General features: G+C 37.9%; 8 protein-coding genes and 3 pseudogenes across 8 annotated transcripts; 8 read left to right on the plus strand and 3 right to left on the minus strand.

The window, feature by feature from the left end:
* Positions 1 to 7,161: 7,161 nt before the first annotated feature.
* On the minus strand, positions 7,162 to 13,267 carry LOC127121684 (eukaryotic translation initiation factor 5A-2-like; annotated as a pseudogene).
* A 27,430-nt stretch (positions 13,268 to 40,697) lies between these two features.
* On the minus strand, positions 40,698 to 42,239 carry LOC127121685 (uncharacterized). The gene is made up of 2 exons (XM_051052135.1): positions 42,033 to 42,239; positions 40,698 to 41,963 (listed from the first exon to the last, which is right to left on the minus strand). The coding sequence occupies exons 1-2, from the start codon at positions 42,237 to 42,239 to the stop codon at positions 40,698 to 40,700; spliced, it is 1,473 nt and encodes a 490-aa protein (XP_050908092.1).
* Positions 42,240 to 46,408: 4,169 nt separating this feature from the next.
* On the plus strand, positions 46,409 to 47,720 carry LOC127121687 (xyloglucan endotransglucosylase protein 1). The gene is made up of 3 exons (XM_051052136.1): positions 46,409 to 46,687; positions 46,986 to 47,179; positions 47,309 to 47,720. Exons 1-3 carry the CDS (start codon positions 46,409 to 46,411, stop codon positions 47,718 to 47,720), a joined length of 885 nt encoding a protein of 294 aa, XP_050908093.1.
* A 5,886-nt stretch (positions 47,721 to 53,606) lies between these two features.
* Positions 53,607 to 54,050, plus strand: LOC127121688 (uncharacterized). The gene has a single exon (XM_051052137.1). The coding sequence runs from the start codon at positions 53,607 to 53,609 to the stop codon at positions 54,048 to 54,050; it is 444 nt and encodes a 147-aa protein (XP_050908094.1).
* A 15,882-nt stretch (positions 54,051 to 69,932) lies between these two features.
* Positions 69,933 to 71,250, plus strand: LOC127121689 (xyloglucan endotransglucosylase protein 1-like; annotated as a pseudogene).
* Positions 71,251 to 81,084: 9,834 nt separating this feature from the next.
* LOC127121690 (uncharacterized) lies at positions 81,085 to 81,762 on the plus strand. The gene has a single exon (XM_051052139.1). It carries the CDS (start codon positions 81,085 to 81,087, stop codon positions 81,760 to 81,762), a length of 678 nt encoding a protein of 225 aa, XP_050908096.1.
* Positions 81,763 to 81,902: 140 nt separating this feature from the next.
* LOC127117741 (1-acyl-sn-glycerol-3-phosphate acyltransferase 2-like) lies at positions 81,903 to 83,174 on the plus strand (annotated as a pseudogene).
* A 13,464-nt stretch (positions 83,175 to 96,638) lies between these two features.
* LOC127121691 (xyloglucan endotransglucosylase protein 1) lies at positions 96,639 to 97,957 on the plus strand. The gene is made up of 3 exons (XM_051052140.1): positions 96,639 to 96,917; positions 97,227 to 97,420; positions 97,546 to 97,957. The coding sequence occupies exons 1-3, from the start codon at positions 96,639 to 96,641 to the stop codon at positions 97,955 to 97,957; spliced, it is 885 nt and encodes a 294-aa protein (XP_050908097.1).
* Positions 97,958 to 111,632: 13,675 nt separating this feature from the next.
* Positions 111,633 to 113,957, plus strand: LOC127117742 (uncharacterized). The gene is made up of 4 exons (XM_051047847.1): positions 111,633 to 111,890; positions 112,094 to 112,890; positions 113,154 to 113,246; positions 113,669 to 113,957. The coding sequence occupies exons 1-3, from the start codon at positions 111,785 to 111,787 to the stop codon at positions 113,238 to 113,240; spliced, it is 990 nt and encodes a 329-aa protein (XP_050903804.1). The 5' UTR covers positions 111,633 to 111,784; the 3' UTR covers positions 113,241 to 113,246; positions 113,669 to 113,957.
* A 7,105-nt stretch (positions 113,958 to 121,062) lies between these two features.
* LOC127121692 (uncharacterized) lies at positions 121,063 to 121,659 on the plus strand. The gene has a single exon (XM_051052141.1). It carries the CDS (start codon positions 121,063 to 121,065, stop codon positions 121,657 to 121,659), a length of 597 nt encoding a protein of 198 aa, XP_050908098.1.
* A 2,985-nt stretch (positions 121,660 to 124,644) lies between these two features.
* On the minus strand, positions 124,645 to 126,511 carry LOC127117743 (peroxisomal and mitochondrial division factor 2). The gene is made up of 2 exons (XM_051047848.1): positions 126,351 to 126,511; positions 124,645 to 125,946 (listed from the first exon to the last, which is right to left on the minus strand). Exon 2 carries the CDS (start codon positions 125,936 to 125,938, stop codon positions 125,006 to 125,008), a length of 933 nt encoding a protein of 310 aa, XP_050903805.1. The 5' UTR covers positions 125,939 to 125,946; positions 126,351 to 126,511; the 3' UTR covers positions 124,645 to 125,005.
* Positions 126,512 to 144,179: the final 17,668 nt, after the last annotated feature.

Here is a 144,179-nt window from a genome sequence, read left to right on the forward strand (position 1 = left end):
CTCGATTCTTTCTCCAGCAATTACTATCTCTGCAAAGCTGATTGACGGGCAAGCAGCCAATCTCTCAATATAATTGCCTTGAAGAGTGTTCATGAACATGTCCGTCATCTCCCTTTCAGACATAGGGGGTTGGACGGACGCAGCAATCTGTCTCCAACGCTGAGCATATTCTCTAAAGGTCTCCTTGGCAGTCTGGGACATACCTTGCAACAAGGTCCGATTTGGAGCCATGTCCAAGTTGTATTGATATTGCTTGACAAAAGCCTCTGCCAAGTCTTTCCAGCTCTTGATGGTAGTACGAGACAAATGAGAATACCATTCACGAGAAGCTCCAGTTAGACTGTCTTCAAAATAGTACATCCACAACTTTTCATCTTCCGTGTGAGCTCCCAACCTTCCCAGATAAGATTGGAGATGAGTGCGTGGGCAAGAAGCCCCGTTGTATTTCTCAAAAGTAGGGGGTTTGAACTTGTGAGGAATCCTTACTCCCTGAACCAGACCAAGATTTGTGACATCAAAGCCTAAGGAATTTTGAGACTCCAAAGATTTGAGCTTCTCAGCAAGCTCATCCATACGGCGAGTGGTCTCGAGGGCCTCGTTGTGCAAAGAAAATTGATCATACTGATAATCTTCAGTAACGGGGGGCCCGTTAATCCGAATTCCTTGATTCACATTGTACCTTCCGCCAATACCATTTCCAACATTCCCTGTGTTGCCAACATTACCCGGGTTTCCATCAGCATTTGCGTTACCCGCGTTACCAGTGTTCACAGGGTTATCAGTGTTCCCAGGGTTACCAGGGTTTCCCTCAGCATTTAGTATCTCCACCTCAGGCCTCAGTTGCCCAACCAATTCCCTCAGCTTTTCTTGACCTGCTGCCATACCAGTCATCAATGTCATGAACTGATCCATCCTTTCACGCATATCAGCCAGCTCTTTCTGTACTTGGTCCATCGCTAGTCGTGGACGGTTTTCCTTTGTCGGGTATCTGTGAACTCGCTTGGGACTAATAACTGCCTGATACAGGGAACAAACATTAGACACTGCGGTGACACCTGAAAAACAAACAAGGGTTAATATGCATGGTATGCGATGCACTGCTTGTTCAGTTTTAAGGCACCCCCGTTTTGAAAGGGAATACCCTGCAAATGAATAAGCATGAGATGTTGGATGCAAATATGCAGATGATGTTATGCAATGCAAAGGCATGTCAATCAGAATTGATGGATCCGCTTGAACATCTGTCAGGTTGCACTTCCTGGAGAGAAATTCACTGAGGAATATAATATAAGACCAAAACTCTGCTCCAGAAAACCGGGTTGGTTGGAGGTTAAGGTTTCCTGAATTTAGCCCACCCCTCACTGGTAGGTTCTAAGAACAGAAGTTCGTCAGCTTCAGCCCTTCAGTCGCGAATAATACGTTTACCACTGAAGGTTTGGCATTATTACGGGATAAAAGACCTCCACTGACTCCCCTCAACAGGACATCCTAAAGCAAGTTCCCAGTCTCGGGGTCCTCGGATTGATCAGCGAGAATGCGCCCACCAGAGCTACATAATCACGTCTCGGAGGAGAGGCCTCGACTGAGTTCTCGGGAAATGGTCACCAGAGTCGACGATTTCTAAAGGAACACCATGTCATTACGGAACATCCGTAGGACATAATATATCCAAAAGAAACCTCGTCTGGGTGTGGTTCTTCACGAACGACTTAACGTAGCAACATGCCACGCAAGCCTCATGATCATCCACTCTAAAACCTGTGTGTACACTCAAGCCTGGGTAATGGGCTTATCTCTCATAGAGCATCCCATCCCAACAAACAAACAAACAGATCCAATAGATACAACAGATGCATGCAAGCAGGTAAGCAAATAAATGTACAAAAGCATGAACACCCAATAAACAAGAAATCACACAAGCTAGGAGGGACTCGCTTAGGGAAGATGGACCAACAAGAGGTCAACTTCTTAGTCCCCAGCAGAGTCGCCAGCTGTCGCAACCTGAAAAATACAGTGCGCAAAAAAAAAAACCAGCGAAAGAAAAAGACAGAAGAGTCGCCACCGCGCGTTATTCATCCCAAAGGAGGGAAAGGAAACGCTCGAAGTAAACCTGAAAAAGGAAAAGACAAGACGGGGTCTCGCAACCAAATCTTGGGTTCGGGAGTCGGTTATGCGAAGGGAAGGTATTAGCACCCCTACGCATCCGTAGTACTCTACGGGATCCACTTTTGTAGTTTTCGTCTAAAGGGTGTGAGTTTATCTTGTGTTGTTTACCAAAAAAAAGGGTTAAATGAAAATGACTCGCGCGGATGTCGCATCCACTGCATACGTATCTCATCTGAATATGAGAATCAGAGTCTTCGTAGCTCGGCTGACTTATGGGTTGGGGGGATGTGTGCTCGCTAAGACATCGCGTCTTATGCCTACGTATCTCATCTGGCCTGAGAATCAGAGCAAAACGTAGTTCGGCTAACTATGGGGTTATGGATTGGGTTTTGGACGAACGACGTCACTACGCAATCTACCGGATGCTCGACCTTTGGAGACTTACTCGCTTGTAGTAGAAGGAGTAAACGTGTGTTATGGAGAAGAAAAATCAATGAAGGGTTTGTTTGCATTGTAGGAACGCGCATGCAAAAGGGTAATGAGGATAAGACCCCATAGCTCTTAACCCTGGACAAAGGAACCTGCATAAAGTAAACACAAAAACATTTCCTCCTATCGAGGTCTTCTAGCTAGGAAAGCAGTAAAATGCGGGAAAAATGTAAAAGTACCACGCAGATAAAGATCCGAAGTAACAGCAATTAGAGGAATGGGAAACCCTGAGATCCTTCCAAGCTAACATCATCAAAGAAAGTGGGTCAGTACAGGTAATCGGAATGAACCTCCAGGGGTTATCCCACAAATAAAGTGGGAAACCACGCAAGTTATCCCTGATGGGAGAGACCGGTTGAAATGTTAGGGTTTGCGTGAGATGGGGGTTGCTCTGAGTTCTCTGTCAGGTTCCTCTCCAGGTTTTGTCCAGGGTTTTGTTTCAAGGAAACCTCAGAGTATTTTGCTTCTCTTCCTTTTTCTCAAGTGAAGCCTTGGTATTTATAGACTGAATTTCATGGTTTTGTGGGCTCAAATGAGAGAGACCCAAGTCCAAAATTTTTTATTATATTTTATTTATTTTTATTTATTTATTATTTTTTTTTGTAAAAAAAATATTTATTTATTTATTTATTATTATTTTATTTTATTTTCTTTTTTTTTTCTTTTTTTTTTTCCTTTTTTTTTTCGGATCTAATTCTGATTGACATGATGAAATGCAATATGAAATGCTAAATGAATGCATGAATGAGGAGGGCAAATTTTGGGGTGTTACACTAGAACAATTGTCTCCAGTTCCGTGTACCTCCGCTTTTTAGTAAGTATGTCTTTCATGAATTTCGCATACTTAGGCATTTGCTCCAATGCTTCGGCAAACGGAATGTTCACTTGAAGTTGTTTGAATATATCTATGAACCGGGCGTAATGCCGTTCATTCTCCCTCTTAGATGGAGCATGTGGATACGAAAGGTTTTGGATTGGAGTAGCGCCCACTACCTCCTTTCCTTTAGAAACTCTAGAATTCCTCTCTCTTTTCTTTTTTACTCCCTCCACCATCACTTCATCACTCTTATTTTTCTCGACTTCCACACTTTCTTTATTTTCTACTTCACCATTTTTTTCATTCTTTTCAACTTCTTCCTCACTCCACTCCCCAACTTCACCATCAATGTTATCCTTTATTTTTTTCTCCTCATCTTTTTTCTCATCCTCTCTTTTTTCACTCTCATCTCTTTTTTTACTCTCACTAATCAACTCCCTTCCACTTCTCGTCGTTATCGCTTTACAATGCTCTTTTGGATTCGTTTGCATGTTCGCCAAAAAAGATGGTCCGGGTTGTTGTTCCGCTAGTTGTTTAGCAAGTTGGCCGACTTGAGTTTCGAGATTTTTGATTGCCGTATCGTTACTCTTTTGATTAGTCATCGACAATTACATAAATTGTGTCAATGTCTCTTCTAACTTTGAAGTCACGACCGATGGTTGTTGAGGTTGGTAAGGATTTTGACGGCTAGAAGTACCACCCCCATAACCTTGGTTATGGTGATAGTTAGCCCTTGGTTGGAACCCTTGATTCCCTTGAAAGTGTTGTTGTTGATTTTGAGGATGTTGTTGATACGGTTGTTGTTGTTGTTGCCTCGGTTGGTAGTCTCATTGGTTCGCCATGTAATTCACCTCTTCGAACCCGGGAGGTGGACAAAACCCGGTGTCATGATCACCCTTGCAAAGCTCACAACAAGCTATTTTTTTAGCTTTTGAAGGCTCTCTCAACTCTTTTATTTGTTGAGTTAAGAGTTCAACTTGTTGTGAAATGAGTTTATTTTGGGCAAGAATAGCATCGTTTGTCCCAAGTTCAAGCACTCCCGGTTTCTCCAAAGTGTTGCCTCTATTTTGACTTTGGAGGTCATTTAGAGCCATACGGTTAATGATATCAGTAGCTTCGCCGGCGCTTTTAGACAACAGAGAACCACCCGAGGTAGCATCCAATAAAGTCTTGCAATTAGGTTGAAGGCCATTCTTGAAAATGTGGATTTGCGTCAATTTGTCAAAACCATGCCCTTTGCACTTTCGAAGCATGGATTTAAATCTTTCCCATGCCTCATTCAATGATTCGTTGGCTCCTTGCGAAAACACGGAGATAGCCGTTTTGGATTCCATGAACCGGTTGTGGGAGAAAAATCTTTCAATGAACTTCTCTTCCAACACGTTCCAATCCGTCATGACTGCAGGTGTTTGATCCAAGTACCAATCTTTGGCTTTGCCGAGCAAAGCATGAGGAAATAGTCTTTTGAACAATGGTAGCTCCTGAGCTTGATCAACTCCGGCCGCCAATGCTATCTCGTAAAATTTGGTGAGAAAAGCAAAGGGGTATTCATGGTCCATTCCGGTGAATGGACTTCCGTATAGTAAGTTAAGAGTTCCCTTCTTCATCTCGGCTTGCCTTCCCTGGTGGTTGGCAAACAGAGTTGTATTCCTCGGACTGTTGACACATGGTGTGGAAACGGGCGGTGGTGGTGGTGGATCCGTCATAGGTGTGAAAGGTGGTGGGTATGTTGTAGAAGAACCTTTTCCTTATTCTTGTCGTTGTCTAGCTTGTTGCCTCCTTCGTCTTGTTCTGCTATTTAGTCTCCTTGCGGTTCTTTCGATCTCAGGATCAAAAAGAAGATGGTCCTCAGGAACCTGCCCTCGCATAAAACGAAAGCTGCACACTAAACCAAACAAATTAACAAACACAAGTCAAAAATTCAGAAGTTAAAAATTTAGCAACTATTGCGATGCTCGCAATATCAATACACAATCCCCGGCAACGGCCCATTTTGTTAGGTAGATGGTTAGAGTATCGGGATTTGTTATCGTCTCCACAGGGATTATGTGATATTGCCGCCGTTCAATAGTTGTTAAGTTCTTAACTTATAGTAACAAGGGGGTTTTAGTTTTTGGTTACGGTAGCTTGCATAAAAAGTAAGAAATTGCGGTAAAAGTTTTGGTTTTACGATTTGAGAAAGATTGTCAAAGTTAGGGTTCAACGATCACTTAGCATGCATATGTTCGATCAAACAAAACTCATAAACTCCATTAGATGATAAACACATTCACAAAGTCCTCTCAATGTGTTTATCTCTAACACACATTGTGAGTTTTTCCCATTTTGATCCATTGTTGATCTCTCACACAATCTATCAAAATGACAACTTTTTTTAGGTTCAACTTTTTAGTGAACAAACTCATTCAATACTATCTCTAGCTAAAGAACAAGGATGGATGAAAACCTAGGTCAAGAGTTGGTAAACACCTTTCAATAATAAACCAACACAAAGAGTTATCAATAAAACAAGGTTTTCACCATACATTCATCATCAAAGAGTTTACAAATGAAGATCAACCCATATACATACAAAGCTTATGATCATCTACATCTAACCTTGACAAAATGAAGGACTTAGCTACTCATTTTCATGGTAGCTTGGTCAACAAGTTTCGGTCGAAGGTTGATCAACATCTGAGTCGAAGAATCGAGATTGGATGGGAATCCACCTTCTTTTTGTAAAATATTGCTAAGAGAAGAAGAGAAAATGAGAAATGTGGTTTCTAGGGCACAAAAACAAGTAAAAAGATGATCCCAAGAAAAATGAAGATGAAAGATAAAAGATGTTATTCCAAAAAGTAGCCCATGCTACTTATAGTATTGGTTACTGAGCTGTCATGCTCGCTAGGCGAGCAGAATGGTTCGCCTAGCGAGCCCCAAAATAAGCCACCATAATAGACTGCGTCCAGAGGAGTCTTCCCAGAAAAGTTTGCATATGTTCGCTAGGCGAACAATCCTTTGCTAGGCGAAGCCTTCGCTTCTCTCATTCACTCCAGCGAGCCTTGATGTTTTTGCTACTGGAATTGCTCGCTACCTGCTCGTTGGATGCTCGTCTAGCGAGTACTTAGCTGCTTCCCTCGCCACAGCGAGTATTGATGGTTTTGCTACTGGAATTGTTCGATGCTTGCTCGCTGGATGCTCGCCTAGCGAGTACTTGATCATTTTGGTTCAGTCCAAGTCTGGGAGTGATCGTTGGCATCTTACTGAGTGCTCGCCTAGCGAGCACTTCGCTATCTCACTCGCCTAGCGAGCTTGCTGATGTTTGCTTTCTTTCTTGGTTCCTTTGCCTTCTTTCTTGTGCCTTCGTTTTCTACTCTTTCATGCCTAAGTCCTGCACAATAACACACAAATTAAAGGTACCAAGATCATTTCACATAGTATTGCAAGTCAACAAAAGCAAGGGCGGTTTCGAACACTTTTTTGACAAGGAGTGAAAGATGCCCATATTTGATAGCTCAAATAAGCAAACTTGGGTATCTAACAGCGAGTTGGTGGATTTTTGAATTGCTAGAAGAAAGCAGGTTTTGGACTTTGTCTTCCTGTCTTGAAAAATCAGATGCAGGTTTATTGGAATTGTCTTCCTGTCATGTAAAATCAGATGCAGGAAGATCTAGCAATCTGGTGTGATGTACTTCCCTGGATAGCGACATAAGAATAGAATACTTGTTATCACCCATAGCCCCATAGCCAGTTCAAAGAATATGATCTTAATTCTTAGGACCAGTGTCCTTCAAAGAACATATCTGCTCTTCTCCCTTTTGAGACATGACAGAAACCACAAGATTTGTTCCTTCAGCAAATCCATCTTTATTCTGAGTAAGGAGTGCATCCAGTGGGAAGTTTCAAACCAACCTTGGTACTTCCGTCATCAACCAGAAAGACTCACAAAATCAACTTCAGATATATCGATCAACTGATAGTTGGTACGATTCACATGGGGAACATCACAATTGTGAGATGAAGGAACCAATCTTCCAGCTTTTTTCATTGAAGATATCAATGGCAACCAAGTGACACTTCGCATGTCCATGCTGTCATGTCTTTTTTTGAAGTAGAAACCTCAACAGCCTTGCATAGCCTGCCTTTGATGACGATGTGACCGTTCCTGCAAATGGTACCAGCCTGCTGAGGACAGATTTTAAACGCTCTGGCGTCGGCAGCAGCTACATACGGTTGCGCTTGAGGAGTTGAAAGAAAAGGAAATAGTTGGGATTGGGATTCTTGGGGTTTGGGTGAATTGAGATTGGTCTAAACTCCAAGTTTGTAAATTTGTAAGCTTATGACTTATAATGATTATAACGTTTATGTGAATGAAAATAGATAACGTCGTGGTATAACCAAACTCGTCCTCTTGTACCTTAAACCTTCCAATATTCACGTGATGAAGTTCTTTATTCAATTGCCATGTAAACGGATGATTATGATTGAATGAATGAATGGATACGTGGAATTTCTTGAATATGAATGGAAAATTTTCCAATGTGAATGAAGAGATATGAATAAAAATTCGAATATAAAATGTGGAAATATGAATATGAAATGGAGGATATGAATGTGAATGAAGAAATATAGGTGAAATTTCTTTGAATCATGAATGAATGGAAAAATGAATATACATGATGACCCGAAATAAAATATTTTGCACTTGACACATGATTTACTCGAAAGGGGGGTGAAAACTGGTAATAAGACAAATGACAGATGAATAATCACCTCGATGAAATTGGAACGAAAGATGAAACATGGGGTTCACTTGATTCTAACAAATGAAAGAGTTTTCAAATCTCGCTTGGCTAATGAGATTAATCATCTTATACCAAAAATCAAGAAACAGAGCCCAAAAGACAACCATGGACTGGTCGTGGTAGCGAGTCCAACAACAAACGTTTTTTGGGTAGCATCACGGCCAGATGGAATGGTCATGAAGAAAGAATGCAAACGAGTGATTGATGGGGAAAAATTTTCAGAGCCAAAATCGGGGTATGACAGATACTTGTGATTGATCCTGGATCCTGATTTATGTTATGTTTAATTTTGTATGTCGTTCCATTTTAGGTGGAAACACCAGGCATGAAATGATGCATGGATATGCATGCGAGGATACAACTATCGGAGATTTTTAGGTGCATGTAGGAATGCAAATAATTTTGTTCATTTTTATGAAGCTTCCAGTTTGGTGGGAATGATATGCATGCAATGATGCATATTTAATGAAAACTTATAGTCTCAATGAGAGAGTCTTTTATGAAACTTCCTATTTCGACAGGAAAATTATGGATGTATATGAAATGCATGTAGGAATGCAAATAGGTGATTATTTTGGGTTGGTCTTCCTTTTTGAAGGTAAGATCCTTTTTAGGTACTAATGTCAATTGAATTTCAGTTTATCAGGATGCCAGCAGGGTGGACTTTAGTTTTTTGGTAGTTGTCAATATGAATTAGACTTTTGGTTGGTGAAAGGATTTGACTTCCCGACACTCGGTCTTTGATGATGCGATGATTGCAGGATAGATGTGGATGCTCTTGGTGCCCTAAGTTTTGATCTGTTACCTATAAGCTGCATGTTTATTCCTGGGAGAACCTTAACTTCTATGCCTGACATGCCATGACGGTTTGTAAATGATTTTCTTGAGCGTAGTGACATGATCAGTGCATGACGATTGTGCTTTTTGGATGCCCTAAGGCTTCTTGTCAATATATGATGATGTACTAGTATCATCTCTGGATACTTGCTTTAAACTTAACAGTTACTAGTGATTGGCATCGCCTGCTTTATCATTTTGAAAGTATGGGGAGAACCTGTCCCTTTACAACTTGCTTGCCCCAATCTATAGGGTCTTTGAAGGAATTTTTCTAGAATGGGAACTTGGGAACATCTATGCCATACCATGGCTAACCAATTTTCCCTAGTATTTGAATCTTGCAGTGTTCAGCCTCTAACTAACCGATTCTCAAAACGGTTCATGTCGAATCAGCTAATCTTTGGAGGTTTGGCTTTATTGTACTCTTGAGATGACTTTCCCCTAACTGAGCCTTTAAAGGTATTGCCCCTGATTAATTGATGCTCGGAGATTTATTTTAGACTAACCAATTTTTAGGTCAACATAGTCATTGGATGCCATTCCCTTGATCCATAGGGTTATGAGGTGATCTCGATTCGAGTCAGCACCAACAAATGTTCAAGTTCCTTTCTAAATGCTTATTTGCTGGAATTTCATTGATGTTAAGTATTGACTTGCAGTTAAAAATGTTCATTCAAAAATGGTTATTTTAATGCAATGTTCATGCAAGTTTGGAAAAAAATCATTTATTGGAATGATGTGGTGGTGTGCGACGAGTGGACCATTGGTCCAAATGTAGTGCTGATTTAGCTAGTGTGTGAATGATACAACGAGAATATGACATCAAAATAGAAGATTATCAAATCTGTAGGAGACAGTTTACGTAACCTTGTTGTAGCATGCTTTCAGATCAAACCATGCTTCAATTAGGTCTTTTGAGGGTTGTAATATGGTTTCGTTCACGGTTATTGAAATAAAGGATATAAGGCTCAAAGTTTATTTTAACCCATCCCTTCTTCGTGATGATCTCCAGTCCTACGTTCAGTTAATTCAACACACACATTCTTCTTCGAAGAGAGTTCGACGATGTAATATTGAAGATGATGATTCAATATTTTATTAGAATGACAATTACCTTGTTTCGTTTTTGTCATGGATGTCGGTGACCCTTTGATTCTTGACATGGTTGTCACTGATTCTTGTTTTTTCCTTTCTGAGGATTTAACGACCTCTTTTGATTCTTTTTTTTGCATCCCTAATTTTTACATGGACTGCTTTTTTAAAGCTTTTAGTCCACTGGGATTGCCTTAATTTTTTCCTAAGTCGCCTCTTTGGGTGTTTGACTTAGCGTTCTTTTCTTTTTTTTGGTTTGGAAAGGCTTGTGACTGCCATGTTATCGGTCATTGAAGAACAACTGACATACCTTTTGGATTTTTCATGACTCTTTTTACACTTCAGCACGTGTGCGAAGAATATCATGTGATTGATCCCCAGATGGAATGTATTTTGTTGCAATTCGAATGCAGAGTCAAATTAATTGAACATTATCCTACCCTGGGTTAAGCGTAAGGGTTTGTAGATCCGAAAGAAACACCTACTTCTAGGCTCTAAGTGGTTAACTAGGGATTAACTCCCTATCTCTCTAGTGTTTGGGGTTTTGAAACAATGCTTGTACATCATCAACATGATTTTATCCGAAAGTATACTGTTAGCAATTATGGGTATTTTGTTCTCGTCATCCTCTCTCCAATCTTTGCTAAAACAACAGTTTGATAAGGAAAATGAAGCGAAGAAGTATAAATATTTTTGTTTTGTTTTTTATATATAATAAAAATGAGTGAATACGAAAGGATTCGTTCAAAACATGCATGCTCATTTCATTAATCAATACCATTAATAAACAAACAATTTATAACAACAAGTAGCATTTAACATAAAAGAAGTTGCAAATGAAAATGATAAACAGTTTAATGATCAATGGCTTTGAGGACGCTTCTTCCTGCATGATCCACTGGCTTTGGAGTACTTGATTTACTGCTCGGTTGACCTCTTTGGGACCCAAAAGTTGATGTATTCATCTTAATCAATACTAGTGGAATGGTCTTCAAAGTCTTATCTTTTGGCCTCTTCACAAGATGCAGCCTTCTTGGACTTATCTCCTAATTCTTCTTGCTCTTCATTTGTATGGGTGATGGCCTCCCAGAACGCTGTTTTAGAATCCTCGTCAAGAAATAATGCAATTTTATCTACCATAGGCCTGACTTTCTCTTTGTGGTACATGATCTTGAATGGTCCAAGAGGTTTTTGGTTTTTCTATTTGCCAGGCCTTTGGTTTAAACCAACAAGGCTTGGGTATTTCATCTTGACTAGCTTTTGCAACTTTCTCTGAAATATCTTTCATTCATCTATAGCATGCCCCATGGTTCTGGTGTGGTACCCACACTCAACATCCAAGTTGTCTTCTTCAAAGACTAGTCATTTGTTATTGATTAATTCTTGAACTTTACCCTTGAATGACCAACAATATTCAACAGAGTGCCCTATTGAGCACTTATGGTATTCACATTGCGCATTAGGATCATACCCAAGTGGATAAGGGGTATGATTCGGGCCGAGGAATTTAGGTACCACTAGCGAACGCTTGATCAAGTAGGGTAGAAGCTGCACACATGGTATATGAATGGGGTCAAGAATAATGCACGACTTAGACTGCATATGACCTCTCCGATTTAGATTCCCATGCCCTTGGGGAGGAATGGGTGATGACCACAGGTTTAGAGGTGTTGAAAGAACCGGCTGGGGAAAAAATATTCAGGATGAACACCATATTGTAGCACCTCAAATTTGCACCTATCATTGTACATACCATCTCATATTAGGTCATAGCATATCATGATACATTGCATAGCATTGCATTGTCCCCAGTTGCCTCAAGAGCAAGCAAGCCAAGAATTAGGTCAAACTGATCAGGAGGTCAGTCAACCACTCAAGCAAAGGTATTTCTCAAGGAGCAAAGGCCCTAGGGTTTGTCCAACAAGTTCACATGACTTGGAGGTCCATTTGAAGTGTTTAAGTCAAGGGTTGGATGTTCAGAAGTCATCAGTTCAGATGCTTCAGTCAAGCAAAACCCTAGAAAGTCAAAGTTGGTCAACTGTGGTTGATTTTATGGTTTTGATGGATGGAAATGTTTTGAGAGAGCTTATTCATGTCCTAATAGGCCTCATGTGTCATGGCAAACCTCATCATGGAAGAATTTGAAGCCAAGCAGAAATTTCCCAAAATAGAAAGTGGACCTGTAATTTCAACTGCCAAAAATGGAAACTTCTTGATCCTCAACTTACATCATGATACAAGCTCCAAATGAATTTTTGCCCAACATGAAAGTTGAAGATCTTGTTCTCCCATTTTCAAAAAGTCCAAGAACTCTCAAATCCCATGTGTGGTTGTCAAGATATGATCAATTCAATTTCAAAAATTTGTGAACTTCAAAGAGCCATAACTCATGAACCATAAGGCCAAATTTGGTGGGGTTTTTTTCCTACAAACCACATTTTTCCTCCTCTTTCCAAAAATATAAATTTCATTCACCAAAACCTTGCCAATCAAAATGGCATTTTTTGACCTATTTCATTTAAAAATCAAGTTTGACCCAAAGTTGACTTTTTGATTCATTGATCTTTTACACATTTGGCCAATTGGGAAATGTTTAGAATGACATTTGAAACTTGTTCCAAGCCCTAACTCATGCACATACCATTACCATACCTCATTTTGGCCAAAGATACAAATTTGGTATTTTTTGCAAATGGAAGCATTTGAGCAAAACAAGGACAGCAATTCATGAGCAACATAAAAACAGCAAAAACTTGGTCTGTTTACAGCCTGTATTAAGCCCATTCGTGGCAGTCCATCACACCTCCACATCCACTTTGTCCAAAATTAGCAAAAATGCAAATACTTCATTTTGAGCTAAGCAAGGTTAGTACATGATTAAGGGATGCTAAACAGAGGTATAAGAGTTTCATTTCTGCTCATTCCAACCCTAGAGACTAAGAACAGCCTACCAACCAGAAAACCTCTCACTCTCACATTTTGCATTTTTGCTCGAAAGTGGATTTCTGCACAAATCATCAAAAACCCTCGAATATCCTTGGTTCCCTCATCATCCAACCAACATTTGGAGCTCCTTTGAACCACCATCCATCACCTGTGCAGCCCTTTCCTCGCTCTGTTTCCTCCAAGCTACAGCCATGGCAGGTTTTGCTTCAAGTGGAATTTGAGTTGCTCGAGCTGATTTGCTTCAAGTATACACCAACACCAACCAAGGTCTTCATCTGTTTGCACTTGTATCACCAAAAGAAGCCCTGTTTCACCATTTTCTTCAGATTCAAGTAAGACTTCGAGTTCCACTTTTCTCAAATTAATGCCATGTGTCTTGTAGTTCTTCCCATGCTTGTTCCATTGCAACTTGTATCATTCAAAATGGTTGTGATATGATGGAGAAATCTGGATTTCATTTCTTGTGTCCAAATGCATTTTGCTCGATTTGCCTTGCTTGCATTGATTTACTGAAAGTTGATGTTATATTCCTGTTGCTTAATGTTTAATGATGCTATTGGTATACTTGATTTTGATTTCTGGGCATATGAAATTTTCGAATGCATGATGATGATGAATGTATGCTGTTGTGTTTAAACCTAAGACTCTGCCCAGGAAATTCTCATGATTGTTTTGGTTTTGTTGTTTATGATGTGTTTGCACGAAGAACATTGTTACTGCCATGTTGTGTGAGTTGTTTCTATTTGAAATGTGTTGTTTGAAGATGAACAAATGCCCTGCTGTATGTAAACCCTAAGGGTTTCTAAAACCAGAAAATTTGAAGCTCATTGGCCACGGTACTGTTTCATTGGCTAGTGGCCAATCAAAACATTTCATTTCCCCTGCCCAAAACGCAGAGTTTTGATAAGTGGTACACTTATTTACCAAAATGCCATGCGCTGACTATCTTTGACTTATTTGCCATGTTATGTTGCTCATGTTGTTACAATTATTCACTCGTCTTCAAAAATCCATTTCTCACTCAAATTAAATCCAAAAATCCTGAAAATTTTTGCATAATGTTCACAAGAATGTCTAGTATTTTATTATGATTTTTAATTAATTTTTGGTTGGCTGGATTTTAAATGGTATGAGTTTTCTTAACATGTATGCCCAATTGATACCTTGTGCCAAAACTTTTGTGAAATAATGATGTTGTATCCAATGCCCCTGAAATTTTTTGTGGTGAAACTAGACTCATTCATCTTCATCTTGATGTAGAGTTTGTGCATTTATCATTTGTGGTTTGCTGGATATGAATTTTTGAACTAGGGTGTGACAATTTCTGTCACACCAATGATGTGCATTTTCTTGATTTTTGTTCACATGCTTCCTGACCTCCAAATGATCCAAAAGTTTGCATGATCCCTCCCTTACATGTCTAGTTCATGTGTGATTTTTCCTGGATTTAATTGTGCAATTTTCCATTTTGATTGTGAATTTTCTTCCATGCCTAGTCAATTGTTGACTTTTTATGCTACACATTGCCATTTCATTTGGGAAATTCTCGTACCACATTGTATGATCATGAAATTTCATATGTGATAACTAGACATCTCAAGCTTTGCATTGGTGTTAATCTCATTCATTTCTCATCTGTTTTCAATTTGATATGATTTTCTGAAGTTGACCCATGTTTGTTGACCTTCATTGTGCATGCTTAAATTTGGTTTGACTTCTTGATTTTAATTGACTGCCTTCCTCTCATCCAAATGCCATGAAATTTGACATGCTTACCATGCTAGATGTTAGGATTGAGTGTGATTTATTTGATGATTTTTGAAAATGTTTGGGTTGACTTTTGATGCAAGTCATTCTGTTGACTTCTTTGAGCTTTCATTTGCCATGCCTTGCCTTCTTTTGCTTATGAGTTGATGATGATGCATGATATGATTGTGAATCCAATTGAGATAGCTTCTTAAATGTTTGACCTTGACTTTGGTTGACTTTTCTTTACTGTTTTGACTTTTTCTTTCATCCTTGACCCTAGGCTAGTCCTAGTGGTCTTTTGAGCTTACAATTGAGTTCTTGTTTCAGGTTAAGCACCAATGCCTCAAAGATCATTCAAACTTGTTTGAACTTGATTGTTTACCATATGCTAACCTTTGTTTTGTAGGTTTGACTCATGTGTTTGAGTCTTGTGCCTTGCACAGTTGATCATCTGTTTTGTTTGTGAATCCCATTCCTTTGCTTTTAACTGTTTAATTGCATACTGATCTGTTTGACTTTTTCAGGTACTCTTAGTTGCTTAAGTTCTTTGAACTTGCTTTGCTTTGCTTTTTAGCAATTTGCTTGAGGTATAATTACTTCTTCTTCATGTAGTCTGGAGACCCGGCCCGTTATTTGGCCGGGCAAACTGTCTGAAGTCCTCCTTAAGAGGCAATGTTTGTGTATGTTTAAATCTTGTCCCTGTACATATTGAAAGTCCTTCAAAAAAGGCAATTGGTGGAAGGTAGGGATATGCAATCTATCCCCCACTACTCTTGTTGTGTCATCCCTCTGCTCACACTGCTGTGTGTTGATGCATTGGGATACAAACCCAAGATCTTGTACAAAGTGTACAGTGTCAGAGTCTTCGAGTATAGAAGGGTTCCCACTTTCTGGACCCATGCTCATTTGTCTATTAGCTCTCCCTGGCCAGGGATAAGAGCTGTGAGGTCTCATCCTCACTTCATCCTTTCATCTGCTTCACCTTAGCCTCTCAATGGCAAGGTTAAGAGCACACTTACCCTATTCCAGTTGGCCCTAGTGCCTAACCCTTGTGTGAGCCTCTTGTGTGTATATAGTGTGTGCTTGCATGTTTGTTTGACTTGCTTCCTGTGCAAGTTAGGTTTAGTTTAGACTAATCCTTGTTTGCTTTCGCCCTCGTTGCGATCCTTTCTCTCGCCCTCGTTGCGATCGAGCCTTTTCCTTTCTCTCGCCCTCGTTGCGATCGAGCCTTTTCTCTTCTCTCGCCCTCGTTGCGATTGAGATCTTCCCTTTCTCTTGCCCTAGTTGCAATCGAGATCCTTTGTCCCTCCGTAGCCGAACTATGGCAACTCTGATTCTCATGTTCAGATGAGATACGTAGGCACGAGACGCGATGTCTTGTCGAGTTTGACTAACAACTAACACTAATCCTTGTTTGCTTTCGCCCTCGTTGCGATCCTTTCTCTCGCCCTCGTTGCGATTGAGACCTCCCCTTTCTCTTGCCCTAGTTGCAATCGAGACCCCCCTTGCTTCCTGTGCAAGTTAGGTTAGGTGTGGCTTGCTTCCTGTGCAAGTCATGTCTAGGATAGGTTGGCCCTCGCGCCATTTAGCTAGAAACCTTAACTTAGGGACGACTTTGCATGACAACATCTAGGCTCGAGTCGTAGTCTCCCTAGAGTTGTGTCTCCCTCTGTTATCTGGTTAGGCTAGATCCTTTTGTCCCTGCGTAGGGGAACTACATCGCCCTGATCTTCATACCAGATGAAGTATGTAGGCAGGAGATTGAGCTGATCTCTCCGGGCGCCTTTCCTTTTTCTTTTTGTGTGCTTGACAGTTATAGGCTCGAGTCCCCGACTCCCTATTAACTTGTTGTGTTGTTGTGTGCTTGAAAGCCGATGTAAGTCCATCGAGTGGCATTTGGGTTCCAGTGTGCGTGTGTCTTGGTTCGGATGCCGATATAAGTCCAGTGATTGGCAGTCGGGCTCCACGTTTGCCTTTGTCTGTGTGTTTGTGTGTGTGTCAGCCGAGCTACGAATGCTCTGATTCTTCTCTCGTCCGAGAAGATACGTATGCATAGGATGCGATATCCTAGCGAGCATGTGTCGTTTCCCCAGTCCGAACTACTTCGACTCTGATGTCTATGCCTGATAGACTAAGTAGGCCCAGGATACGATATCCTGCCGAGTCAGTTTCAGTCAGTCTCTTTGGTCTCTTTCAGCCAGTGTGTGTGTGTTTGAGCAGTGTTTTAGCAACCAATCTTCCTTCCTTTTGTGCGTGGATCCCGTAGAGTACTACGGATGCGTAGGGGTGCTAATACCTTCCCTTCGCATAACCGACTCCCGAACCCATCCTCTTTGGTCGTGAGACCATGTTCTTTCCTAGGTTTACTCTGAGCGTTTCCTTTCCCTCTTTTGGGATAAATAACGCACGGTGGCGGCTCTGTTGTTTCTTTCTTTTCCCGCCGGTTTTTCGCGTGATGTGACAGCTGGCGACTCTGCTGGGGATGCATAGAGAAGTTGACCTGTGCTGGTCCATCTTCCCTAAGCGAGTCTCTCCTAGCGCTCTCTAGGATTAGGGTTTTGGTTGCTTTGTGCTGTGTTTATTTATTGCATTCATTATTTGTTCATTTCATTTATTGATTGCATTGATTGTGTGCATTGATGTTTGCATTCATATTCATTACTCATTCTGCCTGGCTGGTTGTTTGTTTTTCTTTGTGGGGTGGGAGTCAGTTGAGATGAGTTCTATACCCGAACTCGAGTGTACTCTAGGATAGGAGAATGGCATAGTCTTGTTGACTAGTGTGGAGTATTCCTTAGCCAGTTGACTTGCGAGACCATTCACTTGGTGGAGGTCATGTTGAACTAATAATGTCACACAAGTTATTTGTGGTTAGGCATTATTCTTTCAATCATGTGCCGCAGAAGCCAAGGACCTTAGTTTACCAAACCCATCTTGGCCTATTTTTTAGGACCGTAGTGCGGAGGTCGTTCAGATGTCAGTTCTGATACGATTGTTACGCGACACTACACTCATAAGAGTTTCTCTTGAGAATATTCTTGGAATACGAGTATTCGTTCCTCCGATAATATTCGAGAGATGGAACGATGATTATGGGAACCTCTGATAGAACATGTCTGGCAGGTTTAAACCCTAGTACACTCCCTTTGGGTGGTTCTTAACCGAGACTCCATGCTCGTGACTCTCAACAAACCCACGATTCGTGGTTGAGTCGTTCAAACATTGTTAATATCAATGGATCCCGGATCAGGGGTAAAACCTAAAATCCACCAAAGCGGCTGGTTGATATTAAGGATGTTTGAGCTGGTTCATGTACCGTTAATATCAATGGAACTTGGGTGTCGATAAGGTGAAAACCTAAATCCACCAAGATGGATGATTGATATTAGGGATACAATGAGCTTTCCCACGACCTTTGTTTGGTGTGCTTTGCTTGATCCTTGAGTGTTTTTGTTGCATTCATGCATTCATGCATTCATCTGCATCCATATCATCAAAAAAAAAAAAAAAAAATTTCAAGGAATTCAAAGGAGTTTATTTGCAAAAATTTTCAAAACATGAAAAAACCGGGAAAAATTTTTCACCTGATATATCTGATGAGATGTTCTCATATATGATCAAAATGCTAAATATTTCAAAGTTTGCAAATAAAACCCTCGAGTTCCTTTGAAATAAAAACAAGCATATGCATAAACACTTCATGCATCATTTGCATCAGCGGGTGTTTTGTTCCGGTCTCCCATCCTGTGGTCTGACCCTGCGATCTTCATTTATTTTGAAGACGCACTTTGCCGGTATTATACCAGAGCCGACTCTGCCAGATTGATGGATTATCCCGAGCAAGAGAATTGTGAACTCAGAGAGATATTTTCCAGACTTTGTACTGTTGATGGATTTATTCCTGGTTAGCCGATCCTGGGCCGGCATTGACTTTTCTTCTGAGGTCTTCAATAAAGAGGGTTGTTCAGAAAACAGAAGCTGCTGATGCAAAAGATACTGACAGTTGTCATCCCCGATGGGATCTATCACAATTGGGTCACTGTGGGCGTTCCTACAGTTGTTCATAAGTCAGAGTAACAATCACTTTGTTTAAAAACCCTTCTCCCATGCCAAAAGGAGAAGTGATGGCATTGTTGGCAACATTTTGTGCAATGATATTTTCATTCAAATAAATTCATGTTAAAACATTTGTTTTTCCATTTGTTTTCCCTTTTCACTTTTTGCATGAAATTGGTGATCACAAAAAACCTTAAAAACAAGAATAAAAGCAATCTTTTCATCTGCATAACGATTGTCTTGTTTGTTTTTCAAAAAGCTTTTCATCTCTAAATCATTATGCAGGTTGTTTCTCAAACCCTTTGAACATAATGATCGGACGTCATCTCCCAATTTTGAATTCCCTGTATTCGAAGCGGACGAAGATGATGTTGAAGGGATTCCTGACGAGACTTCCCGACTTCTTGAGCAAGAAAAGAAGATCACACTCAGCTGCATCTCGAGAATCAGCAGAACAGCCAACTGGGGCATTATCAAAGAAAAAAAAAAAAGAAACAACAAAGAAAGAGAGGGTGCAAAATCGAAAAAATCAAAATCAAAATCAAAAGAAAGAAAAAGAAAGAAAGAAACAAAAAAAGATAGCACCCTCAAAGTCCCAAGTTGACTGATGCTGAATTCAAGCAAAAACAAAAGATCAACTGCCATGTTTTATGGTCAGAAAGCATTTGAGAAGAAGATCAAGCCTCGTGTGTTCCGAGGGACCTTGTGCTCAAGAAAGTCCTGTCTTTCGTGCCCAATTCCAGGGGCAAGTGGACTCCAAGCTATGAATGTCCATATGTGGTCAAGAAAGCCTTTTCAGGCAGTGCTCTGACACTTACAACAATGGATGGAAAAGTTCACTCGTCCTGTGAATTCCGATGCAGTCAAGAAATACTTCGCCTAAACAAAAAAACAAGAAAAGCAAAACAGCTCGCTAAGTCGAACACCCCAAAGGGCGACTTAGGCAAAAAGGAGCGTCTCGGTGGATTGAAAACCCGAAAGGGCGATCCAGGCAAAAGTTAGAGACATTGAAAAAAAAAGAATTTGCATCCCGCTAGATTGATCACCTCACACTGGGGCAATCTAGGCAAAAGTTAGGGATTTGGCAAGTAACTGCATCTTGACAAGACTGTGCTCTATATCTGTCATCCGTCAGGGATTCTCGATTCGTCGTCGACTGAAGCTCCGAATACATCGAAAGTTCGGAATGGTAGAGGAAAGGTCATTATGTTCAATGTAGCCCTCTCCAATATATATCACCGATTTCAAACTTGTACAGATCTATGGAGTCTCGCCCTTCGCAGACTACCATTCCATCACATCGATTTGAGCTTTTATCCAATTATTTGCACTCTTATTTGTTTCAACTCAACAAACGTTTTGCATGTTTTAATTGATAAAGTATCATTGTTTTCAAAATAAACAAATTTTTCAAAAAAATTGTTCTTGAACAAAGCGAACGTTCACAATGATGGAAGGATACTTAGGAGACCCACAGTGCTCTCCCGGGGGTGGTATGATTACCAACAGGTAAGACAATTGTTCGTATCTCGAGCATGATTGTATCTTTGTCCTACAGAACCTCGTATGGTCTCTCCTCAGTGAAGTTGCCCGATGCAGTGTCGTTTGAAGTTGTTCATCTTCATGTTCCCGGCAGTACGGATTCTTCCTCCAAATCCCTGTTAGCTCTATTGTGGGGCATCCCCAGAAGAGTGCTGTTTGAGCCCTATCGTGGGGCATCCCCAGCAAGTTTGCTGTTTCAGACATTATTGTGGGGCAGCTCCCCTAGCAGAGCGTTTACTGAAGACTTCAACTTTCGCCTCTCCAGCAGGCCAGTCTTCCTCTCCACCAGCATGGGTGTTTTTTTTCTTTGAAGATTCAGTATCCGGAGGGTCGACATCCCCGTAATCCGGCATTCCCTCAGATAGATCCCTCAGCGGAGTTGTTGGCATGATGAGCCTTATCAATGCTTTTGTATTTCTCATCAGAGATCTGGTTGCTTCTCGGTATCTCAGATTTTCATCACGAGTTGTAGTGGCGTGTCCGCCTGTATGTTGAGCTCTTTTCTCCGGTTATGACTGACGATCCCTCCGGAAGCCTCTTGTGGCTCTTCCTCTCCTGCAGGATGAGGACTTTGGTTTTCCCTCCGGACGGTTGATTCACGGACCTGTGTGTTGAGCATGTTTGTTTGTCAGCATTCATCATACATTCATCATGCATAATGCATACATGCATAATCATAGCATTTGGATACTCATGTTGCAGCCGTTGCCGTGTATCTGTTGACGGTTGCCTTCCGCTATTTGTTGATACAGAATCTCTCTAGTAGATTTTCCTAGCAGAGTTGGGTGTGTCTGATCTCTCCATGTAGAGTCTACCCCTTAAGCAGAAAGTGTCTATCCTTTCCTGCCATTTCCCCACTGAGATACATCCTCGTGGATGACGGTTGCTTCCGTTCCCTCCCTACACGGGATGGGTTTTCCCTATTGAGCTCTTTCCTCATTAGGATGAGTCCTGTTTCAGTCTGCCTTTTTGGATCGATCCTAAATTGGCTTCCTGTTGGCTGTCTCTTGTGCTTCCCTGGGGCATAAATGAATAGTCGCTCACTAACCGGCACTCATTCATCTTATCCTCAGCGAAATTTGTCGGTCTTCTACCCACTACCCGGTAGTGGTAAATCCTTTTTCTCACTCTGTCTCTCAGCAGACTGTTTGATGGGCCTCTACCTACGAACCGGTAGCTGTAAGTCCTATCTTTGTGGTTTTCTACCCACTAGCTGGTAGTTGTAAAATCCCACTTTCATCCCCTTGTTGGAGTTAACCCTTTGTGCTCATCCCGATGATGACTGGTTACTTTCCCGTGGTTTTCTGCCTACTAACCGGTAGATGTAATCCCCTCTTTACAGTTATCAGTATCCGGTTCGTGATATTGACATTCTTTCCCCTCTGGATACTTGCCTTGATCAAGCAGTATTGTCCCCATTGGGTTTTCACCTTCTTTTTGGATACTTGCTCCGAGTAAGCAACTTTATCCTCTTTGGATTGGTCATCTTTGCATACCTAGTCCTGGTACCGATGCCTTTCTTTTCGGTCGATTATTCATTTAACAACCTACAACCCGGTTATGGATAATCTTCCATGCGAGGTTATTATCTACGTTCTGACGGCTATAGATAATATATCTCATGCGCTCTTTGGTCAATCTTTTGATTGTTATCACCAGCAGAGTAAGATTCGTATTCCCTGTGGAATCGGATGTTCATCCTTTAACAAGTTTGCCTTTGCTCTCTTCAGGATGTTTTCGGCCGATTATTCATTTAACAACCTACAACCCGGTTATGGATAATCTTCCATGCGAGGTTATTATCCACGTTTTGACGGCTATAGATAATATATCTCATGCACTCTTTGGTCAATCTTTCGATTGTTATCACCAGCAGAGTAAGATTCGTATTTCTTGTGGAATCGAATGTCCATCCTTTAACAAGACTGCTTTTCTAGCCCTCTTCAGGATGTTGAGTGTTTTGGAACACAAACCAATTCACGCTTTGGTCGGTCACCCGTTTCATACCTACAACCCGGTATCCCTGGTGTTCCTTCCTGTTTGCTCGCTGTCGTGACCTTGATCCCCGAGTGGAGCGGGTTTCATGAAATATTTCTCCAGCAGAGTTCATCCCACCAGTGGATTGGACAGGTTTCAGTAGGAGGTCGATACCTGCATCCCCAGCTGAGTTGATTCTACTTGTGAACATTGTGGGTCATCCCCGGCGGAGTAGCGGTTATTCCCCAAAGCAGGGCCTATTTTATCTGAGGTTTGTATGAGCCTTATCCCCAGAGAGTTGCTTGGTTTAGTTTCCCCCAGCGGAGCTTTCATTTCCCCAAGCGGAATTTTTGTGGATTGATTGGGCTATTTCCCAGTTTACCGTTGCTTTCCCCTAGCAGAGTTGCTTTTACTCCCCAGCGAATTGCTTTGTCCTCCTCTAGTGGATTTGTGCTGTTGGTTCCCCAGCAGTTGTCTTGTTGTTCCCCCAGTGGATTTATCTTGAAGATTCCTCAGTACAGTCGTCCTGTGTATCTTCCCCGCAGAGTTCTTATCATATTGCATTGCATATAGTAATCATTGCATCCTCAAAATTGCGTAGCATTTCCATCCCATATGGAGCATTACGCCATAGAAAAATTCAAACATATGCATTCATGTGCTCGAAACCACATCAGACCGTATCCCCGGCAGAGGCGGATCATTTTTGTTCAACATCAACAGCAAGTCTGCTACAGTTGCTTCGACAGTATTCAGAATTATTATCCCCACAGAGGTTTATTTCCTCACCCGATGGTGACAGAAGTTTGTTTCTCCCCAGTAAGCCCCCCAGCAAGTGATCAGCCTTGCCTTGACATATCTAAGATTTTGTTCATATGATACCAGTAAGTGTCATGTCAGCACCCGCGTGTGTCTCATTTTTTTTGGTGTCGGTAAACGCCATTGCTTCGGTGTCGGTAAACATCGAGTTCCACCCAGTCATCGGTAAATGTCTGGTCATTTTTTGGTGTCGGTAAACGCCATTGTTTCGGTGTCGGTAAACATCGAGTTCCACCCAGTCATCGGTAAATGTCTGGTCATTTTTTGGTGTCGGTAAACGCCATTGTTTCGGTGTCGGTAAACATCGAGTTCCACCCAGTCATCGGTAAATGTCTGGTCATTCTTTTTGATGTCGGTAAACATCATCCTTCGATGTCGGTAAACATCGAGTCTCACCCAGTCATCGGTAAATGTCTGGTCATTTTTTTTGGTGTCGGTAAACGCCATTGCTTCGGTGTTGGTAAGCATCGAGTCTTTCCTTCAGTCATCGGTAAATGTCTGATAGATCCCCAGCTAGAAATCCCCAGTAGAGTCATCTGTAAATGTCCTATCTGGTTTTCAGTTGCAAATATTTGTTTGTCTCTCACCAATAAATTTCCCATCCCAGTCATCGGTAAATGTCTGGTCATTCTTTTTGATGTCGGTAAACATCATCTTTCGATGTCGGTAAACATCATCTTTCGATGTCGGTAAACATCGTGTCTCACCCCAGTCATCGGTAAATGTCTGGTCATTCTTTTTGATGTCGGTAAACATCATCTTTCGATGTCGATAAACATCGTGTCTCACCCAGTCATCGGTAAATGTCTGGTCATTCTTTGTTCTCTTGTTAATAAAATCAAAATCCCCAGAAGTCGTCGGTAAACGTCTTGTCTGGTATCACCACAAAGATTTTGTTCCTCCCCAAGCGGAGATGCCATCGGTAAATGGCCCAGTTTCTTTGATATCGGTAAATATCGAATTCCCAGTTGCAGCAACCATCGGTAAATGGTCTTGCTAAGTTGACATCGGTAAATGTCCAGTTTCTTTGAAGCCACCATCGGTAAATGGTCTTGCTTCTTGCCTACATCAGAAATTTGTTTTCCCAGCAGCCATCGGTAAATGGTCTGGCTGAAGTTGATATCGGTAAATATCAAGTTTTAACCATCGGTAAATGGTTCTGTTTTTCTCAATTTGTTTTCCCAGCAGCCATCGGTAAATGGTCTGGCTGAAGTTGATATCGGTAAATATCAAGTTTTAACCATCGGTAAATGGTTCTGTTTTTCTCAATTTGTTTTCCCAGCAGCCATCGGTAAATGGTCTGGCTGAAGTTGATATCGGTAAATATCAAGTTTTAACCATCGGTAAATGGTTCTGTTTTTCTCAATTTGTTTTCCCAGCAGCCATCGGTAAATGGTCTGGCTGAAGTTGATATCGGTAAATATCAAGTTTTAACCATCGGTAAATGGTTCTGTTTTTCTCAAGTTGTTTTCCCAGCCGCCATCGGTAAATGGTCTGGCTGAAGTTGATATCGGTAAATATCAAGGTCCCAGTTTTAACCATCGGTAAATGGTTTTGTTTTTCAGAAGTTTGTTTTCCCCAGCCGCCATCGGTAAATGGTCTTGCTGAAGTAGATATCGGTAAATATCAAGTTTCCAGTTCCCAACCATCGGTAAATGGTTTTGCCGTTCTGAAGTTGTCATGCAGTTGTCATCGGTAAATGACGTGTTTCTTCTGGTATTGTATCTAGCCGGTGCAAATTTCTACGGTTCTTTTGTATTCAATCCCTGTTTACCCTGAAAGTCTGACAGCCGCTGCTATCATCCGTTCGGGTTCCCAGTTGATTGAATAGGGGCAGCTGTAGCACCTCAAATTTGCACCTATCATTGTACATACCATCTCATATTAGGTCATAGCATATCATGATACATTGCATAGCATTGCATTGTCCCCAGTTGCCTCAAGAGCAAGCAAGCCAAGAATTAGGTCAAACTGATCAGGAGGTCAGTCAACCACTCAAGCAAAGGTATTTCTCAAGGAGCAAAGGCCCTAGGGTTTGTCCAACAAGTTCACATGACTTGGAGGTCCATTTGAAGTGTTTAAGTCAAGGGTTGGATGTTCAGAAGTCATCAGTTCAGATGCTTCAGTCAAGCAAAACCCTAGAAAGTCAAAGTTGGTCAACTGTGGTTGATTTTATGGTTTTGATGGATGGAAATGTTTTGAGAGAGCTTATTCATGTCCTAATAGGCCTCATGTGTCATGGCAAACCTCATCATGGAAGAATTTGAAGCCAAGCAGAAATTTCCCAAAATAGAAAGTGGACCTGTAATTTCAACTGCCAAAAATGGAAACTTCTTGATCCTCAACTTACATCATGATACAAGCTCCAAATGAATTTTTGCCCAACATGAAAGTTGAAGATCTTGTTCTCCCATTTTCAAAAAGTCCAAGAACTCTCAAATCCCATGTGTGGTTGTCAAGATATGATCAATTCAATTTCAAAAATTTGTGAACTTCAAAGAGCCATAACTCATGAACCATAAGGCCAAATTTGGTGGGGTTTTTTTCCTACAAACCACATTTTTCCTCCTCTTTCCAAAAATATAAATTTCATTCACCAAAACCTTGCCAATCAAAATGGCATTTTTTGACCTATTTCATTTAAAAATCAAGTTTGACCCAAAGTTGACTTTTTGATTCATTGATCTTTTACACATTTGGCCAATTGGGAAATGTTTAGAATGACATTTGAAACTTGTTCCAAGCCCTAACTCATGCACATACCATTACCATACCTCATTTTGGCCAAAGATACAAATTTGGTATTTTTTGCAAATGGAAGCATTTGAGCAAAACAAGGACAGCAATTCATGAGCAACATAAAAACAGCAAAAACTTGGTCTGTTTACAGCCTGTATTAAGCCCATTCGTGGCAGTCCATCACACCTCCACATCCACTTTGTCCAAAATTAGCAAAAATGCAAATACTTCATTTTGAGCTAAGCAAGGTTAGTACATGATTAAGGGATGCTAAACAGAGGTATAAGAGTTTCATTTCTGCTCATTCCAACCCTAGAGACTAAGAACAGCCTACCAACCAGAAAACCTCTCACTCTCACATTTTGCATTTTTGCTCGAAAGTGGATTTCTGCACAAATCATCAAAAACCCTCGAATATCCTTGGTTCCCTCATCATCCAACCAACATTTGGAGCTCCTTTGAACCACCATCCATCACCTGTGCAGCCCTTTCCTCGCTCTGTTTCCTCCAAGCTACAGCCATGGCAGGTTTTGCTTCAAGTGGAATTTGAGTTGCTCGAGCTGATTTGCTTCAAGTATACACCAACACCAACCAAGGTCTTCATCTGTTTGCACTTGTATCACCAAAAGAAGCCCTGTTTCACCATTTTCTTCAGATTCAAGTAAGACTTCGAGTTCCACTTTTCTCAAATTAATGCCATGTGTCTTGTAGTTCTTCCCATGCTTGTTCCATTGCAACTTGTATCATTCAAAATGGTTGTGATATGATGGAGAAATCTGGATTTCATTTCTTGTGTCCAAATGCATTTTGCTCGATTTGCCTTGCTTGCATTGATTTACTGAAAGTTGATGTTATATTCCTGTTGCTTAATGTTTAATGATGCTATTGGTATACTTGATTTTGATTTCTGGGCATATGAAATTTTCGAATGCATGATGATGATGAATGTATGCTGTTGTGTTTAAACCTAAGACTCTGCCCAGGAAATTCTCATGATTGTTTTGGTTTTGTTGTTTATGATGTGTTTGCACGAAGAACATTGTTACTGCCATGTTGTGTGAGTTGTTTCTATTTGAAATGTGTTGTTTGAAGATGAACAAATGCCCTGCTGTATGTAAACCCTAAGGGTTTCTAAAACCAGAAAATTTGAAGCTCATTGGCCACGGTACTGTTTCATTGGCTAGTGGCCAATCAAAACATTTCATTTCCCCTGCCCAAAACGCAGAGTTTTGATAAGTGGTACACTTATTTACCAAAATGCCATGCGCTGACTATCTTTGACTTATTTGCCATGTTATGTTGCTCATGTTGTTACAATTATTCACTCGTCTTCAAAAATCCATTTCTCACTCAAATTAAATCCAAAAATCCTGAAAATTTTTGCATAATGTTCACAAGAATGTCTAGTATTTTATTATGATTTTTAATTAATTTTTGGTTGGCTGGATTTTAAATGGTATGAGTTTTCTTAACATGTATGCCCAATTGATACCTTGTGCCAAAACTTTTGTGAAATAATGATGTTGTATCCAATGCCCCTGAAATTTTTTGTGGTGAAACTAGACTCATTCATCTTCATCTTGATGTAGAGTTTGTGCATTTATCATTTGTGGTTTGCTGGATATGAATTTTTGAACTAGGGTGTGACAATTTCTGTCACACCAATGATGTGCATTTTCTTGATTTTTGTTCACATGCTTCCTGACCTCCAAATGATCCAAAAGTTTGCATGATCCCTCCCTTACATGTCTAGTTCATGTGTGATTTTTCCTGGATTTAATTGTGCAATTTTCCATTTTGATTGTGAATTTTCTTCCATGCCTAGTCAATTGTTGACTTTTTATGCTACACATTGCCATTTCATTTGGGAAATTCTCGTACCACATTGTATGATCATGAAATTTCATATGTGATAACTAGACATCTCAAGCTTTGCATTGGTGTTAATCTCATTCATTTCTCATCTGTTTTCAATTTGATATGATTTTCTGAAGTTGACCCATGTTTGTTGACCTTCATTGTGCATGCTTAAATTTGGTTTGACTTCTTGATTTTAATTGACTGCCTTCCTCTCATCCAAATGCCATGAAATTTGACATGCTTACCATGCTAGATGTTAGGATTGAGTGTGATTTATTTGATGATTTTTGAAAATGTTTGGGTTGACTTTTGATGCAAGTCATTCTGTTGACTTCTTTGAGCTTTCATTTGCCATGCCTTGCCTTCTTTTGCTTATGAGTTGATGATGATGCATGATATGATTGTGAATCCAATTGAGATAGCTTCTTAAATGTTTGACCTTGACTTTGGTTGACTTTTCTTTACTGTTTTGACTTTTTCTTTCATCCTTGACCCTAGGCTAGTCCTAGTGGTCTTTTGAGCTTACAATTGAGTTCTTGTTTCAGGTTAAGCACCAATGCCTCAAAGATCATTCAAACTTGTTTGAACTTGATTGTTTACCATATGCTAACCTTTGTTTTGTAGGTTTGACTCATGTGTTTGAGTCTTGTGCCTTGCACAGTTGATCATCTGTTTTGTTTGTGAATCCCATTCCTTTGCTTTTAACTGTTTAATTGCATACTGATCTGTTTGACTTTTTCAGGTACTCTTAGTTGCTTAAGTTCTTTGAACTTGCTTTGCTTTGCTTTTTAGCAATTTGCTTGAGGTATAATTACTTCTTCTTCATGTAGTCTGGAGACCCGGCCCGTTATTTGGCCGGGCAAACTGTCTGAAGTCCTCCTTAAGAGGCAATGTTTGTGTATGTTTAAATCTTGTCCCTGTACATATTGAAAGTCCTTCAAAAAAGGCAATTGGTGGAAGGTAGGGATATGCAATCTATCCCCCACTACTCTTGTTGTGTCATCCCTCTGCTCACACTGCTGTGTGTTGATGCATTGGGATACAAACCCAAGATCTTGTACAAAGTGTACAGTGTCAGAGTCTTCGAGTATAGAAGGGTTCCCACTTTCTGGACCCATGCTCATTTGTCTATTAGCTCTCCCTGGCCAGGGATAAGAGCTGTGAGGTCTCATCCTCACTTCATCCTTTCATCTGCTTCACCTTAGCCTCTCAATGGCAAGGTTAAGAGCACACTTACCCTATTCCAGTTGGCCCTAGTGCCTAACCCTTGTGTGAGCCTCTTGTGTGTATATAGTGTGTGCTTGCATGTTTGTTTGACTTGCTTCCTGTGCAAGTTAGGTTTAGTTTAGACTAATCCTTGTTTGCTTTCGCCCTCGTTGCGATCCTTTCTCTCGCCCTCGTTGCGATCGAGCCTTTTCCTTTCTCTCGCCCTCGTTGCGATCGAGCCTTTTCTCTTCTCTCGCCCTCGTTGCGATTGAGATCTTCCCTTTCTCTTGCCCTAGTTGCAATCGAGATCCTTTGTCCCTCCGTAGCCGAACTATGGCAACTCTGATTCTCATGTTCAGATGAGATACGTAGGCACGAGACGCGATGTCTTGTCGAGTTTGACTAACAACTAACACTAATCCTTGTTTGCTTTCGCCCTCGTTGCGATCCTTTCTCTCGCCCTCGTTGCGATTGAGAACTCCCCTTTCTCTTGCCCTAGTTGCAATCGAGACCCCCCTTGCTTCCTGTGCAAGTTAGGTTAGGTGTGGCTTGCTTCCTGTGCAAGTCATGTCTAAGATAGGTTGGCCCTCGCGCCATTTAGCTAGAAACCTTAACTTAGGGACGACTTTGCATGACAACATCTAGGCTCGAGTCGTAGTCTCCCTAGAGTTGTGTCTCCCTCTGTTATCTGGTTAGGCTAGATCCTTTTGTCCCTGCGTAGGGGAACTACATCGCCCTGATCTTCATACCAGATGAAGTATGTAGGCAGGAGATTGAGCTGATCTCTCCGGGCGCCTTTCCTTTTTCTTTTTGTGTGCTTGACAGTTATAGGCTCGAGTCCCCGACTCCCTATTAACTTGTTGTGTTGTTGTGTGCTTGGAAGCCGATGTAAGTCCATCGAGTGGCATTTGGGTTCCAGTGTGCGTGTGTCTTGGTTCGGATGCCGATATAAGTCCAGTGATTGGCAGTCGGGCTCCACGTTTGCCTTTGTCTGTGTGTTTGTGTGTGTGTCAGCCGAGCTGCGAATGCTCTGATTCTTCTCTCGTCCGAGAAGATACGTATGCATAGGATGCGATATCCTAGCGAGCATGTGTCGTTTCCCCAGTCCGAACTACTTCGACTCTGATGTCTATGCCTGATAGACTAAGTAGGCCCAGGATACGATATCCTGCCGAGTCAGTTTCAGTCAGTCTCTTTGGTCTCTTTCAGCCAGTGTGTGTGTGTTTGAGCAGTGTTTTAGCAACCAATCTTCCTTCCTTTTGTGCGTGGATCCGGTAGAGTACTACGGATGCGTAGGGGTGCTAATACCTTCCCTTCGCATAACCGACTCCCGAACCCATCCTCTTTGGTCGTGAGACCATGTTCTTTCCTAGGTTTACTCTGAGCGTTTCCTTTCCCTCTTTTGGGATAAATAACGCACGGTGGCGGCTCTGTTGTTTCTTCTTTTCCCACCGGTTTTTCGCGTGATGCGACACATATAACGGGTTAATCAATGTAGGATGTGGAATGGAAGGAACAGCGAGAATAACATTACTGATTGTGGCGCCTTTTCGAAGCTCTTCCTCTCTTTCCATAATTTTTACAACTTTCGGCATCTGATCCATCTTGCCTTTCATGTCGTTCACATCCTTTCTCATCTCAACTTGATTTTGTTCCAAGCGCTCCATTGTCCTTTAGTAGTTCTCTAAGGTTCGATATGAGTACCGGGAAGTCAGCCTGTTATTTGTGGACAAAGGCGGGATGAGTTTTTTTGTTTTGGAAAATGTTATGCAATGCAATGCATGAATTTTTTATTTTTTTTGGTATGCAAAGAAAATGCAATGCAAGTATAGTTAGGATCTGGGATAACATGAGTATTGCCAAAATAACCTAACAAGTAGGTTTCTCTATAATGGATAGTTCTAGGCTTTCTACCCATAAACCACTCACAGGGTTGGCTATGAGATTTTGGATAAGGTTTCCAGAGTCATGGAATCTAATTGTATCGATGTCCTACAGCAGGCTAGCCGTTTTATGACGAGAATGACGAAAGGTCTATTCTTGAAGGGGTTTCATATTAGGCACACAAGGAGTGCTCCTTGGAGACTAACATTACGCAACCACCAAAATAGAAATTGGTTTTGAGAGTGGTTCCCATAGTCACAAATCCTTCATGAATTAACATCATGCGACAGGCTAGCTATCTTACAACGAGATCTACAAAAATGTCTACTCTAGGAGAAGTCTTCTTGCTAGGCACACAAGAGTGATCCTTGGAGACTAACACTACACAACTTTCAATTCTAAACTATGTGTTCTCTCTTCTTTTTCCAAAGCATGGTTGTAGAGCTTTACTCATGATATCATCCCAGGATCCACAAACAAGTATGATAATGAGCATATATATAAAAAGAGAAAACATAAAAGAAAGCAAGTAAACAAACATGTAATGGAAAAAAGCAAACAAAAAGAAAACAAATAAGACAAATCAAAATTCATCGCAAAGTTAACTAAGTTAGGCTGATCTCTTACAATATTCCGAGATTGATTTTGCTAACGTTACAGTGCCTTGGTGGAAAGTTTAAAATCCATGTCATATTTTGGAGACAATTTAGTTGACATGTCATATCAAAGTTTGTCAATATAAGTGTTATCACATCAGCACATAAAACGTAAATGAGATATGAGACAAAACACATGAAAAATTAAAATTAAACATTTAAAAAGCTTATTTTAAAATGGAGGAATCAAAACATCATTTTTATGAAAATAGAGGTCCAAAATATTTAAATCTATTAGAATTTTTGTGTAATTTTTTAATAACTATAAACTACATTTAATAAATTATCTTGAAAATTTTTTGAAATAAAATTGAAGCGTTTAAATTTAAAAAGTAAATTATAAAGAAAATAAGATAATGATTTTAAATAAAAGAAGTTAATAAAGTAAAAATGGTATTGTTAGCTGGGGATTTCGACAAATAGCTGAAGGTTTTTGGAAATAATAAAGTTTTGAGAATAAGCAAAAGATGAATGTGTCGAAGCTGTTTAAATTTTCTTTGTGGGTGAGCAATTCTTTGTTGTCGAAGCCTGGAACTTAGAAGATTTTTTGGGTTTTCATAAAGCTCTCTTCGATATAAGTGTTCACATAGTCGAAGCTCCAAGCGGAAGTATTTGAAATTTAAACAAAGTCGTTTCGTCAGATCAACACGTGGAAACCTCTAAGATATGCAACGCTTGGGAACGGCGAACGTGGCAGTCATATATGTAAAGGCCGTTAGGATCAAATTACTATAAATAGGGGTCTTAGTTTTAGATTCAAGGGGTGTTCAAACAAATATACAGAAATTCACAAAATACACTCGAAGTACCGGAGCGAGAGAAAAGAGTTTTACGCTGAAAATGTATGTATGAAGAACACCATAAGTTTCGTTTATGTTATATTTTTCATACCAATTGTTTAAATTAAAGTATTTTACTGCCTTTTTTATCTGTCGAATTGCCCTTACTTTTTAGTAGTTTATCATCACTTTTATTTCTGCATTTACATTTCGCCAGAATCTTCATTTCCAGTACTTTCTTAAAACATAAAGCATTTACTTCGAGTCATTTATCTTTACCTTTCCTAAGTCTTTTCGTTATCTTCCAGAAACCTTTTAATACCAATTTATCGTCATTTATTTTGTTCATAAAGTCATAAGTTTCGCTTAGAATTGTTGTCTAAACACTTTTCGTCATTCACAAATTAGAAACAAACTTAACCATGAGTCAAATCACCGTAATAATAATTCTTAAAACACATGTCCTAGGATCAATCTAGTCGATCCTGTGAGTTACCAAAAATATATAAATTTGGAAGACTAGCGGTTGTTTATCAGAAATCACTGGTAAACAAATTGGCACACCCGGTGGGACAGTGTCAAAAGAATTGTTGATTACAATAGTTGTTTTACAATACGCAAAATTGCAGTTATTCTTTTGGTTCAAAAATTAGTGTTGTATGATCCTTAGAAGTGGCAGGATAACCAACAATTCACAACCTATAACCAACAGAAAAAATGCAAAAAAGATGGTTAATACAACCAGTCAAGGGGAACAATTCTCCCCCAGGGAACGAGCACAATCGGAGCGAATTCGATTAATGTATCCACTGAAATCCCTAATGTACAGGCCATACCAATGTCTGGATCCATGGCCTTGCATAATTCGACAATAATGCCTATCATATCAGGCGTGGCAGATACTCCTGCAGTTTCAACCCCTAGGCCACCAGGATTCGAAAACTTTAGGCCTGTGAGAGATTACCCTTATGGAATGCCATCAACTGCCATGGCAGGGCTTCAAAACAATTCTTCCATATATACTCAACCACATAATACGGTTATTTCTCCAATTCAAAATTCTGGATCTGGCATGAACCATGTAGGTCGAAATAACCAATCACAAGGAATCCCCACCCTACTACCTACCCTTACAATGAATAATCAGGCAGCCTTTAGACAACAAATGGATGCCAGTAACCATGATATGGTAGGAATTATGGCAAGAGAAATGAATACCATTTTCTCTCCTTTAATACAAAATGTGAATAGGACTAATACTGACAATGCCCAAACATACCAACAATTGTCAGCACAGATGGGACGCATAGCAGATTTTCTAGGCGCCCCACAACCTGCTGTTCGATGCAGGCCAAACCAGGTTATAATCCAGGGCGAAGAACCAATGATAGATCAGGTTCGACCACAAAGGAAAGCCCCTGACGAAATAGTCACGGGGGCAAGATTGGAACAACAGCCAATTCGATGGGAAGTCCCTGAAGAACAACCTAGGAAAGTGATAATGGTTAATAGAGACCAGAACGCAGACGAAGTAATTCATAGGGTCAGGCGGGAAAACATGATGGAAAATGACCTAACCAGTATGATAGAGAGAATCATGGCCCAGAATGGTCTAAACACAAGACTTCGACGGCCAAATTATTCTTCTCCTCTATCGGAATATGTCCTGCAAACAGAATTACCAAGGGGTTGTAAAATCCCTAAGTTCACCAAATTCTCAGGAGATACTAGTGAATCCACTATAGAGCATATAGCCAGATACATGACTGAGGCAGGGGATTTGGCGAACAATGAGAACTTGAGGATGAAATATTTCCCTAGTTCTTTAACAAAGAACGCCTTCACGTGGTTTACGACTTTGCCACCAAATTCCATAGATGCTTGGCCCCAGTTAGAAAGATTGTTTCATGAACAATTCTACATGGGCCAAACTAAGATAAGCCTTAAGGAATTAGCCAACATCAAGAGAAAATTCACCGAACCTATAAATGATTATCTGAATAGGTTCCATTTGTTAAAGTCTAGATGCTTTACAATAGTGCCTGAACACGAGTTGGTCGAAATGGCCGCGGGAGGTCTGGACTATTCCATCAGGAGAAAGTTAGATACCCAGCATCTAAGAGACATGGCCCAATTAGCAGATAGGGTTCGACAGGTCGAACGCTTAAAATCTAAAAAGGCCAGAGCGAATAAGAATCATAAGAAAGAGAGAGTTGCTTATGTCGAATTCGAAGACGAAGAGTCTGAAATTGCTGAAGGCCCCTATGGTCTTGAGGAATTCGAAGTAGATTTGGCAGAATTAAAAGAAACACCACCCTACGCCTGCAAATTACTTACACCGTCGAACGGCAGAAATCCTGTCGAAACTGAAAAGGATGAGAGATTTCCCAAAAAGACTTATACATTTGATGTTACCAAATGTGACGAGATCTTCGATCTATTAGTAAAAGATGGCCAAATGATAGTGCCTCCTAATACCAAGATTCCTTCGTTAGAACAACGAAAGAAACGAGGTTTCTATAAATATCACAGTTTCTTGGGCCATAAAACTTCACAATGCTTTCTTTTCAGGGATCTTATTCAGAATGCAATCAGAGATGGCCGCCTCAAGTTCGCCGACAAAGGAAAAAACCAGATGAAAGTTTATACTGATCCCCTTAACATTGCTGAGACCAACTATGTTGAACCTGTCGAAATCAACATGGTTGACGTAAGGGAAATGGAGGCTGTAAAAGCAACAGGAACTGGAGGCTACACATTGGATGGAAAGCAGGCTACTGATGGTCTAAGTAACGACGTTTCCTTTGGAACTTCTGTCAAAGGCAAACAGGTTGCTAACGTCGAACCAAGGACCACTGAAGGTCTTAAAGGGAAAACAATCGAGGCTACTGAGGGCCTAAGAAAGAAGTTCGAAGCAATTTCAATCACTGATGGCGCTAGTTTGGGTGTCAACATGGTAGACCTAAAGCAAATCCCCCCAGAAATGGAGGAAGTGGAGGAATGTTTGAAGATGGAGCAAGAAGGGATGAATCTTGGCTATCCCAAAGCCAACGAAATCCTACGTGAGTATCTCTGGAGATGTCACAAAAAGAATGCTGACATGTTTCTGTGCCCAAGATGCAGCATCAGGACCTCTCGAAGGGTGGCTGAGGATTACGAGAGGTGGCAACGAACAAAGACCGAGAGAAACTGGAGGAAAGAAAGCCAATTACAAAAGGTGTATCCCACATCAGGAGAAAGCCTTCTGGGTTTCATTGTGCGCTGCTACAAATATGAAACAGAATGTTTGATGTGTCCCAGGTGTGGGGCAGTGTATAATAGAGAATTGGCCGAAGCATTTGAAAGAATCCCATATGACCAAGGTTGGGACGGACATGGAGGAAATCCAAACATGTATAGCTTCGACAAGAGGGGAGCACCTAGGAGGCCAGATAGCCCTCACCCAGGGGCAAAGAGAGTCATGTTTAAATTGCCAGCAGAAGTCCCTAAGGACAAGTGGACTCAGGCGGGACCAAAGAAAGGAAAGTGGAGGAGTTTCAAAGATGGAGGAAGAACCTCGTGGGCGTACAGAAAACAATTTCAGGCGTCCAAAAGAGAGGCTATCAGGCTAGAAAATTTCAAAGGAAAGAACCCGATGTCGAGATCCCAATGGAGAAGGCATCAAAGGACGAGGAAAGCAGAAAGAGAAATGAATCAAAAAGAAACTGGAGAATCCAGCAGCGTAAAGAATCCCCCAAATATCATGGATTCGACCAAACCACCCGTAGGAAGAAAGTTATTTTCATATGAAAACATAACTCAGAAGGTTCGGAAGGAACAAGCGAAAGAAGAGGAAATGCTCACAGATGATTTCGAGTCCGACGGAGTGTCTTCTGTGAATATGAATTGTAACGTGGTCTCAGTCTTGCCGTACGAGTACAACCAGGAAATAGAGGTCGAAGATAATGAGGAAGTGAACGCTGCGGAGATGGCGAAGCATCAACCAGTGTGTTATTATGTTCTGAACAGTGGTGCTATCGAAGAACAGAACGCTATGTTCGAAAGGCCGCACCAGGGGATGCAGAGTCACCTCAAGCCCCTATACATTAGGGCCAAAGTTGGACAGGTGGGAGTGAATAAAGTCTTGGTGGACGGGGGAGCAACAGTAAATTTGATGCCCCAATTCATGTTGAAAAAGATAGGGATGTTCGATACTGACGTTAAACCTCACAACATGGTACTGTCAAATTATGAAGGTAAGATAGGACAGACGTTGGGCGTCATACAAGTGGACTTAACTGTTGGGTCAATCACAAGGCCAACGATGTTTATGGTAATACCTGCAAAATCAAATTATAACTTACTACGGGGGAGAGAATGGATACATGGAATAGGAGCGGTCCCTTCGACCATGCATCAAAGAATATCTATCCGGAGAGAAGATGGCGTGGTAGAGAATGTCGAAGCCGACCAAAGTTACTTCAGGGCAGAAGTAAACCTTGTGGACAAGAGAAACTTCGACAGGAATTTGGCGCACATAGGACCATGTTACCCAGCGGAAGAAGACTACGCCCCAAATAAAAATGCCTTGTACTTCTTGACTCTCCACCCAAATGGCTTTCACTGGGATAGAGAGATTATGGGAGACCCAGAAATAGGAGAATCATCTGAAATACGGCCAACAGGCTGGGATGAAGACCTGTACTATGACTGAGTCTTCTTTCTTCGATAAGATTTCGGTCTACATGGCTGAGAACAAAAGACAAGCGGCTCTCGAAGCCGAGATAACAAACATGGCTAACAAAGCCACATATAGTGAAATCTGTGATACAGGACCAGGGGAGTTCTTTAAACCAAAACCCCCTGACGAACAAGTATCTGTGGAACCAGCAGAACAGAGGTTGGACGCCATCTACGACGAAGAGCCTCTGGGATTTGAAAAAGATCCAGTAACGTCAAGTGCAAATATGTTAGTGCAAGACCCTCTCGAAGAGATTGATCTCGGAGATGGAAGTGCAAAAAGAATTACCTACATCAGCGCTAAACTGGACCCCAAGTTGAAAGTGAGAGTTATTGAATTACTAAGGAAGAACAAAGATTGCTTCGCTTGGGATTACGACGAGATGCCTGGTTTGAAGAGGGACCTGGTCGAATTAAAGCTGCCTATAAAGGATGGCAAGAAGCCCATCAAGCAGACCCCAAGAAGATTCGCACCAGAAATCCTCACAAAGATAAAAAAAGAGGTCGAAAGACTTCTTCGTTGCAACTTCATCAGGACCACAAGGTATGTCGATTGGATTGCTAATATTGTCCCTGTTATCAAGAAAAATGGCTCTTTGCGAGTATGTATAGATTTTCGTGATCTAAATGCAGCAACCCCTAAGGATGAGTATCCAATGCATGTGGAAGAGATGTTGGTTGACTCAGCCGTAGGCTATGAGTATCTCAGCATGCTTGATGGATATTCTGGCTATAACCATATTTTCATCGCAGAAGAAGATGTTTCTAAAACAACTTTTCGATGTCCAGGGGCAATAGGCCGTTATGAGTGGATAGTCATGCCTTTTGGCCTAAAAAACGCGGGGGCAACATACCAGCGAGCAATGAATTCTATATTTCACGATTATATAGAGACATTCATGCACGTATACATATATGACATTGTAATAAAATCTACGTCAGATGAAGATCATCTATCCCATCTCAGCCAATCATTCGAAAGAATGAGAAAACATGGCTTAAAAATGAATCCTCTTAAATGTGCATTCTTTGTGCAGGCTGGAGATTTTCTAGGTTTTGTGGTCCACAAAAAGGGGATAGAGATCAATCAGAACAAGACGAAGGCTGTTATGGAGACCAAAGCACCATCAAGCAAAAAAGAATTGCAATCATTATTAGGAAAGATAAACTTCCTAAGAAGATTCATCTCGAATTTAAGTGGTCGAACTCAAGCCTTCTCTCCCTTTTTGCGCCTGAAACAAGGGAAGTTCGAATGGAATGACGAACACCAAAAGGCATTCGACAAGATCAAACATTATCTGACGAATCCTCCTATCTTGGCACCACCATGTGGAAAGAAGCCTATGAGAATGTATATATCAGCTTCCGACACTACCATAGGTAGTATGTTGGCGCAAGAGAATGAAGATGGCGTCGGAAGAGCCATTTATTACCTTAGTAGGGTTTTAAATGATGCAGAGACTAGATACACTTCAATAGAAAAGTTGTGTCTTTGTTTGCATTTCTCTTGTACTAAACTCAAGTATTATATAAAACCTATTGATTTATACGTCTCTTCGCATTTTGATGTCATCAAGTATATGTTATCTAAGCCAATAATGCACAGTCGAATTGGCAAATGGGCTTTAGCGCTCACTGAATACTCTCTAACCTTTATGCCTTTAAAGGCAATGAAGGGACAAATAGTATCAGATTTTATTGTAGACCATGCACTAGTCGAAAATCCTCAATTTTAAGTTGAGTTGAAACCTTGGAAATTATTCTTCGACGGTTCCACTCATAAGAATGGAAGTGGGATTGGGATAATCTTAATTTCTCCTGACAGAATTCCAACAAAACTCAAATATAGAATTGAAGGTCCCCTTTGTTCCAACAACGAAGCAGAGTATGAAGCTCTTATTGCAGGACTTGAGGCTTTGATGGAATTGGGGGCAACTAGGGTCGAAATTAAAGGAGATTCAGAATTAGTAATCAAGCAACTGACGAAGGAGTACAAATGTATAAAAGAAAATTTGATTATGTACTTCATCATTGCAAATAGGTTACTCAAAAAATTCGAATACGTCGACATAAAACATGTCCCTAGAATAAAAAACTAAGAGGCTAATGACTTAGCACAAATAGCCTCAGCGTATAGAATTTCAGAAGAAAAGCTAGAAGAACTTGTCGAAGTAAGAGGAAAGGCAATGGCTGCCAGATTATCTCCGACAGATTTGGAAAGCACCCAGTTAGGATATGCTAACAAAGAAGAGTTTGAAGTTTTGGCCATTGATACCTTGATAGATACAGATTGGAGGAATCCAATTATTAATCATCTCAAGGACCCTTCGACAGACACAGAAAGAAAAACCAAGTACAAGGCTTTATCTTATGTATTGATAGGGAATGAATTATTCAAGAAAACCCCTGAAGGGATCCTGTTGAAATGCTTAGGAGAAAGTGAAGCTTACTTGGCATTATCTAGTATACATAGTGGAGCTTGTGGAGCACATCAGGCAGGCCACAAGATGAAATGGTTGCTTTTCAGATATGGAATGTATTGGCCCACCATGTTAAAAGATTGTATAGAGTTTGCTAAGGGTTGCCAAGAATGTCAAATACATGCAGGAATTCAACATGCTCCTGCAAGTGAACTTCATACAATTATTAAGCCTTGGCCCTTCAGAGGTTGGGCATTAGATCTAATTGGGGAAATTAGACCCAATTCATCCAAAGGTCAAAGATACATACTTGTAGGAATTGACTATTTCACTAAATGGGTCGAAGCAGAACCTTTAGTAAATGTGGATCAAGAAACTGTTATCGAATTCATTCAAAGGTAAATTTTATACAGATTTGGAATCCCATAAAGTATAACAACAGATCAAGGATCATTTTTTACTGGTCGAAAGATGCAAGAATTTGCAAAGGAAATGGGGTTCAAATTGTTAACATCCACACCCTATTATGCTCAAGCCAATGGGCAAGTTGAAGCAGCCAACAAAGTAATAATTGGGCTAATCAAAAAGCATGTAGGAAAAAAGCCAAAAAATTGGCACAAAACTTTAGACCAAGCACTCTGGGCTTGTGGAACCTCCTCTAAAGAAGCCACTAACACTACACCTTTCCAGCTTACATTTGGACACGATGCAGTACTACCTGTCGAAGTCTACTTGCAATCAGTAAGAATCCAAAGACAAGGAGAAATTCCATCTGACTTATATTGGGAAATGATGATAAATGAGCTGGTGGATTTGGACGAAGAAAGGTTACATGCGTTAGAAGTATTAAGAAGACAGAAGGAGAGGGTAGCAAGGGCATACAATAAGAGGGTCAAAGGTAAAACCTTTACTATGAATGATTTAGTATGGAAAGTCATATTGCCTATGGATCGAAAGAATAAGGCATTAGGAAAATGGTCTCCACATTGGGAAGGACCTTTCCGAATTCTAAAAGCCTTTTCAAACAATGCATACGAAATAGAAGAATTAGTAGAGGATCGAAGAATCCTAAAAGTAAATGGAAAATACTTAAAGAAGTATAAACCATTCATGCACGAAGTTAGAATCATAACAGCATAATAAGTAAAGAACTATCATGGCCAAAATGGTGAAGATATTTAAACTCAAAATAAGTGCCAAAATGGTTTTCGTCTTAATCAAGTTACAAATAAACAAGAGTCGAATAAAGAAAATACAGGAGTAAATAAAAAAGGAATAGTGGCCCTCATCCGATCATATTTCTTCTTCGCCAAGCCAATCTTATACTGAACAGCCGTTTGAACTCCTCTGAGGCGTGCAATATCTTCGTTCATAGCCGTAGCTTTTTCGACGTGGTCCACGCTTTGCTTCGCCAGATCATCAGCTTCAGTACTATCCAAGCCTCGGATAGCAGCCTGCTTCGCCTTAGCATCAGAAATCTTTTGCTGCAATTCTGCAATATGAGATTCCCAGAGGCGTATCGAAGTAGTGTAAGTATCGAACTCTGCTTGGGCTGATTTTCTGGAAGCGGCTAACTCTTCAGAAGCTTGTGAAGTTCGAAGGGCATTGTCAAACTCAATGGCTTGAGCTTTTTCAGTCGACATCAGTTTAGCTTTGGCATCCACTTCCCTATGATATTCAGCACAAACTTGGTCAATGAGGTTTTGAATATCAATAAGGGCTTCACCTACATCAGTGGGGCAAGCAGTGATTTTAATCTTGCTTATCAGCTTCTTTATGCTAAAGCTCGCCCCCACATTATTCCTTAGCTCATCAAAGAGATTTACGTCAAAAACTGCCTTCTTCACCTGCTGAAGGAGTTCTTCATGTGATGCTTCGTTTGCACTAGCACCAGATTGGGTCGAAGCTCCAGAAACACTTTGCTCTAAAGAAGACTCTCTTTGAGCCATCATTAACCTCACATACTTAAGGGGGTCATTTTGTTTTAAGGATCTTTTCTCCTCCTCAGTAAGTGGTGTGGGCGAAGTTTGGGTGATGGATGGTCGAACTTTAGTGGGATTTGAGACCGTATCGATGCTGGCATTACTAGTTCCAGTTTGATTTCCCTCAGTATCAGCTTCTCCCATATTTATGTCTTCATCTTCTCGAAAATACCCCTCAATTTCATCTGAATCCTGATCGTCCTCATCAGCATCATTTGAAGGGAACGCAACTCTGGTGGGAGAATCACTAGGAGTATTCTCAGAGTTTTCTTTCCCTGTTGAGTCCTTTTCGTCAACGTGCTTCGAATCTCTTTTACCATCTTCACCAGGAGAAGAGGTTTCTTCTTCATTCTGAGCGTTGTCTTCTTCAAGATTGTGAGCTCCAGTCGAAGATCCTTTGTTTTGGATAGCACCGCTGACTGTCGAAGGAGGAGATGGATTCATGCCGCTCGAAGGATCGCTTTGATTGGCAGTAGAAATGAGGGGAGTGGTGGCTTTGTCCTGAAAATAAAATGTTAGATTGAAAATATGAATTTGTCGAACGATAAAACACTTAAGGTCGAAGTATACCTGTTGAACCTCTGGATCAGAGACATTGCTCCCAATATGCTCCAGCGCTGCAGCACCAGAAGGCTGGGATGGAGCTTTCTTTGGAAGAGGGGGGAGAGTGTTGGTTTCGACACCTTGTTGTTGATTTGGTTGGAAAGGGGCAACTGTTGCCTTATTTTTCTTCTGTTTTTTTCTTAAGTGGAGTAGGAGGAGTATCCTCTTCATCATCTTCGACAAGAAGGATATTGGCAGGAGAGGTTTTTCTTTTCTTGGGTGTCAAGGGAGGCTTGCCACTACCCTGAAGAAAGAAAATTATAAATAATTAGAAAGAAATTCGAAAGAGACAGAAGTTATTTGAACTCTTCTTCGTTTTTTCTGGAGCGGCGCCAGAAGGCACTCCTTGGCTGAAAGAGGTAGTTGGCCTGGAAGCAGTAGTCGAACTAGCCTTCGCCACAGGTTTTTCTTTCTTCACCACCTTCCTTTCGACAGCTAAAGAAGGATGTGAGTTAGTCAAAACATGCAAATGTTTAAAAGACTGGTAAAAAACGAAAAGGAGTTGTAAAACCAAGAAATCCAAACATTCCACACCTTCACATGTCAGAGAAGTAATTCTCACTGCAGATAAATTGAAGTGAAGGAAGCCTTTGAAACTGTCAAAGGTATGTTTGGTAGCAACTACTCTTTTTGCAGGCTTTTGTTGGTCATTTTTTAGTATGTTAAAAATGTTCCCACATGTGAACCAATAAGGGTAAGGGGGAAAAATGACAAAGCAAAATCTGCACTGGGTAACTTTGGAAATTTGGGTGGTTCGCACTCAAAGGCCAAGTCATATTTCAATTCGGGTTTTATAGTTTTGAGAGATTTTCTTTTGGCAATCTGCTTTTCAAATTTTTCTTTTAAAATTGGGGCTGCATAACAAACAGTGTCAACGATGTTCGTTGGGTTATAGACAGTTTCAAAGTACTTTTGGAATGCTTGGATTTCTGCAGAATGAGTAAGCTTACCCTTGGGGACATTTTCCTGCAAAGATGAAAAAGCCTTCGTTAGACGTTCTTTGATTTCAGCAGTCGAAAACATATTCTTGGAATAGAAATCTGTCCACCAAGTGGCGAAACCATTGGTGGAATAGAACGACGGTTGGAAGGCTATTAATTGGAATTAGGCAAAATTGGCATGGAATTCTTTGTGGACGACAATGTCTCGAGCGCTCCATTCAGTCCCTGCACAGCAGATCTCGCGCTTTCGTTTGAATAAAGAGAAAGGGATAAGTTGACACAACCCAAATTGTCGAGAGACAAAATTAGGCTAATAAGCCAACAGACACACATGACTCTTTACTGGCAGAATCCTAGAAATAAGTAGCCTTGGAAGGAGAAAGGCACGCCATATGTCTTCGATCTCTGTGTTGGCATTTTTCACAGCGTCTTCGAGCGAGGCAGTGAACCAGGAAGGACCATGGGTTCGACTGGCGAAAGGAGCCATCGAAGGAAGGAAATGATGACGCTTCGAGAACATCAAGGTGTATTTGGTGAGGGAAGTTTGTAAGTTATCGACATCATCAGCTGGAGTCAGTCGAAGGAGTCTGGTGCCCTCAATGCTTCGATTCATTATCTCCGGGGCATCTTCTTCGATGTTTCCTCGTGTTGGCAAAAAAGATTCGAAAGTGGCATTAAGCCACAATTGAAGAAGCCAATAAGGCCCAGATAGTAATAGATTGGTGCCAGCTTCGTATTCCTTTAGCTTAGCACTAGCTGATCCTAGACTTTCGTACAAACTAGCCAATAAGAGTTCACTCAAACACACTCTTCGACCAGCATGCAATTGGTTAGCGAGCATTAAAAATCTCTTAGCAACTTGTAGAGATTTGCAGCAAAAGAAGAATTTAGACAACCATAGACCTAAGAATGCTATATGTTCTATATTAGAAACTTCTTCCTCATCAGCGTGATATAGATTAATGTAAGTACTAAATGAAGCATTCTTAACATTGAAGTAAATCAAGTTTTCACAGTCTTGGTAGGAGTCGAAGGTCTCTCCTGTCGGAGGAAGTCCAGCAATGGCAGCTACGTCGAAAAGTGTGGGAGTCATCATTCCACAAGGAAGATGAAAGGTTTTATAGGTACTATCCCAGAAATATAGGCTGAATAGTAATAAAGGCCGACAGTAACTAAATCCCAGCTTCGACATCTGGATTAGGTCAAAAATACCCAATTCTTTCCAAAGTGAGGCTTTCTTCTTCTCATCTTTTGTTAACCAAGCGAGATAGGATTTGTCTAGAGTTGGACAAGACCGAAAAGGTCTGAAACTATCAGTGATAAAGTCCAGTTGAAAAGCTTCTCTCTGGTTTAGATCCTCATTGTCTTTAGAAGAAATGGTTTTGTTGGCTATGGGTTTAGTAGTATGGTGACAAGGAAAAAATTGAGCGCACTTCTCTAAATGTTCGTCAGATACTAATGGGCCTAGAAACCCTAAAGCATTTCCAGAAAGAAGGGAATGAACCATTACCTGAGAAGCAAAAATTGCTTTCTGTTCTTTCAAAAGTTTTGGAGTAGTGATGTATTCTCGATCCCCAACAGTGATGGTTGTGCTAGTTGGAATGTTCTGGGAAGTAGAACTCTTTGAAGGTCCAGCACCTTTGATGTTCTTTGATTGCTTTTATTGTTTATCAGAAGACATTGTAATGGACTTTGGAGATTTTGAAGGATTAGGGTTTAGGGAAGAAGAAGCGTTTTTCAGAAAGGTTGAAGAAGATGAACTTAGAGGAAAAAATGGAGATTTTCGTGAAAAGAGAGAGAAAAAAATGACAAATGTGCTTTTATAATGTTGAACCTGTGAGGCTGACTGGTTACGCTTTACTAGGATAGTGGGCCACGTGGAAGCTTTTCTGAGAAAAGAGGACAGGGAATACTATTCATTTTCTTGGAAGTTGAAACTCATGATGGCATATAATTGCGCACACGTTCGGATGAGACGTTTTGAAAAAGTTAATCATGATTAACTGACAAACATGGACTTTTTAGGACTATGAAAGGTCTATGGTCGAAATCTGGTAAATACAAAAAATGTCTATTTCTACAGTAATTCGAAATAGACATTTCTTGGGGGCAATTTGTTAGCTGGGGATTTCGACAAATAGCTGAAGGTTTTTGGAAATATTAAAGAGTTTTGAGAATAAGCAAAAGATGACTGTGGCGAAGCTGTTTAAATTCTCTTTGTGGGTGAGCAATTCTTTGCTGTCGAAGCCTGGAACTTAGAAGATTTTTTGGGTTTTCATAAAGCTCTCTTCGACATAGGTGTTCACAGAGTCGAAGCTCCAAGCGGAAGTATTTGAAATTTAAACAAAGCGGTTTCGTCAGATCAACACGTGGAAACCTCTAAGATATGCAACGCTTGGGAACAACGAACGTGGCAGTCATATATGTAAAGGCCGTTAGGGTCAAATTACTATAAATAGGGGTCTTAGTTTTAGATTCAAGGGGTGTTCAAACAGATATATAGAAATTCACAAAATACACTCGAAGTACCGGAGCGAGAGAAAAGAGTTTTACGCTGAAAATGTATGTATGAAGAACACCATAAGTTTCGTTCATGTTATATTTTTCATACCAATTGTTTAAATTAAAGTATTTTACTGTCTTTTTTATCTGTCGAATTGACCTTACTTTTCAGTAGTTTATCATCACTTTTATTTATGCATTTACATTTCGCCAGAATCTTCATTTCCAGTACTTTCTTAAAACATAAAGCATTTACTTCGAGTCATTTATCTTTACCTTTCCTAAGTCTTTTCGTTATCTTCCAGAAACCTTTTAATACCAAGTTATCGTCATTTATTTTGTTCATAAAGTCATAAGTTTCGCTTAGAATTGTTGTCTAAACACTTTTCGTCATTCACAAATTAGAAACAAACTTAACCATGAGTCAAATCACCGTAATAATAATTCTTAAGACACATGTCATAGGATCAATCTAGTCGATCCTGTGAGTTACCAAAAATATATAAATTTGGAAGACTAGCGGTTGTTTATCAGAAATCACTGGTAAACAGGTATATATATATATATATATATATATATATATATATATATATATATATATATATATATATATTAGGTTTGTAAGGTGTGTCCAACTTTAAATGACACAATTATACAAAGCCAAAAAAAAAGAATTTTGCCATTAAAAATTTTAGTTCTCCAATAAGACTGAGTTGTTTCATAAAACAAAAAGGTTGAGCTGTAATTTTCAATTATAATTGTAACATGTTATAACCATATTAAACAACTAAATTGATCTGAATTCCCTGTATTTTACCCTAATTATAACAATATCAGTTAATGCAAACTTCAATATAAATATCCTATTTCAAAATTTATTATTCCAAACATTAATTAATTATGGCTTTTTCATATGTTAATATTCCTTTTTTTCTCTTTCTTTGCGTATGCTTAAACTTTAGCACAATTGCATTTGGGGGTAATTTTAACACTGATTTTAACATTATTTTTGGAGATAAAAGGGCTATCATACAAAATGGTGGCAATAGTATGACACTTGAAATGGATAAATATTCTGGCTCTGGCATTGGATCAAAGAATGACTATTTGTTTGGAAGGTTTGACATGCAAATTAAACTTGTGCCAGGAAACTCTGCAGGCACTGTCACTGCATATTATGTATGCATTTTATTTACAATATTCTCATATATGCAATGGTTTATTCACGTTCATAATAGTTTTAGTATGCGTTTGAAATTTAGAATAGTATATCTTAATCATATGATCACCAATATGTTGACCGTGTGAATGTGTGTTTTTGTAAATACAGATAACCTAAATCTTTATATTGCGATCACAACTGTGATTGAAGACCGCAATCTAAGACTATATTATTCTTGCGTCCACTAGCACATTTTAATATAAGGAGATTTTATTTATTGTGTAACTATTTAATTTCATATTTATATATGTGCAGCTAAGTTCTCAAGGACCACACCATGATGAGATTGATATAGAATTTTTGGGAAATTTATCGGGTGATCCATATATTCTCTCAACCAATTTATATGCTCATGGCAATGGAGGTCATGAGATGCAATACTATCTTTGGTTTGATCCCACACAAGACTTTCACACTTATTCTATTGATTGGAATCCTCAACGCATAATGTAAGTTTTCACCGACACCTCTTTAATCAAGGATGTGTTTTGTGTTTGACACATCCTAATATCTGATACTGACAGACACATGTGATTACGTTCAATTTATTTATTTTTGTGTTTGGCACGTGTTTACAGAATATTGGTGGATAACATTCCAATAAGAGTGATGCATAATAAACAAAACATTGGTGTCGCGTTTCCAACGAGGCAACCAATGAAATTATACACAACATTATGGAATGGAGATTCATGGGCAACAAGATGGGGACAAGTTAAGATTGATTGGTCAAAGGCTCCATTCGTAGCAAGTTTTAGAAACTACAATGCAAATGCATGCATTCCAAGTTCATCTAATAATTGCTATGGTTTCAATAGTGGAAAAAATAAAGGTCTAAATGGTGAAATAAAGATTAAGCTTAAAGAGATTCATGCAAAATGGAATGTTTATGATTATTGTCGTGATTTTAGACGCTATGCTCATGGTCTTCCTTATGAATGTCGTAAGACAAATATTCGTAAAGGTCTTCAAGATGAAGATTTTGAATAGAGATGATTGCATGTAATCTTGGTGATTCTTGTAGCTAAATATATATTAAATAAATTTTTTTATTGTTTTATTAGATAGTAAAAATATATATTTATTCATTGGTGAATTATTAAGTACCATAAGAAAATGGTACCAATCAAATTAATTCAAAATTTATGTATTTATTAAAAAATTAAATAGAATAAAAGTTGTATGGCATGATTGGGTGTTGAATATTATAAAAATAAATTTGTGCCTACTACAATTTTCTCTTTAAATATATGTTACTGTCTTAGGTGTTAACAAAATACAAAAAGTACATTTTTTTTTAAAAAAAAATAATTGTATTTAAGTTATTAGTAAAAAAAACTTTTTTAACTTTACCTTTACTTTTTATTTTATAAATTTTAAGAATGTGAAAAATTAATTATCAACTAATATAAGAATAAATTTATTAAAAAAAAGTGGCATTAATTTTAAAATGTGATCAAACTCATATTAACCTACTATTATTTAGATTTTTTTTAATTCTACTAATTGTTTTAGTACATTAGCTTGAAATGCAAGAAAGGAAAAAAAAAAACTCCCATCAACATTCATAATAAGTGTTTCCTCCCTATTCATTATTAATAGGAATGCTAGCAACAAATTGTATATCATCATGAAGGTTTTTAATATAGATGATTATTTGATTCAAAGTGATAACTTTCTTAGCCATTAGCACAAGGTTTGTAGTACTCCAACTTCACCATAATCATGCTAGAAATAAATTTGGTTATATTTAAGTTCATTGATTTATTTTATTGTATACAAGACCAAAGAGTATTGTTAGGATTTTTTTTTACACGTACATATATAATAAGAGTTTTATTATTTATTTAAACAATTAAATTAACTAAAGTTATTTATTTAAAAAATATAATTTAATTTTGATATATTGTTAGTAAATAATTGCATATTTAACTAATTGCAATTTTTCACATGTGAATTTAAAAATGATTATGACAAAATTAAACATTTTTAAAATATGAATTGGCATAAGGTGTAAAAAAATATTATTGCCAATGTTTATATATTAAATTCATATAATAATATATTGTCACTTCAAAATTATTACAGTGTTGGATGGATAAAATTTTAAGGAAGTATTACTTTTTTGAAGTTTTTTTTTAAAAAAACTTTATTATTTCGATGAAAAATTGAAAATGATAGAATTTGTAAAATATTTTGTTTAAATTATTTATTTTTTTAAATATTTAACATCTAAAAATAAAGAATTTAAAATTTCTCCTAACTCTATACACTATAATTACACTTGGATGTCAAATTAATTATTATAATCTTTTAAACAATGCTAAAAAAATATTTTTCACAATGGTTGGAATAGAGATGTAATCACCGGTGATGATCTTTGATAATGAATGGTGTGATAGTAAGTGATTTATTTATCACCATAGGCATTGAGTGTGGTAATAAATTGTACATCGCGCTACATTTTATTACGATTGGAATATCAAACTGTAGTGAAAACTGGTAAGGTCATCAGTTCCATTTCTAGCAACGATATTTTTTATATTTTTAATCTACATAGCGAACTAATCGTGGTGAAATATTTTGTTTTTTTTAAATATATAATTTTTTTTTATTTTACAAAAATTTCATTATTATAACATGTATTTTTTGTGAATCATAACTGATTAGAAACAAGATAACAATACATTTGTGAATCAAAACCAAATTGGTAATTATTATAAATCAAAAATATGTATTTTTTTAGCTCCTAATTTTGACGTCCATTTTAGAGATACAAAATGGAAATTCCATGTGAAGATGTTTTCGACTGAAATTAGATATTAGAGAGCTCTAGTCGAAAGTCCCTGGATGAGAAGGGTCAGTGTGCAGTTAGAACTTATAAATATCTTTTAGTGTTTGAAGACGGTTTGGATTAGAGATTCAAAATTCAAATAAAGGAAGAAACTTTGTTCTTATCTGAAACTGCTGCTGAAGGTACACGTGGAGCATAGTGGATAGTTGCATCCATGCAAATCGCCATTTGTCTCGACGTGATTAAGAGGCTGTTGGAAACGGTTATTTCGATTAGTATAAATAGAAGGTCTTAGTGTTAGGATCAGTGTATGTCAAAGTGTGTACAAAGTCTGTAAAATTTACCAAGTACCCGTGTGAAGAGGAAACGTAAATTAAGAAATGTATGTTCGTTTTATACCATTGTCAGTTACTTTAAAGTAATACAATTTATCTTTATTTTTTCCAGAAATACTTCTTTGTTTCAAATATTCATCTTTGTTGCTAGTTATCTACATTTCTTTTACAATCTCTCTCTTTAATTTGTGTTAGTCTTTTATTGTCTATGGAGTTTCACTAATCACCATCATTACAATATTGTCGAAGTATTCATATTTACTAGAATTCACTTTAAACAATTAACACATGTTCTAGGATCAATCTGATTAATCCTGTAAGTGACCAAATTTAGTAATTTGGAGATCAGCGGTTGTTTACCAATTTTCACGATAAACAAATTGGCACGCCCAGTGGGACAATGCTAACTTTTTTAGAAAATTGAAATTGTTTTTCCTTATTCTGGTTATTCATTCATTTTCTCCTTTTCGAAAGAATTCGTTGTATGTTATTAAGGAGTGGTAAAGTAGCCACAACCAACGAACATAGACCAAGGGGAAAATCCACTACGAGAAAGGTGAATTTAAATGCGCCAAATAACGAAAATTCTCAAAATCCATCAACTAGTAATATACCACCCCCTTCTTCTTCGATAGGGGTGAATACGGCCACAATGCACGTGTGTGAAACGGTTCCATCTATAGAAAGTTCGATGCCTACGCATTCGATTCCCCATACTGAATCGATTTTAACTTACATTGGGCCTAGGGAGCCTCCTCATACCCCCACCGATTGGAAATGTTCTAAACCGACCTTCGATACCCCCTGGTTTCTCTATACCATTTGGTGGTCGAGAACAGTCGTATGGAATGCCAACTTCAATGCTGGCAAGTTTACATAACATTGCTTCGACCTTTTCAGAACTAGTAGTTAACATAAACTCCCCAGTACAAGGGTCAGGGTCTGAGGTTAACATGGATCAAAACAACCAATCTTCAGGTTTGAGACACCAGACACAAATACCTAGCCTTACCAATAATTCCGCAGTAGTGTGGAGACAACAGATGGACAAAAGCAACCATGAGATGGTCTAAATGCTTACCCAAATATTGACCACCGTATTGAATCCTTTGATTCAAAATCTGACTTAGTCAAATCAACAGATGATAGCGCAGATGGTGCAAATGTCTGAGTTCCTGGGTGTACCCCAACCTCATCGACACCCTTTGAGGGATTAGGTAAGGGAAAACTAGGGGGAAACCTTCAAAGAAGACCCTACTATCAACCAAATCCCACAAAACCAACCGCAACCAGAGATGGTGAATCAGGGAGTAAGAGTCGAACCCCCTAGGATCGAACCACAAATCCCCAGGGAAAGGGAGCCAAGGATAGTAATGGTAAATAGAAACCAAAACGCTGATAATGTCATACAGCAGATTCGATATGATGATATGGCAACAAATAATAATCTAGCAACCATGGTCGAAAGGATTATGGTTTGAAATGGGATAAAATTTGGCCTTCGAAGGCCAAATTATACATCACCTTTGTCGGAATATATCCTATAGGCAGAAACACCGCCTAGAACAAAAATCCCCAAATTCACTAAGTTTTCTGGGGATACTACTGAATCCATTGTCAAACATGTGGCTAGATATTTAATAGAGGCAGGAGACATTTCGAACAACGAAAGCCTTAGGATAAAAAAAATCCCAAGTTCTCTCACAAAGAATGCCTTCATGTGGTTCACCACCTTGCCACAAAGTTCGATTCATACTTGGAATCAGTTAGAGAGAATGTTCCATGAATAGTTTTACATGGGACAAACAAAGTTAAGTCTGAAGGAATTGGCTAGTATTAAACAAAAGTTCACCGAGCCAATTGATGACTATCTGAATAGGTTTCAATTACTCAATGCTAGGTGTTTTACGCAAGTACCAGAGCATGAACTGGTCGAAATGGCCGCTGGGGGCCTGTGTTATTCTATTAGGAAGAAATTAGATACCCAGTATTTGAGGGATATGGCCCAACTGACTGATATGGTTCGACAGTTAGAACGCTTGAAGGAAGAAAATGCTAGAGTAAATAAGAATAAAAGAGTAGCCTATGTCGATTTAAGCAATAATGACGAAGGATCCTACAATGGGCCTTCAGACTTCGACTAAAATAAAATCAACCTTGCTGAGTTGAAGAAAGGGCCACCTTACGCGTGCAAGGTCTTGGCCCCGTCGAATGGAAAGAACCCTGTTGAACTAGAAAAGAATGATAAATTTCCTAAGAAAACTTACACTTTCGACGTTACAAATGTGACGAAATCTTCGATTTGTTAGTTAAGGATGGTCAAATGATAGTACCTCCGAGTACTAAAATACCTCCCTTAGAACAAAGAAAGAAAAGAGGGTTTTGCAAGTACCATAGTTTTCTGGGTCATAAAACATCTCAATGTTTTCTTTTCAGGGATCTTGTTAAGAATGTCATCCAAAAAGGAAGACTCAAGTTTAGAGACAAACCTAGGAGCCAGATGAAGATCGACTTCAATCCTCTGCAAGTGGCTGATGCCCACTATACAGAGCCAGAGGAAGTAAACATGGTTGAAGTCACTGACGATTTTGACATGAACGAAGTCACTGAGGACTTCATCAACGAACCTGTCATGGTTAGGGTTTTTGAACGTCTTAATCAAGAATTCTTTAATGACTTCATTCAGGAAGCTGTCGGAGATACCACCAACAAAAGCGTTGATGTTTTCGACACTGGATTCACTGAAGATTCCAACCTGATGATAGTTATTAAGGAAACTGCTGATGGTTTCGTGCAGATAGATAAGGCCACTGAGGGCCTTCAATTGCAATTCCAGAAGTTGGACATCACTAAAGATGTCAACATAGAGGTTAATATGGTCGAAATATCACAGGAGACCTCCATGGAAGTTGACAATGAATGTCAACATGAAAAATATAATAAAATAGCCTTCCCCAAAGAAGACTAAGCGCTATCTGATTTCCTCCGGAGGTGCCAGAAGAAGCAATTAGAGGTTATGATGTGCCCCCGATGCAACACCGTGTTCGACAAGAAAGCGGCCCAAAACCTCGAGGGAGTAAGGAGGGTAAAACACCAAGGGGATCAGAGAGTCGTTCAAGATCAACCGGTTGTTCATCCCATAAGGGCTTTCGACCCAAGGAGGTACTATGATCCAAGAAGGCCTATGGTGAACCTGGGTGAAACCAAACGAAAAGGTCCTGCTGCCATACCCATCTCTTTCAAACCCAACACAGAGGCGTCAAATGGAAAGTGGGTGAAGCCAGTCGATGGCGGGAGACGCGACCAAGGAAAACGACAGAACTTCGAGGTCGATAGAGGTTCGTCGTTGGTATATCGCAGGGAGTTTCAGGCTGACAAAAAAACCTCTCATATCTCTGAAAACTACAAAGGAAAAACCCCATGACAAGGTCTCAATAGAGAAGGGAACAGAGAAGGAGGAAAGCACAAAGGGAGGTTGGCGAAAAGGAAAAAGCTGAATCCAACACCAATGTGCCTGCAAGGAAAAAGGAGGACTTAAGCTTTGACAAAAGAAAGTTTACTGCTCCAGTAGAGGCGGATAGAGAAAAATATGATCGAATGGCTGTAGAGGACGAAATATTGACAGATGATTTTGACTCTGGATCAGAGGCTTCTTTGGATATCTTAGTCAACGTGGTATCTGTGATGCCCAGGGAGTTCGACTAAATCACAGAGGTCGAAGACACCAATAGCACTACAGAAAGAGAAATGGTTTCTCATAAGTCAGTATGCTACTATGTGATGAACAATGGTTGCGTGGAGGAGCAAAATGCCTTCTTCGAGCGGCCCGACGAGGCTATGAAGAGTCATCTTAAGCCTCTCTCTATTACTAAGAAGGTCGAAGATATCCCAATTAATAAAATTCTAATGGACTGCGGAGCAACGGTGAATCTGATACTGCACCATATGCTGAGAAAAATTGGCAAGTACGACACAGATGCCAAACCCCACGATATGGTGCTTTCCAATTATAAAGGAAAGGTGGGTTCCACCCTAGGTGTAATCCAGGTCGAGTTAACTGTAGGAACGGTGAGCAAATCCATAATTTTTATGATTGTGGAGACAAAGGTCAACTACAATTTGTTACTTGGAAGAGAATGGATACATGGGGTCGGGGTTGTACCATCATCGGATCATCATATGGCATCTTGATGGTATTGTGGAGAATATAGAAGCAGACCAAGGTTACTTCAAGACCCCTATCAACCATACCGACAGACGCCAGTTCGACAAACATTTGGCCAATATTGCTTCATATGATTCAACCGATTTTGCATTCACTCCAAACGACAATGCATATTGTTCCCTATCGTTGCACCCTTACAATGGCTTTTGCTGAGACAGAGAAATGGTGGGAGAATACGAATTTGGATACCTAGGAGCATCAGGAGTTAAACCCATAGGTTGGGGAAGAGAATTCAGTGTTGATGACTGAGTTCGAAGTGCTAAAAAGTATTTCGGCTTACATAGCTGAAAACAAGCAGCAATCAGCCTTGGAGGCTAAAGTAAAAAGCATGGTTGTCGAAGCCAGTAAAGATCTCATCAAATAGATCCTGGAAAAGACTTTGATCCAATGCCATCTGATAAGGTTCAAAATGAAGATCAAGGCCAGAGGCTCGAAGTTATCTATGATGATGAGCCTTTGGGTGTTGAGAAGGATCCGCTAGCAACAAATGTTAAAATGTTGGCTCAAGATCCACTTGAGGAAATAGACTTAGGAGGAGGATTGATAAAAAGGCCAACTTACATTAGCGTCAATATCAGCCCTCAACTTAGAGTCGAAGTAGTCCAGTTGTTGAAGGAGTTCAAAGACTATTTCACGTGGGACTATGACGAGATGCCTGGTTTGAGTAGAGATCTGGTCGAATTAAAGTTGCCAATCAAGCCTGGAAAGAAGCCTATCAAGCAGAACCCAAGGAGATTTGCACCTGCAATACTCTCGAAGATCAAAGAGGAGGTTGAAAGGCTTCTTCGTTGTAACTTCATTCGTACAACCAGGTATGTCGAATGGCTAGCTAATATTGTGCCTGTTATTAACATCTGACAAGACTTTAGGGAGAATATTGGCTCAAGAGGATGATAATGGCGTCGAAAGAGCCATCTACTACCTCAGTAGGGTCTTAAATGATGCAGAAACTAGGTATAACATAGTTGAAAAATTATGTTTATGCTTGTATTTCTCTTGTACAAAGTTGAAGCATTATATAAAACCTGTTGAAGAAAATCCATAAAAGACCCCCTTAGGAGAAGGTTTACTGGAAAAGTTCTACAAGGGAAAATTTTCTAAGAGACATATTTTGCTTGGGGAGGAAAGATAGCATGGGGAATATCATTATCAACACGAAGTTGAAGAATGACTTACTGGGAAATAATTCAATGAGCACACCCGAGGCAATAACTCTTCTCAGAGAAACACTATCAACTTGAGTGAGGACTGTCCTAGATACTTGTGATTGACCCTAGATCCTGATTTATGTTATGTTTAATTTTGTATGTCGTTCCACTTTAGGTGGAAACACCATGCATGAAATGATGCATGGAGATGCGTGCAAGGATGCAACTATTGGGTATTTTTAGGTGCATGTAGGAATACAAATAATTTTGTTCATTTCTATGAAGTTTCCCGTTTTAGTGGGAATGTTATGCATACAATGATGCATATTTGATGAAAACTTCTTGTCTCGGCAAGAGAGTCTTTTATGAAACTTCCTGTTTCCGCATGAAAATTATGGATGTATATGAAATGCATGTAGGAATGCAAACATGTGATTATTTTGGATTGGTCTTCCTCTTTGAAGGTGAGATCATTTTTGGGTACCAATGTCAATTGAATTTGAGTTTATGTGGATGCCAGCAACGTGGACTTTGGTTTTTTTGGTAGTTTCCAATATGGATTGGAATTTTGGTTGGTAAAAGGATTTTACTTTCCGACACTCGGTCTTTGATGATGCGATGATCGGAGGATAGTGTGGATACACTTGGTTCTCAGAGTTTTGATTTGTTGCTAATAAGCTATGTGTTTGTTCCTGAGAGAACCTCAACTTATATGGCTTACATGCCATGACGACTTTTAAATGATTTTCCTGAGCGTAACGACATGATCCATGCATGACGATTGTGCATTTGTTAGGCCTTAAGGCTTTTTGTCAAGATATGATGTTGTGCTACTGTGATCTCTGGATACTTACTTTGAGCTTAATAGTTGCTAGTGTCTGGTACCGCCTGCTTGATCATTTTGAAAGTATGGGGAGAACCTTCCCCTTTGCAACTTATCTGCCCCAATCTGTAGGGTCTTTGAAGGAATTTTCCTTGAATGGGAACTTGGGAACATATATGCCATACTATGGCTTGAACTAATTTTCCCCAGTATCTGAATCTTGTAGTGTTCTGCCCCTGACTAACCGGTTCTTAAAATGGTTCATGTCCAATTAACTAATCTTTGGAGGTTTGGATGACTCTTGAGATGACTTGCCCCTGACTGAGCCTTTGAGGGGCTTTCCCCTAATCAATTGATGCTCAGAGATTTTTTTCAGACTGGTCAATTCTTAGGTCAACATAGTCATTGGATTCCATTCCCATGATCTATAGGGTTATGAGGTGGTCTCAATTCGAGTCAGCACCAATAAATGTTCAAGTTCCTCTTTGAATGCTTCTTTACTAGAATTTCCTTGATGTCAAGTCCTGGGTTGCAGTTAAAATTGTTCATTCAGAAACTATAATTATAATGCAATGCTTATGTAGGTTTAAAAAAATATTTATTGGAATGATGTGGTAGTGTGTGACGAGTGGACCATTGGTCCAAACGTAATGCTGATTTAGCTAGTGTGTGAAAGTTATAACGAGAATATGACATCAAAATAGAAGATTAGAAAATATCTAGGAGTTATCTTATGCAACCTTGTTGTAGCATGATTTCAAAATAAACCCTGCTTCAATTAGGTCTTTCGAGAGTTTTAACGTGGCTTGGTTCACGGCTATTGAAACAAAGGATATAAGGCTCAAAGTTCATTTTAACCCACCCATTATTCATGATGATCTCTAGTTCTACATTCAGTTAATTCAACACACGCATTCTTCTTCCAAGAGAGTTCGAGGGGGTAAGATTGAAGATGACGATTCAAGATTTTCTTGAAATGGTAGTCACCTTGTTTTGTTTTTGTCATGGTTGTCGATGACCCTTCGATTCTTGATATGGTTATCAACGATTATTGTTTTTTTCCTTGCTGAGGATTTAACGACCTCTTTTGATTCTTTTTTTGGTATCCCTAATTTTTTCCTAGACTGCTTTTTCGAAGCTGTTAGTCCTCCGGGATTTCCCTAATTTTTGCCTAAGTTGCCTATTTGGATGTTTGACTTAGCGGGCTTTCTCTTTTTTGGTTTGGAAAGGCTTATGACTGCTATGTTATCAGTCATTAAAGAACAATTGACATAAATTTTGAATTTTTCATAAGTCTTTCGACACTTCAGCACATGTGCGAATAATATCATGTGATTGATCTCAGACGACATGTATTCTCTTGCAATTCGAATTCGGAGTCAGATTAACTGAACACTACCCTGTCATGGGTTAAGCGTAAGGGTTTTTCGATCTGTAACAAACACCTACTTCTAGGCTCGAAGTGGTTAACTAGGGACTAACTCCGTATCTCTCTAGTGTTGGGGTTTTGAAATAATGCTTGTACATCATCAGTAGGATTTTATCTGAAAGCATATATTGTTAGCAATTATGGGTATTTTGTTCTCGTCATCCTCCCTCCAATCTTTCCTAAAACAGTAGTTTGATAAGGAAAGTGAAGCGGAGAAGTATGAATATATATTATTTTTTTCATATAGAAGAAAAATTAGTTAATACGAAAGGATTCGTTCAAAATATGCATGCTCATTTCATTAATCAATACTATTAATAAACAAACAATGTCTAACAATAAGTAACATTTAACTAGGAAAAATTGCAAATGCAAATGATAAACAATTTAATGATCGACGGCTTTGGGGACGCTCCTTCCTGCATTACCCACTAGCTTTGGGATACTTGATTCACTGTTCAGTTGACCTCATTGGGACCCAAAAGTTGATGTTTTCATCTTAATCAATATTAGTGGAATGGTCTCTAAAGGCTTTTCTTTTGGCCTCCTCACAAGATGCAACCTTATTGGACTTATCTCTTAGCTCTTATTTATCTTCATTTGTATGGGTGATGGCCTTCCAGACTGTTGTTTCAACATCCTCGTCAAGAAATAATTTCATTTCATCTACCATAGACCCGAAGGGAACACGGCTGGCAAAGATGGCGCAAAATGGGTTATTGCAGCAGGAACATTCGAGGTAGCAACCTCAGAAATGACAGTCCTCTAGGGAGGAGTTGCAGGAGTGGGCGAAGCTTGGCTCTGGGCAGCTAGCACTGACTCCATCATGGCAGTCAGCCTAGCAATCTCTTCCTTCAGTTCCCGGTTCTCTTGTTCTAGATGCTCCATTATCCTTGGATGATTAGCTCTTGTGTTATACTGGTGCGTCAGCTTGTCTTCAAAATAAATGAAGAGCAAAGAGTTAGACCACTGATCAAGAAGCTCATAACAAAACCTGCTTATGCATATGATGCATGCAATGTTTGTGCATATGGTTTGTTTTTATTTGAGGAACTTAATAAAGATCTATTTGCAAATATTTGAAAATATTAATCTTTTAAGACATATAAATAGTAATAATATTTGGAAAATTTTTACACCAATGAAGTAGTACAGTCTTGGTAACCAAATACAATACAAGAGGAAAGGAGAATAAACATCCTATGGAGCCCTAGAAACAATCGTCCAAAGCTCTCGAGATCGGAAGATAAGCTGCACGAAGCCTCTTCAGCTCTCTCTCATAAGCTGCTTCCATGTCGGCCTTCTCCTTGGCGAGCCGATCATACTTCCTCTTCCAAAACCTGGATGACTGAGGAAGAAGAGAAGTAACCACATCATCAGGCTCATCGATAACTTGATGCTCCATAAATTCTATCATTGCATCCTTATCTCTAAGCTGCTGAAGAAGCTCCCTCCAATCTTTTCTAAAACAACAGTTTGATAAGGAAAGTGAAACGGAGAAGTATGAATATATTTTTTTTTGATATAGAAGAAAAATTAGTGAATACGAAAGGATTCATTCAAAATATGCATGCTCATTTCATTCATCAATACTATTAATAAACAAACAATCTCTAACAACAAGTAACATTTAATTGGGAAAAATTGCAAATGCAAATGATAAACAGTTTAATGATTGACGGCTTTGGGGACGCTCCTTCCTGCATTACCCACTAGCTTTGGGATACTTGATTCACTGTTCAGTTGACCTCCTTGGGACCCAAAAGTTGATGTTTTCATCTTAATCAATATTAGTGGAATGGTCTCCAAAGTCTTTTCTTTTGGCCTCCTCGCAAGATGCAACCTTCTTGAACTTATCTCTCAGCTCTTATTTGTCTTCATTTGTATGGGTGATGGCCTTCCAGACTGCTGTTTCAACATCCTCGTCAAGAAATAATTTCATTTCATCTACCATAGGCCTGACCTTCTCTTTGTGGTACAGGATCTTGAATGATCCAAGAGGTTTTTTGGCTTTTCTCTTTGCGAGGCCTTTGGTTTAAACCATCAAGGCTTGGGTCTTTCATCTTGACTAGCTTATGCAACTTGATCTGAATGCTCTTTCACTCTTCTATAGCATACCCCATTGTTTCGATGTGATACCCACACTCAACATTTGGGTTGTCTTCTTCAAAGACTAGGCGTTTGTTGTTGATTAATTCTTGAACTTTACCCTTGAATGACCAACAGACTTCAATAGGGTGCCCTATTAACCACATATGGTATTCACATTGCTCGTTGGGATTATACCCAGGTGGATAAGGGGTATGATCTGACACTAGGAATTTAGATACCACTAGCGAATGTTGGATCAAATAGGGTAGAAGCTGCAAACATGGTATAGGAATAGGGTCAAGAATAGCGCATGACTTAGATGACTTACGGCCTCTCCGATTTAGATTCTCGTGCCTTTGGGGAGGAATGGGTGATGACCACTAATTTAGGGGTGCTGGAAGAACCGGTTGGGAACAAAATTCGGGAGGAACACCATACAACGGGTTAATAAATGTAGGATGTAGAGTGGAAGGAACGACAGAAATAACATTCCTGATTACGGCGCCTTGTCCAAGATCTTCCTCTCTTGCCATAGATTTATAACTTTCGACATTTGATCCATCTTGCCTTTCATGACGTTCATATCCTTTCTCGGCTCAACTTGATTTTGTTCCAAGCACTTCATTGTCCTTTAGTAGCTCTCAAGGGTTCGATATGAGCACCAGGAAGTCAACCTGTTGTTTATGGACAAAAGGTGGGATGAGTTTTTTTATTTTGGAAAATGCTATGAAATGCATGCTAATGAAATGTGAATGCATGAATGTTTTATTGTATTTTGCTATGCAAATAAAATGCAATGCATATATAGTTAGGATCCGGGATAACATGAGTATTGTCAGAACAATCTAACAGGTAGGTTTCTCTATAATGGATAGTTATAGGCTTTCTACCCATAAACCACTCATAGGATTGACAATGAGGTTTTGGATAAGGTTCCTAGAGTCATGGACTATAATCGTATCAACATCCTGAAACAGGCTAGTCGTTTTATGACGAGAGTGACGAAAGGTCTATTTTGGGCGGGGTCTTCATGTTAGACACACAAGGAGTGGTCTTTGGAGACTAACACTACACAACCACCAAAACAGAAACTGGTTCTAAGAATGGTTTCGAGAGTCATGGACCCTTCATAAATCAACGTCATGCGACAAGCTAGATGTCTTACAATAAGATCTATGAAAAGATCTTCTCTAGGGGAAGTCTTCATGCTAGGCACACAAAGAGTGGTCCTTAGAGAATAACACTACATAAATTCCAATTCTAAATTATGTGTTCCCTCTTCTTTTTCCAAATCTTGGATGTAGAGCCTTACTCATGATTGTTGGTGTAAGCCCTAGAGGCCAATACTTTTGGTACTTGTATCGAATTATTTATTAATAATAAAAGGCATTTTTCTTTATTATGTTTGTTTAATAAAGTCCCTGGAATAGATAGTCCATTTAATGTATCAAGTATGACTTAATCATGAGATCACATTAAACATAAGGACACTATTCTTAAAGTGTCCGTAGTCAAGCTTTATTATGAAATGGGATAACATTAAAGCATGGAGACTATTATGTTTGTAGACTGATGATCACGTCTCATGGATCATGGATAAAGAGTTATCAAGTCTTAAACATAGGTATGAATATTAAGAGTAATATTCATACTGGATTGACCCGCTATGAGAATACTATATAGAAAGTTATGCAAAGTGTCATAAGTTATTCTCATGGTGATAATAGTGTATACCACTCTTCGACCTGAAACCACTATGGATCCTAGATGTAGAGTCGAATGCTTTATTGCTGATCCAACGTTGTCCGTAACTGGATAACCATAAAGACAGTTGATGGATACTCCACGAAGCATGCTGAGGGACATGAGTGTCCTAGATGGAATTTGCCAATCCTGCTTAACAGGATAAATGTCTATGGGCCCAATATTGAACTGGACAAGGGTGACATGGTCTATACCTTGTGTTCAATATAGACATAAGGGCAAAGGGGTAATTATACACATAATTATTATCACAGGAGGTTTTGTCATATCACATGACATTTTCGTGACTTGGGTAGCAATGATGTGTTGCTAGATACCGCTCACTGTTTATTATGTTAAATGCGTGATTTAATATAATTGCCAACGTCGCGAAAACCTATAGGGTCACACACAAAGGACGGATTGATAAGAGATAGAATAATTAAGGAACACCGTAAGGTACGGTGCACTTAAGTGGGAGACGAAATATGGTAAGGTACCAAATACTTAAGTGATTTTGGCATATTATGAGATATGGGCCAAAATGCACTTAAGTGGGCTTTTTGGCTTGAAGCCCACACAAGTGGTTCTATAAATAGAACCCCTTGGGTAGAAGCATTGTCACTCCATTCCACTCAGACAGAAATTCAAGTAGAGACTTGGAATTTTGTTTCCCTCTTTCTCTCACTCAAAGCCTTCATTCATAACAGCTAGCACTGCGATTGAAGGAATCCGTTCGTGTGGACTGAGTAGAGACGTTGTCATCATTCAACGTTCGTGATCGCCCCGTGGATTTGCTTCAAAGGATCCGATCATTATCAGAGATCTGCACCAAAGGTTTGAATCGCCACAAGAGGTAACGATTCTATCACTGATCATGCTCATTCGTAAGGATCACTAATGGAGAAAATTTTAAATTCCGCTGCGCCTTGGATGGCTATTCTCCTTCAATGATACCATCTCAGGATCCAAAGGCAAGTATGATAATGAGCATATATTTAAAAAGAGAAAACATAAAAGAAAACAAGTAAGCAAACAAAAAATAAACAAATAAGACAAATCAACATTCATCGCAAAGTTAACTAAGTTAGGTTGATCTCTTACAACATTTTGGGATCGATTTTGCTGACGTGCCTCGATGGAAAGTTTAAAATCCATTTCATATTTTAGAGACAATTTAGTTGACATGCCATATTTTAGAGACAATTTAGCTGACCGGGCAGCGGACCCCCGGCTAACTCTGCGTAGTGTGATCGGTCGTCGAAATTTAATTTGATTTTAATTAATTAAAGGAATTAATTATAATAATAATAAAGTGTTTATTATTGCCTTGTGGTGATCGGTTATGGCCTTAGTTTTCCTTTGTTTGATTTTGGGTTTTAAAATACGACCTGCGTGTCGTGCCTCTCTCTTAATATCCAAAATGTAACTTCTTTTCTCATCTCACTCCCTCGTATGTAAAACGAGTTTCTTTCATGTAATGTAATGATATGAAGAAAGCAAAGAAGTCAGTGCCAAAGGAGGACAACCTTGAAGATCTTGCTTGAAGAAGCTTAGATCGTTGTAGGTTAGCTTAGGTTCTCTCATTGGCTTGGGAGAACAATTGCGCTAGGGGCCATAACTGTTTCATTTTGTTTGTATGTATGTTGATGCATGTGAATGTATGTTGATGCATGTGAGAGACGGTTTATATGATAAACAAGCCGGTGAGATCAGAAAAAATTGCAATTCCCTCAAATTAAATATTAAGTTTATGCTTTCCAAGTTTTAACACTCATCAAGACTAGTAATGGATAATGTAGGTTTCGCCTACGCGAGGTGCATGATCTATATATTAGTAAGGTGCAATGGGATAATTGTAATATCCAACTGTTAAAACAATGGGTCAAACTTAACTAAACAAATTATAATAAGATTATATATATGTTTAGAAGCAAGAGTTGGGAATAATCCATATGATGGATTGGAATAAGAGGTTATTCACCCAATTGAAATTTTCGAGAGTTGTATGAGATACAATTGGAAGGAGTTCCTACCTAAATAACCTAGTTTTGTGTAATCCGCCTACGCGGACTTAGAACGAAGTGAAATATGGATCTCAACCCACTAGAAAATCTTCCAACGGGATTTTCCGAATCAGATGATGAGGGTCATTTGTTTTGAGTAAAATAGTGGGAGCATGTTTAATTAAAGGCCTAATTAAATATGCCAATGATACTTATATTTTCATTATTTCTTATGTAGATTACCATGACAACAAACACCTCTAACAACATTTTGCGATCGATCCTTGACAAGGAAAAATTGTCTGGGACAAATTTTCTGGATTGGCACCGAAACCTGAGGATTGTCCTCAAACATGATAAAAAGCTGTATGTCTTGGAGACACCTGTTCCTGAAGAGGAACCTCCTAGTTCTGCACCTAAGGCAGAAAGAGATGCTTATAAGAAGCATGTCGATGATGCCAATGAAACTGCTTGTCTCATGCTAGCTACCATGAACTCAGAATTGCAAAAGCAACATGAGAACATGTCAGCATTCGATATGATCGAACACCTGAAGCTGCTCTATCAAGAGCAAGCAAGGCATGAGAGGTTTGAAGTTTCAAAAGCCCTTTTTCAAGGCAAGTTAGCTGAGGGAGCCTCTGTAGGTCCCCATGTACTCAAGATGATTGGGTATGTGGAAAACCTTGACAGACTGGGTTTTCCCCTCGGAAAGGAACTTGCGACTGATTTGATCTTGCAATCGTTGCCAGATAAATTCAGTCAGTTTGTCCTAAATTTCAATATGAATGATATGGACAAATCGCTTCCTGAGCTGCTAGCCATGTTAAGAACGGCTGAGCAGAATCTGAAGTCAAAAGGGAAGTCCATTCTGATGATCGGAAATGGAAAGAGACAGAACAAAAGGCCCATCAAGCAGGGTGATAAAGGGAAAGGCAAGGAAGTTGTCAAACCCAAACCCACCGTTGCTGCTTTGAAGCCTAGTGGAGGCATAGCAAAAGCAGGCACCTGCTTCCATTGCGGTAAAACCGGACACTGGAAGAGAAACTGCCCAAAGTACCTGGAAGATAAGAAGAATGGAGTAGAGACTTCAACTTCAGGTATTTTTGTTATTGAAATTAATTTATCTACTTCTGTGACATGGGTATTAGATACTGGATGTGGTTCTCACATTTGTACAAATGTGCAGGGACTAAAAAGGAGTAGAAAATTGGCAAAAGGTGAAGTCGACCTACGAGTTGGCAATGGAGCAAAGGTTGCTGCTTTAGCCGTAGGAACTTATGGATTGACTTTACCTAGTGGTTTAATAATTCAGTTAGAGAACTGTTATTATGTACCTGCAATTAGCAGGAATATTATTTCCGTTTCTTGTTTGGACAAGTTTGGTTTTTCATTTATAATAAAGAACAATTGTTGCTCAATTTATTTGAATGATATATTCTATGCTACTGCACAGATGAACAATGGACTATATGTCCTTGATCTTGAAATGCCTATTTATAACATTAATACTAAAAGGATGAAACCAAATGAGTTAAATCCAACTTACCTTTGGCATTATCGGTTAGGCCACATAAATGAGAAACGCATTTCCAAACTCCATAAAGATGGACTCTTGGACTCTTTTGATTATGAATCATATGAGACATGCAGATCTTGTTTAATTGGAAAGATGACAAAGTCCCCATTCACAGGAAAAGGTGAAAGAGCTAATGATCTTTTGGCCCTCATACATACTGATGTATGCGGACCACTGAACATACCAGCCAGAGGAGGTTTTCAATACTTCATCACATTTACTGATGATTTCAGTAGATATGGTTATGTGTATTTAATGAAACACAAATCAGAGTCCTTTGAAAAGTTCAAGGAATTCAAGAATGAAGTACAAAACCAACTAGGTAAGAATATTAAAACTCTTCGATCAGATCGAGGTGGTGAGTATTTAAGCCTAGAGTTTGATGACCATCTAAAAGAGTGTGGGATACTATCCCAACTTACTCCTCCTGGAACACCCCAATGGAATGGTGTATCTGAGAGAAGAAATCGAACCCTGTTGGACATGGTCCGATCCATGATGAGTCACGCCGATCTTCCAAACTCCTTTTGGGGACATGCGCTATTGACAGCAGCTTACACACTTAACCGTGTTCCATCCAAAAAGGTTGATAAAACACCATATGAGATATGGAGTGGTAAGAGACCACATATGTCTTACATGAAGATTTGGGGTTGCGAAGTTTATGTGAAACGACAAATTTCAACTAAGCTTGAGCCCAAATCTGACAAATGCTTATTTGTGGGGTATCCTAAAGAAACAAGAGGATATTACTTCTACAATCCTTCTGAGGGCAAAGTGTTTGTCGCTCGAACTGGAGTTTTCCTAGAAAAGGATTTTATTTCCAAAGGAACCAATGGGAGGAAAGTAGAGCTTGAAGAAATTCAAGAATCGCAAAGCATTGATACACCTATGGAGGAATTAGAGCAGGAAACACAAGTAGTTGTGGAAGAACAACCTGCTCAAGTAGAACAAGACCAGCGTAGGTCAAGCAGGATACGTCACCTACCTGAAAGATATGGATATCTCATAACAGATCAAGGTGATGTATTACTCATGGATCAAGATGAGCCTGTGACCTACCAAGAGGCCATAACTGGTCCCGAGTCTGAGAAGTGGCTAGAGGCCATGAAATCCGAAATAGATTCCATGTACACGAACCAAGTTTGGAACTTGGTAGAGCCTCCTGTAGGAGTTAATCCTATAGGATGCAAGTGGGTCTTCAAAAAGAAGACTGACATGGATGGTAAGGTACATACCTATAAGGCAAGACTGGTTGCAAAAGGATATAAACAAATTCATGGTGTTGACTATGATGAAACCTTTTCACCAGTTGCAATGCTTAAATCTATTCGAATTTTACTTGCTATCACTGCATATCATGATTATGAAATATGGCAAATGGATGTCAAAACTGCTTTCCTTAATGGGAATCTTCTTGAGGATGTGTACATGACACAGCCTGAAGGATTTGACATACCAGAAGAAGCCCATAAGATATGTAAGCTACAAAGATCAATCTATGGATTGAAGCAAGCCTCCAGAAGCTGGAATCTTCGTTTTGATGAAACGGTAAAACAATATGGATTCATTAAGAACGAAGATGAGCCTTGTGTCTACAAGAAGGTTAGTGGGAGCATGATCGTGTTCCTGGTATTATATGTAGATGACATATTACTCATTGGAAACGATGTCCCTACCCTGCAACAAGTAAAGACTTGGTTGGGGAAATGCTTTTCTATGAAGGACCTAGGTGAAGCAGCCTATATATTAGGAATCAGAATCTATAGAGATAGATCACAAAAACTGCTTGGCCTAAGTCAGAGTACATACATAGACAAAGTGCTGAGACGCTTTAATATGCATGATTCCAAGAAAGGATTCATACCTATGCAACATGGAATGTGTCTATCAAAAACACAATCCCCTTCAACTAAGGAAGAAAGGGAACGCATGAATAAGATTCCATATGCATCTGCAATAGGATCTATCATGTATGCCATGTTATGTACTCGACCAGATGTCTCATATGCTTTAAGTGCAACGAGTAAATACCAATCTGATCCTGGTGATGCCCATTGGGTAGCTGTTAAGAATATCCTTAAGTACTTAAGAAGGACTAAGGACTCATTCTTGATATATGGAGGTCAGGAAGAATTGGCTGTAATTGGTTACACCGATGCTAGCTTCCAGACAGACAAGGATGACTTTAGATCGCAATCTGGTTATGTGTTTTGCTTAAACGGTGGCGCTGTGAGCTGGAAAAGTTCAAAGCAAGATACAGTTGTTGATTCTACAACCGAGGCCGAGTATATTGCTGCCTCAAGTGCAGCAAAGGAAGCTGTTTGGATCAAAAAGTTCGTTAGTGAACTTGACATAGTTCCTAGCATTGTGGATCCCATTGGTCTCTATTGTGATAACAATGGTGCTATCGCACAAGCTAAGGAGCCTAGATCTCACCAACGATCCAAACACATACTTAGGCGTTATCACCTCATTCGAGAGATAATAGATAGAGGAGATGTGAAAATATGTAGAGTACCTACACTCGACAATATTGCTGACCCACTGACAAAGCCTCTTGCGCAGCAGAAGCATGATGGCCATACTAGATCTATGGGCATTAGGGATATGTCTAATTGGCTCTAGTGCTAGTGGGAGATTGTTGGTGTAAGCCCTAGAGGCCAATACTTTTGATACTTGTATCGAATTATTTATTAATAATAAAAGGCATTTTTCTTTATTATGTTTGTTTAATAAAGTCCCTGGAATAGATAGTCCATTTAATGTATCAAGTATGACTTAATCATGAGATCACATTAAACATAAGGACACTATTCTTAAAGTGTCCGTAGTCAAGCTTTATTATGAAATGGGATAACATTAAAGCATGGAGACTATTATGTTTGTAGACTGATGATCACGTCTCATGGATCATGGATAAAGAGTTATCAAGTCTTAAACATAGGTATGAATATTAAGAGTAATATTCATACTGGATTGACCCGCTATGAGAATACTATATAGAAAGTTATGCAAAGTGTCACAAGTTATTCTCATGGTGATAATAGTGTATACCACTCTTCGACCTGAAACCACTATGGATCCTAGATGTAGAGTCGAATGCTTTATTGCTGATCCAACGTTGTCCGTAACTGGATAACCATAAAGACAGTTGATGGGTACTCCACGAAGCATGCTGAGGGACATGAGTGTCCTAGATGGAATTTGCCAATCCTGCTTAACAGGATAAATGTCTATGGGCCCAATATTGAACTGGACAAGGGTGACATGGTCTATACCTTGTGTTCAATATAGACATAAGGGCAAAGGGGTAATTATACACATAATTATTATCACAGGAGGTTTTGTCAGATCACATGACATTTTCGTGACTTGGGTAGCAATGATGTGTTGCTAGATACCGCTCACTGTTTATTATGTTAAATGCGTGATTTAATATAATTGCCAACGTCGCGAAAACCTATAGGGTCACACACAAAGGACGGATTGATAAGAGATAGAATAATTAAGGAACACCGTAAGGTACGGTGCACTTAAGTGGGAGACGAAATATGGTAAGGTACCAAATACTTAAGTGATTTTGGCATATTATGAGATATGGGCCAAAATGCACTTAAGTGGGCTTTTTGGCTTGAAGCCCACACAAGTGGTTCTATAAATAGAACCCCTTGGGTAGAAGCATTGTCACTCCATTCCACTCAGACAGAAATTCAAGTAGAGACTTGGAATTTTGTTTCCCTCTTTCTCTCACTCAAAGCCTTCATTCATAACAGCTAGCACTGCGATTGAAGGAATCCGTTCGTGTGGACTGAGTAGAGACGTTGTCATCATTCAACGTTCGTGATCGCCCCGTGGATTTGCTTCAAAGGATCCGATCATTATCAGAGATCTGCACCAAAGGTTTGAATCGCCACAAGAGGTAACGATTCTATCACTGATCATGTTCATTCGTAAGGATCACTAATGGAGAAAATTTTAAATTCCGCTGCGTCTTGGATGGCTATTCTCCTTCAATGATACCATCTCAGGATCCAAAGGCAAGTATGATAATGAGCATATATTTAAAAAGAGAAAACATAAAAGAAAACAAGTAAGCAAACATGTAATGGAAAGAGCAAACAAAAAATAAACAAATAAGACAAATCAACATTCATCGCAAAGTTAACTAAGTTAGGTTGATCTCTTACAACATTTTGGGATCGATTTTGCTGACGTGCCTCGATGGAAAGTTTAAAATCCATTTCATATTTTAGAGACAATTTAGTTGACATGCCATATTATAGTTTTTCCATCTAAGTGTTGCCACGTTAACACAATAAAACCTAAATAAGATATGAGACCAAAACATATGAAAAATTAAAATTATACACTCAAAAAAATTATTTTAAAATGGAGGAATTAAAACCATTTTTATGAAAATAAAGGAACCAAAATACATTTAAGTCTACTATAATTTTTGTGTAATGGTTTAATAACTATAAACTATATTTAATAAATTATCTTGAAAGAATTTTAAAATAAAATTGAAGCGTTTAAATTTAAAAAGTAAATTATAAAAAAATAAGGTAATGATTTTAAATAAAAGAAGTTAATAAAGTAAAAATGATAAACATAGAGTCTTTCAATGATACTGCTATTTCATAAGTATAGTCAATTGACCTATTTTAGGTTTGTAAGTTGTGTCCAACTTTAAATGACAATCATACAAAGCCAAAGAAAAAATTTTGCCATTAAAAAATTATTAACTCTTTGCTTTTAAAAAATAATTTTAAAATTTTTCCATTAAAAATTTACTAACTCTTTGCTTTTAAAAAATAGTTTTAGTTCTTCAATAAGACTGAGTTGTTTCATAAAACAAAAAGGTTGAGCTGTAATTTTCAATTATAATTGTAACATGTTACAACCACATTAAACAACTAATTCGATCTGAATTCCCTGTATTTTACACTAATTATAACAATATCAGTTAATGCAAACTTCAATATAAATATCCTATTTCAAATTTTATTATTCCAAACATTAATTAATTATGGCTTTTTCATATGCTAATAACTCTTTTTTCTCTTGCTTTGTGTATGTTTAAACTTTAGCGCAATTGTATTTGGTGGTAATTTTAACACTGATTTTAACATTATTTTTGGAGATAAAAGGGCTATGATACAAAATGGTGGCAATAGTATGACACTTGAAATGGATAAATACTCTGGCTCTGGCATTGGATCAAAGAATGACTATTTGTTTGGAAGATTTGACATGCAAATTAAACTTGTGTCAGAAAACTCTGCAGGCACTGTCACCGCATATTATGTATGCGTTTTATTCACAATATTCTCATATTCTCATAAATGCAATAGTTTATTCATGTTTATAATAGTTTTAGTATGCGCTTAAAATTTAGAATATTGTATCTTGATCATACGATCATCAATATGTTGATTGCGTGAATGTGTGTGATTCGTGAGTACATATGATCTAAATCTTTATATTGTAATCACAATTGTGATTGAAAACTGCAATCTAAGACTATATTATTCTTGCGCACACTAGCACATTTTAAAATATGAGGATATTTTATTTATTGTGTGACTATTTAATTTCATATTTATATATGTGCAGTTAAGTTCTCAAGGACCTCACCATGATGAAATTGATATAGAATTTTTGGGAAATTTATCTGGTGATCCATATATTCTCTCAACCAATTTATATGCCCATGGAAATGGAGGTCATGAGATGCAATACTATCTCTGGTTTGATCCCACACAAGACTTTCACACTTATTCTATTGATTGGAATCCTCAACGCATAATGTAAGTTTTCACTGACACCTCTTTGATCAAAGATGTGTTTTGTGTTTGACACATCATAATATATGATATTGAAACATGTGATTACGTTCAGATTATTTATTTTTATGTTTGACGCGTGTTTACAGAATATTGGTGAATAATATTCCAATAAGAGTGATGCATAATAGGCAAAATATTGGTGTCGCATTTCCAACTAGGCAACCAATGAAGTTATACACAACCTTATGGAATGGAGATTCATGGGCAACAAGATGGGGACAAGTTAAGATTGATTGGTCAAAGGCTCCATTCATAGCAAGTTTTAGAAACTTCAATGCAAATGCATGCATTCCAAGTTCATCTAATAATTGCTACGGTTTTAATAGTGGAAAAAATAAAGGTCTAAATGGTGAAACAAAGATGAAGCTTAAAGAGATTCATGCAAAATGGAATGTTTATGATTATTGTCGTGATTTTAGACGCTATGCTCATGGTCTTCCTTATGAATGTCGTAAGACAAATAATCGTAAAGGTCTTCAAGATGAAGATTTTGAATAGAGATGATTGCATTGCATGTAATCTTGGTGCTTCTTGTGGTTAAATATATATATTATGAAATGAATTTTTTTATTGTTTTATTAGATAGTAAAAACATATATTTATTCATTGGTGAATTATTAAGTATCATAAGAAAATGGTACCAATCAAATTAATTCAAATTTTATGTATTTATTAAAAAATTAAATATAATAAAAAAAATTTAGCGTACTGCAATTTTCTCTTTAAATATATGTTACTTTCTTAGGTGTTAACTGTATCGGGGTATTCCTTACCTTATGGTTTATTGACCAAACCAAAAATAAACATACAATTCGAGTCGCCACCGCACTTTTATTTGTCCAGAGGAAAGGCTAAATAGCGAACAAAAGCCAAGTAAGAAGTTTTATCAAATCAAAAACTAATAAAAATGTCAGAGATCTAGGTAAGGGGGTTGGTTATGAGATGGGAAGGTTTTACGCACCCAAAACATCCTTAGTACTCTAAGGGAACCTCTTTTTGCAAAATGTGTGTTGTAGGTTGGTATTTGTGAAAATATGTGCAAAGGATTGGAGGGATGAGAAGAGAATATATTATATTTACAATTTTGTTGTTTGAATGGATGAACATATTGCCTACGTACCATCACAAAGGTAGGATCAAAACCTCGTAGTTCGGGGTAAAAATCTCAAAAAAATTGGTGAATTGATTTGTCAAAAGCCTTAAGGTCTTTTGTTATCAAAGGGAGAAAACTCAACCTAAACCAACAATCCACCATGTGAGGAGAGCTTCAACATACTAGTGAGGGGTTAACCCTATAATAAGTATGGAAGATTTATAGTCCAATCACTAAGGACAAGATGAGATTTACACCAACCACTATGATAACTCAAACCTATGACTAATGTTTATGAAAAGGTTTAGCAAAGGTGGCCATTAGAACCACAAAATCAACTTGAAGTGAGTTGTATTTATAAGTTAGATTTATTTACAAAATGAGGTCAAAGTTGGATTAAGATTTGTTCACAGTGAGTATTAATGAAAAGATTTTTGAAAAGTCAAAGGCATAAGGCCTAGGTTTCTAATTTGAAACAAAGTCAAAGTTTGCACATAAAGAGTTTGTCTTGGGTTAGAGTGAGGAGAAGAATAGAAGGGCTAATCCTAAAGCATACAAAGATAAGAGAAGAGATAAAACCCTTGGAGTTCCTTTTCTTGAAATCATAGAGATGATTCAAGATGCTCCTTTCCTTTGGACTTAGAAAACAACAAGCAATCAATCAAATATTTAGATTCAAGCTCCTAGGATCTCCCTTTGGCTTGTCTCTCTTAACTTGGCTACTCATGACAATGGTCCTTCTTACTATCTCAAGATGGAATCCCTATCACACAAGAGCAAACATCAAAAAGTTCACAACACAATAAGAGAAATGGACAAAGAATGAGTTTTGGAAAGGAAGTCCTTTGAAGTCAACTTTGAGATTTAGCATTCTAAAGGCATGAGGCCTAGTTTCTCTTCAACAAATTTAGCATTCTAAAGGCATGAGGCCTAGTTGCTCTTGAACTCCTTTAAGCATGGGTAAGATCCTAATTCTAAGTCATTTCTCCTTTTTGCATTGGGTTCACACAAACAAAGACAAAACAAACACAAGGCAACAATATATTTATATACAATAATGAGCTCAAATGAGCAAAGGGAAAATGACATAAACATAAAATATGTGCTCAAGTGAGCAAAATGAAAAGTAATATGAATAAATGAGCAAGAAAGTAAATTGCAATAAAGTAAATTGCAAGAAATTAAATGCTTGAATTAAAGTTAGTAGTTAGTATGGTTATGTTAGTGTGTCATAAGACAATTTGGCGCTATGTTAAGCAATCGTAAGTGGACTAATGTAGTAGTCACACCTATCTGAGGCCGGTCAATAAAACTATAGGCAACTAAATACAAGTTAGAGATCATGACTAGTAAGTCAAGCTCCTACAACTTGCCATGCCAAAAGAAAAGAGGAAAGGTCTTGTATGGACTTTAGGTTTTTTGCTTGACCAAGAAGCAACCTATCTTAGACACAAAGCAACTCACTTGATCTTGGATCAAGTTGAGTTTGATTTGGATCAAAGAAGGTTAAACCCATCATATGTCAAGACCAACCATAAGACATTAACTCTTTGGCCAAAATAAAAAAAGAAATGAGATGAAGATGAAATGGATATAAAGAGAAATAAAGTGTCAAACACAATTGGTCAAAAGTGAATCAAATCATCATCAACCAATGCTAAACAGAAGAGAAATGAATATTAGAGGTCAACAAGTCAAACATATTTTTTTGGTATTTTTGGAATTAAAATAAATGCAAAATTAAAATGGACAAAATATGGTCAAACCTCAAATTCAATTCAAATCAACTTAAGCAAGTCCAATTAAATTCTCATTGGTCTAACATGGTCAAACAAGGTTTGAAAAAAAAATTCAACAATTTTTGAAATCAGAAACTATTTTAAAACAATTAAAAACAATGAAAAATAACACAAATGAATTAAAATCTCAAATAAATCTCAAATCAATTAAGAAATTGATGAGACCATTTTTCATTGACTTATCATGATCCATATGTGTTAAGAAAATATTTTTGGATTTTTCAGATATCAAAAAGTATTTAAAATGAATTAAAAACTATTAAAAAACAAGTAATTCACAAAAAATATTAAATGAAGTCACAAAAATAATTAAAAATCAAAATATGAAACTAGATTTTTCAAGAAAATGTTTGGCATTGGTCTCATATTTTTGTGACTTCAAATAAAATATTTATGAATTTTTGAAAATAAAAGGAATTAAATAAAATTAATTAGAAAATAGAAAAATAGCAAAAATCAGCGCCCATTGGATCCGTCTCATTAATTGACGTGGCATCATCACACGGCTTAGAGGCGCGGTCATACCATATATCTTGGTCAAGCGCGTAACATTTGTAATTAAAATAAGTCAGCCAAATGAATGGACACGATTATAACATTTGAACATCATCCAATGGCTCTGGTGATCCCACGTGGGGATGATGGTGGAAACCACCATCTTCTCCGGCCAACCAACTGGTTCCGGCCACCACGCGCAGGTTTTTAAAACTTAACAAAAATAAACAAACAAGGTATCAAAATGAAGCTGGGGTGATGTACATCACCCCTGTAACCTTGGATCCTCCTCAAAGTTTCTATTTAATGAGAAATCAGACCTTGAAAATCATGGTACACAAACTGAAATGGCATGATTCATGAAATTAAGACCACCAATGGCCTGCCTCTTGCTCGAGGACTTCAGAAAACAGTTCAAACTCAAGCAATTCACATTGTATAGCAAGATCCAGATCCAAATAGTTTAGTGATATACCTCTGAAATGCAGCTTTGAACAGTGCGATCTCTCCAAGCTTTTGATCCAAAATTGACCTGGAGATGGAATGGTGATGCAAGGCTAAGGAATTAAGACTTGAAGATCAACTAAGGATGTTGAAATTCAAGCTTGAAATTGATAAATGAAAACTGAAATTCCTTTGAGTGAGGGTGAGGTTTCAATCCAGCAGAGTTTCAGATCTCCTTCAGGTTGTCATTTGAATGAGGAAGAGCTTCTATTTATAGCTGAGCTTGATGCCATGAGGTGCTTTGCTCGTGTGCATGGAACTTGGACTCTTCATGCATGGGCCTGTACAGGCGCGTGCAAAGCCCAAAAATGGATGAAAATGCAAGCTGAACTCAAATGCAAATGGTTTGGACGTGTAATTGGAGTTGTATTGGCTTGTGCATGAAGTTATGATGCGAATTGCATAATTGAAACTAAACATTAAGCTCTTCGAAACTCATTCATAAAAAATCCAAAAATGGTCATATGAGTAATGGTTGGAAATCTCTTGACATAAGGAACAAAATTCATGTTGGGAAAAAACTCATTTGGAGTTCAGAAATTTATGAAAACTGGATGTGAAGATTTGGGTACAAAACATGTCTTTGAAAAATTTGCCAAAAACAAGCAACTTCAATCCCTTCTGTTTCAATGATGCAATCCTCAAATGGAAACACCTTCAACATAAAAGTTGTATATCGTTTCAAGATGATCAATTTGGACTTAACTTTTGCATCATTTGGATTTTTAATGAGAAAGTTATGGGCACTTGAATTTGGACATTTTTCAAATTCAATGGTTTTGGTCCAAAGTGACCTATAATGTTTTGTATTATCACATGTGTTTATTTTAGGATTATGAAATTTTGTCCAACATAAAATTTGAAGTAGACACATTATTATTTCCAATGCACTTGGTCTTACCTAAAAATCATAAAAAATAAGGAAGTTAGGTCCTTGGGAAGTTGACCCAAAATTAGGGTTTCAGTCAAAATGACCTATAATGTTTTGAAATGAATGATGACCTTCAAAGTTTCAAATGGATTGTTTATGAACATCAAAGTTGTTCATATGGTTCATAAGAACATTTTTTCTCTTGGGGTCATCTTCATTTGATAAACACATCACAGGTTCTATCTCAGTGATCCTCAATTTAGTCAGATGACTTGACTGGTCAACTTCTCAAAGCCAAACTTCAAATCTTGATGAATGAATGATTGAGTATACTCAAATAAGCTCATATATGCATAAAATAATGAATGAAATAACTTCCCTTGATTGAATTTGATCATAGGTTGAGGTTGCTTCATGAGCAACGCACAGTCAATGCACAGTTGAATTAGGGTTTCCTTGGGAAACAATCCTCAAGCCCTTTGGGTTATCTTGATCAAATTGTAAAACTGAGATACTTGGGAGACATATATGATGATTAGGAACCCTGTGGACCATTTTCATGTTTGTTCTCATCTTCATCTAGCCCCTTCATTGAGCTTAGGAGTCTCCTAGGAGCAAGGGCACACATGATCACTTGAGCTTCAAAACAAAAGGAGTTAGTGACATATTTTTGTGCTTTTGGTTAGTAAACAAAATAAGAAAAAGCAATAATATACAATTCAAGCATGCTTGATGGTCTCAAACCACTCTCACAAGTCCCACCCAAGGGTAAAGGAACCATTCATGCTATGATCCTTGAGGCAATGCAATGAGCAAATGATATGATGCCATGAGGGATCTTAGGATCAAAATTAGGGTCTTACAGATGCCCCTATTTAAGGCCATTCTAGTCGTAGATATGAAGGTTAAAATCTTCGTCTCGACGAGGTAGAATGGGCTTAAATAATAACAAAGAGACGAACTTTGGTCCCTAAGAGACCTCATGATGCAAATGTATGCATGAAAAAATAAGATCTTCATGTTGAATGATTGCCACGAAGGAAAAGAAATCAGGAGAAACTGAAAAATCCATAGGAGTAGCATACTCACTAGGGAGACAGAGACTCTGAGGGGGAAAAAGGTAGAATGCGTGAGCAGGTCACGACTTGAAAACTTGTTGGGAGACACGAAGGGATTCCATGAAAATAAATCGATGGAAAGACTCGAGCTGACGCAAAGATGCATGTATTGGGGAATATGCCAATACAGCGAAATTATCTACAAAGGATACCTCGGATGAAAATCCGGACTCAGACGGGGATGTCCACAAAGGACTCGGCTGAGGAAGAAACAACGAGATATTACCGGTTACTGGGTAATAAAATCAAAAAGAGACATGTTATCAAATCACCGGTTACTGGGTGAGAGAACAACATGCTCAGGGAGAAAGAATATCTAAGACCGGTATAAGGGTGAGAGATATCAATCATCCAAAACATCCGAGGAGGACCCAAAAGGCACATCTCAACTCAGAAAAGTCTAACTCCACAGGGGACAAAGGGTCATAATAGGGAGCAGAAGAAAGGAACACCAGGGATACCGGTTACTGGGTATATAATAGGTGACCAACCAGGCGTGAATTGGGAACATGTCCAAGGCACTCATCATCCGAAAGGAGGGCTGAAAAAGAAAACTCGACTTACAGGATAGACATTCGATTCCACAAGGAAATACGAATCTTACTCAACTGGGGAAGAAAAAAAAACTTCGACTGAAGAGCGCATGAGACATATTATCTATTACCGTCAGAACGTAGATAACATACTCGCATGGAAGATTATCCACAACCGGTTACTGGATTAATAAAGGATAAATCAACCAAAAAGAAAGGACATCGGGATACCGATTACTGGGTATATAATGATGACCAATCAAAAGGAGAAACAATCATTACCAAACGAGGGTAAATGAAAGATGACTCGGGGGGATAAATTGCTTGACAAAAGCAATCATCCAAGAGATATATCACCGGTTACTGGGTGGTATACTCAAAGGTGAAGGAATATCAATACGAAATATTGGATAAAGATAACCAACAAAGAGGGGATTACATCTACCGGTTACTGGGTAGAAAACCATAGAAATAGGACTTACAACTACCGGTTACTGGGTAGAAGGCCACAAAGTCCACTGGGGAAAAGATGGACCATCGCTGGTTACTGAGCAATTGAACAACTAAACCACAGGGAATGCAGGGGAAATAACAAGAAGGGAGTCAATCTAGAAACAAACTAGAAAGACACAAATAACAAGACTCAACCCGATGAGGATATAACTCGGGGGAGTAATTCCATCCCGATACATAATTAGGGAGGAAACTAAAATAATAATCATCCACGAGGACATAACTCAGTGGGGAATATAGAAGGAAAGATAGACACTTTATGCCTATGGGGCTGATTCTATATGGAGAGATCAGACACAAACATCTGCTTGGGGAAGAACATTTCACCAATAGCAGGAGATAACAAGCAAAGATATATGGCAAAGTATGCAACATGAATATTTGAATGCTATAATTGTGCATGTATATGCATGGTTTATGTATGATTAATGCTGACAAATAGACATATCTAACACAAACAGGTCCGAGAATCAATGGACGGACATCCGGTATAACATCTCAAAAGAGAAAGGTCAGGCCCACAGGAGAAATCAATTCTGGTAGGGATGCATCAAATACCGGGAGACACCAATCACCGCTGGGGATAGGCTAAGTCTCAGCTGGGGAACATGCAGAGGTGCCAATAAGATCTGTCGCAGAAGAACTCTACTGGGGATCTTATCGATGAATAATGTAAAACTCTGTGGGGAACAACCACCAAACAGATACACATCAATCAAACATTCCCTTCTAACTGCTGGAGAGACAACTCTGCTAGGGGAGAGAGAGAACAAATTGCTCCGCTGGGGAAGGAAATAACACATCTTCCTCAACACCGTCCAATACTAGAAGAAATCTTCAACCACGGAAGGGATAAAAATTATCAAGCTCGGATCAGGCAACTCCACTGGGGATGGACTACAAGCGACCATACTGGGGATAAACTGCCGACAACCCTACTGGGGATGAACTGCAAGCATTCTCGGAGGAACTGTCTTGGCTGAGGGAATCAGAAATGAACCCTTCATCAACACGTGTCATGCTGGGGATGAAAAGGGAAATAATCCCTTCAGCAACTGCTCTAGGCAGCTACTGCTGAGGAGATATCTGAAAGATAGCTTTGCAGGGAACACATGCTTACTCCGCTGGAGACTTCTACTCTTACTGGGAAAAGACAAACTTCCTCGTGAATAGATAGCATATCAACTTTTATCAATATAAGGGATTTTAGGTCAGTTCACACAAGGGAAGACAACCATATAATTGATAGAACATTAATGCTAGTGCCTGATGTAGAGGTATACACATCTCTAAAAGATCAAGGCCAAAACTCCAGATTCTCTAGGGAGTTGATAACGCATCACTCTTCTGCGCTCACTGGGGAGACAACTCGAAAGAGGATGAAGAGGATGTAAGAAATTCCAGGAATATGAATAAATGTCTTACCTTTTGGAGATCGTACTATCCTTGGGAGAGCACTGAAGACATTCCATTTATCCTTTTTAGTCATTGTGAATGTTCACTTTGTTTAAAAATAGTTTTATAAAAACTTTATTCATTTAAAACAATGATATTGATCAATTAAAACATGCAAACATTTGTTAAACAGAAACAAATAAGAGTGCCAAGAATTGGATAGAGGCTCAAATTTATTTAATAGAATGGTAGTCCGCAAATGGCGAGACTCCATGGATCTTTACAAATTTGAAATTGGTGATATATCTTGGAAAAAGGGCTACATTGAACATAATGACCATTTGTCATACCCCGATTTTGCTCCTGAATCTTTTATGTTTGTTTGGCATGCTTGGCCTAGCTTTACTTTGGTTTTGTACGAGGATTGTGGTTTTGATCCAAAGTCATGGTGTTGTGATTGTGGATACCTCTATGGTCTGGGTCATCTGAACAACCAAGTTTCTTGTGTTTCTAGCCACTTGCCAGTCATGTTATTGGTTCATGGATACTATGTCAAAACCCTAGTCTTGTGGTATCATTTCATGGTCTTGTTTATATACATTATTTCAAGTTATTTTTCTTTGCAAAAGTCAAACATTCAAGCCAATTGTGAAACCAATTTCAACCATTTGTTAATCCATTTCAATTTATTTCATGTCATTTGTTTAAACCAGTACATATGAGTCCATACAAAAAAATACAAAATTTGGCATTTTTGACCAACTGTTGACTTTGGTCAACAGTTGACTTTTTGGTCAACCTTGACCAAAGCCAACCATAATCCATTAAACCTTAAATTCACCCATAATTGTCCATTGAATTCCATTTACAAGAAAGATACAAAAAAATGAACTTTGACCAATTGTTGACTTTGGTCAACTTTGACCAAAGTCAACGCAACCTCTTTGCATCCTAAAATCCTAAGGCTTCCATCATGAACCTTAATCCATCACTCCATTGTTCATGTTTGCTTGCTTCCATCATTAGTGCTTCATTTGCAAGTTATCCTTGGCCAACCACGTTTATGTTCATGCCATGCCTACAAGAGCAGTCAAATTATGCAAAAACAATCCTTCGTGGCGTTAACTAAGGTTAAATGAACAAACATCTCAGCTTCAAGTAATTCCTGTTGATTACAATTCACCAACTTGCAATGGCCTTGGACTTGTGTCAATTCTTCCCTTAAGAAGTTTGGCATCTCTATATAATGATGTTGATGTGGTACGATTAATAGGTTTTCCAACTGGCTTTGAGGGTTGGTTCTGCAAAACTGTGTTTCGGTGGCAGCACTACAATTCTGCAATGGTATCCGCTGCAGCGGGCGTTTCGTGCAGTACGGTACCTTACAGCAGCATTGCGCTTTGCAGCATGGTTTCTACAACAGTTTATAAACAACACTAATATTTCGTAGCAACATTGGCATTTTCGTGGCAACACCGTTATCTCCGCAGCAGCATCTCCTTTGGTACCATAAAATTTGGTGTAACGCCTGTTATAAACCCGTCCTCCATGGAACTTAACTTCAGGGCTGTCCCATGCCAATGAAAATGTCACAGTTGCTGCAATAGCTTCTCCAATGGATGATCCTGGTTCTGAAGTCCATGATGTTTCAGCAGAATTCAGATGGTCAAATGGGTCGTGTTGTTTAACTTCATTCCACATGTCCTTTGCGGAGATGTCGTTGTAAGAACTAGATATAACAAAGACAAGGCATTATGAGATATGAACATGTTCAGTCTCTTCTGCTACAATTGCACATGTGACCGGAGATTGTTCATTTGCAGTCTTACGATGTAGAAGCACACCATGCACTCCATCAGGTCCTGCATCTAACCATACGACCCAAACCTGCAACAAACAACAAAGTTAGCAGCAGACACAATGGTCACAAGCTGACTTCAATTTGAAACCAATAGCATGGAAGTTCATTAATATTCCAATTAAATTAACCTTCAGTTCCAATCTTGACAGTATGTTAGCAGTAGCTTATCATCCTTTTTCTGCAACTCAAACCGGCAATGCATTGGATGCTACTGAATGCCTTGCTCGTGAAACCGAACTTCCAACCATCCAACGAATTTCACCAAAGTTACAGCCTGTGACCTGCACAAGAAAAAACACAAATTGCTTTTCACCTTCCCATTTTTCAGAATTTCCCAACAAATTGAGTTTCAAACCTTCGCCAACGATTCTATCCTATTGCTTTCAGGTAAGAAGTATTACACTTCCCGAATGCAGACAAAACGAGAACACTGGGACGGCGAGCAATGTATCCATCGCAAACAAACCCGCTGAATGCAGTAATTCACCCGAGCTTCCGCCGAGAGGTCTACCTCCTCTAGTGAGTGCATTGAAAGCCTCAGCTGAACAAAATGCTGCTTCTTTTCACTTTCCTGGACATAACAGAGGCCATGCCGCACTTGCTTCGATGACTCAACTCATTGGAATAAGACCATATGTTCATGATTTGCCTGAGCTTCCAGAACTTGATAACCTCTTTTGTCCTCAAGGCCCCATATTAGAAGCACAAAAAGAAGCAGCCAAACTGTTTGGATCATCACACACATGGTTTCTCGTCGGAGGTACTACTTGTGGGATCCATGCAGCAATTGTTACAGCCTTTCACCAATTAACCTCCATTTGCTCATGACCAAGCTACCAAGGGGAGTTAACCAATGGACCTGCACTGAGCTGCAAAAGAAAACTACAAAATAGGTCAGCAACAACATCAAATGGCTTTCAGACTTGTAGTCCCAAATAAGCAAACATGATCGTCACCACCACCACCATCATCGCCATCGACAACAAAACAACCATAACCCATTGAAATTGAAATTGAAACTGAAACTGAAATTGAAAATTGAGAAAGTAAATTAAATAGTACCATTACTATTATTATGCCAATTTTACCTGCAGATGTGATCGTCCCATTGGGTCTTCTCTTCTTCGCTTTTGGTCTCATCGTTAACCTCATTCAGGCAACATGCCTCGTGATTGTGCGGCCAGTTTCGAAGAATATTTACAGACGGATCAACAGGTTTGTGGCAGAACTTCTTTGGCTCGAGCTTGTTTGGATTGTTGATTGGTGGGTTGGAGCCAAGATTCAAGTATTTACAGGTCCTGAAACCTTTCGTTTAATGGGTAAAGAGCATGCTCTTGTCATATCCAATCACAAAAGTGATATCGATTGGCTTGTTGGATGGATTATAGCTGAGCGTTCAGTTTGTCTTGGTAGCAACCTTGCTGTGATGAAGAAATCGTCAGAGCTTCCGCCGGTCATTGGTTGGTCAATGTTGGTTTTCTGAATATCTTTTCTTGGAAAGAAATTGGGCCAAGGATGAAAGCACCTTAAAGTCAGGCCTACAAGAACTGAGGGATTTCCCTCTTCCCTTTTGGTTGACTCTCTTTGTAGAAGGAACTCGCTTTACACAGGCCAAACTATCAGCCGCTCAGGAATATGCAATCTCAACAGGATTGCCTGTTCCCAGAAATGTTTTGATTCCAAGAACTAAGGGGTTTGTTTCAGCAGTAAGTCATATGCGCACATTTGTTCCGGCTGTTTATGACGTAACAGTGGTAATTCCCAAGAGTTCACCTTCTCCTGCAATGCTAAGACCCTTCCAGGGGCACCCTTCAGTGGTGCATGTGCATGTTAAGCGGCATTTGATGAAGGATTTGCCAGAAGCAGATGAAGATGTTGCTCAATGGTGTCGAGACATATTTGTGGCTAAGGATGATTTGTTAGACCAACACATAGCTGAAGACAACTTCAGTGATCATGAGTCGCGGGATCTCGGTCGACCAATAAAGTCTCTTCTAGTTTATATAACATGGGTTTTCGTGGTTGTTGCGGGGACTATTAAGATGCTTCAATGGTCTTCACTATTATCCTCTTGGAAGGGTGTTGCATTTACAGTATTTAGTTTGGCAATTGTGACTGCACTCATGCAAATCATGATCATGTTCACACAATCTGAGCATTCAAATCCTGCCAAAGTTTCGCCTTCGAAGCCCAGAAGTAGAGAAGAATTGCAGGGTAGTGACGACAAACAAGAGTAGATCATAGACCATGTCCCTAGAACACATACTGTAGTGGAATTCCATAATGAGGAATTTGAGACTAGTTCTGTCACCAAGCTCACCAATTTTCACTGCGGTAAAAAGGGACACATTAATCAGTCAATTTGCAAAACCTAAAGTGCAAAACCATTAACCAATAGTCAGAGGGCAAAGTCAAAAAACATCCCAAATTGGTATGAGGTCAAAGCAGAGAAGAAAGTTTGTGAAGGATACCTTTTCTTGAATCTAACATGGATAGGGCAATTCAATTTCTGAGCATCCAAAATGCTTTGCAGAAACACTCCTTTTGAACAGCAAGGACCCCATTTGTAACCCTAATTCACAGAATATAAAGAGGAGAGGCAAATCAGTAAGAAAAACCTAGAGGCAGAAAAGAGGAGCACAACAAAAAACCCCTAGAGAACACAGAGAGCTGGAGGCGAAAATCTGAGAAGAAACCCTTAAAATCCCAAAATCAATTACCTGGAGGCCAGCTTCTTCGTGTCCTTCACCACCACCGCCGTGACACTTTGTAAGTACTTCTCTCTCTTTCTTTTTTATCTTTCTCATGTGCTTGCTGTTGAAAATATTGTGAGAGTTGAGAGTGATTGAGAGGGGTTTGTTGAGAGCGAGAGAGGGATTCGTGTGAGAGATGGAAAGATGCGAGTGAGATGCTGAAGGTTTGAGCTCGTAAGGTGAGAGAGAGTGAGGGAGACGAGCTTCTGTTTCCATTTTCTTTTTTTCTTTTTAATTAATTCTTTTTTATTTAATTTATTTCATTTTTAACACAAAAATCAGAAAAATGTATATGTTTTTATTTTCTTTTATTATTATTATTTACTTTTTATTTATTTAGCTTATTTTGTTTTTTAACAGAGATAATAAAAAACCCATAAAAATGTTTGTTTTGTTTTTTTTATTTATTTTAAATCTGTTAGCCCAGTTCATATATTTATGGTAGTATCTCAATAGCAGATAGTATTGAGTGGCCTAGTGGAGAGAGTTTAGTTGCATAATATTAGGTGGAGAGGGTTCGATACTCATGTGAGGTTTTTTTGCTTATTATTTGATTTTATCTTCCTTTAGCATTTTTTTATCCTCTTAGTATTTTATTAATATCTTCTTTTTATGTTTATTATACTCATGATTTCATTTGTTAATAATGCATAGTTATTGTATTTGAATTTAGTTCAAAAAACCATTTTTCTCAAACTATAAAAATCATACTTTTCTCGATTTAATATCGAGCCCATTTTTTACACCCTTGTAAGTCGATTGCTTTTAAGCATCGCCATCAACCTCACATAGCTTACTCTTGGGCTTTCTTACAATGAGCCGGTTCCCTTGCACTTACACTCATACATTGTTTATTGTTTCATTATTTCATTCTTTGATTATTTGATTCGATTATATACTTGTTTATATCTTACTTGTTTGATTAACTGTGGCCTACTTGTATGGTGTTTGAGGCATATATTTATATTGCTTGATTGCCATGTCAACCCCCATTCATAACAAATGTATCCCTCTCCCATGAAATGTATAATATTTATTCTTTCATTCTTTATTCACCTGTTAATACAAGAATTAAAATGAACGCCCGATAACCATTTCAAAACAAGATCAAAACCTCGATCCAACGTCGAGTAATCATTTTTTCAAAACCTAACAGAACCAGCACGTATTCATCCACCCTTTTGTAAGTCGATTGCTTTATGCATCGCCATCAACCTTGTAAGTCGATTGCTTTATGCATCGCCATCAACCTTGTAAGTCGATTGCTTCATGCATCGCCATCTACCCTTATCCCTAACCCTTCTCCTTGCTCCATTCGTCGATTCTTGTTCCGATTAGGTAGCACCCATTAGATAGAACCCTTTGTATGATAACATAGGTAGGATCCCCATATCCTTTTGTATGATAACATAGGTAGGATCCCCATATCCTTTTGTATGATAACATAGGTAGGATTCCCATATTCCTTTGCATGCTAACATTAGGTAGATATTCCCATTTGTAAATCCTAACACTTAAGTACATATTGCATGACAACTCTAGGGCAGAGCTTCCCCACTTCTAGACCTTTCTGAGCGTCTCCGATCTTGTGGCATGTAGTCCGTTCTATTGCAAAGAGGTAACTGCCTAAGACTCGATTCAGCGAGCTGCGACACCTACTGCTAGGACGTGAACACATCGCCCACTCTCCTTTGACACAACTGGTGTCCTCCTTTATAAGTCCATGTTCAGATGGCAACCCCTATGTAGGGGAACTACGTCGCCCTGATTCTCATACCAGATGAGGTACGTAGGCAGGAGATCGTGCGAGATCTCTCCGGGCACTTTTCTTTTTTCTTTTTGTGTGTGCTTGACAGTTATAGGCTCGAGTTCCCGACTCCCTATTAACTTGTTTGGTTGTTGTGTGCTTGGAAGCTGATGTAAGTCCATCAAGTGGCATTCGGGTTCCAGTGTGGTTTGTTTGGTTCGGATGCTGATGTAAGTCCAGTGATTGGCATTCGGGCTCCACGTTTGCCTTTTTGTGTGTGCTTTGGTTCGGATGCTGATGTAAGTCCAGTGATTGGCATTCAGGCTCCATGTTTGCCTGCTTATGTGTTTGTTTGTTTGGCGTGCGTGAGCCGAACTACGACAACTCTGATTCTCATGTTCAGATGAGATACGTAGGCACAAGATGCGATGTCTTGCCGAGTTTGACTAACAACTAACAGCTAATCCTTGTTTGCTTTCGCCCTCGTTGCGATCCTTTCTCTCGCCCTCGTTGCGATCGAGACATTCCCTTTCTCTTGCCCTAGTTGCAATCGAGACCTTTGTTCCCGTTAGTGTAGCTGAACTACGTTCTGCTCTGATTCTCATTCCCGATGAGATAGGTAGGCATAAGACGCGATGTCTTAGCGAGCACACTCCTCTTTAACCCATAGGTAGCCGAGCTACGAAGACTCTGATTCTCATATTCAGATGAGATACGTATGCAGTGGATGCGACATCCGTGCGAGTCATTTTCTTTGACCCTTTCTTTTAGTAAATAGTACATTAGATAAACGCACACCCTTTAGACAAGAAACAACAAGAGTGGATCCCGTAGAGTACTACGGATGCGTAGGGGTGCTAATACCTTCCCTTCGCATAATCGACTCCCGAACCCAAGATTTGGTTGCGAGACCTTGTCTTTTCCTTTCCTTTCTCCAGGTTTACTTCGAGCGTTTCCTTTCCCTCCTTTGGGATAAATAACGCACGGTGGCGACTCTTCTGTCATTTCTTTTCTCGCCGGTTGTTTTTTCGCATACCGTATTTTTCGGGTTGCGACACCATTTCTCCACCAACTCCGAATCCAATGTATTTGAAGCTTCAGTTGACGATGACTGAGCGAGAATCTTTGACAGACGACAGTTGGAGAACAAAGTCTTGTCAGGATGCAGTTACTTGCCAAATCACTAATTTTTGCCTAGATTTCCCCAGGGTGAGGTACTCAATCTAGCGGGATATATATATTCATCATTTTTTATGTCTCTAACTTTTGCCTGGACCGCCCTTTCGGGTTTTCAATCCACCGAGACGCTCATTTTTGTCTAAGTCGCCCTTTCGAATTCTCAACTTAGCGAGCTATTCTGTTTTTATTTTTAGGCGAAGTATTTCTTGACTGCATCTGAATTCACAAGACGAGTGAAATCCTCCCCATCCATAGTTGTAAGTATCAAAGCATCGCCTGAAAAGGCTCTCTTAACAACATATGGACCTTCATTGTTTGGAGTCCACTTGCCCCTGGAATCGGGTGCGAAAGACAAGACTTTCTTGAGCACGAGGTCACCTTCTCGAAACACACGAGGCTTGACCTTCTTATCAAAGGATTTCTTCATCCTTTGCTGATATAACTGACCATGGCACCTGGCAGTTAATCTCTTCTCTTCAATTAAATTCAACTGGTCATAACGACTCTGGACCCATTCAGCCTCAGTCAACTTGGCTTCCATCAAGACTCTCATTGATGGGATCTCAACCTCCACGGGGAGCACAGCCTCCATGCCATACACAAGAGAGAAATGGGTTACCCCTGTTGAAGTGCGGACAGATGTATGATAACCATGCAAAGCAAATGGAAGCATCTCATGCCAATCTTTGTACGTAACAACCATCTTCTGAATAATCTTCTTGATGTTCTTGTTGGCAGCTTCAACAGCCCCATTCATCTTGGGTCTGTAGGGAGAAGAATTATGGTGTGCAATCTTGAACTCGCTACACAACTCTTTCATCATCTTGTTGTTCAAGTTAGATCCATTATCAATAATGATCTTGTCTGGCACACCATACCGGCATATGAGTTGGTTCTTGATAAACTTCACAACCACCTGCCTAGTCACATTCGCATATGATGCCGCTTCAACCCACTTGGTGAAGTAATCAATTATTGCGAGAATAAAACGGTGACCGTGTGACGCCTTTGGCTCTATCATGCCAATCATGTCAATTCCCCACATGGAGAAAGGCCATGGTGAGGAAATAGCATTCAAAAGTGTTGGGGGAATATGAATCTTATCCGTATAAATCTGACACTTGTGGCATTTCTTCACATATTTGCAGCAGACAGACTCCATTGTCAGTCAATAGTAGCATGCTCTCCACATCTTCTTTGCCATGGCATGCCCATTGGAATGAGTACCAAATGAACCCTCATGGACTTCAGTCATCAACAGGTCTGCTTCGTGTCTATCCACGCATCTGAGCAGAACCATTTCAAAATTCCTCTTATAAAGCACATCACCATTAAGGTAGAAACTGCCAGATAATCTCCTCAAAGTCTTTATGTCTTTAACAGATGCCCCAAGCGGGTAAGTCTGACTTTGGAGAAAGCATTTGATATCATAATACCATGGCTTATCATCTTTCACCTCTTCAACTGAAAACATATGAGTTGGTCTATCCAAGCGCATCACAGTAATATTGGGGACTTCATTCCAATATTTCACCACAATCATCGAAGCAAGCGTAGCAAAAGCATCTGTCATTCGATTCTCATCTCAAGGAATATGATGGAAGTCAACCTTAGTAAAGAAAGTTGAAATCCTTCTCGCATAATCTCTGTATGGGATGAGGCCAGGCTGATTCGTCTCCCATTCACCCTTAATCTGATTAACAACAAGGGCCGAATCACCATAAACATCAAGATGTTTGATCCTTAGATCAATACACTCTTCCAAACCCATAATACAGGCCTCATACTCCGCCATACTATTCGTGCATTTGAAAGTTAGCCTTGCTGTAAAAGGAAAATGTGTGCCCTGAGGAGTAATGATCACTGCCTCAATACCATTTCCATATTGATTAACAGCACCATCGAATACCATACTCCATCGGGAACCAGGCTCTGGCCCTTCATCAAGCGTAGGCTCATCGCAATCTTTCATTTTCAAATACAGAATCTCCTCATCTGGGAAGTCGTACTGAATAGACTGATAATCTTCAATTGGTTGATGTGCCAAATGGTCAGCCAAGATACTACCTTTAATAGCTTTCTAAGCTCGATACTCAATATCATACTCAGACAACAACATCTGCCACCGGGCTATCCTCCCAGTTAAAGCAGGCTTCTCAAAGATATACTTGATTGGATCCATTTTAGATATCAACCAAGTCGTATGATTCAACATATACTGGCGCAAACGCTTAGCGGCCCAAGCCAAAGCACGGCATGTCTTCTCAAGCATTGAGTACCGAGACTCACAGTCAGTGAACTTCTTACTCAAGTAGTATATCGCATACTCTTTCTTCCCTGATTCATCTTGCTGACCAAGGACACAACCCATGGAATCATCAAGCACGGTCAAGTACATAATTAATGGTCTCCCTTCAACAGGCGGAGACAGAATTGGAGCCTCGGACAGATACTTTTTGATACTGTTGAAAGTTTTCTGGCAATCCTCGGTCCAATCATGACGCTAATATTTCCGGAGGAGCTTGAATATAGGCGCACATGTGTCAGTCATGTGGGATATAAATCTGGAAATGTAATTCAAGCAGCCAAGAAAACCTCGGACTTACTTCTTAGTTTTGGGCGCAGGCATCTCTTGTATTGCTTTGACCTTGGCAGGATCAACTTCAAGACCTCTTTCACTGATAATAAAGCCCAATAACTTGCCGGAACGGACTCCAAATGTACACTTGTTCGGATTCAGGCAGAGTTTGTACTTCCTCAAACGCTGGAAAAGCTTCAGCAAGTGTTCTACATGTTCAACTTCCGCTTTCGACTTCACAATCATATCATCGACATACACCTCGATCTCCTTGTGCATCATATCATGAAACAAGGTAGTCATAGCTCGTTGATACGTGGCTCCGGCGTTCTTCAAACCGAAGGGCATCACTCGATAACAGAATATTCCCCAAGGTGTGATGAATGTTGTCTTCTCCATATCCTCAGGTGCCATTTTAATCTGGTTATAACTGGGAAATCCGTCCATAAATGAGAAGACATTGAATTTAGTTGTATTGTCTACCAACATATCAATATGTGGTAGAGGAAAATCATCTTTTGGACTAGCTTTATTCAAGTCTCGATAGTCCACACACATTCGGACTTTTCCATCTTTCTTAGGCACATGCACAATATTGGCCACCCATTGAGGATATGTAGAAGTCACCAGAAACCCCGCATCAATTTGCTTATGAACTTCTTCTTTAATCTTCACTGCCATATCAGGATGAGTTCTTCTGAGCTTCTGCTTCAAAGGCACACACTCAGGCTTCAACAGCAAGAAATGTTGCACAATATCAGTATCTAAACCAGGCATGTCTTCATACGACCAGGTAAAGACGTCGACATATTCTCGTAGCAACTCAATCAACCCCTTCTTAACAGACTCTTCCAGGAGTGCCCCAATCTTCACTTCACGAACGTAGTCTTCAGACCCCAAGTTCAATGTTTCCAGATTCTCAAGATGCGGCTGAATGATCTTCTCCTCGTGCTCAAGCAGACGGGTAATCTCATCAGGAATCTCTTCAATATCATCTTCTTCTGCCTCAAATACAGGGAACTCAAAGTTGGGAGATGGTGTTGGATCATTATGTTCAATGGGTTTGATTAACCTGCATAATGATTTTGAGTATAAAAGAGATTTCAGAATTCAAGCAAAGCAAATCATTATGCAGATGAAAAGATTGATTTTATTCTCTTTTTAGGGTTTTATGGTGATCACCAATTTCATGCAAAAAGCAAAAAGCAAAAATAATTTGGAAAACAAACATTTAACATGTGATTATTGAATGAATATCATTGTATTAATCAAATATGTGCCAACAATGTCATCACTTCTCCTTTGGCATGTGAGAAGGATTTTCAATCAAAATGAACACATTACGTTGACTTATGGACAACTGTTGAAACATCAACAGCGACCCAATTATTGCAGATTCCTCCAGGGATGACAAAGTTGCCAAGATCTTCCTCTTCATCATCTTCCACTATGGCAACAGCCTTTTGATCTTCAACAGTGTGGATAAACCCTCCACTCTGGAACAGCCCACGCTCATTGGAAACACCTGAAGAATACCCTATGCCAGCTCGGGATTTATTATCTTCCAACTTGATCATTTGCCCCAAACCAGTAGTTGCACCATGCTCAATGGCCAACTTTGCATCGTTGTAGGAGACAAAAGAAGAAAGTCATTTCCTTGAAGGCTCAGCAATAGACAAGGCTTGGAACGGAGTTCCAACCTCATCCTCGGCATCAATGTAGGAAAAGGAAGATAAATGACTAACCAAGAGAGCCTTCTCTCCCCCTATCACCACCAACTTCTTATTCTTAACGAATTTCAACTTCTGGTGTAGGGTGGATGTCACGGCGCCTGCCTCGTGAATCCATGATCTGCCAAGCAAACAACTGTAAAACGGATGTATATCCATGACCTGGAAAGTGATCTGGAAATCACCAGGTCCAATCTTGATCGGGAGTTCTACTTCGCCAATCACGGTTTTGCACGATCCATCAAACGCCTTAACAACCACTCCACTCTGCCTCATGGGAGGCCCCTGATAAGAAAGTTTAGCCAAAGTGGATTTTGGCAACACATTAAGCGATAATCCTGTGTCCACCAACACATTGGACAAGGCATCATCCTTGCAGTTCATTGAAATGTGTAAAGCCAAATTGTGGTCTTTTCCCTCCTCGGGAAGATCAGCATCACAGAAGCTCAAATTGTTGCAGGCGGTTATGTTTGCAACAATGCTATCAAACTGCTTTATAGCTCTTGTGTTATACCGGTGCATCAGCTTATCTTCAAAATAAATGAAGAGCAAAGAGTTAGACCACTGATCAAGAAGCTCATAACAAAACCTGCTTATGCATATGATGCATGCAATGTTTGTGCATATGGTTTGTTTTTATTTGAGGAACTTAATAAAGATCTATTTGCAAATATTTGAAAATATTAATCTTTTAAGACATATACATAGCAATAATATTTGGAAAATTTTTACACCAATGAAGTAGTACAGTCTTGGTAACCAAATACAATACAAGAGGAAAGGAGAATAAACATCCTATGGAGCCCTAGAAACAATCGTCCAAAGCTCTCGAGATCGGAAGATAAGCTGCACGAAGCCTCTTCACCTCTCTCTCATAAGCTGCTTCCATGTCGGCCTTCTCCTTGGCGAGCCGATCATACTTCCTCTTCCAAAACCTGGATGACTGAGGAAGAAGAGAAGTAACCACATCATCAGGCTCATCGATAACTTGATGCTCCAGAAATTATATCATTGCATCCTTATCTCTAAGCTGTTGAAGAAGCTCCCTCTAATCTTTTCTAAAATAACAGTTTGATAAGGAAAGTGAAACGGAGAAGTATGAATATTTTTTTTTTTTGATATAGAAGAAAAATTAGTGAATACGAAAGGATTCATTCAAAATATGCATGCTCATTTCATTAATCAATACTATTAATAAACAAACAATGTCTAACAACAAGTAACATTTAATTGGGAAAAATTGCAAATGCAAATGATAAACAGTTTAATGATTGACGGCTTTGGGGACGCTCCTTCCTGCATTACCCACTAGCTTTGGGATACTTGATTCACTATTCAGTTGACCTCCTTGGGACCCAAAAGTTGATGTTTTCATCTTAATCAATATTAGTGGAATGGTCTCCAAAGTCTTTTCTTTTGGCCTCCTCACAAGATGCAGCCTTCTTGAAATTATCTCTCAGCTCTTATTTGTCTTCATTTGTATGGGTGATGGCCTTTCCGACTGCTGTTTCAACATCCTCGTCAAGAAATAATTTCATTTCATCTACCATAGGCCTGACCTTCTCTTTGTGGTATAGGATCTTGAATGATCCAAGAGGTTTTTGGATTTTCTCTTTGCCAGGCCTTTGGTTTAAACCATCAAGGCTTGGGTCTTTTGTAACACCCTTCTAAAATACCCCAAATATATAATTAAAATAACAACATATCAATCAGAGTAAATATGCACCAAGGGTGTCACACAACTACTTCAAACCATAATAACTGTCATGCTCTTTATTTAATCAAAATAACAGCTTTGCATAATTCGCAGCGGATATAAATCAACCAACCATTCAAGCACATAACGTTTTACATGGAAAAATAGTCCACAACCAACAATAAAACAATTAAAACATCCCGTCCCGATGTTACATCTATCAGAGCACGACCCACTAAGTAGACTACACTAGACTCCAGGCACTAGCTTCTACTCAATCACTGCTCGTTACCTGAAAAATAGTTGTAAGGGTGAGTTCCTCAATCGATATAACAAGCATTATAAATTATCATGTTATGTTAAGTAATTTAACTCATTAATCACCCAATATCAACACAACTCATATACATACTCAAGATCAATACCACTGATACACATACAACAAACCAACATAATGCAACTCTAATGAGACTCGACTCGTCATGCATGTGGTACCATTCGGAGTAAAACTCCCAACTTAAAATCATTGCCATTTTAGTGGGCATCAAGGCATAAGCCTTCAACTTTCAACTTAAAATTTTGCCAATCCAGGCCAACGTGGTGTGAGCAAAGCTCCGATTTAATGCATATGAATGTACATGGCATACACGACTTTACAATTCCGACAACATAATAATAACAGCAACACAACAAGGTTTTCAACCTAATCAACTTATAACCAACTTATAATCAACTTTGGCTCACCAAGCCTACAACTCAGTATTTTCAACAACTTTAATACAACTTATCAACATATTTGTATCAACACTTCATAACATAAACTCAACAAAATTACTCATCAAAATTAACGATAATAGGTCAATCACCAATTATGTTCACAACGTTAAAATATCAATTTTTCCAATTTCCAACAGTGTTAACCGGTTAACGCCCTGGGTTAACCGGTTAACGCAGGCAAAATACACTTTCTGGCAAAACGCAACAGTGTTAACCGGTTAACGCCCTGGGTTAACCGGTTAACGCAGGCAAAACAGCACATTTTCACAAAATATAACAGTGTTAACCGGTTAACGCCCTGGGTTAACCGGTTAACGCAGACAAAACAGTAGTTCCTGCGCTAACACAAGGCAGAATGCAGAGTTCTCCGCATTTTCCGCCGTTGGAGGACTTCCGGACCTCCGATTCAACTTCCGTAAAAAGCTACATTATCGGAAAATCACAACACATACAATTATCGATTCAATTCCAGTTTTCTTACAACTTATTCATCACAATTTTCTCAGCATTCTAAATCCCAATTAGGGTCAATTCCACGGTTTATCACTACCCATTACATGTTAATCTATAATACCCATTAAACGACGATAAACCCCCCTTACCTGATTAATCCGGCAAATCTTTGAGCTCCAAGCTTTTCTCTCTTCAACCTTCAGCCCTTGCTCTGTCTCTTTGCCCTTTTCCTCTTTCACGATCGTTTCTCTGCTTTTCACGTAAAAACCTTTTTACTCCAAATGGGCTCTTTTCCTTATTTCCAACATATATATATTTTCCAATAATAATAATAATCCAATAATATTTCCAATTAATTAATTAAATTAATAAATATTATATTAATTTAAATTAAATAATTAGCCTTATTTCATCGGGGTGTTACATCTTTCATCTTGACTAGCTTATGCAACTTGATCTGAATGCTCTTGCACTCTTCTATAGCATACCCCATTGTTTCGATGTGATACCCACACTCAACATTCGGGTTGTCTTCTTCAAAGATTAGGCGTTTGTTGTTGATAAATTCTTGAACTTTACCCTTGAATGACCAACAGACTTCAATAGGGTGCCCTATTAACCACATATGGTATTCACATTGCTCGTTGGGATCATACCCAAGTGGATAAGGGGTATGATCTGACACGAGGAATTTAGATACCACTAGCGAATGTTGGATCAAATAGGGTAGAAGCTGCAAACATGGTATAGGAATAGGGTCAAGAATAGCGCATGACTTAGATGACTTACGGCCTCTCCGATTTAGATTCCCGTGCCTTTAGGGAGGAATGGATGATGACCACTAATTTAGAGGTGCTGGAAGAACCGGTTGGGAACAAAATTCGGGAGGAACACCATACAACAGGTTAATAAATGTAGGATGTAGAGTGGAAGGAACGACAGAAATAACATTCCTGATTACGGCGCCTTGTCCAAGATCTTCCTCTCTTGCCATAGATTTACAACTTTCGACATTTGATCCATCTTGCCTTTCATGACGTTCATATCCTTTCTTGGCTCAACTTGATTTTGTTCCAAGCACTTCATTGTCCTTTAGTAGCTCTCAAGGGTTCGATATGAGCACCAGGAAGTCAACCTGTTGTTTATGGACAAAAGGTGGGATGAGTTTTTTTATTTTGGAAAATGCTATGAAATGCATGCTAATGAAATGTGAATGCATGAATGTTTTATTGTATTTTGCTATGCAAAGAAAATGTAATGCATATATAGTTAGGATCCGGGATAACGTGAGTATTGTCAGAACAATCTAACTGGTAGGTTTCTCTATAATGGATAGTTATAGGCTTTCTACCCATAAACCACTCATAGGATTGACAATGAGGTTTTGGATAAGGTTCCTAGAGTCATGGACTATAATCGTATCAACATCCTGCAACAGGCTAGTCGTTTTATGACGAGAGTGACGAAAGGTCTATTTTGGGCGGGGTCTTCATATTAGACACACAAGGAGTGGTCTTTGGAGACTAACACTACACAACCACCAAAACAGAAACTGGTTCTAAGAATGGTTCCCAGAGTCATGGACCCTTCATAAATCAACGTCATGCGACAAGCTAGATGTCTTACAATGAGATCTATGAAAAGATCTTCTCTAGGGGAAGTATTCATGCTAGGCACACAAAGAGTGGTCCTTAGAGACTAACACTACATAAATTCCAATTCTAAATTATGTGTTCCCTCTTCTTTTTCCAAATCTTAGATGTAGAGCCTTACTCATGATACCATCTCAGGATCCAAAGGCAAGTATGATAATGAGCATATATTTAAAAAGAGAAAACATAAAAGAAAACAAGTAAGCAAACATGTAATGGAAAGAGCAAACAAAAAATAAACAAATAAGACAAATCAACATTCATCGCAAAGTTAACTAAGTTAGGTTGATCTCTTACAACATTTTGGGATCGATTTTGCTGACGTGCCTCGATGGAAAGTTTAAAATCCATTTCATATTCTAGAGACAATTTAGTTGACATGCCATATTATAGTTTGTCCATCTAAGTGTTGCCACGTTAACACAATGAAACCTAAATAAGATATGAGACCAAAACATATGAAAAATTAAAATTATACACTCAAAAAAATTATTTTAAAATGGAGGAATTAAAACCATTTATATGAAAATAAAGGAACCAAAATACATTTAAGTCTACTATAATTTTTGTGTAATGGTTTAATAACTATAAACTATACTTAATAAATTATCTTGAAAGAATTTTAAAATAAAATTGAAGCGTTTAAATTTAAAAAGTAAATTATAAAAAAATAAGGTAATGATTTTAAATAAAAGAAGTTAATAAAGTAAAAATGATAAACATAAAGTCTTTAAATGATACTGCTATTTCATAAGTATAGTCAATTGACCTATTTTAGGTTTGTAAGTTGTGTCCAACTTTAAATGACAATCATACAAAGCCAAAGAAAAAAATTTGCCATTAAAAAATTATTAACTCTTTGCTTTTAAAAAATAATTTTAAAATTTTTCCATTAATAATTTACTAACTCTTTGCTTTTAAAAACTAATTTTAGTTCCTCAATAAGACTGAGTTGTTTCATAAAACAAAAAGGTTGAGCTGTAATTTTCAATTATAATTGTAACATGTTACAACCACATTAAACAACTAATTCGATCTGAATTCCCTGTATTTTACACTAATTATAACAATATCAGTTAATGCAAACTTCAATATAAATATCCTATTTTAAATTTTATTATTCCAAACATTAATTAATTATGGCTTTTTCATATGCTAATAACTCTTTTTTTCTCTTGCTTTGTGTATGTTTAAACTTTAGCGCAATTGCATTTGGTGGTAATTTTAACACTGATTTTAACATTATTTTTGGAGATAAAAGGGCTATTATACAAAATGGTGGCAATAGTATGACACTTGAAATGGATAAATACTCTGGCTCTGGCATTGGATCAAAGAATGACTATTTGTTTGGAAGATTTGACATGCAAATTAAACTTGTGCCAGAAAACTCTGCAGGCACTGTCACCGCATATTATGTATGCGTTTTATTCACAATATTCTCATATTCTCATAAATGCAATAGTTTATTCATGTTTATAATAGTTTTAGTATGCGCTTAAAATTTAGAATATTGTATCTTGATCATACGATCATCAATATGTTGATTGCGTGAATGTGTGTGATTCATGAGTACATATGATCTAAATCTTTATATTGTAATCACAATTGTGATTGAAAACTGCAATCTAAGACTATATTATTCTTGCGCACACTAACACATTTTAAAATATGAGGATATTTTATTTATTGTGTGACTATTTAATTTCATATTTATATATGTGCAGTTAAGTTCTCAAGGACCTCACCATGATGAAATTGATATAGAATTTTTGGGAAATTTATCTGGTGATCCATATATTCTCTCAACCAATTTATATGCCCATGGCAATGGAGGTCATGAGATGCAATACTATCTCTGGTTTGATCCCACACAAGACTTTCACACTTATTCTATTGATTGGAATCCTCAACGCATAATGTAAGTTTTCACTGACACCTCTTTGATCAAAGATGTGTTTTGTGTTTGACACATCACAATATATGATATTGAAACATGTGATTACGTTCAGATTATTTATTTTTATGTTTGACGCGTGTTTACAGAATATTGGTGGATAATATTCCAATAAGAGTGATGCATAATAGGCAAAATATTGGTGTCGCATTTCCAACTAGGCAACCAATGATGTTATACACAACCTTATGGAATGGAGATTCATGGGCAACAAGATGGGGACAAGTTAAGATTGATTGGTCAAAGGCTCCATTCATAGCAAGTTTTAGAAATTTCAATGCAAATGCATGCATTCCAAGTTCATCTAATAATTGCTACGGTTTTAATAGTGGAAAAAATAAAGGTCTAAATGGTGAAACAAAGATGAAGCTTAAAGAGATTCATGCAAAATGGAATGTTTATGATTATTGTCGTGATTTTAGACGCTATGCTCATGGTCTTCCTTATGAATGTCGTAAGACAAATAATCGTAAAGGTCTTCAAGATGAAGATTTTGAATAGAGATGATTGCATTGCATGTAATCTTGGTGCTTCTTGTGGTTAAATATATATATTGTGAAATGAATTTTTTTATTGTTTTATTAGATAGTAAAAATATATATTTATTCATTGGTGAATTATTAAGTATCATAAGAAAATGGTACCAATCAAATTAATTCAAATTTTATGTATTTATTAAAAAATTAAATATAATAAAAAAAATTAGCGTACTGCAATTTTCTCTTTAAATATATGTTACTTTCTTAGGTGTTAACTGTAGCGGGGTATTCGTTACCTTATGGTTTATTGACCAAATCAAAAATAAACATACAATTCGAGTCGCCACCGCACTTTTATTTGTCCAAAGGAAAGGCTAAAAAGCAAACAAAAGTCAAGTAAGAAGTTTTATCAAATCAAAAACTAATAAAAATGTCAGAGATCTAGGTAAGGGGGTTGGTTATGAGATGGGAAGGTTTTACGCACCCAAAACATCCTTAGTACTCTAAGGGAACCTCTTTTTGCAAAATGTGTGTTGTAGGTTGGTATTTGTGAAAATATGTGCAAAGGATTGGAGGGATGAGAAGAGAATATATTATATTTACAATTTTGTTGTTTGAATGGATGAACATATTGCCTACGTACCATCACAAAGGTAGGATCAAAACCTCGTAGTTCGGGGTAAAAATCTCAAAAAAATTGGTGAATTGATTTGTCAAAAGCCTTAAGGTCTTTTGTTATCAAAGGGAGAAAACTCAACCTAAACCAACAATCCACCATGTGAGGAGAGCTTCAACATACTAGTGAGGGGTTAACCCTATAATAAGTATGGAAGACTTATAGTCCAATCACTAAGGACAAGATGAGGTTTACATCAACCACTATGATAACTCAAACCTATGACTAATGTTTATGAAAAGGTTTAGCAAAGGTGACCATTGGAACCACAAAATCAACTTGAAGTGAGTTGTATTTACAAGTTAGATTTATTTACAAAATGAGGTCAAAGTTGGATTAAGATTTGTTCACAATGAGTATTAATGAAAAGATTTTTGAAAAGTCAAAGGCATAAGGCCTAGGTTTCTAATTTGAAACAAAGTCAAAGTTTGCGCATAAAGAGTTTGGCTTGGGTTAGAGTGAGGAGAAGAATAGAAGGGCTAGTCCTAAAGCATACAAAGATAAGAGAAGAGATAAAACCCTTGGAGTTCCTTTTCTTGAAATCATAGAGATGATTCAAGATGCTCCTTTCCTTTGGACTTAGCAAACAACAAGCAATCAATCAAATATTTAGATTCAAGCTCCTAGGATCTCCCTTTGGCTAGTCTCTCTTAACTTGGCTACTCATGATAATGGTCATTCTTACTATCTCAAGATGGAATCCCTATCACACAAGAGCAAACATCAAAAAGTTCACAACACAATAAGAGAAATGGACAAAGAATGAGTTTTGGAAAGGAAGTCCTTTGAAGTCAACTTTGAGATTTAGCATTCTAAAGGCATGATGCTGTAAGAACAAAAATTGTTCTACAACAGATTCCTTGATTTTGATGATAACAAAGGATGAAACCAAAAATGGCACCCTAACGAAAAGTTTCTAAGTGTGCAGGGTTCTAAAGAAAGAAGTAATAAATCTGATGATGTCATCAGATGCACAACAAGATCAGATACAAATTCTCAAGTATCAGAAGCATCTGAAGTGGAATCTCGTTCAAGAAAGTCTGACTCTGGACAAAACTGCAAAGTATCAGAAGCATCTGAACATGAAGTAAAGTCTAGAAGCTCTGATTCTGGAGAAACGTTATCAGCGCCATCTGAACTCTCAAGAGATCAACATCAGAAGCAAGATTCCAAGATTCTCCAGAAAACACAAATACTCTGATTATGGATTTGCTAATCATGAAGAAGTAACGTTCAAGTCAAGTAAAGATTTTCAAATAGATTTCCTAAACAGAGAAAGAGACGTTAATCTCCACTTCCAAGAGAGAAGATACTACTTGTGGTAAGTAGTCACTTCAAAGATGAAAAGTTAAACTGCAGAAGCTATTTAAGTGATGGAGTAAACTCAGTTTAATATCCACCAGATTCAACTCTACTCCAACTCATATATAAATAGAGATGCAATCAACATTCAGTAACAAGAAATCAACTAGCCAAAACTATACTGAATTATTTCACGCTCAAGAAAATCATCTTTGCTCTCAAAGAATTTCACTAAGCTTTTGCTTATTAAGTGAAAAATCTGTTCTTAAGTTTGTAATACTTGCTTTCTTAGAAGCACTCTAGATTACATATCTTGTATATTTTATTTGTTTGATTTCCTCAAGTGACTTTGTGTGGTCTGTAGACTTGAGAAGACTAAGAGATTTTCTTCTCTCTTAGGTGTTGTTTGTAATCTTTCAAGATTAGTGGATTAAGTCCTTGTTGAAGGCGAAATCACCTTGGCCGGGTGGACTGGAGTAGCTTTGTGTTATAAGCGAACCAGTATAAAATCATTGTGTGATTTTCATTTTTGAAAAGCGCTTATTTTTCAAACAATTCAAACCCCCCCTTTCTTGTTTTTCTCACCTTCAATTGGTATCAGAGCTCCGGCTCTGTTATTGATTTTCTAATCAAACACTTAACCGTGTAGAGAGATCCAGTACGAGAAAAACAATGGCCCACTCAAATGAAAGAGATTCTTACAATGCCAAGCCTCCTGTTTTTGATGGAGAAAAATTTGATTACTGGAAAGACAGAATCGAAAGTTTCTTTCTGGGTTATGATGCTGACCTCTGGGACATTGTCACAGATGGATACAAACCTCCAGTCTTAAATGGAGCTGAAGTTCCCAGAAGCAAAATGTCAGAAGATCAGAAACGTGACTTCAAAAATCACCACAAGGCCAGAACAATACTTCTAAATGCTATATCATACAACGAATATGAAAAAATCACCAACAGAGAGACAGCCAAAGATATACTTGACTCTCTGAAGATGACCCATGAAGGAAACTTCCAAGTCAAGGAGACGAAGGCTCTGGCGCTTATCCAGAAGTATGAAGCCTTCAAGATGGAAGATGATGAAGCTATAGAAGCTATGTTTTCCAGATTTCAAACTCTTATTGCAGGTATTAAAGTGCTAGACAAAGGATACACGACTGCAGATCATGTTAAGAAGATAGTCAGAAGTCTGCCAAAGAAATGGAGACCAATGGTTACTGCTCTGAAGTTATCAAAGGATCTGAACAATATCAGCCTTGAAGAACTTGTTAGCTCTCTCAGAAGCCATGAGATAGAACTAGAGGAGGATGAGCCTCAGAAAAAGAACAAGTCAGTGGCGCTTAAGTCCAGATCTGAAAGACGGAAGCCTGACAGAACCAAAGCTCTCCAGGCAGAAGCTGAAGACACTGACGATTCTGAACCAGAAGACTCTGATGATGAAGAAGAGTTGTCCCTACTAACCAGAAGAGTCAAGCAACTCTGGAAAAAGAGGAACAACAACTTCAGAAGACCTAGACCCAGAGGGGATCGATCAGAGTCAACTTCAAAAGGTAAAGCTAACAAAGATATTACCTGTTATGAATGTAAAGAAACAGGACATTACAGAAATGAATGCCCCAAGTTGAAGAAGGACAACCCTAGGAAAGAAAGCTTCAAGAAAAACACCTTCAGAACAAAGAAAGGACTGATGGCTACCTGGGATGACAGTGAATCTGGATCATCAGAATCTGACTCTGATGAACAAGCCAACGTAGCACTTATGGCTACCACATCCAGCTGTTCAGACGAAGAATCTTAAGAGGTATTTTCTGAACTTTCTAGATCTGACTTAGAATCATGTTTGTCAGAAACTCTTACTTCTTATCAGAAATTAAAACAAAAGTTTAAAAACGTTAAAGGCTGTCTTAAAGCAAAATTTGAAGAGTGTAGTGAACTTGAGATAACAATTCTATCACAAGAAGATACAATCAAATCTTTAACGTTAGAAAGAGATGGAGCTAAAACAAAAAGCTTAGAATTAGAAGAAGCGTTGTCTCAAGCACCACAAACTTCAAATGAAATTATTTATAAATATGAAGAAGCCTTTCAAAAATTTCTGAAGAATGGAATAGACAGGAGTATTATGGCATCCATGATTTATGGAGTAAGTCAGAATAATAAAAGGGGAATTGGGTATGATCCTAAGGAAGATGAAACCTCTACCAGTAACCAAATTAAATCGCCTTTTTCATATCACTACACACACACACAAGAACACAAATTTAAAAATGCTAGAAGACCCAAAGTTGTAAGAAACTCTGGGAAAACTAATCTGAAAGGACCCAAGAGATTCTGGGTACCGAAAGATAAGATTATCTATGTTGCAGATATCCTATGCAGCAAAATTCAGACACCAGTCATGGTACCTGGACTCTGGATGCTCGCGACATATGACGGGAAGAAAGTCTATGTTCCAAAGCCTGGAACTTAAAGACTCTGGATTCGTAGGCTTCGGAGGAGATCAGAAAGGAAGGATCAGAGGCTCCGGAACTATTGGTAATGGTACTCTTCCCTCTATATCTGATGTTCTTTATGTAGAAGGATTAATGCATAACTTGTTATCCATAAGTCAATTAAGTGATAACGGTTATGATGTAATCTTTAATCAAAAAACATGTAAAGCCATTAATCAGAACGATGGCTCTGTCCTTTTCACAGGCAAGAGGAAAAACAACATTTATAAAATAAATCTTTCTGATTTAAAAGATCAAAATGTTAAATGTTTAATGTCAGTTCACGAAGAGCAATGGGTATGGCATAGACGCTTAGGCCACATTAGCATGAGAAAACTTTCTCAGCTAACTAAACTTGAGTTAGTCAGAGGCTTACCTAAACTGAAGTTTTCTTCAGATGCTCTGTGTGAAGCTTGTCAGAAAGGAAAGTTTTCAAAAACATCTTTTAAAAAGAAAAATGTTGTTTCTACCTCTAAGCCTCTGGAGCTTCTTCACATTGACTTATTTGGTCCTGTGAAAACAGCATCAGTCAATGGAAAGAAGTATGGACTAGTAATCGTTGATGATTACAGTCGCTGGACATGGGTAAAATTCCTAAAGCACAAGAGTGAGTCTCACTCTGTATTCACCAGTTTCTGTTCCAAAGTGCAAAAAGAATTTGACTCCAAAATTGTTAGAGTCAGAAGTGATCATGGTGGAGAATTTGAAAACAAAGATTTTGAAGAATTATTTGATTCTAATGGAATATCCCATGATTTCTCCTGCCCTAGAACTCCACAACAAAATGGAGTTGTAGAGAGGAAGAATAGGACACTCCAAGAGATGGCCAGAACCATGATCAATGAAACAAATGTAGCAAAGCACTTTTGGGCAGAAGCTGTAAATACAGCGTGTTATATTCAGAATAGAATCTCTATAAGACCTATTCTAGAAAAGACTCCCTATGAACTGTGTAAAGGAAGAAAACCCAACATCTCATATTTTCATCCTTTTGGATGCTCTTGTTTTATATTAAATACTAAAGAACATCTGAACAAGTTTGATTCCAAAGCACAGAAAGGTATTATGTTAGGATACTCTGAACGCTCTAAAGGCTATAGAGTATACAACACAGAAACCAAAATTGTGGAGGAATCAATTCATGTCAGATTTGATGATAAGCTTGACCCTGAAAAGTCAAAGCTAGTTGAAAAGTTTGCAGATTTGGAAATCACTCTTGTAGAATCTGAGAAAACTCCAGAAGCAACTGTCACTCCAGACTCTGAAGAAATTAAATCTCCAGAAATTCCAAGGAAAGTTAAAAGTCGTATTAACGTATCTGAAGATTTGATTTTGGGAAACAAAGATGAACCTGTTAGAACCAGATCTACCTTCAGAACCTCTGAAGATATTCCTCTGGGACTAGTGTCTCTGATTGAGCCTATGTCCTGTGATGAAGCTCTTCTAGATAACGATTGGGTGGCAGCTATGCAAGAAGAATTAGATCAATTCTCCAAGAATGATGTCTGGGATCTCGTTCCTAAACCCAGAGGCACTCATGTCATTGGAACCAGATGGGTTTTCAGAAACAAACTGAACGAGAAAGGAGAAGTTGTCAGAAACAAAGCTCGACTGGTAGCTCAAGGTTATAGTCAACAAGAAGGTATTGATTATAATGAAACCTTTGCTCCAGTCGCGAGGTTAGAATCTATTCGTCTTCTTGTATCTTTTGCTATTAATCATTCTATCAAATTATACCAAATGGATGTCAAGAGTGCATTTCTTAATGGTTATATTTCAGAAGAAGTGTATGTCAATCAACCTCCAGGCTTTGAAAACTCAAATTTTCCAGAACATGTTTTTAAACTTAAGAAATCCTTATATGGACTTAAACAAGCTCCCAGAGCTTGGTATGAACGCTTAAGCAATTTTCTTCTGGAACAAAATTTTATCAGAGGGAAAGTTGATTCTACACTCTTCTGTAAAAACCTTAATAATGATCTCATGATATGCCAAATTTATGTTGATGATATTATTTTTGGTTCTGCTAATATCTCTGTTTGCCAAGAATTTTCTAAGTTAATGCAGGCAGAATTTGAAATGAGTTTAATGCAAGAACTAAAATTCTTTCTGGGAATTCAAATTAATCAAACTCCAGAAGTCACATACGTCCATCAAAGTAAATACATTAAAGACGTTCTGAAGAAGTTTGACATGACTGAATGCAACTCTGCAAAGACTCCCATGCACCCAACTTACATTCTGGAAAAGGAAGAGGTAAGCAACAAGGTTTGTCAGAAGCTCTATCGAGGTATGATAGGCTCTCTTCTCTATCTGACTGCTACTCGTCCTGATATTCTCTTTAGCGTCTGTCTTTGTGCCAGATTCCAATCAAATCCTAGAGAATCTCATTTAACAGCTGTTAAGAGAATTCTTAAGTATCTGAAAGGAACTCCTAACCTGGGCCTGATGTATGAGAAAACATCAGAGTATATACTTTCTGGTTATTGTGATGCAGATTATGCAGGAGATAGAATAGAACGAAAAAGCACATCTGGGAATTGCCAGCTTCTGGGAAACAATCTAATCTCCTGGGCTAGCAAAAGACAGTCAACTATTGCTTTATCAACTGCAGAAGCAGAATACATCTCAGCATCACTGTGCACAACTCAGATGCTCTGGATGAAGCATCAGCTAGAAGATCTTCAGATATTTGAGAGTAACATTCCTATCTTTTGTGATAATACTGCTGCTATTTGTTTAAGTAAGAATCCTATTCTACATTCCAGAGCCAAACACATAGAAATAAAACATCATTTTATCAGAGACTATGTTCAGAAAGGGATAGTAACATTAAAGTTCATTGATACAGAACATCAATGGGCAGATATCTTTACTAAGCCTCTAGCTGAAGATAGATTTCTTTTTATATTAGAAAATCTGAACATTAAAAATTGCCCTGAGTAAAATTTGGCTCTGAACATGTAAAATGAGACTCTGATAAAAACAAATACACTTCTGCCTCTGACTCTGATACTTCTACAAGTTAAGAAGATATCTGAGTTAGAAATCTTCAGAAACCAATCCTTTGGTATTCCTGAAGATCAGATACATCAACACGTGGAGCATTAAATGTCTAACCCTAGAACTTCTAGACAGCTGTCAATAGAAATCAAAGGTCAGAACGTTTGAAATCTCCTAGAGCAGTGTGCGTACTGTTGGGATTAGACATTCATTTATTAGCTGTAATCATTTTTCCCCCCAAGCGTGCTATTTTGAGTGTTGTGTCTAACGCATTCTGAGGTGTCGTTTTGCATGTGTTTTACTTAGAGTATATAAACACTTTCTCTCACATTTCACACTTATCACTCTCACTCACTCTAAAACCCTAAACCCTCTCTCTCGAAGCATTCTCTGCAAGTTTCTTCATCTTCATCAATCTTCATCTTCTTTTTTTTCAATGGATGCTCAACAACAACAACTGTTCAACTACTCACAGCAAATGGAGTCAAGTTCCACCGCTCAAACCTCTAGTATTCCAACTCCAACCGTCACCGGTGTTTCTATAACCCCTGTTTATCAAGAACCCCACATTCTTGACCGAGAACGCCACATAAACCTTTCAACTCCCTTTGAAGGTTTGGATGTTTTGTGTGAATCTTTGGTTGATTTTGACAACCTAAGAAGAAATGGCGTTGATCTCACTAAGGAACTTCGTCAACAAGGATGGGAAACCTACTTCAACAGGCTTTATGGTCCTATCTACCCTCTTCTGGTCAAGGAGTTCTGGAGACATGCTGATGCAGATGACCAATTCATTGTCTCTTTTGTTCTAGGGGTAAAGAGTGTTATCACTGAAGCATCAATTGCCTCCTTGTTGAATATGGAGGAAAGTGGAGGAAAAAGGATTTACAACATTCCTCCCAGGTCTAAGCGCATCACTGAAGTCATCAACCCAACTATCTTCAAACCAAATGTTGAAGGAAACCCCTCTAAGAACAAGGAGCTACACCAGAACCTCCGAGTGTGGCTAAAGATCATTCTGGGTACTATTCACCATCGCCCAGCCTCCAACTCCTCTGATTACATAAATGCTGATCAAAAATGCATTTTATACTGTATTCAGAAGGGTATCCAGATCAACCTCCCTGTTCTCCTTTTTAGATATCTGAGGGATTCTGTCAAAGAAACCAGAAACAATATGAAGCCAAGATCTTACATCCCTCTGGGAAGATTGCTTTCTGATGTCTTCATTGAGCATGGATTGGTTGACCAACTGGAAAAGACCAGATGTATGGATGATCTGGCAATTGACGTAGGGAAGCCTCTGAATGCCAAAAACCTCAAAAGCATGGGAATCATCAAAGAGATTAGAGTCAAGCCCACTCTGGATACATCCTGGGAATCTCTAAAAGATCAGAGGAAGATGCCTCATGGCCTGGCCAGATTCTTCAAGAATGAGCCCAGAGACGCTGTTGCCCTCTATCTTCATCGTCTGCTGGAAGAAGGTTTTGATGTCTCTGATTTCAGCCTCGATGACTGTCTGGACTCTGAAGAAGATTTAGTCAGATACAAGAGAGGTGTTTCTGAGAGGAAGATAGCACCACCAGCAAAGAAGGCCAGACTTGACGGAGCTTCTGGAAGCGGATCTTCAGCTCCTCTGCAAATCTCAACTGGTAAGTCTGTTCCTCCTGTCTCCTCTAATCTTCAGATGGCTTCCTCTAACCCTCTCTCCTCTCAACCCATTTATACTACCTCTGAAATCCCACCCTCAATCACCAGAACCTCCCAACCTACACCAGTTCTAAACATAGCCAGAACCTTCATTCCTCCCTCTATACCTGCACAAACTCACCAAAGCACTTCTTCTTCTTCATCATCCTCTATGCCAGAATCACCTCCCTACGTTACTGTTTCCTCTGACCCTGAACCTTCTGATCCTGACTCTCCAACAATAGCCACTCTATATGCTCATAGACTTGCTTCACAACAACCACAAACCACAGAACCTGAAACAACTTCACTTCCACCACAACAAACAACCATCATCCCCTCTGAAACTCAACTCTCTGAAATTCAACCATCTGATCCCCACACTTCTGATATCAACCCACCAATCCTTCCCGCTGTCCCAGAACCAGAATCCGAACATTTAGATTTAAACCCACTTTATGCTTCATCCCCAGTCTTCAACCAGAAGCAGAATCTGAACCCCAACCTGAGTCAGAATCTGAACCTCAAACCTTGAATCTCAGCCCTCCACCTCATACCTCTGAACCAGAACCTGAACCTGAGCTTTCTAAACCTACCCTTAAGGAAGCCATCTTTATGATTGCAGAGGCTTCAGCTCAAAAGGTTGATTCTCTGGTCACTAACTCTGAAGTCAGTGATGATCCTGAATCTGTAAGGACACACTGGAACAGAGTCATTGGCTGGATGACATCAGAGTCCTTTAGGCTGAAGAGCATATCTGAACAAGTCAGAAATGACTACATCAGAAATGCTGAGGTAAGACTCCAGGAGAGACTTGCCAGAGAGGCTGAAGCCAGAAGGCTTGAGGAAGAGAGGTTGGCTAGAGAAGCAGAAGAAGCAAGAAGAATAGAAGAGGAAAGAATTGCTCAGGAAGCAGAAATCCTAAGGCAACAAGAAGCTGAAGCTAAGGCTCTGGCAGATGCAGAAGCTCAAGCTGCTGCAGAAGCTGAAGCCCAGCAGGCTCTGACTCAGGGGGAGTCTTCAACTGCTGTTCCCATGATCCTTCAGACTCTGAAGGACCTTAAGGAAGATCAGAACATCCTCCGAGACAGAATGGACAAGCAAGATACCGTCAATGAGAACATCCAGAAGATGCTTGCCATGATCTTGCAGAAATTGCCTCAGAACCCTTAGGCACTTAGGATTTTATGTCTTTGCTTGCTATTTTGTTGTTTTTGCTTCTGTCTTCTTTTTGGATCTGATGTTTTGTTCTTGATCTTTTTGAATCTGATGTTTTGTGTTTCTATTTTTAATGAAATGTTTTTCTCTTTACTTCAATTTTTATTACTATGTCTTTTTGATTCTGACAAAAAGGGGGAGAAATCATTAAATAGCTCTGATGAAAATTGTCTAAAAACCTTAAGCACTCTGCAACAATTGTAGAAATAGCTCTGATAAAAATAGCTCTGATTAAATAGCTCTAACATTAAATTTAAGAAATTGCAGAAAGTTTTCAGAAATCTCATTACTTGGAAAGCTCTGGTAAGAACTTCTGAACTCCCTAGCACTAACTCAGGGGGAGCTTCTGTCTATCTGATCTCATTTATTTCATGTTTCATCTGCTATTTTAAGTTGTTTTGTCATCATCAAAAAGGGGGAGATTGTAAGAACAAAAATTGTTCTACAACAGATTCCTTGATTTTGATGATAACAAAGGATGAAACCAAAAATGGCACCCTAACGAAAAGTTTCTAAGTGTGCAGGGTTCTAAAGAAAGAAGTAATAAATCTGATGATGTCATCAGATGCACAACAAGATCAGATACAAATTCTCAAGTATCAGAAGCATCTGAAGTGGAATCTCGTTCAAGAAAGTCTGACTCTGGACAAAACTGCAAAGTATCAGAAGCATCTGAACATGAAGTAAAGTCTAGAAGCTCTGATTCTGGAGAAACGTTATCAGCGCCATCTGAACTCTCAAGAGATCAACATCAGAATCAAGATTCCAAGATTCTCCAGAAAACACAAATACTCTGATTATGGATTTGCTAATCATGAAGAAGTAACGTTCAAGTCAAGTAAAGATTTTCAAATAGATTTCCTAAACAGAGAAAGAGACGTTAATCTCCACTTCCAAGAGAGAAGATACTACTTGTGGTAAGTAGTCACTTCAAAGATGAAAAGTTAAACTGCAGAAGCTATTTAAGTGATGGAGTAAACTCAGTTTAATATCCACCAGATTCAACTCTACTCCAACTCATATATAAATAGAGATGCAATCAACATTCAGTAACAAGAAATCAACTAGCCAAAACTATACTGAATTATTTCACGCTCAAGAAAATCATCTTTGCTCTCAAAGAATTTCACTAAGCTTTTGCTTATTAAGTGAAAAATCTGTTCTTAAGTTTGTAATACTTGCTTTCTTAGAAGCACTCTAGATTACATATCTTGTATATTTTATTTGTTTGATTTCCTCAAGTGACTTTGTGTGGTCTGTAGACTTGAGAAGACTAAGAGATTTTCTTCTCTCTTAGGTGTTGTTTGTAATCTTTCAAGATTAGTGGATTAAGTCCTTGTTGAAGGCGAAATCACCTTGGCCGGGTGGACTGGAGTAGCTTTGTGTTATAAGCGAACCAGTATAAAATCATTGTGTGATTTTCATTTTTGAAAAGCGCTTATTTTTCAAACAATTCAAACCCCCCCCTTTCTTGTTTTTCTCACCTTCAGATGCCTAGTTGCTCTTCAACAAATTTAGCATTCTAAAGGCATGAGGCCTAGTTGCTCTTGAACTCCTTTGAGCATGGGTAAGATCCTAATTCTAAGTTCTTTCTCCTTTTTGCATTGGGTTCACACAAACAAAGACAAAACAAACACAAGGCAACAATATATTTATATACAATAATGAGCTCAAATGAGCAAAGAGAAAATGACATAAACATAAAATATGTGTTCAAGTGAGCAAAATGAAAAGCAATATGAATAAATGAGCAAGAAAGTAAATTGCATTAAAGTAGATTGCAAGAAATTAAATGTTTGAATTAAAGTTAGTAGTTAGTATGGTTATGTTAGTGTGTCATAAGACAATTTAGCGCTATGTTAAACAATCGTAAGTGGACTAATATAGTAGTCACACCTATCTGAGGTCGGTCAATAAAACTATAGGCAACTAACACAAGTTAGAGATCACGACTAGTAAGTTAAGCTCCTACAACTTGTCATGCAAAAAGAAAAGAGGAAAGGCCTTGTATGGACTTTAGGTTTTTTGCTTGACCAAGAAGCAACCTATCTTGGACACAAAGCAACTCACTTGATATTGGATCAAGTTGAGTTTGATTTGGATCAAAGAAGGTTAAACCCCTCATATGTCAAGACCAACCATAAGACATTAACTCATTGGCCAAAATAAAAAAAGAAATGAGATGAAGATGAAATGGATATAAAGAGAAATAATAATATTTTTTTATAAAATTCTATAAAATACTATAAAATTCAACAATATAAATTATAATAATTTTTAAAGTACTAGTATGCCTAAACAACTATAAAATTCAACAACATTAATATACTTAAAAAATTACACTTCATCAAAACTAACAAAGGATAATTGTAACATTCAGCATCGTGAATATGCTTGAAAAGCTAAAAAAGATACTTACTTAAAAAGTATATACTTAAGTATAAACTCATAAGGCATAATTGTAAAATTTTGCATCACTTCATCATAATATATCATTTTAAAAAGTAACTAAAATCAACTAAAAGCAAAATATCAAATTACTTAAAACAACGTTACATGTAAATAAACTAAAATATTAAGCAAAATATCCAAACAAGTCATGATAAATCATGTCTCTCTTTGCAACTTCTCCTTGCAAGGTCTTCTTCATCATTCCACCATTAGATTTGGCTTTCTTTTTCCTACGAAAAGTAAACGACCAATAACTATATCTACTTCACATAAAATACTTTAAAATCTAAAATACTTTATCTAACATAAAATATAAATTATATATTAAATTAACTATATTGAAATAAATAGGCGAGATAGGGGGCCCGCAGGACGGTGATGTATTCCCAATCCCCGCCCTCAAAATGCTCTTGGGAAAATTTTTGTCCTCATCCCCGTTTCTCCAGAAAAAATTCTCTATCTTTGAGACCCCGAATAGGACAATCCTCACGAAAATTCTCACTAATACAAACTGTCAAATTTTTCTTTAAAACTTTTATAAAAGATAAATTATAATTTTTTTATAAAATTATTGTTACATTAGAGACAAAATAAAACTTAAAAGAAATAATGAAAAAGAAACAATAACAAAAAGGATGGTTTTTTTTCATCAAATAACAAGAATGGATTAGAATTAGGGTTGGGCCAAAACTCAAATAAAATTAGCCTAAATAAAATAAGTATAATTTATGATAAAAATAAGAACAAAATATCAAAATATAAAAGAAAGAATTGCACACATATTTTATGTACACATTCACATTATACTTTAGACTCACTTTATATATCTATATCTCTCTGTAACGCATCACTACTAACTTCCCTCCACAAAGTTTTCAAATTAAAACCACTTTATGTATTGTTTATACTTTATGTACCATAAAACCAAAAACATTGAAAAAGATATAGAAACATAACCATTCTCCTTAATTATTTATCCACCATTCTCTCTTAAAAATATCACCAACCATTCATCAACCATGCCTACAATTTCAAGAAGAAAAACAAAACAAGCCAAGAGAAAAACCAAACCTTTGAATCTGCCCAACCAACATTCTTCAGCTACTGCTCAACTTCAAACAAAAGGTGTTCATCACTCTCTATGCTATCTACCTGTCTCACCCTCTTTTTTGTTGTTTTTTGTGTTTGGTTTATTGCATCCTTTGTTTGGTATCCTATGTTTTCAATAATTATCACTTTCCTTTCATACTCTCATTTTTTTCTTTTCTTTCAATAACAAAAAATAGATCTTTGACATATATGGTATATATCTCTATGTTTAACTGCAGGTCCATTTGTATGTGAAAATCTTAGCAAAATGGAGGGAAATTTCAATGGAAAATTGCATGATGACATGCAAAAAGTTGAAGAAGAATCGTCGAGTGAAGATAAAGAGGTGGCGGTTGAAGTTGAAGTGTCTGATGATGATGTTTATGATGGAAAATCCAAGTCTGTCGGTGATGAACATGTTGAGGCATGCAAGGTGGTGGAAGAGGAAGAGGAGTCTCTTGAATCGAGTGATGCGAGAGAAGGTAATCGAGTTGAGAATGTTGAGGACTCGGAAACTGTTGAACTGGAATTTAAGGAAGAGAATAAGGAAGAACAAGGTGAAGATTTTATATCAGTTGAAGATGATGATGTGGTGGAGGGAACTGAATTGGCTACTTCGAAGGAGAATAATGAAGGAATAAGGGAAAGTGAAGTGGTTGAAACGGATAGAGACGTGACGGTTGGTGACAATGAGAATGTTTTGTCTTCTTTGCCTTCATTGGATGTGGTTTCGGTTTCGAGGGAATCTGATGATGTTGTTGAAAAGGTTAAGGGAATTGAGGAATCATTGGTGAAATCTACATATGAGAAAGATGAGGAACAGTTAGATATTCAAGAGTCATCATCAGCTTATGAAAGTGCTAAGGAGTCTTTTCAACCATCTTCAGATGTTCCTAGTGTCAATGAAGAAGAAGAGTCATCGGCTTATGAAAGTGCTAAGGAGTCTCTTCAACCATCTTCAAATGTTCATGATTCTGAAAACAGTGCCAATGAACAAGATAGGGTTGAAGAATCTAAAGGCATTGAAAATCAAGGGGTAATTCATACTTTTATCACAATCTTTATAGACAAATGTTGTGTACTTAGTATATGTTGTGTAGCACCGACACTTTTTTATAGAAAACGTGTCTGGTGTCCGACACAACATCCATAGTATATATTTGATTGCGTTCAATTAATTCATTCTTTATAATTTCTACCTGTGTTGGACTCGGCCGTCTCAGTGATAGTGACGTGTCTAGTGTTTGTTATAAAGTATTGAGGTATGTATAATGATCCTTCTTCTTTCTTTTGTGATAGAGCATTTTTTCTGTGACTCAAAGGCAACAATCCTCTTGGAAGAACTGCTGTGGACTCTTGGAAATTTTGAGGCATGGTGATAGATGATTCAAGGTGAGAACATGCGAGCCGTCTTAAATTTTTTGAGGCTTTGTTTATGTTAGTAACAGTTCAACTGAGACAAAACAATTAGAGTCCTTATTTAACTATGATTAAACTATAACAAACCGAAACTCTATTTAAACACATTTTAACTGTGGTAAATTTGAGACCATATATGATAGTTCATCTTACCAATTCTCAAAAAGGACGGCGGCAACATCACTATACTTTCTTAACTAAATTTTACCATTAATGATGTGACAAAAAAACCGAACACATTCATTAGACATTAGTGTAAAATTTTACAACATCTACATCGATATTGTATATCTTTTAAACTTGTTACACTCGATGTTTTATCAGTAACATATACTTTGAATAGATGCTTTGAATAGTTTTGTTTAATTTGTTTTTTTTTTCTTTTAATTTTATAGTTGAGAGCTTCAGAGGAGGTTGTTGGTTCTTGCGCTAAGGTTGATTGAGGCACTGCAAGTCACATGCTGTGATGGCAACCTTTTATAGCAGAGTTATTTTGTTTTTATATGTATACGTTTATTCTGAGGCATGTTATTTTATGTTTTCTTGTTGGATTTACGGTTTGATTTGCTTCCAGAGCGGTGAGATTGTCCCATTCAGATTTAAGTTTTCATTTTGTAAACTTTCGTAAACTTGGAGTTATAGTCCAAAATTATTTAACAGAAGCACGTTATGTGTGTTTTTCTAGCTCAAAAGCTGCAAAATGTGGCATAGTAACATCAAGTATTTTTTTTATTTTATAGAAAAACTCCATTTCAGTGAAAAGTCATAAGGTATTATAACCATCAAGAAACATATGACGATGGACATACCTCATCCATACTTTAGAAGCATCTCTACTAGTAAAAATTGCATAAACATTACACTTAGATTGATCACAAGCTAAAAAGACACAACCAAACCAGAAACAATAGTATATCATTCATCCATCATTTCTCTTAAGAGCATCATTAGTGGTAATATAGGAATGAGAATCCATGGGCTTTTTCCAAATCCAGTTAAGGATGATTTTTTTGACTTGAGTATGCGCATTTCGACTGCCTTTAATCTCAAGATTGTCCATTTTCATGGAATGCTAAAAATTTAATTGATGACTAAAGATAGTGTTGCTCCAAGACACAAAATTATTTGAGACTTTTTATCAAACACCAATAGTGCGGACTTAAATTCCAAAAGAAAAAAAGTATAAAATAGATAACACAAACCAGAAACGAATAGATTTGAAAGAGGGATGAAATGCAACCTGTAGTAAATCCACGACGGCTTTGGGGTGGGCGAAACGTAGCCAACATCAAAGATGTGGGAGCAGAAATGGAGAAGAGAGTTACACATACCATTGTTAAGTTTGAGATGCTAGTGGTGGTGGTACAGGTGGCGGTCGAATCAGCAGAGAAAGAGGCGGCTTGACAATGGTTCGCGGTGGAGAAAGGGGATATTTGATGAGGGAACTAGTTCCGACGGAAACATGAGTGTGAGGTTGGATGAAAGAGGTATTATCCCTCATAGAGAGGGGATGACCACCATAAGGGTGGTAGATGGAAGCCATCATGAAGGTGGGAGGCGACCACCATCAAATCCTAAAGGTTTTAGGGAAGGTTTTCTAGAGAGAAGAAAGAGTATCTCTCTCTAGAAAAGGCCGTGTTAACACACATATACTAATTCTCTTCTATCAACATCAAGTATATCTTTACTGTTATAGAAGTGTAAGAAAAACTCTAACAAAAATAGTCTAAACGGAGATTTAGACTCTATCGCGGTGAGAATCGGATATCAAGTTATTGTATTAACTTGAATCATAAAATATTGAAATGTTCACCACCGAACTTTAATTTATCCAAGAGAAAGGGAAAAGATCGAATAAAATCCTAATTGTGCAATGTAAAAACAATACGGAGAGATCTAAAGTTCGAGGGTTGGTTATACTAAGGGAAGGTATTAGCATCCTAAGTATCTATAGTATCCTATAGGAACCTTTTGAAAGTATTTGTGTTATTTTATCGTTTGTTTGCTATTGTTTGGAAATGTTTTATCTGGAAGGACCTAAAGGTTATTAAGTTTGCTCGCCAAAACTTCGCGGTCATGTGCCTATGTATCCTTATAAGGATGGAATCAGAGCAACCGTAGTTTACCTAACTAAAGATGAAAGAACACTTGGTAGTGATCAAGGTTCCAAAGGGGGAAGTAAGTGTTCTTAACAAACATACTTACAAGAATTACAAACTCTTACTTAAATCTAAGTTGAAAGTGAGAATGACTCTAACAAGGTTAAAGGGGAACTAGGGATTGTTAAACTACTTATGACATTAAGTCAATAAAGAGGTCTTTCCCTTGGATTTGGGCAAAAAGATAAACAAAAGATAAGCAAGATGAAGAAGATGTTCAATCATGACATCAACAAATATAAGCACATGATAAAGAAGATGTTCAAGCATGACATCAACAAAGATAAATAAATGGTAAAGAAGATGTTCAAGCATGACATCAACAAGGACAAACAAGGATGAAGAAGATGTTCAAACATGGCATCCACAAAGACAAGCAAATGAAAAAGATGTTCATACATGACATCAAAAAATATATGGAAGCATGATCATAAGAATATCAAGCATGGTATGTAAACACATATGTACAACATGTGAAAATGAACAAAGATACAACAACATCAATCAAAGATGTATAAAGTTAACATGAATATGAATGACATGGATATATCATCATGAAGAAACAAAGATGGATGAAATAACAATGCATGAACATGTATATGGATGTCATAATAAGTATGAGTGAACATGTATATGCATGAAGTAAGGCATGGTTTAGACATAACATCAACTTAATCATGAAAACAAGTTAAGGTATTCAAGACATGCATGTAAAGGTTCAATATGATCACAATCAAAGGTTCAACATCATACAAAAAGTTTGAACATGTAAGCATACAAGTCATACAAAGACATGTTATTACAATTTTAAAGCATTTGTAAACACATACACAAAGACAAACACAAGGGAACACATGCACACAAAGGTTCAACAAGACATGAAAGAATTACATGTGAACCATGGATCTATGGCAAAATAAGCACACAAAAGTTCATGGCATAGTAACAAAAGTTCAAAGCACATAAATATGTAAACATACATTAAAGTAAGTCAAAATTAGGTCAAAACCAAGAGGCGCATATTAACAATATAAAATAAAGTTCATATATGATGCACAGCATTCATACAAGTCATGGTGATCAAGAAAAATTAAAGTATCAACCCAAGAAGGTCATTTGAAACTCTAAAACAATCCTAAAAAGGTACCAACTTTAGACAAGTATAAGTATGTAAAAAATAAATCAATTCTGGAATTTCTTTTTATCATCATAAAATAGACAAAATTATGAACACATAGCAAAAAGAGTGGCTCAAAAAGGCTTAGCGATCATCAAGTTATGAGCCTTTGAAGTTATGAAAAATAACAAAAATAAATAGGCAAGATCTCTTACACCCACACTCTAACTGCTAGGGAGGTGATACATCCATAAATGTTTTACAAACATTAATATATATAATAAAACGATTCGAGAAATTGGAAAATGGAGTCAGCTCATCATCTTTTTCCTCGTGTTCTTGCATGTTTGTTCCAATTTCTTTTCTTTCTTTTTTTCTCAAACTTCCAACAACCATAACTCTCTCAATTTTCCATGAAATTAAAAACCGTAAGAATCTAAATTGTTGTATTTTTCACAAGGAATCTAATGGAATCATTATCTCATCCTAAAACTTAATGTACAAAGCGTGTCAAGGCAAAAACCAGAACTGCACTTTTAATTTTCAAACAATAAAATCTCAATGCATGAGCATGGTATAATGCATACAGTAGCAAACATACAACAAACACATTATATAATACATTTTTACTTCAATAAATATTCAAGAATGATGCATGAACAATAGTTTTCAAGTGTAAGTGCACTTACCTATTGGAGAAAGTCCAATGCTTCTTCTTAGCTACTACAAAGATTAGAGATAGAGATTCTACCGGCCTTGTTGATCCTTGAGGATAGTGTTTGAACAATGAGAATGGTCAGAAACAACTTGTATTATCTCACACAAGTGTTCTTGCAAAATAAAGAAGTGAAATGGTGAATGATAAAATAGAGGATACAAAATATGTTCAAGTGATTAAACAAGCTATAAATGGTGTCTGGAGATGATTTGTAGTGTTTGTTTGGAAGATACACATGGGGAATAAGTTTGGTTAGAGAACTTGCAAAAATAGTGTGTTTTTGCAAATTATAATGGAATGGGAGTTTGATGAAGTGTTGAGGGGTAATTGTTGTGTGTTTTGAGGCTTAAGGGATCCCTCTATTTATAGGGAAAAATTGGGGATTAGAACTGGTTAGAAACAAAAGTTATGAAGTTATGGTTTTGGTTGAGAATGAATGAGAAATTTGCATGAATTGTGGAGTTTTAAGGAGTTTGTCATATTTCACTAGCCTCTACAAGGTTGCTTATGATCACTTAAGAGTATTTGTGATCTTTAGGGACCAGTTTCAAGGGTGAAAGAGTGAGTTGTTGGCATAAATCTTGCTTTATCAAAGTAGTAATGTGACCTTTTGCAAGTTCATCCATAAATGGTATAATGCAATGGACAAAACCTCAAATCCTTGTGTAATGAACTTAGGGTTCATATAAACATATGATTATGGAGAGATTTATACACAATAGGACCTGCAATCAAGAGAGTTTCACATTTGAAATGGTTTTCCTCCAAGAATTCATCATGAACATGACTTGAAATTCAAGTTTGGAACCCTAACTTCCCATTTTCGAAACTCATAGCTCATGCATGGGAAAAAAAATGTACTTGTACTTTTTGAAAAGCCCCAGACATGCTCTACAACTTTTATGTTTTGAGTTTTTTCTGAATCAAAGTGGATCATGATGAAAACTGGCTGTAAAGTTTATTAGTTTTTAGGGATCAAAGATGACTTCAAAATTTTTTAAGTGTTTCAACTTGAGACACCAACTTTATGGCCTCATAACTCAAAATCCTTTCACTTTTAGGGAATAAACCCTATAGGACAAAGTTGAAGTATGGAACAAGATCTTTCATTTGTGCTTTGGAGCATAGAAAATTTCTGCTCGGATTGGAAGTTATGGCTTGACAAAGTAGTGCACTTGAACATGAAATTTGGATAGTGAAATTTTCAATGTTTTCAAGATTACCCTTTTTGCAAGTAACCTTATTTATCTTGATTTATTGATAAAATTCATCAATTAAACATATACTCATGAAATTTAACTTGAGAAGTTCATATTTGATCATAAATCTCAAAAGTCAAAGGTTTGACTTTGTAGTGCATTGGTTGTGTATCAGATGAATTTGAATTTCTTGATCTTCAATGAATTCAAACTCTTGAGCCAATTGAACATCATGGATGGGATCTAAGGTTGTACTTGAGTGTGTTGAGTCATGTCTCAAGGCTTGAGACCATGTCTTGATCAAAATTCTCAGATGAAATTGAATGTTGCTAAGAAACCCTAATTGGTGGGCCAAATGAAAGTGAAGCTTGATGCACTTGTGATTAGGTCAAAATAAACTTATTTGTTGATGGAGAGAGATCTCTTGTGTGTATGTGAACTTTATTTATTGATGATCAATCCAAAACTTTGACTGATCAATCCTTTGAGCTCTTTGAGGGAAACCCTAATTCGCATATGAAGCAAACTAGGCATATCTTGATCTTGAGGTTAGCTATGTATGAATGATGTCTAGGATGAAAATGATTATTCAATCTAGGGGTAAAATTTGGGGTGTGACATACTCCATTTGGGAAACAACTAGTACCTTATTCCCTATATCTCATTGCAAGCATTTGTCACCATGGTTTGTCTTTATTTTTTCTTTGTTAGTGAGGAAGTTGTTAGGATTCAAGCATGAGTGATCAAGTCTCACATCGCGTATAAATAGAGGAAATATATGATTTATAAGAAAAAATAACTTATATCCCAATGACTTTATATTTTAGATGGATATTATGAACTTGATGTAAAAGTTTGTTAGTGGTAGTTATTTGTTGTGATAACTAACTAAAAGTTAGTTATTAAGTGTAACTACTTTTCAAACTTTCCTTTTCATATATAAGTGTAAGATGACACTTGCATGTAATCAATACCATTCAATGAAATAATCATCTCCTTTTCACATCATGTATTTCACAAACTACAATATGGTATCAGATGTAATTTTTTATCTTTCTTGCTTCCGCATCTTCCTTCTTCCTTCTTCCTTCTCCATATTATGATTTTTTGCTCCTCATTTCAATGGCAAATCACGATGATCCCTATCACTTTCATTCATCTGGTCATCCCGGATTATTCTTGTTTCACAATCTTTAACCGATGATAACTTCAACTCTTGGCGTTGTTCCATGTTAATGGCTCTTTATGGAACGCTTCCAAAACCAGAAGAATACTCTCCTCAATATTAGTCATGGATGCACAACAACAACATTATTTTATCTTTGCTGCTTAACTCGGTTTCCAAAGAGATCTCTGCTAGTGTCATTTATGCTGCAGAGATTTGGAGGGAACCCCAAGATCGTTTTCAGCAAAAAAAAGGGTCCTCATGTATTTTAATTGAAAATGAATCTCCTCATATGCACCCAAGGATCATCCAATGTTAGTGTATAGTACACCCAGTTCAAGTTACTATGGGAGGAATGGGGAGAGACAGACATAGGTATGAGCTTTTCCATGATTGAATCTCATAAATCACACTAATCTAGAACTTGGATAGTAGATTTAGGGGCCACCTCTCACATGCGTTATGATATTTATTGCTTTGAGTTACATAAATCTTTAGTTGATAAATTTGTCACACTTCCAAATGGAAATCATATACCTGTTAAAGTTACTGGTAACATTGTTCTAAATAATGCTTTGATTCTTCAAGATGTCTTGTATATTCCCATATTTCATGTAAACCTCATTTAAGTAGGAAAGCTACTCATTAACCCTCATTTGAAATTGATCTTTGATACTCATCATTTATTTATCCAAGATACCAAGCAATCCAAGATGATTGGCAAGGGTGATTTCATTTCAGGTTTATACCTATTTAAAGTTGATGATGTTAATCCAATGACTAGTTTCCCTAATTCTTGTAATTTAGTCTCTTCAATTAATAATTCCAAATTGGGGCATCATAGGCTGGGACACTTGTCTGATTCTATGTTAAAAACTGCTAGCCATAAGATTCCTTTTGTTGTACCTTCTTATTTCAATTCAAATAAATGTACCATATGTCCTTTAGCCAAACTCAAAAGACTTCCATTTAAATATAATAATCACTTTTTTGTACAAAGTTATGGTCTTATACATTGTGATTCATGGGGTCTTTATGGAAAATCTACTTATGATGGTAAAGTTTACCTTTTGACAATTGTTTATGATTTCAGTCATTTAACTAGGATTTATTTGTTAACCAATAAATTTGATGCTCATATCAATATTCAACAGTTCTTTAGTTTAGTCAAGACTCAATTTGGTAAGGTGATCAAAGTTGTGAGAACTGACAATGCTAAAGATCTAGTAATGACTTTGTTTCTTCAAGACCAAGGCATCATTCACTAATATACATGTCCTTATAAGCCTGAAAAAGATTCAATTGTGGAGAGGAAACATCGTCATTTGTTGAATTTAGCAATGTCTTTAATGTTTCATGCCAAGTAACCAATCAGGTTTTGGGGAGACTTTCATAGCCACAACCATTTTCATTATAAACAAAACCCCTTCCATGGTTCTCAAAGGCAAGTCACCTTTTAAACTTTTGTATGAAAAACTTCTTACTTATTCTGAGTTCAAATTCTTTGGATACATTTGCTACATTTTCAATATAGTACGACATAGGAACAAGGTCACACCTAGATCAATTCATTTCACTTTCTTGGGATATCCTACTGGCTACAAGGGATTCAAGGTGTATGACTTGATATCCAAAACCTTTCATGTGTTTAAGGACATTGTCTTTCACGAATATACTTTTCCTTTTCATTCCATATCTGACAATAATTATCATATTGATCCCTTTCACCAACTAATCTTGCCAAATCCAATTTATGGCCATGATCCAAACAACTCCAAGTCAGATCTTACCACCATAGAAGATAATTTGGAACATATTTTGCTTGTGCCAACCTCACCTTGTAATGTGCTCATTGTTCCTACCATTTCAACTCTTAGAGGATCGTATATGACACATAGAGCTCCAATTAGTTTGAAAGATTATGTGTGTCACACTATGTATCCTCTCACTCACTCACTTTCATATGATAAGTTATCCAGTCCATACAAGAATTATGTCCTTAATGTGACATTTGTCTATGAACCATAATATTATCATCAGGCTGCAAGTATACCCTGAATAGTGCAAGGTAATGTCTAAAGAAATAACAGCTCTTGAGGCCAATTGCACTTGGACAATCCAACTTATACCACCTGGCAAAAAAAAACGTTTGACGTAGATGGATCTACAAAATAAAATTTAATGTTGATGGATAATTGGAAAAATACAAGGCTCGTCTGGTTGCTAAGGTATACACACAGCAACATGGCCTTGACTTCATAGACACATTCTCTCTAATTGCCAAGCTCACTTCAGTCAGATTCATTCTTAGCCTAGGAGCTGCTTACAACTGGAAACTAGCTCAATTAGACATCAAAAGTGTCTTCTTAAATTGTGATCTCTTTAAATGAATATACATGAATTTGCCACTTGGTTATCCAAGTGAAGGGGAGAACATGGTATGTAAACTACACAGATCATTAAACGGTCTAAGGCAAGCTTCAAGACAATGGTACCATAAATTTTCCACAACAATTATGCAACATGGCTTCAATTAATCATCAGTTGATCACTCATTATTCACAAAAGGAACAGGTAACTTTTGTGACTCTCTTGGTATATGTTGATGACATAGTACTTGCTAGTCCAAATTCTAACTTAATCTAAAAAATTTAGACACTACTCCAAAGCATGTTCAAGTTAAAGCTTCTAGGATATCTCAAATATTTTCTTGGCTTAGAAATTGCAAAGTCAAGCAAAGGAATTCACCTATGCCAAAGAAAATATACCCTGCAGCTACTCATAGACACAAGTTTCATCAATGCCAAACCTTTTTCTCTCCCTATGGACCCTAGTATCAACTTCAATGATGAAGATGGATCATTGCTTAAGGATGTTTCTCAATATAGGAGAACTATTGGTAGATTGTTATATATGACCATTTCTAGACCATGCATTTCTTTTTGCAACAAACAGCTCAATCAATACATGGTTAAACCACGCAAACCTCATTTGAATGAAATTCATGTGCTACAATACTTGAAGGGCACACCAGGTCAAAGAATCATGTTTTCTGCTAATCTATCTCTTCACATTATCTGCTTATTCAAATGCAGATTAGGAGAGTTATCTATCTCTTCACATTATCTGCTTATTCAAATGCAGATTGGGAGAGTTATCTATCTCTTCACATTATCTGCTTATTCAAATGCAGATTGGGAGAGTTACATCACAACAAAGAAATCTATAGAATTTTGCATCTTCATTAGTGCATCCTTGGTAGCTTAGAGATCTAAAAAGCAAGAAATTATGTCAAAATCGTCTACTGAAGCGGAATATAAAGCTTTGGCTTTTGCAACATCTGAGTTGCTATGGCTGAAACAACTTCTGGGGACATTAAATATTGATGTTCCATCATGCAAAGTCGTCTAAGATAGCACTTCTACAATCCAAATGGCAAACAATCCTATTAGTCATGAAAGAGCTAAGAACAATGACATTGAATGTCACTTTATTTGAATGTGTGTTTCCACAAACTTCATCAAATTGATCCATATTTTCATCCAAGTATCAGCTGGGAATTTACAATATATATCTCCCAATTTAAGGAGGAGTACTATGAACTTGATGGGTGGAGTATTATGAACTTGACGTAGAACTTTGGTATTGTTATTTATTTGTTATTATAACTAGCTGAAAGTTAGTTATTGGGTGAAACTATTCAAATTTTTCTTTCCATATATAACTGTAAGATGTCACTTACATGTATCAATACCATTCAATTAAATACTTCTGTCCTTTTCGCATCTAGCACATTGAAATCGTTGTTTGGATAAGGTTAGTAATGTAGGTGAATACCCTTGTGAAAGAGATTGTTGAAAGAGATTTTAAAATTATGCGAGTGGTTTAAATTGAACAACAACTAGATAGAAATATGGAAAATGTATATAATACTCAAAATTGCTATAAGAGGATTTAATAATATGAGAGATATTCCACTAATACAAATACTAGTTGATTTACATTAGCCGGTAGCTATACGTAATCAACTTCTCAACTTTTGTAACTTCAATTTCAAAAAAAATAAAATCTTAGGATAAAAAAAATGTTGTACACAGGATTCATTTGTTTTGACTTTTTAAAAAAATAATTTTTATAATAATATTGTATACAAAAATTAAAAAATAAACTTTATAAAAAAATTAAATAAAAATTAATTTAAATAATTATTCTCAAAATATTATTTTAAATATTCTACTATTTTTATTAAAATATTTATTAATTATTTAAAATTTTAAAAATCACTTAATTGAATATCAAAATTTCAAAAAATCAAAATCTAATTGTGAAGTAATTTCAAATAATTTTTTAAATACCTTTTGAATAAATTGTAATACAAAAAAAAATCATTTTTTAAAGGCAGAACAAAAAGGTTCATTTATCTACCATTAATACAAGAACATATCTACAAAAATTTGATATATAACCAATTAGCTATACCTATACACAATTGAAAAGGATGACAAAGTCCATTGAAATTCAACGCCAAAAATTCAAAATCCATGACACTTAACTATATAACCAAAAAAGGTCATGTTTTTATTACAGAAACACAGCATTGAATAAAAACATAAACCAAATTTGAACAAACTTTTAAATAAACTGATTTTTTTCCAATTTACAATCGACAACAAATGCAGATTATCTTGGAAAATAATCATGAAATATATGAGTATATGCAAACACAACTTAGGCAGAGTCCATTCATATAGTTCAAAACAATTATAAAGTTCATATCTTGAATTTTCTATTAAATTCGAGTATGCAAAATGGGAAGAGCATGGAAAATAAACTAGCAAAATCAGAAAAACACCTTTGCTGAAGACATCAACCAGCACCAAAATGGCACAGATCATCGCCTAAATCATATTCGATACATGAATAATTGCAGAGAAACTGAACCACTTGATAACAGTGTGAGAAATGCCATATCCTCCAATGTAGGATAAGGATTAAACTAAACAAACATTTCAATTTCAATTTTAAAATTCTATCTTACTCTTTATTGAATCCAAACTTCCAACTCAACTATAACACAATAGACTTGTAATCAGTAGTACACCAAAAACCTAGTAACTGCAGTTAATAAGATAAGAGCATTGCTCCAACACACATCGGTTTTAATCCTCATAAAACAAGCAACTACAACCAAAGCAGTATGCCAACTTTGACATAAATAAAATTAACAGGCTTCAAAAACAAAAGCCATAGAAGCATCATTATTTTATGACGAACAAAATTGAAGCATATTTCTGAGTAAAAGACTTGTAAATCTAACCTCTACAACATCCCCATTCAAATTCTCCTTCCTCATATTACTCATATCAGAGAAAAATCACCTCCGTTTTGAGTAGTAAACAAAGATCAAAGCTGCTGCCCCCAAAACAGCCACTGTAGATCCCGCTCCCGCTGCTACAATCGGCCACTGCAACTTAACTTCATTCCTCTCACGCTGTAGCCCATTCAAATCCCTATCAACTATCTCAACAGCTTTTTCATTCAGTGCTTTGATCTTCTTCTCAGTTTCCACTGCTTCCTCGCGCAATCGAACAATATTCAATTCTAAACCCTTTGCTTTCTCCTCAGAATCTTTAAGGGCCTTCTCCAAACTCAGTTTCTCCTCAGACCAGTCCCCTGACTCGTGTTTCTTCTCACCAGCAACCTTCTCCAATTCCTCAACCTTGTTTCTAAAACCCTCAATTTCCCTATCCTTCTCACCAATGGTATCCCTCAACTCCTCTTCAACTCTAATCCTCTTATTCCTCTCCTCGATTTCCTTCATCTCAAGAACACCAATTCTCTTCTCTAAATCCCTCAACCTCGCCTCACTCTCCGCTTTCACCTTCTTCAACCCCTCCACTTCCTTCACCAAATCTTCAACCCTAGACTCCTTCTCTTTCAAAACCGCCTTCAATTCATCACATTCCTGCTTCAACTCTTCCCCAGCACTCAAATCCGATACCATATCATGCTGAAGCCTCGCCACTTGAGTCTCAAGCTCCACCGCCCTAGCCGCAATAGCCTCCGTAGCCTTCGCAGCATCCTGCGATCTCTCCACTTCAGCCTGCAACTCATCAATCTTCTCCCTCATCTCCTCACCCTTGCTCCTCAATTCATCAATCTCCACTGTCAACTTCTTGATTTGCTCCTTCTTCTCATTGTTCTCACTCACCAATTCATCTCTCTCACGCTCCAACACAGAGATCTTCGTCACAGATCGCTCCTCGTGCTGATCCTCGACGCCGTTCGAAACGCCATCATCCGCCATAGTTAATTCTGCAAAAATAAAATAAAATCACAATCCGTAAATCAACCGAAAATCCACAAATCAACCGAAAATCCACAAATCCGAATCAAAATCGAAAATCTAGTACCTAGTTTAACTGCGAACTAAATTAAAAACCAGAAACTAAATAAATAAACTCTAAACTATTTATCAACGAATCAAAATCTGTAAATCAATCGAAAGTCCACAAATCGGAATCAAAATCGGAAATCTAGTACATAGTTCAACTGCGAACACAATCAAAAATCAGAATCTAAACAAACAAATTCTAAACTATTTATCAACGATTCATGAATGATTACATAAACTTTTGAAGTATCAATAAATAAATTTCTATGCAAAATTCAGAGTAAATAAACAAGAGAAATTAAAAGTAGTATGGATCGAGAGAAACCGTGATGCGTAGTTCAGAGAAAATCGGAGAAGAAATTTCGCAGGAAAATTGGTTGATTTTTTTTCTGGGAAAGTGATAGAGTAATGAGAACCTTAGTTTATGAAAGGCGTAGAAATAAGAAGGATTAGGGTTTTGAGTGTGAGAGTGAAAAAGTTTTTAACTTTATAGTTTTTATTTATTTATTTTCGTTCGATGGAAATTACCGTTTTTAATATTTGCTTTCTCAGAAAAGAAAAAAAAAAGTGAAATTTTAAAAAGAGAAAACGAACCAGGCAACGGTTCAGATTCGAAATGCTATTCTTCCCGAATAGTGGTGTCGTTTTCCAACGGGTATGAGACTATGAGTTGATGGCAGGTTTTTTTACCGAGATAACCCAGTTTTTCGAAAAAATTCCCAAAATAACCCAGTTTTCAGCAAAATTCTCAATCTACCCCACTTTTAGGAGGTGTCTCCAATTGAATTGGCGACTCCTCTTAAAAATTACAAGGAGGCGCCAATTGGATTGGCTAGGGCAGGTGCCCTAGCCAATCCAATTGGCGCCTATGTGTAATTTTTAAGAGGAGTCGCCAATTCAATTGGCGACACCCTTAAAAAAGGCTCAAATGGCAAAACCTCCAACATGAAAGTTGTAGATCTTTTCAATACAATGAATTTGGACATAAATTTTGCATCATTTGGATTTTTTATGAGAAAGTTATGGGCAGTTGAAGTTGGACTTCTGATTTTTTCAACTGTTATCTGACGTATAATGTTTTGCATTATCGCATGTGTTTCTTTTAGAAATATGAAATTTTGTCCAACATAACATTTGAAGTAGACATCTCAAATTTTGCAATGCACTTGGTCCCACCTCAAAATAATTAAAAATGAGTGAGTTAGGTCCTTGCGAACTTGACCCAAAATTATGGTTTCTGTCAAAACATGTGTATGTGAATTTTGCCAAAAGGGACCAACTTCAAGCCCTTCTGTTTGAATGATAAAAAGCTCAAATGACAAAACCTTTAACATAAAAGTTGTAGATATTTTCAAGATAAAGAATTTGGACTAAAATTTTGCATCATTTGCATTTTTTTGAGAAAGGTATGGGCACCTGAACTTGGACTCTTTGACATTTCAACTGTTATCTGACGTATAATGTTTTGCATTATCCCATGTGTTTATTTTAGAATTATGAAATTTTGTTCAACATAACATTTTAAGTAGACATCTCAAATTTTGCAATGCACTTGGTCCCACCTCAAAATAATTAAAAATGAGTGAGTTAGGTCCTTGCGAACTTGACCCAAAATTAGGGTTTCTGTCAAAACATGTGTATGTGAATTTTGCCAAAAGGGACCAACTTCAAGCCCTTCTGTTTGAATGATAAAACCCTCAAATGACAAAACCTTCAACATAAAAGTTGTACATCTTTTCAAGACAATGAATTTGGACTAAAATTTTGCAATATTTGCAATTTTTTTGAGAAAGGTACTAAAATTCTAATTTTTTTTGCAAATGATGCAAAATTTTAGTCCAAATTCATTGTCTTGAAAAGATGTACAACTTTTATGTTGAAGGTTTTGTCATTTGAGGGTTTTATCATTCAAACAGAAGGGCTTGAAGTTGGTCCCTTTTGGCAAAATTCACATACACATGTTTTGACAGAAACCCTAATTTTGGGTCAAGTTTGCAAGGACCTAACTCACTCATTTTTAATTATTTTGAGGTGGGACCAAGTGCATTGTAAACTTTGAGATGTCTACTTCAAATGTTATGTTGAACAAAATTTCATAATTCTAAAAGAAACACATGGGATAATGCAAAACATTATACGTCAGATAACAGTTGAAATGTCAAAGAGTCCAAGTTCACGTGCCCATACCTTTCTAAAAAAAAATGCAAATGATGCAAAATTTTAGTCCAAATTCTTTATCTTGAAAATATCTACAACTTTTATGTTAAAGGTTTTGTCATTTGAGGTTTTTATCATTCAAACAGAAGGGCTTGAAGTTGGTCCCTTTTGGCAAAATTCACATACACATGTTTTGACAGAAACCCTAATTTTGGGTCAAGTTCGCAAGGACCTAACTCACTCATTTTTAATTATTTTGAGGTGGGACCAAGTGCATTGCAAAATTTGAGATGTCTACTTCAAATGTTATGTTGGACAAAATTTCATATTTCTAAAAGAAACACATGCGATAATGCAAAACATTATACGTCAGATAACAGTTGAAAAAATCAGAAGTCCAACTTCAACTGCCCATAACTTTCTCATAAAAATTCCAAATTATGCAAAATTTATGTCCAAATTCATTGTCTTGAAAAGATCTACAACTTTCATGTTGGAGGTTTTGCCATTTGAGCCTTTTTTAAGGGTGTCGCCAATTGAATTGGCGACTCCTCTTAAAAATTACACATAGGCGCCAATTGGATTGGCTAGGACACCTGCCCTAGCCAATCCAATTGGCGCCTCCTTGCAATTTTTAAGAGGAGTCGCCAATTCAATTGGAGACACCTCCTAAAAGTGGGGTAGATTGAGAATTTTGCTGAAAACTGGATTATTTTGGGAATTTTTTCGAAAAACTGGGTTATCTCGGTAAAAAAACCGTTGATGGCATGGGTATAGGTATTATTCCCTTAAACTCTTCATTTTTGAAGAAAAATGAATATTTATTTAAAAAAAAGTTAATTACTATGCATTCAATTCAGAAAAATACTTACATAGAAATACACTTAATTTATATTCTTAAAAATATTTAATAAAAGATGAGAAAATTTTAAATTTATTTAAAATTTATTTATCTTTCAATTAAATTGTGAGTGACTGTGATATAAATGAGAGAAAAAAATATTTTTATTTTATATTAATAAAAAAATTATAATTGGTTGTGTGTATAACTAGTATTATAGTTATTTTTATCTAAAAAAATTCTTTTAATTCATTACCATCATTCATTTTTATTATTTTATAAATAATTAAAATAAAAATTAATAATTAATTGATCGTATAAAATTATTTTAATGTATTTAAACTAAATTCAAAAAATAGAAAAGACATTCATATATATTATAAAGGAAAAAATATAATTACAAATTTGGGGCTAGATCTGACAAAAAAAAAAAAGGAAAAAATAAAAACTTATAAAAAAGACAATAATGCATTACAAGTACATCAAGATATCAATAAAGAAAAATTGATATGGAAAAATCAATGAGACTATAATATGTGAGTATATCAAGTTAAGCAATTTTGAAGTTAGACAAGTTAAAAAGTCATAATGAAGAATGGAACACCATAAAAATTTACTATATTAATGCTATTATATCAAAAATGGTTTATGTTTTTGGTTGCTCAGAGGGCTCATATTCTATTTATGAAATTATCATGCTTGTCTCCCAAAAACGAAACAAGAGTCAGAAGCATCTTACTTACATGCAGTTATCAATCACTGGTCATATTTTAAGGAAAATGCGTGTCACTTTCAAGCTACGATTCATATTCTATTCAAATTTCATTTCTCGCTCTTTTACTAATTTGAATGTTAGAGTGTTAACCTTGCGGGTCAATTCTTGTTCCACCGTGGTGTTGACCTTGTAAGCCAACCTCTGTTGCACCGCATTAAAAACCTAGAACCACCGCAATTTATTGTGGATCTCACAACACCAATCTTCACATAGTTTTGGATCAGAACATTGGCAATCTGTGGGAATTGACACTTGATTCTTGCAATTTCCACTGTTTACTGATTCTGGATTCAAGTGAATCGGATCCATATCTCCTTTGAATGAAGCATAGATATCCATCTTCAGACCAATTTCTCCAAGTTTGGAATCAAACTTCTTGCATCTGACGCACTAGATGATGGTAGCTTTTAAAGCCACTCGTTCCGCCATTCAACAGTAAGCAATCGCAACCGCTAAAGCAACTAGGAACCATTCGCTTCCTCTTTCTTAAGGGATCGACGATTAAGTCCGGACAAAAACTTCTTTCATTCCTTCCCCGCATAGGCTTGTCCAGCCTAGGGTAGATCCAAGAGTATCTCAACCTCACTCATTCACTAGAACCGCTCCACAATTCTATCTAGGCGAGCTTTCCTCCAGACCTACATTACCACCTCCTGTTTCTAACTCTTGTAGGTTAATCTTGGCAAGCAAGTAGCTAATGAGTTATTGAACAACATGTACCAGATAGTTTAATAACATAATTCCCAAGCCTTTATTCAAAGGTTTACTCGTATCAAAGAGAGCCCACACAATGCCAATTTGAAGAACAACACCGTGTTAATGGTGGCATCGCACAAAATTGCGGAGCTAATAAGAGGTCTGGGAAAAGTCCAAAGATCTTTAAAGCGCCAGCGACACAAACGTCACACTCTTTCCTTAGATTCTGAAGGAAGAAGAGATAGTCACACTCCTTTTGAGGTTTGCTGACCAAGGAGGAGAAAGAGACGAAAAAGAAGCCTTACCCCAACAACATAAGCCTTTGTCCATACGCATATTAGATGGTAGGATCCCAAAATCTCTATAGAAGCCTCATAAGCTCTAGAGTTAAAATAGAAATGGAGATCCATATGAACATGTCGAGCATGTGGACAATCGACTGGACTATTACCACGCCAACAAAGACGTGAAGTGAAATTGGTTTGTTAAAGCATGGTTTAAGTCCCTCCCAGACTGTAGAATGGACTCTTTTCTCGACCTTTGTGAAGCTTTCACTACCCACTAAGAAAAGACAACTGACCGCCATGGTCGTCCTCAACAGATGGACACAAGGAAAGAAAGATACCATGCACATGTACATTGATTAGTTTACCAAAGTAGTTGTGGCAGTGGGAGGATCGGATGAGAGTTTAAAATGTTGGATCTTCGAGAAAGGCCTTATACCAGATTGTGTTTTCCGAGAGAAATTAGGGTGAAAAAAAAGCCCATAACCTGAAAGACTTTCCAAGTAGGGAATAACCCTATATCAATTATGAAGAGAAATTGTTGGAAGATAAAGGCATCGGGACACCTGGAAGTTCTGAATCTAGTCGGGCATCATACAAGGATTTTGGTCGGACGAAGGAAGAAAGCAAATAGAGGCCTCGTCTAAGGTCTGATTCGTATACTCCCTTGAACATGTCGTATGAGAGAAACATTAAGGAGTGTGCAAACACATGGTTTATGAAGCATGGATAAATAACCCATACTCATTCAATAAATTTTCATAAACAGACAAATCCAAGTAATTTCGTTTCTATAAAAGTCACGGTCACAACACCAACGAAGACATGTCAGTTTCTTGCAGTACCACGGTACGACTTTCAAGAATGATAATACGCGTACCGTCCCTGGAGATTACCACATCCCTAAGAAGAAGAATTTATCCTTGACTTTCGTTAGGGTTTTGATAAAGACAAATACATCAAAAAAGGAAGAAAAAGATAAAGACAATAATGAGAACAAAATAAGTAAAAGTGAAGACATTTATCAATTAAAGGCAATTGTAGAGATCTTCAAACTTTATGTTTAATCTTTATCTTTAAAATATCATGATTCGTGTCTTATATCAGTTAAAAGCTTAGAAAATATCACATAAACATAAGTTAACATGTTTCCAACTGAAAACATTGAAATCATTGAATTAAGGCCTTTAAAAGTGTTATTAGTAAATGATTACCATAAAGTTGTAATTGATTACCAATGGTAGATTTTTAATTTTTGTACATAAAGGAACTAGTTAATCGATTACCATAGATTGTTGAGAACCTTAGTTTATGAAAGGCGTAGAAATGAGAAGGATTAGGGTTTTAAGTGTGCGCGTGATTTTTTTTTAACTTTATAGCTTTTCTTTTTTTCGTTTAATGAAATTACCATTTTTAATATTTGCTTTTTCGAAAAAAGGTGAAATTTTAAAAGAGAGAGAACGAACCAGGCAACGGTTCCGAATCAAAATGTTATTTTCCCGAATAATGGTGTCGTTTTCCAACGGGTATAAGGTTATGGGTGGGCATGGTATTATTCCTATTTTTATTTACCGTTTTGAAAATATATCACCAATACGAAAAAAAATATAATCCATTGATATTGATATGTTGCAAAATCGGAAATGGTGATTATTGTGGAATCAACAACGGAACGGAGCCTCCGATGCACTACATTGTTGTGACATCATGGATCGGAGGTTGCAATCACGGTGCTTTTTGAACCAGTGGTGTCAGTGTTGAAGTGATGTTGTTAATAGTGTTGTCGTCTCCAATATGGTGAACCTAGAGACCCACATGGTTAGCACTTCAATGCCCAAGTAAGTTTAGGTTCCAAATTGAAGGTAGTGAAAGTGGGGATTAGAGATTGTGTATTTGTTAACCTCTTACAAAAGTAATTATACCTTGGGTCTGGAAGAGTATGCTAGACAATGGGCCATTTCTCTTTTGATTCATTGGAGAAAAAGTCGAGCTCTTACATACTTTTCTGGTTCAGCTATTGGATCTTCTAAAGTTATAATACTATGATTTCTTCGCATTGAACGACGAGGGTTGCCTTAATCTAGACGGTGTAACAACAGGTTATGAAATTTGACGGTATTGGTCTCCGACAACGGCGCCAAAAACTTGTTCGCGAGATTATGAGTGTATCGGATTAACTAACTGCAAGTGTACAGTCTATCGCATAGTTTTAAAAGACATTGATCCCATTGAGAACTAATTGTGAATCTATCGTTTCTTATTGTTATGGTGTTTATCTATGACAACTAAATTAAGAGTGGAACAAGACGAAAAAAAATAAACTTTAATAAATTCGGGCAAGTAATACCGGGATGTGGCTCTCATCAAACAACAGTACTCTTGATTACTTCTAAATAGGATTGATGTACGTGGCAAAATTTTCTACTTTGAAAAGAATGTAATTGAACAAAAACTGTCGCTTTCGCGTATTCAGAATTGGATTTGACTCTCTAATTTATACCGTCCACTGTCATGTGTGACCGGCGCTTATTGCGTTAAAGTAGTAAATCTTATTTTAAGAAATCAGACTCTTTACTCAGTGAAAAGTAATTTTTATTGGAAAATTTAACTTAAAAGGGTTCCAAGCTTTCGCTCTGATAATCGGATCATAACCTATAAACGAGTTTGTAAATAGTTTTAGAACCTCCTTATAGAAATATTAGACTTTCTTAATTAATTAACAAAGTGCTTTCATGGTATTCGTTAATAAAAAACAAATCAATCTTATTCTTTAATGTCAGACGACTTTCGATCTTACCCGACATTTTCACGGCTCTACTTTTGTAGTCACCGATTAAATTGAGTTCAAAAAAATTTATATTAAAACCAAAACAACCCATAATTGAAATCCTAAAGAAACAACAGTTAGAGTACTGTCAAATGACGATCCTCACATCCCAGCATCAAGAAATTAGTTGGACATGCTTATGACAAACATGAAAACATAAGTTTGAAACTTAGAAGTAAACATTTCGGAAAGGTAATTGAAAATAATACGGTGCGAGAAATAAGACTTGGAAATAAAAGAAGTAGTGCAAGCTGAGGAAAGTAAAGTGTGAGTAAATAAATAGAGCGGTAATAAAATGCAAAATATAATAAAAACCTAGTGTTATAACCCCTCGATGTGACGAGTTATAACTTTAATCGACAATTCTAGTGCTCAAGATTGTGCTAAGCTTGGATACCTTGGAAAATGAATCTTATCGCCTATTTATAATGTTCCAAAGTCCAAAATATCAAGTGGGAACCTTCTCCATTCGTGGGAGAGAATGTAGGAGTGCATGGAGTGAGTGGGAGACCAAGCAGGTCCATTTTCTAACCTCCTAGACTTTAGAAAGGATGAGGAATGCCATGCCAAGGTGGATGAAATTTTGGTATCAGATATGAGATGTCGAAGGTAATGTCGCGACACTAATATCTGAATAATGCAAACAGGATATAGATAGAGAATAGTAATGCAAGAGACACAGGCAATTGTTAACCCAGTTCGGTCCAACTCACCTACATTTGGGGGCTACCAAGCCAGGAAGGAAATTCACTAAAATAGAATCAGTTCAAAGACTCTCCGTACACTTCAACAAGTTACAGTCTTTCTCACCTAATCTCTACCCGTGCAATTTCTACCTAAGCACTCTTAGATATGAGAACCCACCCACTTCCCTACAATCACACCTGTGATTTTAAACAACAATCCCTTGAGAAAAGAAAACACTTTTCAATAACACACTCTTGATTTTACTTCACAGTTTCAATCAAGAAGACACACTCTTGATCTTGCTTAACAACTTTGATCAAGAAGACACACACTTGATCTTGCTTCACAACTTTGATCAAGTAGACACACAATCTTACTTAACAGCTTTAGAGTGACAAATTACAACCACAAATCAGACCAATTCAATCATCAATGGATGACTTGAATGGCTTACAAGTCTTACGACTAAACAAGACACGAACCCTAACTCTCTCTCTATATATTCTGCTCAGTATTGGTTGTGTGTAAAATCAGGTTTTCCAAGTCCCTTTTTATAGAAGCTTTCAGCTGGGCTTGGACATCTTGAAAACCCTAAATCTATTTTCCAATTAAATCTTCTCATGTCAGCTGGTTAGATCTCTTTGGAAAATAAGTAAATCAGGTTGTAATCCATGATTGAATGCGCCTGCAAATCAGATCTTCAATCATACATAGATTGCCATTAATTGTGCAATCACAAAACACCAGACATTCATACTGAATGTTCTGTGTACAGGATGTCATGACATCGGGTCTGACATCCTGGAGAATTCCTGCATAATTCCATAATTTCATTTATAACTTCCAGCAGGTACAAACATATCAGATGCCATGACATTGTGTATGACATCTTGAAACAATCCTGCATGATCATGTTTTCCATTTGGACTCCAGCAGGTACACATCATCAGATGCCATGTTATTATGTCATTCTGAAATAATCCTGCATTATCATGTTCTTGAACTCCAGCAGGTACATGGGATATCTCATGTTAAGACATCACACATAACATCTTGTGAACACTCTTTGTTTTACCAAAATTGCTGCCAACACTTATAACCAACAAACTCCCCCTTTGGAAAATTTTGGCTAAAACATATATCTGTCCTTTTTGTTCACAAGAAAACTATCAGCAGTTAAACAACAATTTAAACAGAAGCAAACACAATTACTAGCTAAGCTACTAGTAATACACACATGCACAAGGGTACTTCTCCTCCCCCTAAATTTGTGCAACACAAACAGAATTACTAGTTATGGATGCAACTAGTAAGACACCCAAATGCACAAGGGTACTTCTTCTCCCCCTAAATCTATGCATCACAAACAACTCCTTTGATAATAACAACACATGTAACCACAACACCTGTAACAGTCAGAATCACCTTCTGACATCTCCTTCAACATGTTAACATTCAGAATTTCCTTCTGATATCTCCTTCAACATGTTAACATTCAGAACCTCCTTCTGACATCTCCTTCAACATCACCAGTACAACATAGAGCTTGCACAAAACATCAGACATCTCCTTCAACATCTCAGAACAGAACACCATTCTATCTTACATCAGACATCTCTTCCAACATCACAGAACAGAACACCATTTTGCCTTACATCAGACATCTCCTCCAACATCACAGAACAGAACATCATATAACATCATTCTATTCAACATCATCTGTTGTCATCTGTTTAGCCTAGCTAGCTACATCAGCACTGGAGATCTCCACAACCACATATTTAACTGCAACTCTCCACATAATCACTTCTCCCCCTTTTTAGTCAAAATTGACCAAAGGTGACTTAAAACATAAATGCTAGGAGATACAAACCATAATTATACACAGCTGTAAATGTTAGGAACTCATTAAGAGCCCAAATATTACATCAAGGCATCAGTAAGGACTGCCATTTCAACATAAACAAAACATCCAAGCTTCCAAAACAGTCATAACAGCATCCAGAACAGCACCCATGTCATCATAACAGGGGGACCATCACCACAACTTAGTCTGAGGAGGTAGCATCTTCTTCACTTTCAGATTCAGAACTGCCACTAGATTGATCTTGAGAATTAGACCTCTCACTTGAGGTATGGGCATCTGACTCCTTGGCTTCACCATCTTCCAAATGGAAGGAAATATTGTCCAAATGTACAGTTGCAACCTTAGCTGGAGACTTTCTAACAGTTTGCCTTTTAGCAGGTGAGATGTCTGGGACATCGTCTTCGACATCATCTTCAGAATCAGAGCTTTCTCTGATTTTCCTCTTCTGAACCTCTACTTTACTCCATGATTTAGAAGGACCTACAGCAGCAGCCTTCCTACTAGTTCTAGCTGTCAACATCTCAGCCACAGTCTTGCCTTTCCTGGTTTTCATTTTATTTGCAACACTTGGTTTCAAGTGATGAACCAAGGTGTCATCTTCCTCTTCTGAACTCTCTTTCTCCAAATCAATTACTCTCTCAGTAGTGTCATGCTTCTTTCTTGGCCATTCTGTGACTTGACCATTAGTGATTGTGGCTTCTAACTCAACAAATTCTTTTGTTCCTCTCCCTATGAACTTATTCATTATAGTTTGGGAGAACCTTACACACCTTCTTCTCACAAAGGCCTTGCAGAATTCTTTGATATTCTTATCAGAAATATCCTCTAGGATATTCACCACAAACTCCTCCATTAAACCTTCAAAACATTGGGGCAATGCACTAACTGTTTTCATCAAACCAGCAAACTTGATTAATTCCATAACCTCCTTCACTTCTACAGCCTCCTTCCCTAGCTTCCTTTCTACAGCAACTTTCCTCTGTATAACAAATTTCCACTTTAATTGCTATAAATTCTCATGAATACAAATCCCCAATTTCCCTCTTAAACATTCAAACTGATTAGCATCCAAAGCTTTTCTAAATATGTCAGCTAATTGCATTTCAGTAGTAACATGCTCCAGCGCTATGATTTCCTCTTCCACAAGTTCTCTAATAAAGTGATGACAAATATCAATGTGCTTTCTCCTGCTGTGCTGAACATGATTTTTGGAACTAGTTGTAGCATTCAAGTTGTCACAGTACATTGTCCTGACATCTTGTGTGACATTGTGTTCAGTCACCATTAGTTTCAACCAACCCTGTTGAGAACATCTACTTCCAGCTGCTATATTCAGCTTGAGATATATCACAAACACCATTTTCATCTTTGAATACTTTCGAATGTGTAGGAGCAGGAGTCCTTGCACTCTTCATGCCAATCTTCTTAACATTGTTCTTGGCACATTTGCTTTGAGATAGAAAAATAGACTCTTCTATCTGCTTGACTTGTAGCCCAAGTCCAATAAAGCTCTTCCCAACTTCGGACTGCATTTGACGAGCAACATGTTCTACCATCTGATCTGACCTCCTACCAAACCTAATATTATCCACATCTGTTTGAGCCACCATGAGCTTTTCTCCTTGAGGTTTCAGGCAACAATCTTTGAAGATTTCAACCACATCAGATTTGTTTTTGGTCTAGATGTATCTAGAGAAATCATCCACCACTGCAAACTTCTTTCCACCAAGGCTTTCCACCTGCATGGGTCCCATCAACTTCATATTGAGGAGTTTCAACCCTTTGGAAGTGTTGTCATGTCTGAGTTACTGGTGTGACATCCTTGTCTGACATTTCCCACAGACTTTTCTTTCATCAATCTTCAATTTGGGAGTTCCTCTAATAGCTTCAGCAGATATAATCATCTTCATACCTTTAAGATACAGATGGCTCAATCTTAGATGCCAGGTCTTCACTCCTTCTTCTTTGACTAAGGTACCCTTTGAAGAATAACCAATTTGAGAACTCCACATGTAACAGTTGTCTTTGGTCCTGACTCCTTTCATGATCACTTCACTTTCTTTGTTAGTAATCAGACATTCGGTTTTAGTGAAGTTAACATTTAGACCTTGGTCACACAGTTGACTGATGCTTATTAGATTTGCAGTCAAGCCCTTAACTAGTAGGACCTTGTCAAGTTTAGGCACTCCAGGACAATCAAGCTTGCCTATCCCCTTGATTTCACCCTTTGATCCATCACCAAAGGTTACATAGCTTATGGCATGAGGATGAAGTCCAGTTATCAGGTCTTTGGTTCCAGTCATGTGTCTGGAACATCCACTATCAAAATACCACTCTTCTTTGGCTGAGACTCTGAGGAGAATGTGAGCTATTAGACTTGTAACATTAGTCTTAGGAACCCATTGCTTCTTGTTGACAGGCATGTGCTGTTTGGGTCTGGGTTGATAGTGAGTCTTATGATGAACAGGGCTAGGATAACTGTAACACCCCGATAAAATAAGATAATTATTTAAATTGAGTTAATAATATATTTATTAATTTAATTAAATAATTGGAATTTTTATATTATTGGAATTACTATTATTGGGTTATTATTTTATTGGAATAAAAGTTGGAAGTTAGAAAAAGGTCCCATTTAGTAAAAAGGTTTATTTTTCACGTGAAAAGGAAAAAGGAGACAGAAAAGTGGAAAAGGGCAAAGAGAGCCAGAGAACAAGGGTTGAAGAGGGAAAAAGCTTGAAGCTCAGAGATTTGCCGGATTGACTCAGGTAAGGGGGGTTTATCATCGTTTAATGGGTATTATGGGATAATATGTCATGGGTAGTGATAAACCATTGATTGATCTCTGAATTGGATGATTATGATGAAATTGTGAAATATTGGATGAACGAAATTGGGTTATGATTGAGAGGAATTCGTAGGAATTTGATGTAAAAATGTTAGATTTTTGTGAAATTGAATAGGGTATGATTCGTGTTAGATGATATGAACAATTATTGTGAAAAATTGGACTGTGGAAGGTTGAATTGGATAGATCTCGTAGCAGAGAAAGCCATAGCAGATCTGGAAGTCTGGTTTCTGGTCATACGCGTATGGCACTAGGCAATACGCGTATGAGATGGCATGGTACGCGTATGGCACTAGGCAATACGCGTATGGATGAGGAAGATGATGTTTTGAACGTAGATTGGTCTCTGTTGGTATGCGTATGGAGAAGTGGTACGCGTAGCATACGCGTATGAGATGGTGTTACGCGTATGGGATTTTGTCAGGAGATGGGCCATACGCGTATGGGGTTAGGCAATACGCGTATGGGCAGGATTGTGATTTTCCTGAGCTGTTGTTGTGCAGTTTTTAACTGTTCAGCTGAGTAACGTAATGCAGATGATGTATGATATATTAGGGATCATTTCCCGTTGTTTTGAGTAGTATAGGTATTAGTAGAGTGTGCTAATACTGTGGTTGTTATTTGGCATGATATGATATGCTTATGTGATAAAATACTGCTGATGTGTGATAGTATGCGTGATGCTGTGAATGTATCAGTTATGTGTGCATTGGTGAATAGACTGTTTTATGGCTTAGAGTGTGAGCATATATCTATTCTTGAATTGTTGTTGATGATGTAGCATTGCTAGGTGATTAGCATGCATGTTGTGGCCTTTATGGTGGTAGCTAATTCCCATGGTGAGGAATTAGTGATGAGTTATTGTGGATTGTTGTTGATGTTTGCATGCTAGGTGATTTAGCGTGCATAGCATAGCCCTTGGGGTGGTAGCTAATTCCCATGGTGAGGAATTAGTGATGTGAGTCACTAGGTCTCAAATGAGTGGGACTAGTGAGCTTGGTAGCCGTACCTGGATTTGGTCGGTGAGGTTGAACAATATGTTCACGAATAGTCGGTACCGCATGCATGGAGTCTCATTGCATAATATATGTATGTATGGCGTATAATATGAATGGATGTATTCCAATATTATACGTGTGTTTTATGGTTGTTTTGAGTTTGAGCATGATGATGGTGATGATTTTGAGTGATATTGCTGTTGCTGAATATGTGTAATTTGATTAGGGTAATGATATGTGTTATATTACTTAGCATTACATGATATTTTATAATGCTTATTATATCGATTGAAGGACTCACCCTTACAACTATGTTTTCAGGTAACGAGCAGTGATTGAATAGAAGCTAGTCCTGGGAGTCTAGTGTAGTCCTTAGTGGGTCATGCTCTGGTAGATGTAACATCGGGATGGGATGTTTTACTATGTTTTCTTTTGGTTGTTGAACAACTTTACATGTAATGTAGTACATGATTTGAATGTTGTTATTTTGTATCCGCTGCGAATTATGCAAAAGTGTCCTATTTTGATTGAATAAATGAGCATGACAGGATATATTGATGATTGGTGTGAAATGATTGTGTGACACCCTTCAGGGCATAATTACTCTGATTGATATTTTATTATTTTAATTAAATACTTGGGGTATTTTAGAAGGGTGTTACATTAGTGGTATCAGAGCATAGTCGGTCGAGTCGAGTCGTAATTATTTTGTTTTCCCTGTACGGGATAGGTGTTGTGTACCCTATCAGTACTTATTGTTTTAGCTTGTTGGGTTTTCAGAATAGAGATGGCTGGAAGAGGTAGAGATGATGCTGCAATTGCTGAGGCTCTGGGTATGCTAGCTGGAGTACTTGGGGGAAATCCGAATGTTGTGGGAATGGGAGCTGCTCGTCAACTGAGTGAGTTCCAGAAGAACAATCCTCCAATGTTCAAGGGAGCATACGATCCAGATGGTGCTCAGAAGTGGTTGAAGGAAATCGAGAGGATCTTCCGAGTGACTGAGTGTGCCGATAACCAGAAGGTCAGGTTCGGTACGCATATGCTGTCAGAGGAAGCAGATGATTGGTGGGTTGCTACCCGCACTGAGTTGGAATCTGCTGGGAATGCTGAGATCACTTGGGCTGTGTTCAGAGAGAGATTTCTGAGGAAGTACTTTCCAGAGGATGTCAGAGGAAAGAAAGAGATAGAATTCTTGGAATTGAAACAGGGTAACAGGTCTGTTACTGAGTATGCTGCTAAGTTCACAGAGCTGTCAAAGTATTACACTCCCTATAACGAGGCTACTGGGGAATTTTCGAAATGTGTGAAGTTTGAGAACGGGTTACGTCCCGAGATTAAGCAGGCTATTGGGTATCAGCGGATTAGAGTGTTTTCTGATTTGGTTGACTGTTGCAGGATTTTTGAACAGGATTCCAAGGCTAGAGCAGAGAGCTATCAGCAAAGGGTTGATAGGAAAGGCAAGAATCAGAATGATCGTGGGAAACCGTATGCAGCTGGCAAAGGTTTCCAGAGACAGAGTGGGATGAAGAGGCCTAGTGGGGGAGACTCCAGTGCCCCTGCCAAGTGTTACAGATGTGGTCAGGCTGGACATCGTTTCCATGAGTGTACCAGTGCTGAGAAGAAGTGTTTCAAGTGTGGCAAGGGTGGTCACTTGGCTGCAGAGTGCCGGTTGAAGACTATGACTTGTTTCAACTGTGGAGAGGTGGGTCATATCAGTCCGCAGTGTCCTAAGCCGAAGAAGGAGAATCAGTCGGGAGGCAAGGTCTTTGCTTTATCGGGTTCTGAGACTTCTGCAGATGATCGTTTGATCCGAGGTACGTGTTATATTAATGGCTTTCCTCTTGTAGCTATTATCGACACAGGTGCTACTCATTCCTTTATATCTTTGGATTGTGCTGTGAAACTTAAGTTAGAGATATCTGAGATGCATGGTAGTATGGTGATTGATACTCCTGCGAAGGGTTCAGTGACTACTACTTCAGTTTGTTTAAATTGTCCTTTGAGTATTTTTGGTAGAGACTTTGGGATGGACCTAGTGTGTCTTCCACTAGTGCAGATCGATGTTATCTTGGGTATGAACTGGTTGGTGTTTAACCGAGTTTCTATCAACTGTTTTGATAAGACTGTGATCTTTCCTGAGATTGAGGAAGGAAAGAGTTTGTTTCTATCAGCGAGGCAGGTGAATGAGGCAGTAGCAGATGGGGCAGAGTTGTTTATGCTGTTAGCGACTTTGGAGGCTAAAGATAAACTGGTGATTTGCGATCTAGCTGTGGTGTGTGATTTTCCTGATGTGTTCCCGGAAGAAGTGAATGAATTACCGCCAGAGCGTGAGGTTGAGTTCTCGATTGATTTGGTACCTGGTACTAGGCCGATATCGATGGCTCCGTACCGTATGTCTGCTGTGGAGTTAACTGAATTGAAGAGTCAGTTGGAAGATCTGTTGGATAAGAAATTTATTCGTCCGAGTGTGTCACCATGGGGTGCACCAGTGTTATTAGTTAAGAAGAAAGAAGGTACTATGAGGTTGTGTGTGGACTACAGGCAACTGAATAAAGTGACGATCAAGAATCGGTATCCTTTGCCGAGGATTGATGATTTGATGGATCAGTTGGTTGGTGCGAGTGTGTTCAGCAAGATAGATTTGAGATCGGGATATCATCAGATACGTGTGAAAACTGAGGATATTCAGAAGACTGCTTTCAGAACAAGGTATGGACATTATGAGTATTCTGTAATGCCTTTTGGGGTGACTAATGCGCCTGGAGTATTTATGGAGTATATGAATAGGATTTTCCATCCGTACCTAGACAAGTTTGTTGTGGTGTTTATTGATGACATTTTGGTGTATTCGAAATCTGAAGAAGAGCATGCTGAGCATTTGAGAGTGGTTTTAGGAGTTCTACGAGAAAAGAAGTTGTTTGCTAAACTGTCTAAGTGTGAATTTTGGTTAGAAGAAATTAGCTTTCTTGGTCATGTGATTTCAAGAGGTGGTGTTGCTGTTGATCCTTCTAAGATAGAAGCGGTATCTAAGTGGGAAGCTCCGAAGTCAGTTTCTGAGATAAGAAGTTTTCTTGGACTTGCAGGATATTATAGGAAGTTCATTGAGGGATTTTCTAAGTTGGCGTTACCGTTGACGATGTTGACTAGAAAGGGGCAAGCGTTTGTTTGGGACTCAAAATGTGAAGAAGGTTTCCAAGAGTTAAAGAGAAGGTTGACTACTGCTCCTATTTTGATATTACCAAGTCCGTCAGAACTATTTGAGGTTTTCTGTGATGCTTCATTGTTGGGTTTGGGTGGTGTGTTGATGCAGAATAAGCAGGTTATAGCTTATGCTTCGAGACAACTGAGGGTTCATGAGAGGAACTATCCGACGCACGATTTAGAGTTGGCAGCCGTGGTATTTGTTCTGAAGTTATGGAGACATTACTTATATGGGTCAAGATTTGAGGTTTTCAGTGACCATAAAAGTTTAAAGTATTTGTTTGATCAGAAGGAGCTGAATATGAGACAGAGGAGATGGTTAGAGTTTCTGAAGGATTATGACTTTGGTTTGAATTACCATCCGGGTAAAGCAAACGTGGTGGTTGATGCATTGAGTCGGAAATCATTGCATATGTCTATGTTAATGGTTAAGGAATTGGATTTAATTGAGCAGTTTAGAGACTTGAGTTTGGTGTGTGAGAGTACTCACAATAGTGTTAAATTGGGAATGTTGAAGTTAACGAGTGGTATTCTGGATGAGATTAGAGAGGGTCAGAAATCCGATGTGCTTTTGGTTGATAAGTTGACTTTAGTGAATCAAGGTCAAGGTGGTGAATTCAGAGTTGATGAGAATGGTGTTTTGAAATTTGGTAATCGGGTATGTATTCCGGATGTTACCGAACTTAAGAAGAGTATCCTGGAGGAAGGACATCGTAGTGGCTTGAGTATTCATCCTGGAGCTACGAAGATGTATCATAATTTGAAAAAGTTATTTTGGTGGCCGGGAATGAAAAGAGAAATTGCGAGTTTTGTTTATTCTTGTTTGACTTGTCAGAAGTCAAAGATTGAGCATCAGAAGCCGTCTGGGCTAATGCAACCGTTGACTATTCCAGAGTGGAAGTGGGATAGTATCAGTATGGATTTTGTGTCTGGTTTGCCGAGGACAAATAAGAATTTTGAAGCCATTTGGGTG

The sequence above is a fragment of the Lathyrus oleraceus genome, chromosome 2 (genome assembly GCF_024323335.1).
Source record: "Lathyrus oleraceus cultivar Zhongwan6 chromosome 2, CAAS_Psat_ZW6_1.0, whole genome shotgun sequence".
Taxonomy (NCBI): domain Eukaryota; kingdom Viridiplantae; phylum Streptophyta; class Magnoliopsida; order Fabales; family Fabaceae; genus Lathyrus; species Lathyrus oleraceus.

Excerpts from the sequence above, each read along its gene's own strand:
- LOC127121687 (XM_051052136.1), top strand. The coding sequence starts at position 46,409 with ATGGCTTTTTCATATGTTAATATTCCTTTTTTTCTCTTTCTTTGCGTA. Across the intron at positions 46,688-46,985 it reads GCACTGTCACTGCATATTAT|CTAAGTTCTCAAGGACCACA; the intron begins GTATGCATTTTA and ends ATATATGTGCAG. Across the intron at positions 47,180-47,308 it reads TGGAATCCTCAACGCATAAT|AATATTGGTGGATAACATTC; the intron begins GTAAGTTTTCAC and ends ACGTGTTTACAG.
- LOC127121685 (XM_051052135.1), bottom strand. The coding sequence starts at position 42,239 with ATGATGAAGAGGATACTCCTCCTACTCCACTTAAGAAAAAAACAGAAG. Across the intron at positions 41,964-42,032 it reads CTGATCCAGAGGTTCAACAG|GACAAAGCCACCACTCCCCT; the intron begins GTATACTTCGAC and ends TTTTATTTTCAG.
- LOC127121688 (XM_051052137.1), top strand. The coding sequence starts at position 53,607 with ATGGTTTCTCATAAGTCAGTATGCTACTATGTGATGAACAATGGTTGC.
- LOC127121692 (XM_051052141.1), top strand. The coding sequence starts at position 121,063 with ATGGTTCTCAAAGGCAAGTCACCTTTTAAACTTTTGTATGAAAAACTT.
- LOC127121690 (XM_051052139.1), top strand. The coding sequence starts at position 81,085 with ATGTTAGCAGTAGCTTATCATCCTTTTTCTGCAACTCAAACCGGCAAT.
- LOC127121691 (XM_051052140.1), top strand. The coding sequence starts at position 96,639 with ATGGCTTTTTCATATGCTAATAACTCTTTTTTTCTCTTGCTTTGTGTA. Across the intron at positions 96,918-97,226 it reads GCACTGTCACCGCATATTAT|TTAAGTTCTCAAGGACCTCA; the intron begins GTATGCGTTTTA and ends ATATATGTGCAG. Across the intron at positions 97,421-97,545 it reads TGGAATCCTCAACGCATAAT|AATATTGGTGGATAATATTC; the intron begins GTAAGTTTTCAC and ends GCGTGTTTACAG.
- LOC127117743 (XM_051047848.1), bottom strand. The coding sequence starts at position 125,938 with ATGGCGGATGATGGCGTTTCGAACGGCGTCGAGGATCAGCACGAGGAG.
- LOC127117742 (XM_051047847.1), top strand. The coding sequence starts at position 111,785 with ATGCCTACAATTTCAAGAAGAAAAACAAAACAAGCCAAGAGAAAAACC. Across the intron at positions 111,891-112,093 it reads TGCTCAACTTCAAACAAAAG|GTCCATTTGTATGTGAAAAT; the intron begins GTGTTCATCACT and ends GTTTAACTGCAG. Across the intron at positions 112,891-113,153 it reads AAGGCATTGAAAATCAAGGG|AGCATTTTTTCTGTGACTCA; the intron begins GTAATTCATACT and ends CTTTTGTGATAG.